Raw genomic sequence first — 121,746 nt, 5'->3', positions numbered from 1 at the left:
ACTAACAGCCTCAGCCAGTGGTTCTATTGCCAAAACAAATAGAGCTGGAGATAGTGGGCAACCTTGCCTACTAGATCTATGTAGAGAGAAAACTGGTGAAATCTGCCCGTTCGTAATTATTTTGGCCTTAGACTGGTGGTAAAGCGCTCTTATCCAATTTATGAATATTTGGCCTAGACCAAATTTTTCCATTGTTTTAAATAAAAAATCCCATACAAGCCTATCAAAGGCCTTTTCAGCATCTAAAGTCACTGCTACAGTTGGGTCCATCTTTGTCTTAGCTAAATGTAATACAGTCAATAGTCTGTCAATATTATCAGATAATTGTCTGTTTTTAATAAATCCTGTTTGATTGGATTTAATTAATTTTGGCAGATATCAAGCTAATCTATTAGCCAATGCCTTTGCTATAGTTTTATAGTCCGCATTTAAAAGTGAAATAGGCCTATAAGATGCTGGTTTTAGCGGATCCTTATCCTTCTTAAGAATTAATGTAATAATTGCCGTTGAAAAGGATTCCGGTAGAGTATGGGTCTCCTCAGCCAGAGTCATAACCCTCATAAAAAGGGGCATTAATTGATCCTTAAATTCTCTATAAAATTCAGGGGGAAAACCATAATCTCCTGGCGATTTATTAGCCTGCAGTAAGCCCAGGGCTCTTTGAATTTCATCCCTAGAAAAAGGGGCATTTAATTCTTCCTGATCTTGTTGACTCAATTTGGGAAGTTGTAAATTAGACAAGAAATCATCAATTTTCAATGAGTCTTTCTCCAATTCATTTAATTCTGTTACATATTTATTTTTTATACCCTTAACATATTCAATTATCTGTCCTCTTAAATAAGCTTTTAATGTGTCCCATAATAAAATATTATCGGCAGTAGAGGGAGTGTTCGTCTCACAGAACAGTTCTAATTGAGCTCTGATAAAACTGCAAACTCCTTGTCTTTTCAACAGCAAAAGATTAAAATGCCACCTATATAATGTTTTTTGTTTATCAGGCATTTCAAGTGATAAAATTAAAGGTGAATGATCCGAGAGTATTCTAACAGCATATTCTGTTTGAATGATCCTACTTTCTAATTTAGCTGAAATTAGGAATAAGTCAATTCTAGAGTAGGAATCATATTGTTTTGAATAGAAAGAGTAATCTCTTTCCCTTGGATGCTGCCATCTCCAAGCATCTATTATATTTAAGTCTTTCATGAAGGCCAGGGTGGTTTTTGCTGCCATGACCTTCATGACTTTTTTAACTGATCTGTCTGAAATTGGATCCAGACAAAAATTGAAATCCCCTCCAATTAAGATATTTTCATATCCTTGAACAACTTTCAGAAAAATATTTTGAATAAATTTCTCGTCATCATAATTGGGGGCATATAAATTCAAAAGTGTCCAGGACTCTGAATATATTTGACAATTGACCATAACAAATCTCCCGGCCGGATCTATGATAGTACCCTCCACCTTCGCTGGCAAATTCTTCCCTATCAATACTGCCATTCCTCTGGCTTTAGAATTAGAGGAGGACACTATTACTTGACCAACCCATCCTCTCTTTAACTTGTTCTGTTCTGTCACTGTAAGATGAGTTTCTTGAAGAAAGGTAATATCAATATGATTTTTTTTGAGATATGCCAAGACTTTTTTCCTTTTTATCGGTCCATTTATCCCATTAACATTAAGACTTAAAAATTTAATTGCTCTATTCATAGTTATCAGATTTTATTAGTTGATAAATCCTGTCCACAAAAAAGATATAAATTAATCCCATTTCTTTGAGTGCCTCTGAGATATTTGGTGCCTTTCGCAATAGAGTATAGAACATAGAAAGGAAACCAGAGAGGAAAGAAAATAAAAGAAAAAAATAAATTAAAAAAAAGGAAAAAAAAAGGAGAAAAATCCTCCCAATTGGCGCTCCAAGTCCACGGCGCCTTAACCCCTCTTACTGTGGGGTCCAATAAACATTGCACTAAAGATGGACATTCTTTAACATGTAACATAATTAATCTTTTTTTTTAAAAAGAGAAAAAAGATGATCCAGTCCCCAATAACTCCTTAATTAAACATCTGTAAAAAAACTAAATTATATTCCACACCCATTATTACTAAATATCTAACTAATCTATAATATTGAAAGTAAATATCATTAATACAGCAGTATATCCAAATAAAGAAGAGAATTCAAAGAAACTTCCTAAATATAACCTTAAATATTATTATTTAATACATATCCAGCATACAAAAAATTAAACATATCAAAAAATGATATCTATATAATCAAAATGATTCATACTAGTTATAACAAAATTAGATAAACTATTTAGTTCCTAAGTAGTATAATTCAAAAGGATCCAGAAAGAAAAAAAACCTAAATAGATTTAATAGGAAATTAATATTCCTAGTGATTTCCATCCATAATCATATGGATTTTAAGTTCAATATTTTAAATCATAATAGTCTTCATCCATAATCATATTGATTCGAAGTTCAAGACTATAATGTTGTTAAAGTTAATCTATATTAATAAAGAAAATCAAATAATCTTCTTCATATATTTTGTCCAAAATACATCTTTCTAAGCCTCTTGTTCCAGAATCACGATGTCTCAGATATTTTGAAAAAAGTTTATCGCCTCCTGGGGGTTAGTAAAAAATTTCCTCCCTCCATCCGACAGAGTAATTCTCAGCTTTGCTGGATATAATAAAGAATATTGAAGACCTTTATTCTTTAATAACCTCCTTGTTAAGTCAAAGTCTTTCCCTTTTCTTAACAAGGCCACACTAATATTTGGAAAGAAGAATATCTTTCCCCCTGTAAACTCTAATAGGCCATTTCTCTCTCTGGCCTCTATTGCTGCAGCTTGTAATACTTTTTGTTTATCTTGATACTTCAAAAAGCGTATAAATATAGGACGCGGCCTTTGCTGTGGAAGTGGTCGGGGGAAGTAAAGTCCTGTGTGCCCTTTCTATAATTAATTCTTTGTCAAAATGCTTTTTCCCCAGAACTTTGGGAATCCATTCTTGAAAGACAGTTTCTGCATCTCTTCCTTCCAGTCCCTCTTTTAAACCCACTATTTTGATATTATTTCTTCTTCTATAGTTTTCAAGAGAGTCCAGTTTATCCATTATTTTTACTTTCTCAATCCTCCAGGAATCTTTTTCTTTTTCCAGGCTTTGTAATCTATTCACAACATCCTTCATATTATTTTCTAAATCCTGGGCTCGCAAATTTAAAGATTCCAAAGTCTGCTTCATTTCCTTAGATTCTTGAATGATAAGGTCTAAATGACTCTCGAACTTGTCCATCCTACCGGTTAAAGTCCGGACTGCATCGGTCAACTCATGAATCGTGGCCGCGAGGTCACTGCCCGAGCCAGCACCATGTCGTGCTGCTGCAGTCTTCTGCAGGCTCAGAGGAACCGTCCGATGAGCAGGCCTCATTATCGCTCTTGTGCCTCTCAACTCCAGACGCCCCCGGGAGTGCGGGGCCAGCAGCACTAGCGCCAGTAGGATTTCCATGATTTTTCCTTTTAACCATCGCTTTTGTTAAAGTTATGTGAGAGCCTTATAAACAGGTTGTAAAGAACTTTTTGTAGGAGTTATTCAGGGAAGCGCCCGATCAATGGCGCGACATCACATGACCCCCCAGATTGATGTTTTTTTAAATGGATTTGATGTTTGTCTTTGTTTTGTGGCTGTCTGTGGGGAATATGAATCTCAAGGTGGTAAACTGCACGCACGCACACACACTTTGACAATCAATGTACATTGAATCTTTGAATTGAATGGACTTTATTTCTTACAAACCTTCATATACATAAGAAGTAATAATCTTCATGTTACATTTGTGCAATTTACAGTAATTTATAATAAATAGTATGTACAACAGGACAGTCAATATAACATAGAAATACAGTTGTGTCAACGTGAGTTAATCAGTCTGATGGCCTGGTGGAAGAAGCTGTTCCAGAGCCTGTTGGTCCTGGCTTTTATGTTGTGGTACGGTTTCCCAGATAGCAGCAGGGGAGTACATTGTGGTTGGGGTGACTCAGGTCCCCGATGATCCTTTGGGACCTTTTTTCACATCTGTCTTTGTTAATGTCCTGAATCATGTGAAGTTCACATCTACAGATGTGCTGGGCTGTCCGCACCACTCTCTGCAGAGTCCTGTGATTAAAGGAGGTACAGTTCCCATACCAGGCCGTTGTTATGTACCCACTAACTGGGTGTCTGACCAGCAGAGAAAGAAGAATCCGTTGGAGTCTGGTGGTACTATATTTAAAGGTGTTTATTAATAAAAATATGCAAAACCATATCAATAATGCAAATATACATATAACACAAGGTAGCAGTAATAAACCTAAAAGTGTAGGAATAATAATAATCAATAATAAACAAGCTCTATCGATGTCTAGGGGTAAATGAATTGTCATAGAATATAAAGTTCAGTTCAGTTCATGAGTGCTGAGGTAGTTATGCGTGTTGAGTTGTCATCGTTGGAGAGAGAGAGAGAGAGAGAGAGAGAGAGAGAGAGAGATGTAACAGCTACAGCAGCCAAACCTTCCTTTGCTTTCTTAATCCGTCGTATTGTTGTGGTCATTCAGTTATGACCCCTCTGGTCTTCAGCCAGACCGTTCTTCTGTGGTGGACTCGTCACTCTGGCATGAGTGGACACACACACAAGTCCCCACCTGCCCTGCTGTAACACTGTGAGATTTACTGACCGATCTCCTGGTTCGGTCTCCGAAGCCCCCATTTTTCTTGTAGGTTCCAACACTCAACCAGTGTCCACTGGCGTGTCTGGAGGGTGTCTCTCCAGACCTGTCTTTTTATCCCTACTAACTTATCCCATCAATTCTGAATGACTGTGTCCATCAAATCAGGCTACTCCTGCAGTCCACTGAGGAATGTTATTGAGCAAACTATTGTCCTTGCATCGAAACAGTAAATAATTCGAAAAGGAGTCACAATACGGTTAATCAGCGATTTCCCCCCCCCCCTCTCTTATCTGTTGCAGATGTTCTTGCCTGTTTTTCGTCTCTCTTTCTCATGGTCAGCATAGCAACAGTAATAGTTTGTGTTTCTCAAGGGGGGATGGTTAACTCTTTACCCCATTGTCCATCAGGTCTGTTCATCACTCATAACACCCCCATCCTTCTGGGAATTTTCACCAGGGAGAAAATTAACTAATAAAGCACATGACTGAATTACAGAGTTTAACAAAATACAGAAGTTGTCTTAACTACAAGAATAATACAGATACACGTTCAATTAACATCTAGATAAACAATCAGCAATAACATTATCACTCCCCTTTACATGTTGTATTTTAATATCGAATTCCTGTAACAACAGACTCCAATTTAATAATCGCCTACTTTTTACTTTTCATGTTAAAAAAATACTAAAGGGGTTGTGTTCTTAGCTTAGGTGTATATTACAAAGTGTGAACCAATACATGTGTGATTATAATATAGTACATTACAAAAGTTTGTGCAAATACTAATCTCTATTTTACTTTTAAACTTAACATTCAAAACATCTTTCATGGTGTTTTTATCTTTCACATGCTTTGTCAAATTCCCTCAAAACCAGATCCTGTTATTCAAAGTGGCATTTGGTCAACCTTTGTCCCTTTTCCACTTAACTCTCACGTGGTTAGCTTGCTCTCCAGTGTGGAATAGGCCTTCACAGACTCCTTTCACAGGAGTTATCTTGTCACCAATGTTTTCCAAACTAAGCCCATTTGCTGAACTTGCACACAATTTGTTAATTTTAAGCAAGCCATTAATTTTATCTTCAGGATCTTTCATTCTATTTGTTTTCAGTTTAACAGCGGCAGATGATCCCTCTTGGTCAAAACAACATTTCAAGTTCTGCCTCTCCAAATCACATACTTGAATAACATCAGCAAGTTGTTTATCTTTAAATTTCCAAACAAATTGTAATTGATTCACAGGCACCTTGTTCACAGGCCATTGTTCAGTTAACGGTCCCTTCCCTTTTGTCAATCCTTCTAAAACCAATTCAGACTTTAAATTTTCTTTATTCAATTCAGGAACAACACCTTTCCCTTCTCCTTCAATAATATTCACGTCACCAGCTTTCATCTCATCATTAACTTTTAACACACCTTCTAACACAAACAACTGAGAATTCTCACTTTCCACTGGTACCAAGGTCACTGAACCAAGTCCATCTGACCCAAAAGGACTGCATTCCTTTTCAACTAAATCAGATACCTCAGACTTTTCCTGAGTTTCAATACTAGGTTCAGTACCCCGTGCATCCACACCCTTCACACCCTGAACACACGCAAACGGGACATCTACCTCTTCCAAGCTTTCAATACCAGTCCCCTTTTCAAATTCTAAATTCCCCTGATCCTCCCAGTTACTCTCTGGGCAACTCCCATCTGGAGTAAACTCAACCTTGCGGGTTAAAACAATCTCGTCTGCTAACCCAGCAGACTCCCTCAAGGTAGCGGCATCCTTATCATCTAGGACAGCCCTTACATCATTATCGGGAACACATTTAAATTCTTCAACTGCAAACTGCTCTGTCAAGCCAGACAGATCATCCGTGTCCAACCCTGGACCTTCTAACTGCCTTATCTGTTTCTCATCTTTACTCTGTGCCTCCATAAAGTCCCTCCTGGATCTACCTCCTCTCCTTTACTCTCTTTCACCCCACTATCCTTTTCCTTCTCATCTGGTACCCCTTTTCATACAAGGTCGGCAAAAATGTCTCTGCTAAATCAACACTGGATTCATTTAAACTGGCTCTTTTCTCAGCCGCCTTTCTAGACATGCTGCGAGTGATTGCGAATGCGGGATAAATCTTAGAATCTATGGGCGGGTCCTCAGCATTTACAGGCTGGCTTGTCAGTTTCACTGCTGAATACACGTCACCACCGGCCAGATCGTTACCAAGTAGGACGTCCACGCCGTCCATCGGTAGTTTCGATCTCACCCCTATTTCGACTGGTCCAGATACCAGGTCACATTTCAAAAATATCCTGTGCAAAGGTACGGCCTCGGTCCCTTTTCCGATACCTCTTAACACAGCCTCCCCAGTCTGGATCTCAGAACCAAAATCTAATACCTTCCTTAAAATCAATGACTGACCAGCCCCAGTATCTCTCCAGATCCGCACTGGAACTGGGGTTTCTCCTTCCTTCACAGACACTGTCCCTTCCAAGATAAACTTCTCATGCCCCTCTTGTGCTCTATCTACCTTTGTCTTCTTCATCGATCTACTGACCGACTCAATGCAAACTGTAGGGATTGCTGTTTTCCCTTTTCCCGTCTCCTTCTTCGGAGTAAAGCACTTAGATGCTATATGACCAGCTTTCCCACAATTATAACAGGTAAAGCTAGGAACCTTCCTGCCAGCCTGCTTTTCTTCCTCCTCACCTTTTCCACTAGCTCCCGGCTTATTCTCTGCCTTAGCCGGTGGGCTTTCTCTACCGTCCCTACTGCCTCTCTGGTAGCTCTTATTTGAGGAAAACTTTGACTTGTGGGTTTGATGCACCATCAATAACTCACTCTGAGACGTAAGGAAAGAGTTATCGGCTTTTATTGACTGGAAGAATGAACAACCCAACATCCTGGAGAATGAGGGCTGGCCTCAGGCCTCATTCTCCTTTATACAGGGGTTTGTGGGAGGAGCCACAGGAGCAGTCAGCAGGGGTCTGTTGGGAGCAAACCACTCTGGTATATGTAGTTCACCACAGGGTTAAAGCATACTCGTCTGCTAACTTGGCAGTCGCAGACAGAGTCTCTGTCTCCTTCTCATCCAAGTACGTCTTCATACTCTCAGGGATACAACTTTTAAATTGCTCCATCAGTCTTAACTGTAACAGTTTATCATAATCTTCATCAACCCCTTTTGAGGTGCACCAATGCTCACAATATATTTGCATCTCATGGACAAACTCTAAATACGTGTGGTTCCACGGCTTTCTCAAGTTCCGGAACTTCTGCCAGTATGCCTCTGGCACCAACTCATAACTCCTCAGTATAGCCCTTTTTACTTCCTCATAGTCCCTAGACTCATCCATGGACAATGCTGAATACGCTTGCTGAGCCTTCCCCCTAAGTACGCTCTGTACCAGAACAGCCCATTTTCTCTCAGGCCAGCTCTGATTCACAGCCACTTTCTCAAAATGGAGGAAGAACTTATCGACATCCAACTGGAGGTACCAACTGGATCTCCTGACCAATCTTGAACCCCTCATTTGGGTCTGCCGCCCGGTCTCTTCCCTGCTGTACCTTTAACCTCTCTATTTCCAGCGCATGCTGGCTCTCTTTCTCCCTTTCCTCCATCTGCCTTTCAGCTTCTTCCTTCTTCCTCTCAGCCTCCTCTCTCCTCCTTTCAGCCTCCCTCTCAGCTTTCTCCCTTCGCCTCTCAGCATCCTCTCTTTGCCCTGCAGCTTCTCTCTCTGCTTCCAGCTGCCTTATCCAAAGTTCATGCTGCCTCTTCTCCTTTTCCTCAGCCAACCTTAATTTTTCTATCTCTAACTGAACCTCCCCCTCAGCTGATTTCCTCTCAGGGAACAGGTCCAATACATCTGGTGTGAACACACCCTTGGATACATAATGCATAGCTATTTCTCTCTGTATATCCACCTTTCTCATCGACGATTTCACCTCTGGGAGACCTAATCGTTTCGCATCATTCACCAATTCAGCCTTCCTGGCAACCTCTAATGCCCCTGCAGTCGGGTCTTTTAAAAATTTGACCATGTCCATCTCTGCTGGTTTCCTGTCTGGTTAATCTCACAACCAGATCAGATAAGGGACTTTTATCCCAATTCACTGGCCCCCTAATTTGGTAATCAAATCTCGAGACGAGGCCCCAATTTGTTATGTACCCTGTAACTGGGTGTCTGACCAGCAGAGAAAGAAGAATCCGTTGGAGTCTGGTGGTACTATATTTAAAGGTGTTTATTAATAAAAATCAGGTCTGTTCATCACTCATAACACCGTGATGCAGCCAGTCAGGATGCTTTCATTTGTGCCCCTGTAGAAAGTTCTTAGGATTTAGGAGCCCATACCAAACTTCAACCGTCTGAGGTGACAGAGGTGCTATTGTGCCTTTTTCACCACACAGCTGGTATGTACAGATCATGTGAGGTCCTCAGTGATGTGTATGCCAGGAACTTAAAGCTGTTCACCCTCTCAACCCCAAATCCATTGATGTCAATAGGGGTTAGCCCGTCTCCATTCCCCCTGTAGTCCACAACCAGCTCATTTGTTTTGCAATGTTGAGGGAGAGGTTGTTTTCTTGACACCACTCTGTCAGGGTGATGGCTTCTCTGTAGGCTGCCTCGTTATTGTTTGAGATTAGGCCAGTGTAGTATCGTCAGCTATGTTAATTAGCAGATTGGAGCTATGGGTGGTGACACAGTCATGAGTATACAGAGAGTAAAGGAGGGGGCTTAGGACACAGCCCTGAGGGGCACCTGTGTTGAGGGTCAGAGGGGTGGAGGTGAGGGAGCCCATTCTTACCACCTGCTGGCAATCTGACAGGAAGTCCAGGATCCAGCTGCACAAGGCAAGGTGAAGGCCAAAGTCTCTGAGCTTATTGTTGAGCTTGGAGGAATTATGGTGTTGAATGCTGAACTGTAGTCCAAGAACAGCATTCTCACATAAGCATTCTTCTTCTCCAGGTGCATAAGGATGGTGTGAAGAGCTGTGGCTATTACATCATCTGTCGATCAATTGTGTCAGTGGGTGAATAGTATAGTAGGGAGTCCTGTATGGGTGGTAGTGTGCTGTAGATGTAGTCCTTGACCAGCCTCTCAAAGCATTTGCTTATTATTGAGGTGAGTGCAACAGGACGCCAGTTGTTCAGACATGTTACCTTGGACTTTTCATTACAGGGATAGTGGTGGATGATTTGAAGCAGGAGGGCACTCTACACTGGAAGAGGGAGAGATTAAAAATGTCTGTAAACACACCTGCCAGTTGTGCCGTGTACATCCTGAGCACTCACCATGAGATGTCGTCTGGTCCCGCAGCCTTACGACTGTCCACCCATTGGAAACACCTGCGTACTTCGGCCCCACAGAGGACCAAGCTGCACGTCTCCTCAGGGCTCAGTATTGGCGACATTGAATCACGCGTAAACAGATTTAGCTCATCTGGTAGAGAGGCAGCGATGTTGGAAACTCCACTGCGTTTAGCTTTGAAGTCTGCAATGGTGTGCAGACCTTGCCATAAGCTGCGTGTGTTGCTGGTGGAGAGTTGAGTGTGGATATTGTCCCTGTATTGTCGTTTTGCTGCCTTGATGACTTTGCGCAGATCATAGCTGCATTTCTTGAGCTTCTGTTGGTCACTGGCAACGTAAGCTCTGTGTCACGCAGTAAGAACTACTCACACGGAATTGATTTGTTCTGCTTTTCTGAGTGAACAACACAAAATTTCCATGTTGACGGTGTTTTGATTGTACTGGAGTATCTGGCTAAGGACACAGCAAGCTCTGAAGTACAGCTCTGACAAAACTTCATGCAGCATTGTGCTGGTTCCATAGCCTTTGCTGTAGACAGTGGTCTCAGGCAGATAATAGCTAGTGAGGACCAGAATCTCAACATTAAAACCAGCTTTACTTATAATAACATATAATGAAATGCATTGTTTGCATCAAATCAAATTAGCAAAGATAGTGCTGGGGCAACCTGCAAATGTCACCATGCTTCTGGCACCAACGTAGCATGCTCACAACTATTAACCCTAACCATACGTCTTTGGAATGTGGGAAGAAACTAGGGCACCCAGAGGAAACACACAGGGTCACAGGGAGAACGGACAAACGCCTCACAGATGGTGGCAGGAACTGAACTCTGATCTTACAGCTGGCACTGTAGAAGCATTATGCTAATTGATATGCTACAAGTGGAAACTTTTGACAGTTCATCCGCTTGGTACTTCAAGTAGAACTTCCGCCTCAGTATCTCTGACTCATGAGCAAGGAAAAGAAAGGATGTGTTGACTTTGGTGAGGGCCCAGAGGAGGCTCATGAGAAGATTTCAGGGAATTTCAGGGTTAAGATATGAGGAGGGTTTGATGGCTCTCAGCATATACCCACTGGAGTTTAAAAGAATGAAAAGGATCTCTTAGAAACCTATTGAATACAGAAAGGCCTAGATAGAGTGGATGCGAAGAGGACGTTTCCTATTGTGGGGGAGTCTAGGACCAGAGGGGACTGCCTCAGAATACAAAGACGTCTGTAAGGGCTTCTCTGTAATGTTAACTGCTGAGTAATGGTTTCTCTGTAGCGGTAATGTTCGGGTTATAACTAAAGATAACGGGTGGCTATCCAATGGGAGAAATGGTTTTCTTCCTTGTGTGTCAGAAAGCTGTTGGTTTCGCGGGCTTTTGCCAGCAGGCGCGAGGGGAATGAAGTGAGGAGACGCGACTTGAGAGAGTCGTCTGCCCGACTGGGTGGGCTCCGGGCGGGAGCACGGGGTTTGTCAACACCCATTGGAGATCGAATGGTGGACAGAAGATCTTGCTGAGTGAGCTCCAACGATTTGTGCACAGACTGTTCTAATAAGATTGGCACCTTTTTCTTTCATATTTTGTTCTCTACTAACCACACAGTCAAAGTAAGAGTTATACATAGAACCGTAGAACACTACGGCACAGTACAGGCCCTTCAGCCCTCCATGTTGTGCCGGCCCATATAATCCTTAATAAAAAAGTACTAAACCCACACTACCCCATAACCTTCCATTTTTCTTTCATCCATATGTCTGTCCAAGGGGCTCTTAAATACCCCTAATGTTTTAGCCTCCACCACCATCCCTGGCAAGTCATTCCAGGCACTCACAACCCTCTGTGTAAAAAACTTACCCCTGATGTCTCCCCTAAACTTCTCTCCCTTAATTTTGTACCTATGCCCTCTGGTGTTTGCTCTTGGTGCCCTGGGAAACAAGTACTGACTATCCACCCTATCTATGCCTCTCATAATCTTGTAAACCTCTATCAAGTCCCCTCTCATTCTTCTACGCTCAAAAGAGAAAAGCCCCAGCTCTGCTAAACTTGATTCATATGACTTGTTCTCCAATCCAGGCAACATCCTGGTAAATCTCCTCTGCACCCTCTCCATAGCTTCCACATCCTTCCTATAATGAGGTGACCAGAATTGAACACAATAGTCTAAGTGTGGTCTCACCAGATTTGTAGAGTTGCAACATGACCTCTCTACTCTTGAGCTCAATCCCCCTGTTAATGAAACCTAGCAACCCATTGGCCTTCTTAACTACCCTATCAACCTGTGCAGCAACCTTGAGGGATGTATGGATTTGAACCCCAAGGTCCCTTTGTTCATCCACACTCTTAAGTAACTGACCGTTAATCCTGTACTCAGACTTCTGGTTTGTCCTTCCAAAATGCATCACCTCACACTTGTCCGGATTGAACTCCATCTGCTATTTTTCTGCCCAACTCTGCAGCCTGTCTATATCCTCTTGTAACCTTCGACCACCTACAGCTCCAACCACAACTCCTCCAATCTTCGTGTCATCTGCAAACTTACTCACTCATTCTTCTGCCTCTACATCCAGGTCATTTATAAAAATCACAAATAGCAGGGGTCCCAGGACAGATCTTTGCGGCACTCCACTAGTCACCGACCTCCAGGCAGAATACTTTCCTTCCACAACTACCCTCTGCTTTAAGCCAATTTTACCAAAACTACCCTTTAAGCCAATTTTTTATCCAAACAGCCAAGGTTCCACTTATCCCATGCCTCATGACTTTCTGCATGAGTCTCATGAGGGACATCTTACTCGTTTAACCACATAATGTGTACTGTTCGTTATTTCTGGGTACTGATTTGAAACAGGGGACACATCACGCAATATCCACCCAAACAAGACTTATTAGGTTTAGTCAGACGCGGTGAGGTGGTTATCACCCCCAAAATTAAGTCGCTAGCTGAAGTGAGTATTGAACGTCCCTTTAGAACAGAGATGAGGAGGAATTTCTTTAGCTAGGATTTGGTGAATCTGTGGAATTCATTGCCACAGACAGCAGTGGAAGTCAAGTCACTGGATAAATTTAAAGTCGAGCTTAATAGGTTCCTAATTAGTAAGGGCATCAAAGGTTACAGGGAGAAGGCAGGAGAATGGGGTTGAGAGGGATAATAAATCAGCCATGATCGAATGGCGGAAGAGACTCAATGAGTCAAAGGGATTCATATTGCTCCTGTGTCTTATGGTGTTATAAAGGCAAACAATTATCTTGTGAAAGGGATTTCTTCTTTTATGTTACTGCTAAGGCTAATAAAAATGCTTCTTTGTTATGGTAACTGCGGAGAAAGTGCTTTTCTCTCGCAGCTTGTTTGGGTTATAATTACTGATAACGAGAATTGTATTCATTTGTTAACCAATTGGGATAGATGTTATTCTTTCTTGTGGGTCTGTAAGCAATTGTTTCGTGGGCTTTGGGGAGAAGGCGCGATGGGGATAGAGAGAGGAGACGCGATGCTGTAATCTGGACGACCGAACGGACCCCGAGTGGGGGTCTGAGGACCAAGGTTTAGGCGAGGAGAGGAGACGAGGACAGATTTGTGTGGAATGTCTGGTCAACCACTGTTGTTGGTCCGAGGTGACGGGTCAAGGAGGTCAGAGGGGATCGAATGGTGGCAAGAAGACTTCGTTAACTGAGCTCCAACAGTTATGCATGAAGTGGTTGGACTTTGATAAGTTTGGTGCCTTTTATTTTTTCTTTTATATTGTATCTCTATTAAGTACATACAAGATCTACAAAGTGTAATCATTTAATCGCATACGGTGTACTGTCTGTTACTTGGCGTGGTGGGGACATCACACAGCATCTACACAAGCTGATTACCCAGTTTGGCAGGGCCGAAGGCTGCTTCCCCTAGACAGAAGCGAGCTGAGCGAGCCTGAGGCTTACCAGGGGGCTACGTTGTGGGGGCTCATCCGGGATTGGATTCTGTGGAAGTTGTGTGATCGCCCTCTTTAAATTATGCATGCTGCGGGGACAGAAAGCTGGTGTGCGATTGCTGGTTATCACTGCATGCATTTTAGGAGGGGTGACTGTTGGTACCCCAGGGGTCGTTGTTCGAGTTCAGACTAGCGCTGACGACATTGTGGTGAGATCACGGGCTGTCTATACTGTTAGGAGAGAGAGGAAATACTGGTCGGAATGTTTCAGCTATGGTAGCTCGGTTGTTGGAATAATGTCCGTCCAGCCCTAAAGGGGTGGAGGCATGGGCAGAGCGGATCTCTCAGTTGTTAGGTGTTTGGCAGTGCTTGGCTGAGGGAAAGCGACAGGGATTGGTAGGAAGTTTGAGTAGGCAGGCTGGTGACATTGTTAGAACTGTCTGGTCCAATTACCTCAAAGTGACAACTGCCAGTTATCTGAAAGCGGGGGAAAATGCGTTTAGTTCGACTGGAAGTAAAATGCCGCAGCTGGGGGACTTACCATATCTGTTTCAGGAGATTGGTGGAAAGTTTTCAGGGTATCTTCTTTGGCTGGGGGGGGCGCATAAATTGTTTGCGGTGCTAGGGGGATCTGCCCCTCCCTCAGTTGTTCAGCTGATCCGAGAGGTGTCAGGAAACTTAGAGGAGGCCTAGTGGGGGAATGGCTTGGGGTCGCTGGGGGAGCATGTTCTCAGCAATGTACCAAGGAACTCCTGAAAGGAACAGACCCTATTCCTGAAGGCTTAGAGGGACCACGCACTCGGGTGTCATTACAGATAGATGGTAGCTATGCTAAAGCCCTCCTCAACACCGGGGCACAAGTCAAGTTGCTGTACAGTTCCTTTTACAACCGGTATTTGAAGCATTTACCCTTGTCAACATTGAGGGTACTGAAGATTTGGGGTACCAGTGCTGGTGATTATCCAGACGACGGTTATTGGTCAGTGAAACTGGAGTTCTTGGAGGCCAATGTGGGGGTGACCGAGGTTCGTGAATCATTAATGCTGATGTGTCCGGACACTGTTGAGACGGGCAGCATTTCGATTCTGGAGGGGACCAACACCCCGCTGGTGAGGAGGCACATGGGGGCCTGCCAGGAGGAGGTGTGTGAGAGCTGTTTGGGGGCAGTGTCTGTGCACCCAGTGTTTCGAGCTGCTTGTGAGGACATGTGTAGCAGCATTGGGCCGATACCGAATTTAAACAAGAGCTGGTGGTGGTACGGCCTGGGGGGAGTGCCTGAGGGTGAGTCCCTCTTAGTGGACGCTCCGAAATACCACGAGGGAGGGGAGTTGACCGCTGAAGACACCTCGGTGAGAGAGAGGTCGCGGTGACTGGCCCCTGCAGTCGTGGAAGACATAGGCATCGTGTGTGTGGTTATAGGACTCTGAACAGGCGCACTGTCATTGACCAGAATACAGTCCTGAGGGCCGAAGAGGCGATGGTCTGTCTGAGTGGTGCAAAGTGGTTTAAGGTGCTGGATCTGAGGAGTGGATGTTGCCAGATCCCAATGAGTGAGGCCAACAAGGAGAAGATGGCCGTTATAGGTCCCCTAGGATTCTTCCGGTCTGAAAAGATGCCATAGGGCATATCCAGAGCCCTTGCAACCTTCCAGCGGGGCATGTGGAAGACCATGGGGGATGTGGAGGTGTTTGGAGTTTTGATGTATGTGGATGATCGTCTATGGTTTGCGTTCGCCTTGGGGGACTATAATGTGAGGCGAGTGCCGGAGCCCAGGCGACAAAGAATTAATGAAGTGGGATACCTGAAAGATGACCTGGAAGAAGTCATTAGGAAGAAAAAGCTGGAGATAAGCTCAGTGAACACTTAACTGGAGGATGACCTATTTTTAACTGCTGCTTTTCAGGTCAGGGTGCAAGAAGCTGGTGGAGTAACTGCGTTCCAGATGGAGATGAACATGAAGCAGAAGTCAGAACTGCTGAGACTGTGGCGAGAGTTGGAGGAGTCAGAGAAGAATCTGATGTCTCGATTGCAGGAGGCTGAAGAGAATCAAACAGCAGCTACCGATCGCTGCTCCCCCCAGACAGAAGTGAGCTGAGCGAGCCTGAGGCTTACCGGGGGCTACACTTGGTTTCTCCAACTTTATTTTGTGTTGATTTATTTCCACTGTAATCAGTAATATGAGGTACAAGACTCCATCTTCACAGGCTCAAGAAAAACAACATGGACTTCCTCTAGATCTCCATCTTATTACAGAGTCATCACACAGCCGAACAGAACCACCAGCAGTAAGGTTAACATTGAGTGACTATGAATCAGAGTTGATTCTGCGCCGCTCCAGTTCTCTGTTGGAGAGAAGACAAACTGGATGAAAATTCGGGCACTTCAAGTTCTGAGTTCCCCATTTCCACTCTACCCACTAGCAGAGAAACGATGCAGAAGCATGGCTTTATCTCCTGGAGAGCACCCCAGTGCCCCCCCATTAGACACCAGGAATCTTTTGACCCCTCCCACTCTGCTATCCATTCCCCCCCCCACTCCCCAAACATGTACCCATCTCCCCAGTGCTGGTGCACCTGTCCAACCAATTTTTGTAAGAGCAGAAAAAAATAGGAGCACAAGTTGACCACCTGGCCTGTTGAGCCTGCTCTATTATTCCATAGGATCATGTCTGATCTGGTCATGGGCTCAGCCCCACCTACCCTCCTCTTCCACATAATTTAGGCAAAGATCTATCTAACTGCGTCCTAAATATATTTAATGGGGTAGCCTCCACTGATTCCCTGGGTAGGAAATTCCACAGATACATGACTCTCTGGGGAAAAAGTTTCTCCTCATCTTGTAACTTCATGGCCAATGATATTATGCTGATGTGGTGATCAAGAAAGGGCATCGACTGATCTACTTACATGGGCGTCTGAGAAGATTTGGATTGTCCATAAGGAATCTATTGATAAGGCAAGACAGGCTGCATCTCATAGACACAAGAAAGACTGCAGATATGGATGTTTTGAGCAATGCACATAAAGCACTGGAGGAACTCAGTGAGTCAGGCAGCATCTAAGGATGATTCCAGGAATGAAAAGGTTTGATGGCTCTGGGTCTGTTATTGTTGGAATTCAGAAGGATGGTGGCGGGGGGGGGGGGGGGGTTGGATCTCATTGAAACCTTTCGAAGTTGAAAGGCCTTAACAGAGTAGATGTGGAAAGGATGTTTCCTAAGGTGGGAGAGTTTCGAACAAGAGGGTACAGCCTTAGGATAGAGGGGCACCCTTTCAAAACAAAGATGCGGAGAAATTTCTTTAGTCAAAGGGTGGTAAATTTGTGGAATTTGTTACCACTTGCAGCTGTGGAGGCCAGGTTGTTGGGTTTATTTAAGGCAGAGATTGATAGGTTCTTGGTTGGACATGGCATCAAAGGTTATGGGGAGAAGGCTAGGAAATGGGGTTGAGGAGGAGAGGGAAAAAAAAGATCAGCCATGATTGAACGGCAGAGCAGACTTGATGGACCAGATGGCCTAATTCTGCTCCTATGTCTTATGGAGAATGATTACTATTGCCAGTACTACCATTGGGGGGGGGGGGGGAAGAGTTACAAGAGCCTGAAGACTCACACGCAACATTTTAGAAACAGCTTCTTCCATTACACATGGAAACAGAATTAGGCCTTTCAGCCAATAGGGTCTGCTCCGCCATTCGATCATGGCTGATTTATTATCCCTCTAAACTTCTTCTGCCTTCTCCCCCTAATCTTTGACACTCCGATTAATCAAGAAACTACCAACCTCCTCTTTAAATATACCCAATGACTTGACCTCCACGGCTGTCCATGGCAATTAATTCCAGATTCACCAGCTTCCAGCTAAAGAAATTGCTCCTCATCCCTTTTGAGGAGAGACATCTTCCCTGTCATCAGATTTCTGAATGGTTGATGAACCCATAACACTACCTGACTATTCCTCATTCTGCACTAGTTATTTATCTACTTATCTATTTATAGTTTTTTTTATTGGAACTCACAGTATTTTTTTTGTCTTACACTATACTGCTGCTGCAAAACAACATATTTTCTGACATTCATTCTGTGGCCATTTTATTAGGTAAACCTGCTTGTTAATGCAAATATCTAATTGGCCAATCATGGGGCAGCAACTCTATGCACAAAAGCATACAGACATGGGGAAGAAATGTGATCTAAGTGACTTTGACCGTGGAATGACTGTTGGTGCCAGATGGGGTGGTTTGAGTATCTCAGAAACTGCTGACCTACTGGGATTTTCACACACAGCAGTCCCTAGAGTTTACAGAGAATGGTGTGAAAAACACATAAAAGACCAGCCAGTGAGCGGCAGTTCTGTGGGTGAACACGCCTTGTTAATAAGAGAGCTCAGAGGAGAATGGTCAGACTGATTCAAGCTGACAGGAAGGTGACAGTAACTCAAGTAGCCAAATGTTACAACAGTGTTGTGCAGAAGAGCATCTAACACATTGAACCTTGAAGTGAATGGGCTACAGGAGCAGAAGATCACAAACTTAATAAAATGGCAACAAGAGGCACCTAATAGCATGGCCACTGAGTGAACACAAGTGATCATAAACCCGATTCTGAAGCAAAGACTATTCCAAGTTACCTGTGATGACGACATTTGTGACTGCACAACGTTCTTCAGTGGAGGCGTAATCCTTAAAGCAACATGTGTAGTTGCCTGCTTGGGAAGTTGTGATGTTTTGTAGCAGCAGGGTGGCATTTCCACTAATATAGCTGACCAAAACACCAGGGTACTCTTCAACTTGTCGCTCCTGGCCAACGCTCATGGCAACAACCAAGTTTCCGTCTTGCTTCCAGGTTAGGCATAGGTTGGATGTAAAACATTTCAGATTGTGGGAAAAATGGAGGGTTAGATTTTCCCCTGCCCTTACTGTGACCTCTGTGGAGTTTGCCCAGACATCTCTTTCACCTAGGATGAAAAGAACATTTAACTATAAAGCAACAAGTTGTGCTCACCTTTCAACCTACCCTTAGTTCCTTCCCTCCCAGGTAACCCTCCATTTTCCTTTCATCCATGTGCCCAAGGTCTCTTGTTGACCTTGCTCCTTTCCACGCTTTGTGGCACATTGGGTGGGACCTTGCTGGTTCTTTAGCATTTTTTGTCTGTTTCTCTTTACCAGGCCGAGTTGCTAGCTTGATGCTCAATCCAACACGGATGGAAAGTGTGCAAGGAGCTGGCCAGATTCAAACAAAGGACTACTCACCTCAAAGTCCGGTGCAGATGCCACTTTGCCACCGGCCGGCAAATAATCCTCCCACATAATCCTCCAATTTTCCAATCATTCTTTTGCTTAAGTGTCTTTTATATGCCCCTGATGTATCTGCCTGTACCACTATTCCTGGCAGAGCAATCTACATACTCAGTGTTAAAAAAAATCACCTCTGACATACAGTACCTCCCGCTGATCACCTTGAAATTATGCCATCTCGGTTTAGCCATTTGTGACTTGCTGGGTGTCCATGTAGCAAACGTACCTTCCTCACACATTTGATGAACCCAAAGGAATGGCAGAGTTTGGTACCAGCAGCGTCACAGGAGTTGCCAGTCAGCATTGAACTCAATGTCGAACTGTCTTAGGGACTCCAGCTCTGGATTTTTCCCCTCAGGGTTTACTCCCAAATCCTTCCCCATGACTGGATTTAGCCACAGGGCAGTGGAGGTTTGAGATTAGAGTTTTTCTTCTCCTAGAACAGCTGCCAACCATGGCTGACGAGCCCTATCTACTTGAAGCAACAGGTTTTAAGGTGCCAGTAATCTGCCTTTGCCCCTTCTCCTGTCAGAAACTGGTCCGCGGGGCTTAGTAGCTAGGCCACACGTGAAGGCCAGGAGCTGGACTTGGTTGAGGTGCACACAAATAGGAACATTTAATAGGCAGTGTGATCTTGGCCCCATTACCACCCCCAATGGGTGGTAATGGTGGTAATTACCACCTCACTCCCAATTGTGAGGGGAATCACGATTGGGAAGCACCAGAGAGACATTCTGTAACAATCAATAAACCAACTGTTTGGATTCAGATGACCTTGCCTGTGTCTCAAGGCTGGGCGTGTCTGCACAAGTGCCACCCTCTGGTATTCCTCCATCCCACAGCCCTCCCGCAGCATTCCACCCTTGCATTCCCAACATCCTTTGCTCCCGCCAGATTTCGCAACTCACCCTCTGCTCCATGTTGACAAATACAGTATTGTGCAGAAGTCTTGGGCACCCTAGCTACAGTATATATATGTGCCTAAGACTTTTGTACAGTACTGTATATGCACCCTGCAAGGAGTTTCACCTGGTTTACCACTGCACTTTAGCTATGTCCAATACTGCCTTCAACGTGACCTGTTACTCTTTATTGAAACATCTAATCTTTCAGTAATATTATCCTCTTGCTCAAGATACAAGAGGCAGAATTATGCTTTGAGAAGAATGTACATAAAATACTTTGAAAAGAAATCAATATAGGGAAAGGCTGGAAGGCTAGGTCTTTATTCTTTGGAACGTGGGAGAATGAGAGGTAAACTTATAGAAGTGTTTTAAATTATGACAGGCAGAGATAAGGCCAGTGGTAAAAGTCTTTTCTCCAGGGTAAGTGGACACACGTTTAGCTTGAGAGGGGAAAAGATTCAAAACAGACCTGAGGGGTAACTTTTCCACTCGGGGTGGACAGTATATGGAACGAATGGCTGAGGCAGGTACACCAGTATCATTTAAAAAGCATGTAGATAGGTAGGTGCAGGAGTGGGACTTGGAGGGGCATGGGCTGGACGCAGGAGCTGAGAGAACCAAAGGAAAGGAAAATGTAGTAACAGTCATTTCATACTCAGACTAAAGATAACCAAAAATTCCAGTGTTAATAATTAACCTATAGGTAGGTAAGTCTCCATTAGTCTCCATAGACATGGATTTGCATCTTGAAAAGTTTCCAGGGCACAAGCCTGGGCAAGGTTTTCTTTTTATGGATGACAGGCAGTTGCCCAAGCTGCAAGTCTCCCGTCTTCACGCCACCGATGTTGTCCAAGGGACATTAGGACCCATACAGCTTGGCACCGGTGTTGTCGCAGAGCAATGTGTGGTTAAGTGCCTTGCTCAAGGACACACACGCAGCCTCAGCCAAGGCTCGAACTAGTGACCTTCAGATCACTAGACGAACGCCTTAACCACTTGGCCACGCGCCAACACAATTAACCTATAACACTGCCAGGTTCAAGAGGCAAAACACATGCTACAGAAAATTACAAAGTTTCTAGAAAAAATACAGAAGCAACTTTACCATAAGTAATGGCAAATTCACTGAACAACTACATGTATAGGTAGAAGTGGAAAGAGTGAACAATTCCAAGTTTCTGGGTGTCAACATCTCTGAGGATTTATCCCAGGTCCAACATATCGATGCAGTTACCAAGATGGCAGGACAGCAGCTATACTTCTTTAAGAGTTTGAGGAGATTTGGTATGGTACCAAAGACACTCGCAAATATCTACAGATGTACTATGGAGAGCATTCTAACTGGTTGCATTACTGGTGTGTGTGTGTGTGTGTGTGTGTGTGTGTGTGTGTGTGTGTGTGTGTGTGTGTGTGTGTGTGTGTGTGTGTGTGTGTGTGTGTGTGTGTGTGTGTGTGTGTGTGTGTGTGTGTGTGTGTGTGTGTGTGTGTGTGTGTGTGTGTGTGTGGGGGGGGGGGTGCTGCTAGTGCACAGGACTGAAATAAGCTACAGAAAGTTGTAAAATCAGTCAACTCCATCATGGGTACCAGCCTCCCCAGCATCCAGGACGTCTTCAAGGAGCGATGCCTCAAAAAGGCAGTGTCCATCATTGAGGAACCCCTTCACCCAGGTCATGCCCTCTTCTCATGACTAACATCAGGGAGGAGGTATAGGAGACTGAAGACACATTCTCAATGTTTTAGGAATGGCTTCTTCCCCTCTGCCATTTGATTTCTCAATGGACATTGAAAACATAAACACTATCTCACTACAGTACTTTATAACTCTGTGTGTGTGTGCGTGCGTGCATGTTATATACATATATAATTACTGTAATTCAGTTTTTATTATCATATATTGTATTGTACTGCTGTCAAAAAACAAATTTCATGACATATGCTGCTGATATGAAACCTGATTCTGATACTTTTAAATTACAAACAGGCATAGCAAAGTTAAACGACAAGGAAAATAACAATTTCATTCAGGTCCTACACTTGTCTTCAACAAATTTTCTTTTTAATATTTGTGGAAGCATTCAGAAAAAGCAAAGATAAAGATAATCTTTTATCCATTCTAATATGCTTCCTCCTACACAAGTTTTTATTTTCTGCAGTAATCTTTGAGACAGCCCCTAACTAAATGCCTTCTGGAAATCTAATAATAGTACATCCACCCTCATCTGGCAGTTCCCCCTTGATCCACAGCGTATTATTTATTCAGAGAACAGTCAAGTGTTCTAATGTGAATCCCGTTTCACTGATCCATGTTTACTCCGTGTGGTTACATTCAATTTTTCAAAGTACCGTGCTATGACAGTTTAATAAGAGTTTCTAATATTTTCCGTGATGTTAAACTAATTAGAATTTGGTTTCCTTCTCTTTGAGTAATGGTTACTTTTGCTGTTTGCTTCTGGTTGTTACCATCAGGAAGGAGATACAGAAGCCTGAAGGCACACACTTAGCAATTCAGGAACAGCTTCTTCCCCTCTGCCATCCAGTTCCTAAATGGACATTGAACCCATGAACATTTCTTCACTTCTTAAAAATATGTATTATTTCCAATTTGCACTATTTTATATCTATTCTATATATACACATACACACACACATATATATATATATTTACTGTATAATTACTTAATCTTTCTATATTATGTATTGCATTGAACTGCTGTTGCTAAGTTAACAAATTTCACAACACATGTCGGTGATAATAAACCTGATTCTGATTTTTCAAATCTTGATGGAGTCTTCCATTAGTTGGGGAATACTAGAAAATCAGAACCAACACATCAGCTATCATGTTAAGCCACTTCTTTCAAGCCCTCTAGGATGAAATTCACTGGGATCCTTGGACTAGTCAGCATGTAGCTCTGACAGTTTGCTCAACACCACTTTCTTAGTGATTGCAAATTTCCCCAGCTGCCTCCATTTTGCTTCCTATTGCTAATTCCTGGGGCACATTTTGAAAATGACCAAAGGTCACTTTGTTAAAAGGGAGTAGGTTTAAGATCAGAAGCAGGAGATTTAGAAGGAACATCAGGGGCTGCTTCATCATGCAGAGGGTGGTGCATATTCGGAAAGAACCACCAGAAGTAGTGGCACATTAACAACATTTAAAAGCCATCTGGATAAGTACACAAATGGGAGTTTCAGCAGGCTAGGGGCCAAACGTGGGCAGATGGGGCTAGCTCACTGGCCAACATAGTTGGCATGGATGAATTGGGCTGAAGGCCTACTTGCATGCTGTAGGATTCTATGACTCAAGCTAGTTATTCGTTCTTACATTTCTGCTTTGTTTAATTTCATACTCATAAACGTTTCTCCTTAGAGTGAGAGGAGCTCTATGGAAATCAAGAATCCTACAAGAGGTGCAGGTATGAGCTCTGGAATGCCACCTCATGGGCAAAGTGGAGATTCCGGACTAGACTGGAATTAAAGAGGAATGCTGGAGAAGCGTGGTAGGGTTTGAACGCCAAAGTTAAATCTGGCCACATAGGGAAGAGCTGGGCTTCACTAACAGATGAGCTCAATGCCTTCTATGCTCGCTTTGACCACTAGAACAGGGAGGAACCATTGCACACCCCCATGTCTCAGATTCTGAAAGTGACGTGTGGACTGCCTTTGGGAGAGTGAATCCAAGGAAAGCATCCAGTCCGGATGGAATACTGATGGTCTGTGCTAAAGGTTCAAAGGTTCATTTATTATTGACGTAGACAACTCTGAAATTCTTCTTCTCCAGATAGCCATGAAACCAAGAAAATCATCAACCCCCAAATCCCTCCTCCTTCGCACAAAAGAAAATGAAACAGAAACGCCAACCACCAAATACCCCTTTCCCGCAGGAAAATAAGATGAGAAAGATCGGGTGAAAAACACAAGATTTAAATAACTATAAGACTAAAAAAAGTCCATAGCCCAAGTCCATATCCATATCCAAAACGCAGAAAACTTTGGGCACAGTGGCAGGCCACACAGTTTCCTCTCTCCGATCCCACTAGTGATCAAAAAGCAGGCAGTCAGCGCTCACCACCTGCATTTGCCTTGATGTTTCAATCTCCCTTGCCGCTTTAATCGGCGAACAATGGAAGCTTTATTCAGTGAAATTAAGTCTCGATATTCCAATCTCCCTCATCATTTTAATCAGTGAACCAGGGAAGCTTTAATCAGCAAAATGGAGTCAAACATCGGCTCACAGCCTCCTCGCCACGAGGCTTGCGTTCGCTGCCTCCGCGTCCCGGAATCCTCTCGGAGACGGCAGAGTGCTGGATGTCCCAAACAATCGTCAGACTGCAAATCACAGGCTTCAACAGTTCCAGAACCACATTCAAGATGAAAAACAAGCGTAAAAGACATGAAAGTGAAATAAATAGTTTCATGGTCTATCAGAAGATGTTGACCATGAGAGCATTGTACTCAGCTGCCATCTTAACCTGCCTCAATGGCAATCATCCAATGGGCCTTACATCCACAGTGATGAAGTGTTTTGAGAGGCTGGTGTTGAAACATATCAGCTTCTGTCTGAGTGAAGACTTGGATCTGCACCAATTTGCCTACCAAAGCAACAGGTCCGCAGCACATGCCGTCTTCATTGTCTCTTCACTCAGTTATGACTGAGAAGGTGCTCAGGAAGCTTAATGGTCTGAAGGTGGATAAATCTCCTGGACCTGACTGAAGTCACCCTCAGGTTCTGAAGGAAGTAGCTGGAGAGATTGAGGAGGCATTAACAATGATCTTTCAAGAATCGACAGATTCCGGCATTGTACCAGATGACTGGAAAATTGTAAATGTTACTCCGCTATTTAAGAAGGGTGGGAGGCAGCAGAAAGGAAACTATAGACCTGTTAGCCTGACATCAGTGGTCGGGAAGTTGTTGGAATTGGTTGTTAGGGATGAGATTACAGAGAACCTGGAGGCACATGACAAGGTAGGCCAAAGCCAGCATGGTTTCCTGAAAGGAAGATCCTGCCTGACAAACCTACTGCAATTCTTTGAGGAAATTACAAGCAGGGTAGGCAAAGGAGATGTATAGACGTGGTGTACTTGGATTTTCAGAAGGCCTTTGACAAGGTGCCGCACATGAGGCTGCTTAGCAAGGTAAGATACCATGGAATTACAGGGACGTTACTAGCATGGGTGGAGCATTAGCTGGTCGGCAGAAAACAGAGAGTGGGAAGAAAGGGATCCTATTCTGGCTGGCTGCCAGTTACCAGTGGAGTTCCACAGGGGTCGGTGTTGGGGCCGATGCTTTTTACAATGTATGTCAATGATTTGGACTATGGTATTAATGGATTTGTGGTTAAATTTGCCAATGATACATAGATAGGTGGAAGAGCAGGTAGTGTTGAGGAAACAGACAGCCTGCAGAAAGACTTAGATAATTTAGGGGAATGGGCAAAGAAGTGGCAAATGAAATACAGCGTGGGAAAGTATATGGTCATGCACTTTAGTGGAAGAAAAAAACAGGCAGACTATTATTTAGATGGGAAGAGATTTCAAAATGCAGAGATGCAAAGGGACTTGGGAGTCCTTCTGCAAGATACCCTAAAGGTTAACCTCTAGGTTGAGTTGGTGGTGAAGAAGGTGAATGCAATGTTGGCATTCATTTCTAGAGGAATAGAATATAAGAGCAGGGATGTGATGCTGAGGTTCTATAAGGCACTTGTTAAGACCAAACTTGGAATATTGTGTGCAGTTTTGGGCTCCTTATTTTAGAAAGGATATACTGACATTGAAGAGGGCTCAGAGAAGATTCACGAAACTGATTCCAGGAATGAAAGGGTTACTGTATGAGGAACATCGGGCAGCTCTTGGGCTGTATTCTCTGGAGTTCAGGAGAATGAGGGGGGATCTCAAAGAAACATTCTGCATGTTAGAAGGCCTGAACAGATTAGATATGGCAAAGTTATTTCCCATGGTAGGGGATTCTAGAACAAGAGGGCACGACTTCAGGATTGAAGGATGTCCTTTTAGAACGGAGATATGGAAAAATTACTTTAGTCAGAGGGTGGTAAATCTGTGGAATTTGTTGCCACAAGTGGCTATGGACGCCAAGTCATTGGGTGTATTTAAGGCATAGATAGATAGGGTCTTGATTAGCCAGGGCATCAAAGGCTATGGGGTGAAAGCAGGGGAGTGGGGATGACTGGAAGAATTGGATCAGCCCACGATTGAACGCCGGAGCAGATGCGATGGGCTGAATGGCCTACTTCTGCTCCTATATCTTATGGGTATAATCCTGGAACACTTGGACAGCAAAGATGCATACATCAGAATGCTCCCTGTCGATTATAGCTCAGTACTCAACACCACCTCCTCTAAGCTAATCAATAAACTGCAAGACCTGGTCTGCAATACCCCGTGTGAAACTGGATCCTGGATTTCCTCACTTGCAGAACCCAGTCAGTTTGGATTGGCAAAAGCATCTCCTCCACAATCTCCAATGTGTGCTTAGCCCCTGCTCTACTCGTTTTACATCTATGATTGTGTGGCCAAGTACAGCTCCAAAACCATATACAAGTTTGCTGATGACACCACTGTTGTGGGCTGTATCAAAGGGGGTGATGAATCAGCATACAATAGGGAGCTTCATAATTTGGCTGAGCAACAACCTCTCTCTCAATGTCAACCAGCCAAAGGAACTGCAGGAACTACTTGTAAACTTCAGGAGACGGAAACCAGAGGTCCAAGAGCCAGTAATCATCAGAAGGTCAGAGGTGGAGAGGGTCAGTAACTTTAAATTCCTGGGTGTCAGAAACCCTGTCCTGGATCCATCATTTCAATGTAATTGCAAAGAAAGCATGGCTGTGCCTCTACTTCCTCAGGATACTGTGGCATATCATCAAAAAACTTGATAAAACTTCTATATGTGTGTAGTGGACGTGTACTCAGTAGCTGCGATAAGCCCTGGTAGGGAAATACCAATGCTTTTGAGCAGAAAATCCTCCAGAAGGTAATGGTTTCGGCCCAGCACATCATGGGCAAAATCCTCCCAACTACTGAGCACATCTACATGAAATGTTGCTGTAGAAAAGCAGCATCCATCATCAAAGACCCTCACCACCCAGGCCGTGCTCTTTTCTTGCTGTTGCCATCACGTAGAAGGTACAGGAGCCTCAGGACTCACACCACCAGGTTCAGGAACAGTTACACCCCTCAACCATCAGGCTCTTGAACAAAAGGGGATATCTACACTCAGTCTATTTCTGGTGTTCCCACAACAGATGGTCTCACATTAAGAACTGTCTAATCTTGTTTTATTTTCTCTCGTTATTTATTGATATGTATTTTTATTTGCATTTGCACAGTTTGTTGTTCGTTGATCCTGTGTGCAGTCACTGCCCTACAGATTAGCTAAGTACAGTCGCAATACCTGCTCTTCTGCATTAATTACTCAGAAAATGTGGCCTGGTTGTGCATGGGAGGGGGAAGGAGACTTCAGTGTTTCCCCACCCCACCCCACCCCCGTTTCATGGATGTCTGTGGAGAGTAAGAATTTCAGGTTGGCTACTGTCTACATTCTAGAAAAACACAAAAACATAGAAAACCTACAGCACAGTACAGGCCCTTTGGCCCACAAAGTTGTGTCAAACATGTCCCTACCTTAGAAATTACTAGGCTTACCTATAGCCCTCTATTTTTCTAAGCTCCATGTACCTATCCAAAAGTCTCTTAAAAGACTCTATCGTATCCGTCTCCACCACCGTTGCTGGCAGCCCATTCCATGCACTCACCACTCTCTCGAGTAAAAAACTTAGCCCTGACATCTCCTCTGTACCTACTCCCCAGCACCTTAAACCTGTGTCCTCTTGTGGCAACAATTTCAGCCCTGGGAAAAAGCCTCTGACTATCCACACGATCAATGCCTCTCATCATCTTATACACCTCTATCAGGTCACCTCTCATCCTCCATCGCTCCAAGGAGAAACTTCTCTGATATTAAATTGAACCATTAATTCTCAAGTTGTGTTACATTACTTCGGACAATGACATACCCTTTTTATCTCCAAGTCTGGGACACTGTCTTTAATTTTCCTTAGTTACGACAGATGGTGACTCCTCCTCTGAAATGCTCCCTCTACTTGGAATGTGTTTATTCTCTCAATTCTGAAATTTAAGATCCCCTTAAACGTTTGCCACTGAGTCATGATTCCTTAACCCAATTTGTTAGTTTATTTCTTACTGCTCTACTTACACACTTGTGAAACTGCTTCTAATTTTAAAAAATCTAGTCTTTTTGCCATTTTTCTTTCTCTCTGACTTCCAAGATATCACAAGCATGCCTACCTTGGTGTGCCCTTCATTATCAGCTGGAGACACAGAACGTGGCTCGTGCACCTGTTAGCGTAATGTTATTACAGTGCCAGCATGCTGATTTCAATTCCTGCTGCTGTCTGTAAGGAGTTTGTATCATCTCCCTGGAAATCCGGTTTCCTCCCACATTCCAAAGATTTAGAGGGCTAACTGTTGGCATGGGTGTAATTGGGTGGATGTGGGGGTGGAGGTACGTCTCTACCAAAGAAGGTGTAGCCTCCATTTACCTGCAGGTCAACCTTGAGCAAGGTGTAGCACCTGCTTAGCAAACCACACCTCCCCGCCCACCCCGATCAGGATCACATGAATCCATGGGAGCGGGTGGTGGATGGTCGTATGAGTGGCTGGTGTAGATCACAAGTCCTGGTGATGCGACCACTGACACCAGGCAGACAATCTCTGTAGAGTATTGATAATGGCTGAGGTCACCCGTCTTGTAAAGACTCTCCCCAGAAGGCAACACCAAACCACACAGTGGGCAAGAAAGGTGGGCTCTCTATAACTAAGTAAATAAACAGGCCCTTCAGCCCACTGAGTGCATGTTGACCACCAACCACACGTTTACACTAACAGTACAGTTTAAGATCAGTAATCTATCCAAGTCGAGTATTAGCCAGCTTTCTGGTTGGATTCAGAATGTAGACTTCTGAGAGACTGCTCCAAAGATACCATGATATTATTCCCCCAGGTCCAAATTAATCTCTTAGTTGGCTTCAGAAACTGCTTTTCAAAACAGTAACACTTACAACATGGCAACATGGGCAGGTGAACCATACTGTGAGGATCAGTGGCAAACTCAAGCGCAGGAGTCACAGAGACTTTGGCAATTCAAACCAGACTAAAGATTTAATACAGGCAGTCCCTGGGTTACGTACCAGTTCCGTTCCTGAGTCCGTCTTTAAGTTGGATTTGTACGTAAGTCGGAACAAATACATCCAGTATTATTTAGTGTCAGTTAGTCAAACGTTTGTCTTAGTATATAGTATATATTTTACCTTTCTATGCATAAAAAAACCCTTAAGAAACATATGTATTCCAATAATTAAACCACTGCGTTGCTTAGTAATATTTGTAGCTTTCATAGGGGCAGGGCCTTTTACATGCTCCATTATTCTCAATTTATCCTTTAAAATTGTTCTGATCTTTGACCGACTGTAGCCTAACACTTTTCCAATGACCAATGACGTTTCAACTCTTTCCAATTGCTTTATTATTTCCACTTTATTTTCAATCGTGATCACTTCCCATCAACGGAACAGAAACACTGCAGGCAGGTCCCGAGTTCTGCCAGCTCCCGAGGTCCGCTGGGTCCTAAGGATCACCGCATTGAATTTCCCCGGGTCCGAAAGTTCATCGCACTGAGAAAGGTTAAATGGGACAAGTGGGGGCTGTGCTGGGTTTGGGTATTTGATCCTCCACAATATTCTGTGTGGGAATTTAAACTGGAGGTGGCAGTGGTTTTTTTTTACAAGGTTGAGTTGCGTGCTCGACGTCAACCCAGCACGGATGGTACGGGAGTCACTGGGTCAACATCAACCCGGCACAGGAGTGGACTGTCACTGGATCGAACTCGGGAACCTCCGTTCTCCAGCCCGGCGCTGATCTCACTGCGCCACCAGCCAACCGGAACGGAGGGGGGGGGGGGGGGTCAGGGTGAATCTTGCTAAGAAAAATTTAAGCCAAATACCAAAGTTACACACTCAACACAGTGTCAACGGCAACGACTTAAAATGGCACACGGCGTCGCAATCCAACTTAAAATAGCGGATGGCGTTCTCCTTCCTCGGTTCGTAAGTACGAGTTGTAAGTCGGACGTTCGTAACTTGGGGACTACCTGTACATAAACTAACAGGAGCTCAAACTGTACAGAATCCTGATGAATAGAAATCACTGACGATACACAGAAGAACTTAGTCTGAGATTCACATGACAAGGAATCACAGTGACCCAAAAAAGAGGGGGTGACATGCCCCCCCGAAATACACATGAAGGAATTCCAGACACTGACAATAACATGCTAATTCAACTACCACAAATTGAATAAAAGTGATAAATACAAAGAGAGTTTAACAATCCTCATGATCCCAAATGAGACACCTGTAACACACAGTGAAGTCCCAGAGCTTGTGCAAAGACAAACGATTAGACATAAATGCTAAACAATCCGAACACATCACAGACCCACGGGTTGATACTGAGCAAATACAAACCACAGAGTAACTGACACAGAAATAACTGACCAAAACACGGCCCCTGGTTGTGACGAACATGAATTATTCATAACATATAGTACAGGGTGAGACAAAAATAAACTTAACGACATTAGCACACATTGAGGGAAGTGGAATCCGTGGTGGAATTACCATTTTGCAAGTGGTTTCAGGAACCTGATGGCAGCCGCTATTTTGAAACTTGAGATGTGGGTTTTCAGACATCTGTCCTCCTGACTGATGATGGCATCGAGAAGAGGGCACAGCTCAGACAGTAGATGCTGACCACAAGGTTTCTCTCTCTCTGGCCCTCTCTCGCTCCCCCCCCCCCCCACCCCCGCACCCTCTGGTGAAGTATCTCTCTGTTGCTTCATCGTCACCGAGTCCAGATACCGGGACTCTCTCCCCGACAGAACCTTCACCAGACGGACGGACGCACCTCATGGACACAGCTCACTCTTCCCACCCCTCACATTCTTCAGGGGCAGTTAGGGGCGAGCGATAATTTCCAAACTGCGGGACACAGAGACAGCAAACAAGAGAGGCGCAGAGAGATTTAGGAAGAGAAGGAGGAAGGGAGAAAGAGGGTGAAAGGTAGAGAGGAAGGGAGGAAGAGATTTAGGAAGAGAAAAGATGAGGCAGGAAATGATCTGGAGATAGATAGAGAGAAAGAAAGATTTAGAGATGGGCAGAAAATGAGAGAGTGGAGGTTTAAAAAGATAGGGAAAGGGGGAGAGTGACAGAGGAAAGAGATATTGTTAGAGGGAGAGATCGAGAGAGTGGGTGAGACAGAAAAAACAGTGAGAAAGAAGGAGAGAGGGAGCAGGGGAGATAGAAAGCAGGTCTTCTTGGCCTACGGACCAACCGGTGGTTCTGCGGGGATAGACTGAGTGAGCTCCTGCAATGCAGTTGGTACACGGTACGTGCTGCAGCCACCGGGCAGTGAGTAGGAACACTTGGGGTTCCCCAGTTGCTGAACTAGCAAACTCTGAAGAAAGATTTCATTGAATTACAACAATGCAGCCCACTCACAGAACAAGTGGCAATCCCCGGTGTCCGCGCATCGTGACCCCGAGGGAGTTCCTGAGTGAACTCGAGGAGAACCGTCCAACAGCCAGCACCACCGTGTGGCGGGGGGCAGAATCGCAGGACATTGACATGATTTTGGGACAGAAATACCTTCCACCCCCTGTATCTCGAATATTCACTCCACACTGCCAGATGGAGAGGGGGTGGGGTGTAAACATTGACCTGAATTGGGCCATTTCCAATTTTTTTTTGGATTCTTCTCCAAGTTCCATTTTCGTGGCATAAGAGGTCTGGCAGATGCTGGAAATCTTCAGCAACACATCAAAATGCAGGTCAGATAGCATCTATGGAGGGGAGTAAACTGTCGACATTTCTGGCCCAGATCCTTCATTGGGAGTGGAAAGGAAGGGGCAGAGGAGTAGAAACTGGCAGGTGAAAAGTGAGACCAGGTGAGAGGAAAGGGGGGTGGCTGGGGAGGGTTTTGAAGCTGGGAGGTTAGATGAAAGGGGTAAAGGGTTGAAGAAGAAGGAATCCAGTTGGAGAGGACAGTGGACCATGGAAGAAAGGGCTGGAGGACGGGAACCAGAGGAAGGTGATGAACAGAGAAGGGATGAGAACTACTGTGAACTCAAGTACAAGAATCACAGAGACTTCGGCAAGTCAAACAAACTAAAGAATTATCACAGAAATTAACTAGAAAAACTAAAGGGAGCTCGGGCAAACTATACAGAATCTTGACGAGCTGAAAACACTCCTGATTCGCAGAAGAACTTGGTCTGAGTTTCACCTGACGAGGAACCACATCGACCCAACAAAGAGGCATTGGCAAGCCTCCCTGAAATACACCCCGGAGCACTTAGGAATTCAGGGCCACTCAGACAACACAGATGACCAGACAAAACAACAATCCTCAAAGACAGCAACTACAATGACAGACATCGACAATAATGCACTGATTAAATTATTCCAATTTGAATAAAAGTGATTAAAAACAAAGAGTTTAACAATCCCCATGATCACAAATGAGACACCTGTAACACACAGTGAAGTCCCAGAGCTACTGCAAAGACAAACGATTAGACATAAAAGGTAAACAATCCGAGGACATCACAGACCCACGGGTTGATACTGAGCAAATACAAACCACAGAGTAACTGACACAGAAATAACTGACCAAAACACGGCCCCTGGTTGTAACGAACATGAATTATTCATAACATATAGTACAGGGTGAGACAAAAATAAACTTAACGACATTAGCACACATTGAGGGAAGTGGACTCCGTGGTGGAATTACCATTTTGCAAGTGGTTTCAGGAACCTGATGGCAGCCGCTATTTTGAAACTTGAGATGTGGGTTTTCAGACATCTGTCCTCCTGACTGACGATGGCATTGAGAAGAGGGCACAGCTCAGACAGTAGATGCTGACCACAAGGTTTCTCTCTCTCTGGCCCTCTCTCGCTCCCCCCCACCCCCGCACCCTCTGGTGAAGTATCTCTCTGTTGCTTCATCGTCACCGAGTCCAGATACCGGGACTCTCTCCCTGACAGAACCTTCACCAGACGGACGGCCGCACCTCATGGACACAGCGCACTCTTCCCACCCCTCACATTCTTCAGGGGCAGTTAGGGGCGAGCGGTAATTTCCAAACTGCGGGACACAGAGACAGCAAACAAGAGAGGGGCAGAGAGATTTAGAAAGAGAAGGAGGAAGGGAGAAAGAGGGTGAAAAGTAGAGAGGAAGGGAGGAAGAGATTTAGGAAGAGAAAAGATGAGGCAGGAAATGATCTAGAGATAGAGAGAAAGAAAGATTTAGAAATGGGCAGAAAATGAGAGAGTGGAGGTTTAAAAAGATAGGGAAAAGGGGGAGAGTGACAGAGGAAAGAGATATTGTGAGAAAGAGGGAGAGATTGACAGTGAGTGAGAGAGAAAAAAGAGTGAGAAAGAAGGAGAGAGGGAGCAGGGGAGATAGAAAGCAGGTCTTCTTGGCCTACGGACCAACCGGTGGTTCTGCGGGGATAGACTGAGTGAGCTCCTGCAATGCAGTTGGTACACGGTACGTGCTGCAGCCACCGGGCAGTGAGTAGGAACACTTGGGGTTCCCCAGTTGCTGAACTAGCAAACTCTGAAGAAAGATTTCATTGAATTACAACAATGCAGCCCACTCACAGAACAAGTGGCAATCCCCGGTGTCCGCGCATCGTGACCCCGAGGGAGTTCCTGAGTGAACTCGAGGAGAACCGTCCAACAGCCAGCACCACTGTGTGGCGGGGGGCAGAATCGCAGGACATTGACATGATTTTGGGACAGAAATACCTTCCACCCCCTGTATCTCGAATATTCACTCCACACTGCCAGATGGAGAGGGGGTGGGGTGTAAACATAGACCTGAATTGGGCCATTTCCAATTTTTTTTCTGATTCTTCTCCAAGTTCCATTTTCGTGGCATAAGAGGTCTGGCAGATGCTGGAAATCTTCAGCAACACATCAAAATGCAGGTCAGATAGCATCTATGGAGGGGAGTAAACTGTCGACATTTCTGGCCCAGATCCTTCATTGGGAGTGGAAAGGAAGGGGCAGAGGAGTAGAAACTGGCAGGTGAAAAGTGAGACCAGGTGAGAGGAAAGGGGGGTGGCTGGGGAGGGTTTTGAAGCTGGGAGGTTAGATGAAAGGGGTAAAGGGTTGAAGAAGAAGGAATCCAGTTGGAGAGGACAGTGGACCATGGAAGAAAGGGCTGGAGGAGGGGAACCAGAGGAAGGTGATGAACAGAGAAGGGATGAGAACTACTGTGAACTCAAGTGCAGGAATCACAGAGACTTCGGCAAGTCAAACAAACTAAAGAATTATCACAGAAATTAACTAGAAAAACTAAAGGGAGCTCGGGCAAACTATACAGAATCTTGACGAGCTGAAAACACTCCTGATTCGCAGAAGAACTTGGTCTGAGTTTCACCTGACGAGGAACCACAGCGACCCAACAAAGAGGCATTGGCAAGCCTCCCTGAAATACACCCTGGAGCACTTAGGAATTCAGGGCCACTCAGACAACACAGATGACCAGACAAAACAACAATCCTCAAAGACAGCAACTACAATGACAGACATCGACAATAATGCACTGATTAAATTATTCCAATTTGAATAAAAGTGATTAAAAACAAAGAGTTTAACAATCCCCATGATCACAAATGAGACACCTGTAACACACAGTGAAGACCCAGAGCTAGTGCAAAGACAAACGATTAGACATAAATGCTAAACAATCCGAGGACATCACAGACCCACGGGTTGATACTGAGCAAGTACAAACCACAGAGTAAATGACACAGAAATAACTGACCAAAACACGGCCCCTGGTTGTGACGAACATGAATTATTCATAACATATAGTACAGGGTGAGACAAAAATAAACTTAACGACATTAGCACACATTGAGGGAAGTGGACTCCGTGGTGGAATTACCATTTTGCAAGTGGTTTCAGGAACCTGATGGCAGCCGCTATTTTGAAACTTGAGATGTGGGTTTTCAGACATCTGTCCTCCTGACTGACGATGGCATTGAGAAGAGGGCACAGCTCATTCAGTAGATGCTGACCACAAGGTTTCTCTCTCTCTGTCCCTCTCTCGCTCCCCCCCACCCCCGCACCCTCTGGTGAAGTATCTTTCTGTTGCTTCATCGTCACCGAGTCCAGATACCGGGACTCTCTCCCCGACAGAACCTTCACCAGACGGAAGGCCGCACCTCATGGACACAGCTCACTCTTCCCACCCCTCACATTCTTCAGGGGCAGTTAGGGGCGAGCGATAATTTCCAAACTGCGGGACACAGAGACAGCAAACAAGAGAGGGACAGAGAGATTTAGAAAGAGAAGGAGGAAGGGAGAAAGAGGGTGAAAGGTAGAGAGGAAGGGAGGAAGAGATTTAGGAAGAGAAAAGATGAAGCAGGAAATGATCTAGAGATAGAGAGAAAGAAAGATTTAGAGATGGGCAGAAAATGAGAGAGTGGAGGTTTAAAAAGATAGGGAAAAGGGGGAGAGTGACAGAGGAAAGAGATACTGTGAGAGAGGGGAAGATCAATAGGCTGGGTGAGACAGTTCATTGCACTTCATATCGGAGAACGTACAACCTGAAATTCTTACTCTTTGCTGACACCCACAGAACAGAAAACACCAAAGAATGAATGACAGAAACACCTTAGAACTCCAAAGCCTCTCTTCCCCCCCCCATCGTTCCAGCAGGAAGCATCAGCACCCACCACCCATCAAGTACCCCAAAGACAGTCCAACAAAAACCATTGTTCAGCCAGCCTTTCAATCTGCCACAGGCTCTCCATCTCTCAATTACAAGGGAGAGAGGTGTCACCCTTCCCACAGCAAGAGGGAAGACAAGCAGATCGCTGTTTCAGTGTTACAGTCCGAGTCCGAAGCGACACCATTTCGAGATTCATTACATGTGCGTCCCATTTGTACAGCTTAGGAGTTAGACCATACAACATCGGAGATGAATTAGGCCATTCAGTCCTGGCTGACTTATTTTCCCTCTCAACCCTATTCTCCTGTCTTCTTCCCATTACCTACGACACCCTTACTAATCAAGAACCTATGAACCCAAGGTTGAATTCTTACCTGGATCTACCTTCAGGGATACCGTGGAGTAAATTTCACTTTTGGCTTTTGGATTCAGACGGATGTTGCACTCGTAGATGCCCGAGTCTTTCATTCTGAGGTCGTGGATAGTCAGATTGGCTGCTCCTGTTTTGCTCCATCCCAGTTGCATTGTCGTCCGGTTCCTGTACTGACTGCTTGGCACACCACGTGATACGTAGACCACCAACAGAGGTTGCTTCTTCTGCCAGGTTACCTCCATTCCCTCTCCTTCACCTGTGAATGGGCAGGCAAGTACCGTGGTGCTCCCACAATTGGCTCGGGTGGCAGAGGTGCCTTCCGTTTGGACTGTGGAGGGTGGGGGGGGGAGGTGATGAGAAACAAAAAGCAGGACTTGCATCTCTATAAAATCCATTACAAGTTCAGACCATCCCAAAGTGATGCAGTGTCAATTTAAGGTGGAAATACAGCAGCTAATGTGGACGTGGCACCATCCCGCACACAGCAATAGTGTTAGTAGGATCCAAAAACACGTAGAAAACTCATCTGTTGGACAAACCCACAAGGTTCGTGAACACAGGGGCACCGCAGGGAACCGTACTCTCTCCGGTCCTGTTCACCCTGTACACATCAGACTTCCAATATAACTCAGAGTCCTGCCATGTGCAGAAGTTCGCTGATGACACGGCCATAGTGGGGTGTGTCAGGAATGGACAGGAGGAGGAGTATAGGAAACTGATACAGGACTTTGTGATATGGTGCAACTCAAACTACCTGCGTCTCAATATCACCAAGACCAAGGAGATGGTGGTGGACTTTAGGAGATCTAGGCCCCATATGGAGCCAGTGATCATTAATGGAGAACGTGTGGAGCAGGTTAAGACCTACAAGTATCTGGGAGTACAGTTAGACGAGAAGCTTGACTGGACTGCCAACACAGATGCCTTGTGCAGGAAGGCACAGAGTCGAATGTACTTCCTAAGAAGGTTGGCGTCATTCAATGTCTGTAGTGAGATGCTGAAGATGTTCTATAGGTCAGTTGTGGAGAGCGCCCTCTTCTTTGTGGTGGCGTGTTGGGGAGGAAGCATTAAGAAGAGGGACGCCTCACGTCTTAATAAGCTGGTAAGGAAGGCGGGCTCTGTCGTGGGCAAAGTACTGGAGAGTATAACATCGGTAGCTGAGCGAAGGGCGCTGAGTAGGCTACGGTCAATTATGGATAACTCTGAACATCCTCTACATAGCACCATCCAGAGACAGAGAAGCAGTTTCAGCGACAGGTTTCTATCGATGCAATGCTCCTCAGACAGGATGAAGAGGTCAATACTCCCCAATGCCATTAGGCTTTACAATTCTACCGCCAGGACTTAAGAACTTTTTAAAAGCTATTATTAATGCTTTTTGAGACGGTGATTTAGATGCATATCATATTTTTTTACTGAGTTAAGTATTGTATGTAATTAGTTTTGCTACAACAAGTGCATGGGACATTGGAAAAAAAGTTGAATTTCCCCATGGGGATGAATAAAGTATCTATCTATCTATCTACAAGAGACCCTGCAGTTGTTTGAAATCTGTGGGAATACACACAAAATGCTGGAAGGACTCAGCAGGCCAGGGACCATCCACGGAGGGGAATAAATCGCCGACGTTTTGGGCTGGGACCCTTCGCCAGAACTGGAAAAGAAAGAGGCAGGAGCCAGAGTAAAGTGGGTGGAGGAAGAGGAAGGAGAACAAGCTGCCGGTCATAGGGGCAAGATGTATGGGAGAGCTGGGCCGGGGTGTGGGGGGGGGGGGGGGGGGGGGAGCGGAGGTCAGAGTTCAGACTGGAGACAGTATTAGGACAGCCGAAGTTCCATTCTAAAGAAAGAATCTTGGACTCCAAATTATAAACATTTCTCCATCTACACAGCAAATTCCTCCAAGAAGGGAGGATTCCTTGATGCACTTGGAGCAGAGTCACTTCACCTTTTTTATTGTCATTTCGACCATAACTGCTGGTACGGTACATAGTAAAAATGAGACACGTTTTTCAGGACCATGGTGTTACATGACACAGTGCAAAAGCTAGACTAAACTACGTAAAAAACAGCACAGAAAAAACTACACTAGACTACAGACCTACCCAGGATTGCATAAAGTGCACAAAACAGTGCAGGCATTACAATAAATAATAAACAAGACAATAGGGAAGTAAGATGTCAGTCCAGGCTCTGGGTATTGGAGTCTGATAGCTTGGGGGAAGAAACTGTTACATAGTCTGGTCGTGAGAGCCCGAATGCTTCAGTGCCTTTTCCCAGACGGCAGGAGGGAGAAGAGTTTGTATAAGGGGTGCGTGGTTTCCTTCATAATGCTTTTTGCTTTGCGGATGCAGTATGTAGTGTAAATGAACAAGAGAACAAGAGAAGAACAAATCCTGATGGCAGCAAAACAAAGTTCTGAAGAAGCTTTACAGGATAGACATTATGAGTACATTCCCCAAGAGGAAGTAATCTGACACTAGAGACCTGGTCTCAGGATAACGAATCACTCAGTTAAGGCAGAAATTAGGAGTCCTTTTTCTCAAATGCTAGCAATATTATAACCACATACAGCAGAGGATCCCAAGTTATCAAGTCTATGACTGATTCTTGGCCTCTTTTATTCTCAACGGTACATAGGGATGCTGGGTGGCAGGGTGGAGATACGTCAATACCAAAGGAGGTGTAAGGCACTCCTTCCCTCCTCTAGCTTGCAGGTCACCCTTGGACAAGGTGTAGCACCTGCTTAGACCCCGCTCCCCCCCACACCCCGATCAGGGTCACGTGAAGCCATGGGAGCGGGTGATGGATGGTCGTACGAGCAGCCGGTGCAGATCACAGGTCCTGGTTATGTGACCACTGACGCCAGGCAGACAATCTCTGAAGAGTATTGATAATGGGTGCGGGTCACCCGTCTTGTAAAGACACTGCCCAGAGAAAGGCAATGGCAAACCACTTCTGTAGAAAAATTTGCCAAGAACAATCATCTTTGCCTACGTCATTTGACATGGCACAATAAGAAATAAATGAACACAGGGATAGTGATCAGAGTGAGGCTAACCACAATACATTTGGATTGAGGAAGATTTGAAGAGCCGTGTGACAGACTCCTGTCCCTGGTGTAGTTCAGATTCTTACCATCACAGACGAGTGCACTCAGACACAGCACTTGCATCAGGAGGAGCATAGAAGAGGACACCTTGGACCTGAAACTAAAGCAGCAAGGGACATCATGTAACTGAGGGAGATTACCTTCAAAAAGACATTCACAAATCGTTCATGGTATAAGTTAAGTTTATTATTGTAAGCAATCGCCATTGTTTAAGTTTATGCCCAGGGTATAAATGCTATGAGAATCGTTTTCTTTTGCAGTAGCAAGCAGCACTAAACATTACAGACAAGCACAAGTTAAAATAAACTGAAATTCACACGATTTTTCCAGAATTTACATTACAAAATAGGCATGATGACACTTGTGTAAGTTAAATGATGAAAAGAAAATAAAGGGTTAAAAGAACTGGATATTGCTAAAGCTTTATGACATCCTGTATTTTCCCAATTAAGCTGCAAGTTTACATAACTGAGTCTCAACATCAGTACAACCAAAGAGCTGATAGTGGACTACAGAAAAGGTAAGCTGAGGGAAGACGAACCAATCCTCATAGAGGGATCAGATGTGGAGAGAGTGAGTAATTTCAAGTTCCTAGGTGTCAATATCTCTGAGGATCTCACCCAGTCCCATCATAGTGATATAGCTATAAAGGCAAACAGCAGCTTTATTTCATTAGGAGTTTGAGGAGATTTGGTTCTAAAACACTCGAAAACTTCTGCAGATGCACTGTAGAGAGCATACTGACAGACAGCATCACTGTCTGGTATGGGGCAGGGGACAAAGAAACTGCAGGAAGTTGTAGAATTAGTCAGGTCCATCATGGTATCATCCTCCATAGTATCCAAGACATCTTCAAGGACATCCTCAGAAAGGCACCTTCATCACCCAGGACATGCCTTCTGTTACTATCAGGAAGGAGATACACACACACACACACACACACACACACACACACACACACACACACACACACACACACACACACACACACACACACACACACACACACACACACACACACACACACACACACACACACACACACACTGATTCAGAAACAGATTCTTCCCCTCTGCCATCCAATTTTTAAATAGACATTGAACGCACAAATGCTATCTCACTTTTTAAAAAATTATTTCTGTTTCTGCACAATGCTTGAGTTAACTATATTTTATATATACTTACAGTAACTGATTTATCTTTTTTCCTATATCATGTATTGCGCTGTACTGCTGCCGCTACGTTGACAAATTTCACGACGTGTTATTAAACCCTGATTCTGATTCAATGTGCTGACCACAACTATTCCTTAGAGAGGTAACACAGCTGCACAGACAAGACAGATGAGCCACAAAACAATTTCTTGTCTTGCGAATGGGGGCGGGAGAGGGGGTGTTGACTCCGCTCACTTGTCTGCCACCAGATATAAACACAAACAAGAGAAAATCTGCAGATGGTGGAAATCAGAGCAATACACACAAAATGCTGGAGGAACTCAGCAGGTGAGGGAGCACCAGAGTAAACAGCCGACATTTCAGGACGAGACCCTTCATCAGGACTGAGAGAAAAGATGAGGTCAGAGTAAGAAGGTGGGGGGAGGGAGGAAGAAATACAATGTAGTAGGTTATAGGTGAAATTTAGGAGGGGGAATGTGAAGTAAAGAGTTGGGAAGTCGATTGGTGAAAGAGATACAGGGTTGGAGAAGGGGGAATCTGATAGGAGAGGACAGAAGACCATGGAAGAAAGGGAAGGGGGAGGAGCTCCAGAGGGAGGTGATGGGCAGGCAAGTGAGAGAGGAAAATAAGAATGGAGAACGGTGAAGTGGGGGCAATTACCGGAAGTTCGAGAAACCAATGTTCATGCCATTGGGTTGGAGGCTACCCAGAATATAAGGTGTTTCCCCAACCCGAGTGTGGCCTCATCACAGCAGCTGAGGTAGCCATGGACTGACACTTCGGAATGGGAATAGGAAGTGGAATTAAAATGGGCGGCCACCGGTGACTCCCACTTCTTCTGGTGTATGGAGCATAGGCGCTTGGCAAGGTGGTCTCGCAATCTACGTCTCACCGGTCTCACCGATATTGAGCAGACCACACTGGGAGCACCGGATACAGTAGACGGCCCTAGCCAACTCGCAGGTGTAGTGTTCCCTTACCCTGAAGGGCTGTTTGGAGCCCTGAATGGTAGTGAGGGATAAGTTGTAGGGGCAGGTGTGGCACTTGCTGATATCTTTGCAACTCTGAGTTCCACACGTGTGGACTCGCCATCATGTCACAGGTATCGAGCTTTATTTTAAGAATTCTCCAAAAGAAAAATAGTCCGAGGTAGTGTGAGGCTTCTCGAGGGTCAGTTCAAGAACCTGATGGCGGTGGGGAAGAAGGTGTGGTCGAAGCTTGAGTTATTTATCTAGAATCTAGATTCTAGAGGCTCCTGTACCTCCTGCCTAATGGCAGCATAGAGAAGAGGGCATGGCTTGGAAGGTATGGCTTTAGATCACCCCTGAAAGATATCAATATACTTTCCCCTCAGGCCAAGTCAAGTTTATTGTCATTTAACTATATACATGTATACCGTCAAACCAGATGACATTTCTGCGAACCAGTGGGTAAAGCACAGTTGGACACATAACACACAGTACAGGTTTCCCCCGCTAGCTGAAGGTAGAGCATTCCTATGAAACGGTTCGTAAGCCAGAATGTCGTAAAGTGAAGAAGCAATTACCATTTATTTATATGGGAAAAATCTGTGGGCGTTCGCAGACCCAAAAAATAACCTACCAAATCATGCCAAATAACACATAAAACCTAAAATAACAGTAACATATAGTAAAAGCAGGAGTGATCTGATAAATACACAGCCTATATAATGTAGGAATACTTTTCTACAATTATTGCAGCACTGTCCGCCGCAGCAAAAATCTCACGCAAGCACTCTCAGCAGCGCTCCCGGCAGAAACACACGGTGCCAGCGCTCCCGGCAGAAACACTCTTTCCAGAACCTGATGACTGAGGGGTAATAACTGTTCCTAAACCCGGTGGTGTAAGTTCTGAGGCTCTTACACCTTCTTCCTGATGGCACAGTGAGAAGAGAGCATGACCTTGGTGGTGGGCATTCCTGATAATTATTAACTGCTTTCCTGTGATAACGTTTCACGTAGATGGCTTGATGGACTTTACCTGTGATGGACTGGGCCATATCCAAAACTTGCACCTCACACTGTTTTAAACTTTCTCACTCTCACCTTAAATACATGTCCTCTGGCTTTTGACTTTTCTAATCTGGGGATAAAACACCCTAACTGTCTACCCTATCACTGCCTCTCATAATTTTATAAACTACCATAGAGTTTCAGGTAGACAGAACGCTGCTTTCACCAAATCACTTCCATTCAAGCTGCTAGCATATTCTGGCAACATAATTACTAGGCAAAATGTTCAAAATAAATTCTCAGTTCAGTATAGCTGCACTTTCCACAGAACATTACCACAGACGGCTATAGAAGCCCAGTCATTGGATATATTTAAAGTGGAATAGACAAGATTCTTGATTAGTAACAGGAAGGGGTCAAAGATTATGGGAAGAAGGCAGGAGAATGGGGTTGAGGAGGACTATAAATCAGCCATGATGGAATGGAGCAGACTGATGGACCGAATGGCCTAATTCTGCTCCTAGTCTTATAGGACACCCATAGAGCAGTCACATAATAGAAACAAAATTTGTTGTTCTGGATTTCCAGCAGCTGCAGAATCTCTTGTGCTTATGGTTTACAGTGTCCCTTTCCTGGCCTTCACATACCACGTCCCTAGAGAGGCAATCCATTTTCCATCTCCAGGTATTGGGTCAGCTTGGACTGTGGCAGCACAGGGGTGTAGTTTGGGTTACTGTTGTACCATATACAGCTTCACCTTGAAACCCAATAACCAGGAATAACCAGTGATCATAATTCACCCTGCAGTTCAGAGGGATAAACTAGACAGTTGCAAAAGTAAGGGGATTGCGGAGGGATGATCGAGGAGCTGTCCTGTTGATTGGAAGGGAAGACTAGCAGGGATGAAGGCAGAACAGCAATGGCTGGAGTTTCTGTGAACAATTCAGAAGGCTCAGGAGAGATTTTACCCAAAATAGTTTTCTAAAGGAAGGATGAGGCAATCGTGGCTGACAAGAAAAGTCAAAGACAGCGTAAAAGCGAAAGAGAGGGCCATAATATAGCAAAAATTAACAGGAAGGTAGAGGATTGGGAAGCTTTTAAAAACGAACAGGCAACTAATAAAGTCATAAGACAAGACAGCCAACAATAACTTTGTCAAGGGCAGGTTTTACGAGCCCGATTGAATCCTTTGAGGATGTAACAAAACACATTGATGAAGGTAGGGCAGTGGAGGTAGTGTATATGGATTTCAATAAGGCATTTGGTAAGGTTCCCCATGCAAGGCTCCCTCAGAAAGTGAGGAGGCATGGGATCCAAGGAGACTTTGCTTGTGGATCCAGAATTGGCTTGCCCACATAAGGCAAAGAGTGGTTGTAGATGGTTCATATTCTGCATGGAGGTTGGTGACTAGTGGCGTTCCGCAGGGATCTGTTCTGGGACCCCTCCTCTTCATGATTTTTATAAATGACCTTGATGAGGAAATAGCAGGGTGGTTTAGCAAGTTTGCTGATTGCACACGTTGGGGGTACTGAGGATAGCCTGGAGGGTTATCAGAAGTTACAATGGGACATCAATAGGATGCAAAAATGGGCAGAGAAATGGCAGATGGAGTTCAACCTAGGTAAGTATGGAGTGGTTCATTTCAGTCGGGCAAATTTGAAGACAGAATATTAATGGTAAGACTCTTAGCAATGCGAAGGATTAGCGAGATCTTGGGAGTCTGTGTCCACAGGACACTCAAAGCTGCTTGACAGTGTTGTTCAGAAGGTGTATGGTGTGACAGCCTTCATTAACTCTAGGATGGAGTTAATGTGGTAATATTAAAGCTGTATAAGACCTCCGTTAGACCCTACTTAGAGTATGGTGTTCAGTTCTGGTCGCCTCACTACAGGAAGGATGTGGATACTATAGAGAGAGTGCAGAGGAGATTTACAAGGATGCTGCCTGGATTGGAGAGTATGCCTTATGAGTTGAGTAAACTTGGCTTTTACTCCTTGGAGAGACGAAGGATGAGAGGTGACCTGATAGATGATGAAAGGCTTTTTCCCAGGGCTGAAATGGCTTAACACGAAGGGGTATAGTTTTAAGGCGCTTGGAAGGAGGTACAGAGGGGATGTCAGAGATAATTTTTTCACACAGGGAGTGGTGGGTGCATGGAATGCACTGCCAGCAACGGTGGTAGAGGCGGATGCAATAGGGTCTTTTAAGAGATTCTTAGATAGACAAATAGAGGGCTATATGGTAGGCTACATGGTCGGCACATTATGGGCCAAATGGCCTGTAATGTGCTGTAGATTTTTATGTCTTATGTTCTAATATAAAAATGGATACATGTTTTTTTCAGAATGGAATGAAGGAATGGAAAATTGCAGTCACGAAGGGAGAGACTGAAGAAAGGCAATTATGGGCCAGTTAGTCTGACCTCAGTGGTTGGGAAGATGTTGGAGTCAATTGTTAAGGATGTGGTTTCGAGATACGGAGGCACATGATATAATGGGCTGTAGTCAGCATGGTCTCCTTAAGGGAAAATCTTGCCTGACAAATCTGTTGGAATTCTTTGAAGCAATAACAAATAGGATAGACAAAGGACAATCGGTGGATGTTGTGTACTTGGATCTTTAGGTCTTTGACAAGGTGTCACACACGAGGCTGCTTAACAAGTTAAAGCCCAGGAAAGATACCAGCATGGATAGAGCAGTGGCTGATTTTCAGCAGGCGAAGAGTGTGAATAGAGGGAGCCTTTGCTGGTTGGCTGCCAGTGACTAGTGCTGTTCCACAGGGGTCTGTGTTGGGGCTGCTTCTTTTTACACTACTTGTCAATGACTTGGATGATGGAATGATAGCTTTGTGGCAAAGTTTGTGGATAATTCGAAGATAGGTGGAGGGGCAGGTAGTTTTGAGGAAGAAGAAAAGCTACACAAGGACTTAGACAGAATAGGAGAATGGGCAAAGTAGCGGGGGGGGGGGGGGTGGGAACCAGGGTGCCTGAAGAGTTAGTGGAGAGATTGTGGTGACAGACATTGGTTGGACCTCAAAGTCAGGAATCAAAAAGTTGAGCATGGTGCGATGAGTGTCTGAGCCGCATATATTTCAATGCAAGGATAGTAGGCAAAGCGGATGAGCTCAGGGCATGGATCAACAGCTGGAATTATATTTTAGCCAGTAGTGAGACTTTGTGGCAGAAGGGACAAAACTGGCAGCTCAATATTCAGGGGTTCCGTTGATTTATACATAACTGAGCGGGAGGGATTAAAGAAGAAGGGGTCTTGGGGTCACTTGTCTTGGAAAATGTCACGGCAATCCAGAGAACTCGTCTATGGATGCTTTATGGGTGGAACTGAGAATAAGAAAGGTATGATCACGCTAATGGCGTCATATTACAAGCTACCGAACAGTCTGCAGGAATTAGAGGGGCAAATTTACATAGAGACCACAGACTGTTGCAAGAAACATAAAGTTGTTACAGTCGGTGATTTTAACTTTTCACATATTAACTGGGACTCCCATATTGTAAAAGAACTAGATAGGATAGAGTTTGTCAAATATGCTCAGAGAAGCTTCCTTAATCAGAACATAGAAGTCCCAATGAGATAGTCTGCAATACTTGATCTGCTACAATGGAATGAAACAGGGCAAATGACAGCAGCTTGTGTAGGGGAACACTCTGCATCTAGTGATCATAATGCCATTAGCATCAAAATAGATATGCAAAAAAGTAGATCCGGTTCACAGATTCAGATTCCAAATTGGAGACAGGTCAATTTTGATGGTATCAGAAATGATCTCACGTGTGCATTGGGAAAGGCTGGTTTCTGGCAAAGGTGGATTTGGAAAGTGGAAGGCCTTTAAAAACGAACATTTGAGAGTACAAAGCTTGTGTGTGCCTGTCAGAATAAAAGGTAAAGTTAACAAGTGTAGGGATCCTTGGTTTTCAAGCGATATTGAGACCTTGGTTAAGAAAAAAAAACAACAGGTGCATAGCAGGTATAGGAAGGCAGGAACAAATGAGGTGTTTATGGAGTGTAAGAAATGCAAGAGAACACAAGAAATCAGGAGGGCAAAAAGAGGTATGAGGCTGTTCTAGAAGCAAACATGAAGGAGAATCCCGAGGAATTCTACAGATACATTAAGAGCAAACTGACCATAAGGGACAGAATTTGTCTTCTGGAAGATAAGAATGATAATCCATGTGTGGAACCAGAAGAGATAGGGGAGATCTTAAATAAAGTTTTTGCACCTGTAGTACTCAGGACACGGACACAGAGTCTATAGAAGTGAGGCAAAGCAACAGCGAGGTCATGGACCCTGTACAGATTACAGAGGAGGATGTTTGCTGTCCTGAGGTCCTTGGACCTTGTAGGTAAGTACAGAAATTGCCAGAGATCCAGGAGAGATACTTAAATTATCCTTGGTGACAGGAGAAGTACCATAGGAATGGAGGATAGCTAATATTATTGCACTGTTTAAGAAAGGCTCTAAACATAAACCAGGAATTATAGGCTGGTGAGCCTGACATCAGCACTGAGAAAGTTATTGGAAGTTATTATAAGGGACTGGATATGTAAGTATTTGGATAGACATGGAGTGATTGAAGTGTAGTTGTATGTGGTTGTGCTTGTCTAACCAATCTTAAAGACTTTTTCGAGGAAGTTACCAAAAAGTTGATGAAGGCAAGGCAGTGTATGTTCTCTGCATGGATTTTAGTAAGGCACTTTTACAAGGAATGTGCATGAGAGACTGGTTAAGAAGATTCAGACTCTCTGCATTTAAGATGAGTTAGTAAATTGGGTTAGACATTGGCTTTGTGGGAGAAACCAGAGGATGGTAGTAGATGGTTGCCTCTCTAATTGGAGGCCTATGACAAGAGGAGTGCTGCAGGGATTGGTGCTGGGTCCTTTGTTGTTTGTCATCTATATCAATGATCTGGATGGTAATGTGGTTCACTGGATCACCACATTTGCGGATGACACCAAGATTGGCAGTGTAGTGGACAGTGAGGAAGGCTACCATGGCTTGCAGATGGAGCTGGATCAGCTGGAAAATGGCAGATAGATTTTAATGCAAACAAGTGAGAGGTGCTGCATTTCAGTAGGACCAACCAGGGCGAGTCTTACACAGTGAATGATCAGGCAGAGGGGTGCAGTAGAACAAAGGGATCTGGGAATATAGGTCCACAATTCATTGAAAGTAGTGTCACAGGTAGATAGGGTTGTTAAGAAAGCTCTTGGCACATTGGCCTGCATAAATGAAAATATTAAGTACCAGTTGAAATTCTTTCTTTTTCAAATCTTTTCATTATTATTATTATCCAAAATTAAGAAGAGTACATCAAAGTAGGTAACACTTACAATGTCTCAAGGGAAAAAAAACATTATTTTAAAGATTGAAAAATTTTGGTGACTCACAAAAAAAAGGAAAAAACCCCTACTAAAGCAAAGAAAAGTAAGAAAAAAAACCCCCATTAGGTGTCAACCCCAGAGCCAAGTGTCATTCAAAAAGTTTCCAAAGAAACCGCCCGCAAGGAAAAACATTACCAAACTTTACAATCAGATCGTGGAGGAAATCTATCAATTAACTCAAATGATAGTAACGAGCAAATGAACCCCATCTTTTCTCAAAATCAAACATAGGTTCAAAGGTTTGACTTCTAATTTTCTGCAAACTAAGACATAGCATCACTTGAGAGAACCATTGTGACAGAGTGGGAGCCGACACATCCTTCCACTTCAACAGAATGGCCCTCCTAGCTACCAATGTAACAAACATGTTGATCAGACAAAGAAATACCGCGGATATTTTGAAGAATTATTCCAAAAAACAGTTAATTTGTTAGGTTGCAATTTAACTTTAAGTGCTTTAGAAATTGTAGAAAAAACTGACTTCCAGAACTGTCCCAGTATAGAACAAGACCAGAACAAGTGTCAGTGTAGCTGTCTCAGTTTTACATCTATCATAGTAACTATCAACATTAGGAAACATTTTAGACAATCTCTCCTTCGTCAAATAGTAACGATGTACAATTTTAAATTGAATCAGTGAATGACTAGCACAGATCTAAGAAGAGTTAACCAACTTCAGAATCCGCGTCCAGTCCTCCGTCTTAAAAGTCAAAATAAGTTCCTTTTCCCAATCTTATTTAATCTTAAATAAAGGAAGCTTACCCCATTGTAATAGTAAATTACAAATTCCTCCAATGGAACCCTTCATCAAAGGGTTCATCAAAGATGTATCTAACAGGTCAGCATCCAATATGTAAGGAAAATTACTTAAATTTTCTTGTAAGAAATAGTAGGAAATAAGGTATGAAAAAGCAGTTAAATCTCCATTTTCAGCTCCTTCTTGCAGCCCAACAATTTGTATATTCCTTCAGCAAGACCTAGTTTCCAGGTCTATAATCTAATTTTGATATATTTCCAAATGAGTTGTAGTTTTAAGCAATTTTTTGCTTATTTATCTTCAATTCCTCTTCGTGTGTAATAACTTGAGTTTCCAGGTCTTTAAGCCTTCTCAGACATCATTTCATGACTATTCTTTTCTAGTTGTCTTTAATTAAACGATTCTGACCCTTAATGTATCTTCAGCCCCCGGTGGCATTTCATCAGATCTTGCCTTTTCCGTTGCCTTTATCACTAGGTTCAGACAAGTTCTTTCTACTCCTCAAAGACATATTGTTCCCCCTCAAGAATCAGCAAATAAAAATTTTAAATTCGAAGTTTAAACTAGGAGCAATGGTGTCTGCCCCCATTTTTCCTACACAACATCAACGACTGCATTGGTGGGGTTTCCTGCTCCCATGAGGGGCTCATCGACCATCAACTTTCCCTCCAACTTCCACCCTGCCCTCAAATTTACCAGGTTCATTTCCGACACCTCCCTCCCCATTCTCAATCTCTGGACACAGCTTATCTACTGATGTCTATTATAAACCCACGGACTCGCATAGCTACCTAGCCAATACCTCTTCCCACCCTGTTACTCGTGAAAATGCCATCCCCTTCTCTCAGTTCCTCCCTCTCCATCGCATCTGGGGTCAGGATGAGGCTTCCCTTCCTCCACCATCAACTGTGCCTTCAACCTCTTCTCTTCCATTTCACGCACGTCTGCTCTTACCCCACCCTACCGGGGATAGGGTTCCTCTTGTCCTCACCTACCACCCCCACCAGCCTCTACGTCCAGCACCTAACTCTTGGAACTTCCACCGTCCCCAACAGTATCCCACCGCCAAGCACATCTCCCCCCCCACCCCCACTTTCTGTTTTCCGCAAGGATCGTTCCCTCCCCACTGATCTCACAGCTAGCCCTTATCCTTGAAAGTGGAACAAGAGCTACACCTCCTCCCTCACTACCATTCAGCGCCACAAACAGTCCTTCCAGGAGAGGCAAGAAATCCCCCATGAGTCTGTTGAGGTCACGTACTGTGGCCGGTGCAGCTTCCTACATGTCGGTGAGACCCAACGTACATCCGGAGACCATTTCACCGAGCACTTACCGCCAGAACAAGTGGGATCTCCCAGTGGCCACTCATTTAATTCCACTTCTCATTCCTATTCTGATACGTCAATCCATGGCCTCCTCTACTGTCTCAATAAGGCCACAGTCAGGATGGAAGAACACCTTATATTCCATTTGGGTAGCCTTCAACTTGATGTCATTAACATCGATTTCTCAAACTTCTGGTAATACCCCCCCAATTCCCCATCCCCTTTTCTCCCACTATTCTTATCTCCTTGCCTGCCCATCACCTTCCTCTGGTGCCCCTCCCCATTCCCTTTCTTCCATGGCCTTCTGTCCTCTCCTATTAGATTCCCCCTTCTCCAGCCCTGTCTCTCTTTCACCAATCAACTTCCCAACTTTTTACTTCATCTCTCTCCCTCCTGGTTTCATCTATCACCTTGTGTTTCTCTCTCCTCCCCCCACCTTTTAAATCTTGTCATCTTTTTCTTTCTCTCTAGTCCTGCCAAAGGGACTCGGCCCAAAACGTCGACTTTACAACTTTCCATAGATGATGCCTGGCCCGCTGAGTTCCTCCAGCATTTTGTGTGTGTGTTGCTTAATAATGGTTGTTAGTCTTTTAAGTGGACAGGTGAAAATGGAATTTTGTGTAGGGCTTTAAAACATCATTGCTTTATATCCAAATATCTGTATGTTTCAAGTAGTCATTTAGTTTTGTCATGAATTAACAAAAAGAGGGAATGTGGAAATCCACTTTTATTTGTAGTAACAAAATGGCATTTCTGTCTGTCAAAATGGAACCTTTATTGTACCAGAGTGCTTTGCTAATAGTTTTTGTGCAACATTATGCTGATAGAACCCAAGTTCTTGACAAACTGTAGATCCACAGATGCATTACTGGAAGAATGTCAAAATACAGTAACAGAATATATCCAACGTATAATCCTCCGTAACTTCCGCCACCTCCTACAGGATCCCACCACCAGCCACATCTTCCCCTCCCCCCCACTCTCGGCTTTCTGCAGGGATCGCTCCCTATGCGATTCCCTTGTCCATTCATCCCCCCCATCCCTCCCCATGGACCTCCCTCTGGGCACTCAACCCTGCAAACAGAAGAAGTGCTACATCTTCCCCCACACTTCTTCCCTCACCATCATCCCAGGCCCCAAACAGTCCTTTCAGGTAACGCACCACTTCACCTGCGAGTCAACTGGGGTGATATACTGTATCCGGTGCTCCCGATGTGGCCATTTATACTTTGGGGAGACCTGCCGCAGACTGGGAGACTGTTTCGCTGAACACCGGCGCTCAGTCCTCCAGCAGTGGCAGGATCTTCCTGTGGCCACACACTTCAATTCCATAGACCACTCCCACTCCGACATGTCTGTCCATGGCCTCCTCTACCGTCAATATGAGGTCACATGCAGGTCGATGGAGCAATACCTTATCTCCCACCTAGGTAGCCTCCTACCTGCCGGCATGAACATTCACAGTCAACTCACAGACCTCCATTGATACCCCTGCCCCCCCTTACCCCATCCCTATCTATTATTTAGTCTGGTTCTCTTTCTCTCTCTTTTTCCCCCCTCACTATAATCTCCCCCCACCCCTGCCTTTCAGCAATGGCGACAGTGCTACCCCAGAGTATTTCTACATTACAAGGAGGTTTTGAAACCGTTACATCGCTTCGCCCTTGCCAGGTACAATGGAAGAAAGTTACGGGAGAGAGCAACAGGGACTTTCACCCTCTGTTTCTCTCATTCTAGAGATACTACCCGACCCAGCAAGTGTTTCCAGCACATTCTGGTATTTTTCTTCATAGTCTCACGTTTTACCGCTGTTAGACCCGAAACCTGATTTTGACTGGAATTATAAAGCCACACGATCTAACCTGTCAGTTTCCACGCCTGTACAACAACCTCCCTAGCGCCCCAGACCATCCCGCTGTAATCCCTCACCAGAACCCAAACCCCGGTGTCAGATACCATGGATGGAGCATACGACTTCCACATGGGCCTTAGGCGAAAAGAACTTCAGTGCCGCGAAATTCTGGCTTCTGGACTTTTAGTCGACCAATCAGAGACAAGGAATCCAGCCAATCCGGGTCTTACAGAGTACGCACACAATGCTGGAACGCTCGAAGTACCATTGGGCTCCCGTGCCGGGTTGATGTCGAGCTCGCAACTCGACATCGTAAGAAAAACACTGCCAGCTCCAGTTTAAATTCCCATGCGGAATATTGAGGCGGATCAAATACCCAAACCCAGCACAGCCCCCACTTCTCCCATTTAGCCAGTATCAGTGCGGTGGTCCGTAGGACCCAGCGGACCTCAGGACCCACTGCCCGCAGTGTTTCAGTTCCGTTGATGGGAAGCGATCATGATTGAAAATAAAGTGGAAATAAAAAAAGCGTTTGGAAAGAGGTGAAGCGCCATTGGTCATTAGAAAAGCGTTAGGCTACAGACAGTCAACGATTGGAATAATTTTAAAGGATAAAGGATAAAGTGAGAATAATGAAGCATGTGAAAGGCCCTGCCCCGATGAAAGCTTCAATTATTACTAAGCAACACAGTGGTTTAATTATTGGAATACATACGTTTCTTAAGTGTTTTATATGAATAGAAAGGTAAAATATATACTGTACTATATACTAAGACAAACGTTTGAGTAACTAACACTAAATAATACCAGATGTATTTGTTCCGACTTAAAGACGGACTCAGGAACAGAACTCGTACGTAACCCGGGGACTGCCTGTATTGAATATTAATTGCCCAATAATAAAATCTAAGATTTGGCAAAGCCAAAACACCTTCCTTTTTTGATTTCTGTAAATATTTCTTACTTACCCTGTGATTTCTATACTGCCATATATATGAAGAAATTTTAGAATCAATAATATAAAAAAAAGGATTTAGGAATACAAATTGATACTGCCTGAAATAGATACAGAAATTTAGGTAAAATAAACATCTTAATAGCATTAATTCTACCAATCAAAGATAAGGACAGTGGGGACCATTTAGTAAACAGTAGTTTAACATGATCAATTAAAGGTAAAAAAATTAACTTTAAATAGATCCTTATACTTCTTAGTAATTTTAACCCCCAAATAAGTAAAATAATCAGTAACCAATCTAAATGGTGATTGTCTATAAATTGGAACTTGCATATTTAATAGGAAAAGCACACTCATCAAGATTCAATTTATAACCAGAAAAACTACTAAACTGAGCAAGTAGTATTATTACTGCAGGAATGGATTTCTTTGGGTTAGAAATATATAATAACAGGTCATTCTATAACTGTGTAGTGGAGAGCATTCTGTCTGCTTCCATCAGCACATGGTATGGGATTCCTGGTGCACAGGACTGTAAAAGGTTGCAGAGAGCTGCAGACTCAACCAGTTCCAACATGGGCTTAAGACTCCTCCCATCAAGGACACACTCAGGAAGGCATAATCTATAATTAAGGGCCTTCACTATCCGGGACACGTGCTTCTCACGCATCTACCATTGCGGGAGTAGGACAAGAGCTTTAAGACCCTCACTCGATGTTTTAAGAATGTCTTCTGCCCCTCTGCCATCAGATTTTTTGAACAGTCCATGAAAACTACCTTGGTATTTCTCTTTAGCAGTAATCTCTGTAATTTATAGTAATTTTACGTCTTTGCACTGACTGCTGCCACAAAACAATGAATTCTGGTTCACAGCTCAGTAAGAATAAACCTGGAGTTTGATTGTTAGAGGATGCTGGGCAGAGATTACATCTGTAGGTGAGTGATGACTTGGAGGGTATCCTTTCACACTGCCTCCCCCCCCAATTAAGGACATCTTCGAAGTTCAGAATAAACACACTCAGAGTAAATGAATCTCAAGGTAGTATATGGTCACAGACATACACGACCTATAAGAACATATATGTCACCATATGCTATACTACCCTGAGATTCATTTTCTTGCAGGCATTCACAGAACAAGCAGATACAGTGGAATCAATGAAAATCCACACACACAAAGACTGGCAACTAATGTGCAAAAGAAGACAATCTGTGCCAATATAATATAATGATAAGTAAGTAAATAACATACTAAGAATACGGGTTGTGGAGTTCCATAGGTTGTGGAACTGAGGTGAGTGGCTTATCCACGTGGGTTCAGGACTCTGCTGGCTGAAGCTTTCCTGCACATGCAGTACCCATCACCCAAGCACCTCACCATACCCGACATGGCGTGAAACATCAAATATTTATCACTGGCCATTATAGCCAGTGATAGATAAACTGATTTTGAACACTTCTCGTCTGAGCTCACCGCGGACAAGATCGTGTGGGCTACTGAGCTCAGCAATGGCGACAGTGCTACCCCAGAGTATTTCTAGATTACAAGGAGGTTTTGTAACCGTTACATCGCTTCGCCCTTGCCAGGTACAATGGAAAAAAGTTACGGGAGAGAGCAACAGAGACTTTCACCCTCTGTTTCTCTCATTCTAGAGATACTACCCGACCCAGCAAGTGCTTCCAGCACATTCTGGTATTTTTCTTCATAGTCTCACGTTTTACCGCTGTTAGACCCGAAACCTGATTTTGACTGGAATTATAAAGCCACACGATCTAACCTGTCGGTTTCCACGCCTGTACAACAACCTCCGTAGCGCCCCAGACCATCCCGCTGTAATCCCTCACCAGAACCCAAACCCCAGTGTCAGATACCATGGACGGAGCATACGACTTCCACACGGGCCTTGAGCGAAAAGACCCTCAGTGCCGCGAAATTCTGGCTTCCGGACCTCCCGTCGACCAATCAGAGACAAGGAATCCAGCCAATCCCGGTTTTATACTTTTTAGCAATCAGCGACTTTATACTTGCTGCCATTCCACCTGCCGTGTTGCGGATAACGGAGCACAAAGTACAAACTTATGTCGGTAAAATAGAAACGCGCAATAAAATAGCATCCCAGACCTTGAGCTGCGGAAGATCTGCGGTCGAACACAATCTGAAGCCTGTCTCCCGGACGGCTGTAAAAAAGCGACACCGCGGCTCGAGCAAAACCAAATGCTGGAGGAACTCTGCATCTATTAGCTTTGGATTTCCAGTTTTTCTTGTGAGCTCAGTTTATTTTTTACCCTCCAGCCCTGCCGAAGGGGTTTCCGCCCGAAACGCCAACTTTCCGTGATGCTGCTGAGTTCCACCTGCACTTTGTGATATTTCCAGTATCGGCAGATTTTCTCTGCGCTCTGAGGCTTGGTGCTCGCTACGACCGAGAGCATGCTTCTTGCCCCGCCGATATCAGTGAATCGGACTGGCAGGATCTAAATTAAAAGTGTCAGCAGAGTCTAGCGATCACAAGAAAAGCAGCTAAGACGGTCGCTCGTTGTAAGACTGCAGGCCTCCTCCGGCGCGTGTCGGTCGCAGGCGGCCGCCTAAGTCCAGCTCCTTCGTTTTTATTTCCGCCAACGAGCAACTCGCTGATGTGATACACTTTAAGTTCTTAATGTCCAGCAGTGTTCTTGCGATCGGTAAAGAAAATGTGTAAAACTCACAATAACACCTAACACGTGGAAATCTGCAGATGCTGGAAATGCAAAGCAACACACGCAAAATGCTGGAGGTGCTCAGCAGGTCCGGCAACATCTTTGAAAAGGAATAAATAAATAGTCGACGTTTTGGGCCGAGACCGTTCATCAGGACACGTAGCTGTGATGCATTCAGATGGCACGCTCTCTGGAAACCGATAGATAGAGATTCCTGGTTTAAGAGGGTGTAACTATCAGGAGAGGTTGAGCAAATTTGGGTTTTCTCTGCAGGGACATTGGCTGATAGGTTTAATATTACCAGCGCATAAACGTGAAAACTGTTAACTTTGTGTCAGCGGTACAATGCAGTACATAACAATAGAGAAAAAAAACTGAGTTGCTTTGAGTATCTACATTAAATAATTAAGTTCAATAAGTAAAACAAAAATAGGAATAAATAAAGTAGTGAGGAAGTGTTCATGGGTTCAACGTCCATTCGGAAATCGGATGGCAGAGGAGAAGCTGATAGGTTATAAAATTTGTGGTGAACTACATATACCTGTCTGGACACGCCCCCTGCTGACTGCTCCTGTGGCTCCTCCCAAAGACCCCGGTATAAAGGCGATTGAGGCCTGAGCCCGGCCTCTCAGTCTCCAGGATGTAGTATGCTGGTCACTCACTGCTTGTTCCTTCTTCCAGTCAATAAAAGCCGATATCTCGCCTTCACGTCTCAGAGAGAGTTATTGATGGTGCATCAAAATTATGGGAACTTTAAATCGTATAGACGATCAGAATCTCCCCCCACCCCCGTACAAATGACAAATACTGGGAAATTTATGGTGGGGGAGGGGGATTTTAAATGAGATGTGCAGGGCAAGTGTTTTTTTTATACAGAGGACGGTGGAAGCAGACAGTGCTTTTTAAAGTGCAGCAGCTGGAGGGAAATGAGATTTCATGGCAAAAGAGATTTCATTTTAGTTTCGACGCACGTGATGGGCCAAAGGGCCTGTTCATATGCTATGTTACACAGAAAGTGCGCTGCAGGAACTCAGCAAGCCAGGCAACATCTTTGAAGGGGAAGAAAGGATGAGGATGCTGGACAGAGATTACATCTGTAGGTGAGTGATGTCTTGGAGGGTATCCTTTCACACCGCCCCCACCCCCCCAATTAAGGACATCTTCAAAGTTCAGAATAAACACACTCAGAGTAAATGAATCTCAAGGTAGTATATGGTCACAGACATACACGACCTATAAGAACATATATGTCACCATATGCTATACTACCCTGAGATTCATTTTCTTGCAGGCATTCACAGAACAAGCAGATACAGTGGAATCAATGAAAATCCACACACACAAAGACTGGCAACTAATGTGCAAAAGAAGACAATCTGTGCCAATATAACATAATGATAAGTAAGTAAATAACATAATAAGAATACGAGTTGTGGAGTTCCATAGGTTGTGGAACTGAGGTGAGTGGCGTTATCCGCGTGGGTTCAGGACTCTGCTGGCTGAAGCTTTCCTGCACATGCAGTACCCATCACCCAAGCACCTCACCATACCCGACATGGCGTGAAACATCAAATATTTATCACTGGCCATTATAGCCAGTGATAGATAAACTGATTTTGAACACTTCTCGTCTGAGCTCACCTCGGACAAGATCGTGTGGGCTACTGAGCTCAGCAATGGCGACAGTGCTACCCCAGAGTATTTCTACGTTACAAGGAGGTTTTGAAACCGTTACATCGCTTCGCCCTTGCCAGGTACAATGGAAGAAAGTTACGGGAGAGAGCAACAGGAACTTTCACCCTCTGTTTCTCTCATTCTAGAGATACTACCCGACCCAGCAAGTGTTTCCAGCACATTCTGGTATTTTTCTTCATAGTCTCACATTTTACTGCTGATAAACCCGAAACCTGATTTTGACTGGAATTATAAAGCCACACGATCTAACCTGTCGGTTTCCACGCCTGCACAACAACTTCCCTAGTGCCCCAGACCATCCCGCTGTAATCCCTACCAAAACCCGGTGTCAGATACCATGGATGGAGCATACAACTTCCACATGGGCCTTAGGCAAAAAGACCCTCAGTGCCGCGAAATTCTGGCTTCTGGACTTCCAGTCGACCAATCAGAGACAAGGAATCCAGCCAATCCGGGTCTTACAGAGTACGCACACAATGCTGGAACGCTCGAAGTACCCATTGGGCTCCCGTGCCGGGTTGATGTCGAGCTCGCAACTCGACATTGTAAGAAAAACACTGCCAGCTCCAGTTTAAATTCCCATGCGGAATATTGAGGCGGATCAAATACCCAAACCCAGCACAGCCCCCACTTCTCCCATTTAGCCAGTATCAGTGCGGTGGTCCGTAGGACCCAGCGGACCTCAGGACCCACTGCCCGCAGTGTTTCAGTTCCGTTGATGGGAAGCGATCATGATTGAAAATAAAGTGGAAATAAAAAAAGCTTTTGGAAAGAGGTGAAATGCCATCGGTCATTAGAAAAGCGTTAGGCTACAGACAGTCAACAATTGGAATAATTTTAAAGGATAAAGGATAAAGTGAGAATAATGAAGCATGTGAAAGGCCCTGCCCCGATGAAAGCTTCAATTATTACTAAGCAACACAGTGGTTTAATTATTGCAATACATATGTTTCTTAAGTGTTTTATATGAATAGAAAGGTAAAATATATACTGTACTATATACTAAGACAAACGTTTGAGTAACTGACGCTAAATAATACCAGATGTATTTGTTCCGACTTACGCACAAATCCGACTTAAAGACGGAATCAGGAACAGAACTCGTACGTAACCCGGGGACTGCCTGTATCGAATATTAATTGCCCAATAATAAAATCTAAGATTTGGCAAAGCCAAAACACCTTCCTTTTTTGATTTCTGTAAATATTTCTTACTTACCCTGTGATTTCTATACTGCCATATATATGAAGAAATTTTAGAATCAATAATATAAAAAAAAGGATTTAGGAATACAAATTGATACTGCCTGAAATAGATACAGAAATTTAGGTAAAATAAACATCTTAATAGCATTAATTCTACCAATCAAAGATAAGGACAGTGGGGACCATTTAGTAAACAGTAGTTTAACATGATTAATTAAAGGTAAAAAATTAACTTTAAATAGATCCTTATACTTCTTAGTAATTTTAACCCCCAAATAAGTAAAATAATCAGTAACCAATCTAAATGGTGATTGTCTATAAATTGGAACTTGCATATTTAATAGGAAAAGCACACTCATCAAGATTCAATTTATAACCAGAAAAACTACTAAACTGAGCAAGTTGTATTATTACTGCAGGAATGATTTCTTTGGGTTAGAAATATATAATAACAGGTCATTCTATAACTGTGTAGTGGAGAGCATTCTGTCTGCTTCCATCAGCACATGGTATGGGATTCCTGGTGCACAGGACTGTAAAAGGTTGCAGAGAGCTGCAGACTCAACCAGTTCCAACATGGGCTTAAGACTCCTCCCATCAAGGACACACTCAGGAAGGCATAATCTATAATTAAGGGCCTTCACTATCCGGGACACGTGCTTCTCACGCATCTACCATTGCGGGAGTAGGACAAGAGCTTTAAGACCCTCACTCGATGTTTTAAGAATGTCTTCTGCCCCTCTGCCATCAGATTTTTTGAACAGTCCATGAAAACTACCTTGGTATTTCTCTTTAGCAGTAATCTCTGTAATTTATAGTAATTTTACGTCTTTGCACTGACTGCTGCCACAAAACAATGAATTCTGGTTCACAGCTCAGTAAGAATAAACCTGGAGTTTGATTGTTAGACGATGCTGGGCAGAGATTACATCTGTAGGTGAGTGATGACTTGGAGGGTATCCTTTCACACTGCCCCCACCCCCCCCCCCAATTAAGGACATCTTCAAAGTTCAGAATAAATACACTCAGAGGAAATGAATCTGAAGGTCACAGACATACACGACCTATAAGAACATATATGTTACAGGAGAGAGCAACAGGGACTTTCACCCTCTGTTTCTCTCATTCTAGAGATACTACCCGACCCAGCAAGTGTTTCCAGCACATTCTTGTATTTTTCTTCATAGTCCCATGTTTTACGGCTGTTAAACCCTAAACCTGATTTTGACTGGAATTATAAAGCCACACGATCTAACCTGTCGGTTTCCACGCCTGTGCAACAACCTCCCTAGCGCCCCAGACTATCCCGCTGTAATCCCTCACCAGAACCCAAACCCCGGTGTCAGATACCATGGACGGAGCATACGACTTCCACACGGGCCTTGAGCGAAAAGACCCTCAGTGCCGCGAAATTCTGGCTTCCGGACCTCCAGTCGACCCATCAGAGACAAGGAATCCAGCCAATCCCGGTTTTATACTTTTTAGCAATCAGCGACTTTATACTTGCTGCCATTCCTCCTGCCGTGTTGCGGATAACGGAGCACAAAGCACAAACTTATGTCGGTAAAATAGAAACGCGCAATAAAATAGCATCCCAGACATTGAGCTGCGGAAGATCTGCGGTCGAACACAATCTGAAGCTTGTCTCCCGGACGGTTGTAAAAAAGCGACACCGCGGCTCGAGCAAAACCAAATGCTGGAGGAACTCGAGGAAATCTGCAGATGCTGGAAATTCAAACAACAACACACACAAAATGCTGATGCCTTCCTGACGAAGGGTCTCGGCCCGAAACGTCGACAGCGCTTCTCCCTGTAGATGCTGCCTGGCCTGCTGTGTTCCACCAGCATTTTGTGTGTGTGTTGTTGCTGGAGGAACTCAGCAGGTCAGGCAGCATCTATTCGCTTTGGATTTCCAGCGTCTGCGGTTTTTCTTGTGAACTCAGTTTATTATCCCCTCCAGCCCTGCCGAGGCGTCTCCGCCCGAAACGTCAACTTTCCATGATGCTGCTGAGTTCCTCCGGCACCTTGTGATATTTCCAGCATCTGCAGATTTATCTCTGCGCTCAGTTTTTTTTTCCTCCAGCCCTGCTGAAGTGAGGTAGTGTTCATGGGTTCAACGTTCAATCGGATGGCAGAGGAGAAGAAGCTGATAGGTTATAAAATTATGGGAACTTTAAATTGTACAGACGGTCAGAATCTTCCCCCACCCCCGTACAAATGACAAATACTGGAAAATTTATGGTGGGGGAGGGGGGTTTTAAGGGAGATCTGCAGGGCAAGTGTTTTTTAATATACAGAGGACGGTGGAAGAAGACACAGTGGTTTTTAAAGTGCAGCAGCTGGAGGGAAATCAGATTTCATGGCAGAAGAGATTTCATTTTAGTTTCGACGCACGTGATGGGCCAAAGGACCTGTTCTTATGCTATGTTACACAGAAAGTGCGCTGCAGGAACTCAGGAAGCCAGGCAACATCTTTGAAGGGGAAGAAACAGTCAACTCTTCACGTCGAAACCCTTCATCAGAACTGGAAGGGAAGAGTGAACAAGCCAGAGTAAGAAGGTGGGTGGGAGGAGAATGAGTACAAGCTGCCAGGTGAGAGGTGAGACTGGGAGGGGACAGGTGGAAGAGGTGACTGCCTGAAGAAGGTGGAATCCGAGAGAAGAGCAGAATGGATCATGGGAGAAAGGGAAGAAGGGACACAGGAGGTAGGTGATGGACATGTGAGGAGAAATGAAGGGGGAAGAAAAAGAAATTGCCAGGTTAGAAAAATCAATGTGTTCATACTGATCTATGTTCTATATTCATTAACACTCGTGATGTCATCAGAAAAATGATTATGTTAATATTTCAGCTTATTTTATGGGAGCTGAGATATTAAATATACTGCTCTCCATTCTCCCTGACCTGCAAATTTTAACAAGCGTTAATTCTGCGTTTTCTGTTAACCATTTAGACATCACTCTAATCTCACAACGTGTCTCTGTGAGAGCTTCACTTTCATCCACAACTTCACTAAATCAGCTCTTGCATACACGTACACAGTTCAATAATCTCTCTGCCTATGTAACTGAAATATGCCAGTGGCTACATTTCATGAACGTCATTAAGAGGTATGGTAAGTCGCCAAAATATCTTGCATATTTCTAGAAATGTACCATGGGAGCTTTGTGACTGCTGGTATCAGCGTCTGGTATGGAGATGCCAATCCACAACATCAGAAAAGGCTACGAGCTTTCTAAGCTCGGCCAGCTCTATCATGGACACGAGCCACCCCAGCATTGAGGACTCCTTCAAAAGGTGGCATCCATTATTAGAGACCCCCATCATCCAAGACATGTCCTCTTCTTACTGATACCATCACGGAGGAGGCAGAGGAGCCTGAAGACACACACTCACCGTTTTAGTCCTGACGAAGGGGTTTCGGCCGGAAACATCGACAGCGCTTCTCCCTATAGATGCTGCCTGGCCTGCTGTGTTCCACCAGCATTTTGTGTGTGTTGTTTGAATTTCCAGCATCTGCAGATTTCCTCGTGTTTGCACCATTTTAGTCATAGTTTTTTCCCCTCTGTCATCAGTCTTCTGAACTGACAATGGACCCGTGAACACCACCTCAGAACTTTTTTTCTTTTTGCACAGCTTAGTAAATTAAATTTTCTTTTTTTTTGCATATAATCATTGTATCTTACAGTTTTCATTACTATGTATTGGAATTCACTGCTGCCTCAGAAAAACAAACTTCACAACATGTACCAGTAGTGTTAAAACTAATTTTAATTCTGGTTAATTCTAACAAATTTCTACACAAGTACGCTGGAGATTCCAGCTGCTTACATCACCATCCCCATAGAGAGACCACTGCACAAGAACAGAAAAAGCTTTGCAGGTTTCTAAGCTCAGCCAGCTCCATCATGGGCACTGGCCTCCTCACCATCGAGGACATCCTCAAATGGCGATGCCTCAAGAAGGTAGCATCCATTGTGAAAGACCCTCACCATCCAGGACATGCCTGCTTTCTCATTACTTGCATCAGGGAGGAGATACAGGAGCCATAAGACATTAGGAACAGCTTCTTCCCCTCCGCCTTCCAATTTCTGAATGGTCCATGAACACTACCTCACTACTTTGCTTACTTTGTGGCATGACTTATTTTTGCGTGGCTGGGGGGGAAATACATCTCCACCAAAGAATGTGCAAGACACTCCTTCCCTCCACCAGCCTGCAGGTCACCCTTGTAGCACCCGCTTAGTGACTCTCCCCCCCCCCCCAAAAAAAAAAATTAGGGCCACCTGAAGCCATAGGAGCAGGTGGTGGATGGTTAAACGAGCAGCTGGTGCTCATCATAAGTCCTAGTTATATGACCACTGATCGCAGGGAGACAATTTGAAGAGTATTGATAATGTCTGGGGTCACCCGTCTTGTAAAGACACTGACCAGAAGAAGGCAATGGCAAACCACTTCTGTAGAAAGAATTGCCAAAAACCATCATGGTCATAAGACTATGATCACCTATATCATACGATACGGCACAAAATTGATGATGATAATTTCTTTCTATATAACCTTATTGTAATTTATAGTAATTTTTTATTTATAGTGCTGATTGCTGCTGCAAAGCAAAAGATTTACTGAGATATGCCAGTGATAATAAACCTGATTCTGCAGAATTTGAAACATTACTTCCAAAACAAGATTGGTGTCATTTACAATAAAACCAGTGACTCAGAGCACTCCACTGGAGCCACAGAAACAGGCCATTCAGCCCATCTCATCTATGCCTACTACAGCATCCTCTCTGCTAGTCCAATGACTAGTCCAATTACTCATTTTGGCCCATAACTCTCCAAGCCTCTCTGTGTACCTATCCAAATGCCTCTTAAATGGTGCAATTGTACTCGCCTTGACCACTACCTCCGGCAGCTCTTTCCAGGTACTCACTACCCTTTGTGTGAAGAAACTGCTTCTCAGGTCCCTCCCAACTTATCTTGTATCTGTGCCTTCCCAACTCTAGGGGAAAAGACTATGACTATCCACCTAATCCATACCCCTCATGATGTCATAGATTTCTATGAGGTCAGCTCTTGGCCTGCTACATCAATTGCCCTTCCTCCAGTTAAAGCATAACACTCACCTGTATTCTCTGCTCCCTTTCCATTGTGCAATCAGCTACCCAAATTACCAGATCAACATAAGACTTAATTACTTACTGCCAGTCACGCCCCTGGTGCTTCTGGCAGCAATGAAGGTCCTTCATCTCTAGTGGTGTTCAGGGCTTCCTTCATCGTGACTATAGCTTCCATTTTCTATTTTTAAATCTTTATTATTTATGATTATTGAAGATCAACAGAAACAAAGATACATGAAGGCAATATGTCATTATGTACCATAAATAATTAAATTAGCAAATAACTGATTAACAAAGCTAAGCAATATATCAATAATAATATGAAAAATAAAGTGTTAAGAATTTTTTTTTGAAAGAAAAAGAAGAAAAAAAACCCCCTACTAACTGAAAAAAAAAACTGAGAAAAAACCCTTTGGGAGCACAACCCCGGAGCTATACATCATACAAGCTTCCATTAAAAAAATCAATCAGCCAACTCAAATCCATTTAAAGAAAAATCGCATGGAAACCATATTAATTAACTCAAATCAGATGATAGTAGCGGGTGAATGAACCCCACCTTTTCTCAAAATCAAATCGAGAATCAAAAGTTCGACTTCTGATTTTCTCCAAACTAAGACATAGTTTGGAGACCTGAGAAAACCATTGTATCAAAGTAGGAGCAGAAGCATCTTTCCATTTCAACAAAATAGCCCTTCTGACCAATAATGTAACAAAACTAATCCTATAAATCAAAACTAACCCCAATCCTCCCACCACCCCAAAAAAGCCTGAAATTCGGCAAAAAAAGCTGAAATGCATCCCCATAGAATAAAAAAGAGAGAGACTCCGCGAGCTGCCCATTTTATAATAGTGGTTTTAAAAAGCTTTCCTTAATTCCTCTCCCCAGTTACAAAGAAAACAACATACGACCCTAAAATAGAAAAGCCCTGCAGAGGAAAACAATATTTTGCTAAATATAAAAAGCCAAACACTACAAAGCAACACACCACCATGGCAAGTCATATTAACTGGTTCTTCTGCCCACTTACAGGCCTTGCTTCTAACTGATCTATATGCAATTTAAATATCAATTTGCTTTAATGCCTTCCATTGCCTTACAGAGTATTATTGTGCTGGAACAATGGACACTGGTGAGGCTGAGTAATCATTAAAACATGGAACGGATTCCCAACTGAAATGGTTAATACAAGAGGACACAATTTTACGGTGATCAGAAAAAAGTATAGGGATCTCAGAGAGTTTTTTTTCATAAACCAGTGGGTATGGAAAGATCTGCCACGTGTAGTCATAGAGGCAGACACAGTAAGGACATTAAAGAAACTCCTAGTTAGGTTCATAATGAGAGACGAATAGAATTCTCTACAAAACGGAAGCATTACACTAATCATAAAGTAGATTGAAAAGTAAGCAGAACATCATGGGCCAAAGGGCCTGCACTGTGCAGTATTGCTCTACAACATCTGGTTCCCCATATCCAGCATAAAAGTTCAGAGAAAAAATGTTTATACTTAATCCTTAAAAACAAGCTGGGGAACACAGAAACAATCTCCAAAGATGCCAAAACAATAAAATTAAACAAAGAGAAAAATGCCTATGTAATCTCCATTGAAGAAAAATCAGCACCATTTCCCATTTAACTAACACACCCATTGAAAAACTTTTTAAAAAACTAATTATGTATCAACTAAGCACTCCCAACTATATATAAGAAAAAAACCTTATGAACTATGGAAACTATCACTTAATTAATGAAAAAAGGAGGATAAAAGCAAATAATCAAACAATCTGTCCGTTGTATTAATTCGCTCAGTAGAACAAACCGATTTCAAAAAAATCATTCATTCATGTCAAAAAGTTCACATCTTCTTTAAATGGTCGATCGATCAAAGGACATCTGAAGCAAATCAGAAATATTCAAAGCTTATCTTCTTTCCGAAATGACAATTATTCAGCAGACCTAAAACCATTCAAACCTCGGCTACAACTGGAATAAAGTTAACATAGTCCAATCCCACTTTGGGATCCAGAAAAACACGTTGAGTCAAATCTTTGAGAAATAATTTTAATCGGGCTGGATATTGAAGTGATGGGAATAATCCTTTATCATAGGCTATCTTCATGGTTGGAACAAATTTAGACCGCAGGTCCATAACTTCCCGTGGGTAATCTTCATAAAAACGAATCTCGGAGCCTTTAAATTTAAAAACTCTGTGTTTCCTGGCATATTTTATGATTTGGTCTTTAACTTTGAAACGAAGGAAGCAGAACAAAACTGACCTTGGTTTATCCCGGTTCCGAGATTTTGAAGTGAAAATTCTGTGTGCTCGTTCGATGTCGGGAGGTTGAGGTAAAATATCTGGAAACAGAAATTGAAACAAGTTAGCAAAATAGCCTAATAAATCTCCAGTCTCAGATCCTTCCTTCAATCCAACAATTCGAATATTATTCCGACGAGATCTTGCTTCCAAATCGATAATCTTCTGTTGAGACTTTTCCAAGTGAGCTGAAATCTCCATGATTTGACACTTTGCCTCTTTAAGTTCAGAATTCAGGGAAATATTATTTTCCTGCACAAATTGAAAGCTCTTGTAATGACTTCATCTCAGAAGAGGTAGCATCAAGTTTACGGTGTTGTCTATCTTCTTGTCGAGACCCATCAGCGAATATTCTAGAAGCTCAGCCCAAGCTGGTGCTCCCTCCAGCTTTTTCCCCTTTCCATTGCTGGATTCAGGAAGCTGCTTTCTGCTTCTTAAAGATTGTGACATAGTAACGACTATTCCCCTCTAAGATCCAACAAATAAAAGTTAAAAATTCAAAGTTTAAACTGGGGAAAAAGAAGAACTAATTGCAGCCACACAAATCCTTGTGTCACACCATAGACAGTAGGCGGAGTCTCCCTGTGACTATAGTTTCCTCTCGGTTTTCACTACTGTCAGTCATGCAGGTCCCGGGTGAAGATTCGGGAATACCGTCACACTCAGATGTAGAAAGACTCTTCATTGGTGCTTCCATAATAATTTTTGTTTTATCAGTCAGGGTTGTTAGCCGTGAGCTGAACCCCCAGAACTGGAGGATCAGTGAACCACTTTTAGTCTGGCCTCTACCCTTTGACCTGTTTGGCATGGGTGACCCTACCAAGAGCCAAATCATAAAGCCCTGACTCCCAGTTAACAGAGCTCTCTGGGTCATTGAGGCATGCAAGCTTCGAAACCCTTGTAGTCCTCTTGGAGGATGACCATAAAACCCAGGACCAGAATTGTGGCATTCTGGCTACCGGATGTTGGAGAACTCATTGTTCATTCCATCGTGTTCCGTTTCACTCTGCCAGAGTGAAACGGGAGCCACTGCCCAGCTCACTCTGCAAGGTCGAGTGCATGTCCCTGTCTGTACCAATGGTGCTGATGTGGAGATGATACAGAATTTCGAGTTTTTTGGTGTAAATATCACCAAATAATTTGCACTAGTCCAGCCACATTGACTCTCTGGTGATGAATCCTCAACAGTGTGCCCACTTCCTCAGGAGAGCATAAGGACATAAAACATCAGAGAAGAATTAGGCCATTCAGCCCATCAAGTCTGATTTATTTTCCCTCTCAAACCCTATCTCCTATCTTCTGCCTGTAACCTTTGATGTCCTTACTTTTCAAGAATCTATCATCATCCACTCTAAGTAAAGATTTGGCCTCCACAGCCATCTGTGGTAAGGAATTCCAATGATTCACCACCCTCATGCTAAAGAAATTCCTCATTTCTGATCTAAAGGAACATCCCACTCTGAAGCGATGTGCCCTTGTCTTAGACTCTCCTACTATCAGAAACTTTATCTCCCCATGCCCACTTTATCTAGGTTTGTCAATATTCAATGCAATTTCTCCGAACCCCCATTCTTATAAACTTCAGTGAGTACAGACTCAGTGGCATTAAATGCTCTTCATACATTAATCCTTTCATTCCCGGGATCATTCTTGCCAACCTCCTCTGGACCTTCTCCAATGCCAACACATCCTTTCTTAGATACGGGGATTAGGAGGGTAAAAAGTTCAGCAAGTCTTTGTTGGCTTGCACTAATTTTTAGCAATGCACCATAGAAAGCATCCTTTCTAAATGTATCACAGCTTGATATGGCTACTATGCTGCCTAAGACTGCAAGAAATTGCTGAGAGTTGGGGATCATAACCACAAGAGATTCTGCAGATGCTGGAGATCCAAAGCAACATGCAAGATGCTGGCAACCGCCAGGACTTAAGAACTTTTTAAAAGCTATTATTAATGCTTTTTGAGATAGTGATTTAGATGCATATCATATTTTTTACTGAGTTAAGTAATGTATGTAATTAGTTTTGCTACAACAAGTGTATGGGACATTGGAAAAAAGTTGAATTTCCCCATGGGGATGAATAAAGTATCTATCTATCTATCTATCTTATGGAAAAGAGTAAACAGCTGACATTTCAGGTCAAGACCCTTCATCAGGACTGGAAAGGAAGGGGAGTAGAAAGGCGGGGGGAGGGGAGGAAGAAGTACAAGGTGGCAGGTGAGAGGTAGAACTGGGGGAGGGAGGGGTGAAGTAAAGAGCTGGGAAGTTGGTTGGTGAAAGAGGTACAGGAGAAGGGGGAATCTGATAGGAGAGGACAGAAGGCCATGGATGAAAGGGAAGGTGGAGGAGCTCCAGAGGAAGGTGATGGGCAGGTAAGGAGAAAGGGTGAGTGAGGGAAACAGGAATGAGGAATGGTGAAGGAGAGGAAGTGGGGCCAATTACCGGAAGTTCGAGAAATCGATGCAGATACTGGAAATGTAGAGCAACACACACAACAATGCTGGAGGAGCTCAGCAGGTCAGGAGCAATCTACTGTCGATGTTTCAGGCCGAAACCATGGAGAAGGCTGCCTGACTCTCCGAGTTTCCCTACCATTTTGCATGTATTACTCCAGAGTTGTGGACACAACTCAGCACATCACAGGCTCTCCACCACTGGCTCTGTCTACACTTCCCACTGCCCCAGGAAAGCAGCCAACATAATCAAGGAACCCTCCTAGCCTTTGTTCTGAGAGAGAGAAAAAACACCTTGCTCTCTTAATGCTGGTGCTCAAAGCAGTTGTTTATTTTAAACTGGAACTGATTTAAAGAGTCTTAGCCCAAAGGGCGTGATTGCTATTGCTGTCTGGTTTGGTGCAGCACCCTCTCACAATACACAGAAAGGACAGCCAACAGTCAGGTCAGCAGCAAAGGTCATTGGCTGCAGTCTACCACCACTGCAGGACTCGCCAGTGTCCAGGACAAAGAAGCAGGCGGAAAAATCAGGGCCAACACTACCCACCCTGCAAACTGCCTTTTCCAAAAGCTCACTTCTCAAAAGCGCGAGAGAATTGTTAAAACAAAAACTTCACGCCACCCTAAAAATTTCTTGCTCCAGGTAGTTAATCTGATCGACCATCCTAGTTAACCCACTATTAACCCCATCACTGCACTACACTTTAAACCAGTTTTTTAAAATGCCGTTTACATTGTAAATGGATGCTGGTATTTTCGTATTGGTGCTGGCTGGTGGTATATTGATTTCCATACTGGGCTTCGAGGCGAGTGATCCTAGGTTTGGATCTGTCCAGCTCCTTGCACACTTTCCATCCAGCTTCGAGCTAGCAACTTGGCCTCATAAAAAACAAACAACATGCTAAAGAAACTGCAAGGTTGCCACCCAATGCATCACAAGGCTCGGGGAGGAACAACAACTTATGTACTTGCATGCATTTTATTCCATATCCGTACTTACACCTCTAAATTTATATTTTATATAATTCTTTACTCTTTATGATAATGGAATGTTGTTTTTTTTGTTGCATGTCGCACCAACACACTTCAGCAAATTTCCTGAATATGGCGAATAAAGTGATTATAGTGGAGAAGTTGCAGAGATTCACCAGGATGTTACCTTGGGATGAAACTCCTTAGCTATGAGGAGAGACTGCATAACTTAAAAAAAATTAAAAACTAGGAGTAGAATTAGATCATCTTTCCCATCAAGCCTGCTCTGTCCTTTATTAAGATTATATCTGATCCGGTCGTGTATTCAGTTTCACCGTCCTGGCTTTTTCCCATAACACTTAATTCCCCTGCAATGCAAAAATCTATCTAACTGTGTCTTAAATATATTTAATGAGGAAGCCTCTACTGCTTCCCTGGGCAGAAAATTCCACAGATTCACTACTCTCTGGGAAAAGCAGTCTCTCCTCATCTGCATCCTAAATCTATTCTCCTGAATCTTGTGGCTATATCCTTTAGATACCAGTGGAAACAACTTCCCTGCCACTACCTTATCTATCATTTTCATAATGCTGTACGCTTCTGTAAGTTCCCTTCTCATATTTCTGACTTCCAGCAAGTACAGTCTCAGGGGACTCAATTTCTCCTCATAGGTTAACTCCCTCGTCTCCGGAATTAATGTGGTGAATCTCCTCTGCAGCGCCTCCACAGCCGGTATATCCTTCCTCAAGCAATGAGACCACAACTGCCCAGTACTCCAGGTGTGACCTTACCAATACCCTGCACATTGCAGCATAACCTCCCTGCTGGAAATCCAGTCCCTATACAATAAGGGCCAACATTCCATCTGCCTTCTTGCCAACCTATTGCACCTGTAAACCAACCTTTTGCAATCCATGCACAAGCACTCCCAAGTCCCTTGGCACAACAGCATACTGCAGTCTTTCACTGTTTAAATAATAATCTAATCCTCCATACCCCACTCTGGCCTTTTACTTCTTCACACCTCCCTTTTACTTTCCCCTGGGTCCCCTCTTCCTTCCCTTTCTCCTATTGCCCATACTCCTCTCCCATCAGATTTTTTCTTCTCCAGCCCTTGACCTTTCCTTGCTACCTCACTTATCACCTTTCAGCTAGCCTCCTTACCCTCCCCCCACCTTTTAATTTGGACACCTCCCCTCTTCCCATCCAGCCCTGACAAAGCGTCTTGGCCTGAAACATCAATTGTTTATTCTTATCCATCGATGCTGCCTGACCTGCTGAGTTCCTCCAGCATTTTGTGTGTGTTCCTCTTGATTTTCTCCTGTTTGTAATCTGAGCTTCTGTTTTTCCTTTTAAAGTGGATGATCTCATATTTAGAAACGTTGTACTCCATCTGCCAGACTCTTGTCCATTCACTTAACCTATCTATATCTCCCTGCTGACCTTCCTCATCCTCTGCACAATTTGATTTTCCACCTAATTTAGTGTCATCAGCAAACTTAGATACACTAAACTGAGTCCAAATCATTAATGTATATCATGAACAGTTAAGCTGTGTCTGTTTTTCTTGGAGCAGAGGTGGCTGAGGGGGGACTTGATAGAGGTGTATAAAAGTAGCCTAGGTAGTAGGAAATAAAAATAGATGTTGTTAATTCTCACCGCAGGCAGCATCTATGGAAAAAGAAACAGTCAAGATTTCAGGTTTTAGAAGCTTTGCCCCTAAAATATCATCTGTTTCTCTCTCCACAGATGCCGTCTGACCTGCAGGGTTATTTCCAATCACAAACAAGAGACGATTTGCAGATGCTGGAAATGCAAGAAACACATACAAAATGCTGGAGGAACTCAGCAGGTCAGGCAGCCAAGTTCAAGGTTTAAAAGTTCAAAGTAAATTTATTATCAAACCACATATAATCCTGGCATTTGTTTTCTTGAGGCACAGTCAATAAATCCAATAACCATAACAGAATCATCGGAAGACTACGCCAACAGGGTGGACAACCAGTGTCCAAAAGACAACTAGATGTTAAACAGAAAAGCAAAAAATAATTGAAATAATTAATAAGCAATAACTGAGAATATGAGATGAAGAGTCCCTGAAAGTGAGTCCATAGCTTGAGGGAACAGATCTGTGATGGGGCAAGTGAAGTTGAGTGAGGTTATGGCCTCTGGTTACAGACCCTGGAGGTTGAGGGGTAATAACTGTTCCTGAACTTGGTGGTGCTGTCCTGAGGCTCCTGTACCTTCTCCCTGATGGCAGCAGTGGGCAGCGAGAGCATAACCTGGGTGATGGTGGCCCCTGATGATGGATGGTGCGTTTTTGTAGGATTTTCCATTCAAGGTCTAATGTGCTGGGACCTCTGGTGCTACAGGTTATATGCTGATGCTAATTGGGTAGGGATTTCTTCAAACAAGCCTGACTGAAATCTCTGACGACGATTTGAAATGAATCGGGGGGGAAAAGTTTCTTCTTTATCACACCCCCACTGTTTGCCTTTTCTGAATCAGCAGTTCTGCCCATTGTACGAAGACAACTGTTTATTCCTCTCCGCAGATGATGCCTACCCGCTGAGTTCCTCCATCGTGTCGTGTGTGTGTTACCCTTATATATTTTGCACATTGCTCTAAACCTATGGCCTCTAATTTTCGTCTCACAACCTGAAGGGAAAAAAACCTGCATGTATTTACCCTGATTATTCCATCTACATATGAACGGTCTCTCTCTTCCCCTCTCACTCAGTGAAGCTGCCTACGTATGGATTCTCTCTCTCTCTCTCTCTCTCTCCCACCCCCCCCCCCCCCCCCCTTGATGCTGCTGGAGGATGGTGTCAGACTGTATGGGTTTTGGGCAAAGTTCAATTGACGTTGGCTATGGAATGGACTCTGTAGTTCATGTTATGCTGTGTTTCTGGTTTCTGGACACTCAGTTTCTTGTTGTTGCTGTTCCGGTGCTATTTTGATCGAGGCAGGCTAGAGATGTGGCCTGCAGATAACAAGAGACACGAATATGAACTGGACTGAATTTGCCTGGACTCTTTAGATGTCTCTGTGATTTGGCGTTTTGTACTCTGTGTTTTTCACTCATTCTTTTTCCTGCTGTGCATATGATTTGTTCTTTCTTTTCTGCATTGGGAGTTTGATGTTTTTCTTTAAACTGGTTCCATGGTGTTTCTTTGTTTCGTGGCTGTCTGTGTGAAGACAAATCTCAGGGTTGAAAACTGCAAACATATTTTGATAATAAATGTACTTTGAATCTTTGAACACCTCTATAAGATTCCTCTCCTCCTGCACTCCAGGGAATAAAGTCCTAGCCTATTCAACCTTCCCCTATAACTCAGGTCCTCGAGTCCTGACAACATCCTTGTAAATTTAGAGAGGAGATTTCGAGGAGAAATTTTTCACCCAGGGGGTTCTAGAACTTGCTACTTATTGCCTGAGGGATTGGTGGAGGCAAATACACTCCCAAACTTTAGGAAGTATTTTCATTGCCAAGGGATAGGAAGCTACAGAACAGGTGAATCAGACTCAAGATTTATTATCTCTGACTTATTGTACGTGCAATGAAGTTTGTTGTTTTGCAGTCATAGTGCAAAGATAGACTCAGTGGCCTCTTTATTACACTTGTACACCTGCTCACTAATCAGCCAATCACGTGGCAGCAACTCAATGCATAAAAGCATGCAGACATGGTCAACAGGTTCAGTTGTTGTTCAGACCAAACATCAGAACGGGGAAGGGATGTGATCTAATTGACTTTGTTTATGGAATGATTGTTGGTGCCTGATAGGGAGGTTTGACCATCTCAGAAACTGCTGATCTCCTGGGATTTTCACACACAACAGTCCCTAGAGCTTACAGAGAAGGGTGCAAAAAAACAGAAATCGTTCTGCGACGGGCAGTTCTGCGGGTGAAAGCGCCATGTTAATGGGTGAGGTCAGAGGAGAATGGCCAGACTAGTTCAAGCTGACAGGAAGGTGACAGTAATTCAGATAACCACGTTACAACTGTGGTGTGCAGAACAGCATCTCTGAACGCACAACACATTGAACCTTGAAGTGGATGGACTACAGCAGCAGAAGACCATGAACATACAGTCAGTGGTCACTTTATTAGGTGCAGGAGGTACATTGTAAAGTGGCCACTGAGTGTAGAGAATTACTATAAATTACACAACTAAATTAATTGTGCAAACAAAAGGAATAACAAGCTAGTAATACACACTAAAATGCTGGAGAAACTGATAAGGTCATGCTACATCTGTGGAGGGAAATGAACAGTCAACATTCCAGGCCCAAACCCTTCATCAGGACTGGAAAGGAAGGTGGGGGGGGGGGGGCAGGTGCAGAAGCCAGAATAAAATGCTATGGGGAGGGGGAGGAGTACAAGCTCACAGGCCAAGTGCGAGGGAGGTTTGAAGTGGGAATGAAGTGAGAAGCTGGGATTTGACAGGTGGAAGAGGGAAGGAGCTGAAAAAGATGGGCTCTGATAGGAGAGAATAAGGGGGGAGGAGGCGAGGAAGTGGAGGGTGATGAGTAGGCTGGGAGGGTGGGGAATAGCAAAGAGGGTCAAGGGTTTTAAGGACCGTTCAGAAATCCGATGGTGGGGGGGGGGGGGAAGAAGCCGTTTATGAATCATTGAGTGTGAGTCTTCAGGTTCCTGTACCTCTTCCCTGGTGGTAGTTACAAGAAGACCGGGGTCAGAGATCCGTAGGGGTCTGGGAGTTGATGCCCAAAGGCCAAAATTGAGGCTGAATGGGCTGAAGACCGAAGTTGGAGCCCAATGACTGTGTGATTTTGAGAAGAGGGACTCACCCTGGGCGTGCGAGTGAGCAGACGGGAGGGATGAGTGTGCGTCTTGCCGTTGGCATCGTGCTTTGTTTTTCCGTTTGCGTTGTCCCGTGGAACACTGGGTGGGTATGCAGTCATTGGTACCGGAATGGCTCGAGGCCGAAGGTGGCCTGCCCTGGGGTTAGGGGACTGCAGATGTGGGTGGGTGGGAGGGTTGGAGGAATGGGGCTTGTTTGGCTGCTGCTGCTTCGCCACTTGGTATGGCCCGCGTTGTTCTGCCAAACATGGCGGTGTAGTTTGTTGGTGCTGGAATGTGTGACCATCCTTGGGGTTGCACCACAAACAACGGATTTCACTGTATGTCTCAAAGTACTTGTGATAAATAAATCTGATTCTGACTCTGGTACATCTCGGGTGGCGAGATGATGCCACCTTCTTGAGACACCATTATTGAGTAAGTGTGGTTAATGAAATAAGTACCGAACATGATGGGCCAAGGGGCCTGACTGACTCTCTTTAAAACTTACATGAAAACATGGACTAATGCACTCAAATGTTGAACAAGTAGAAAGACAGCAGTTCCCAAATTGAAAGAATCCCAGCCATCACTACTGCAAGGTGTAAAAAGATGACATTTACAGATTCAGGATTATTCATTGTCTTTCTGCAGTGCTCACATGAAAGAAGAACAAATTGATTGCCACCCTGATCTGATGGCAGAGGGGGCAGCTGTTTCCCCCTCCACCATCAGGTCTCTGAACAGATAATGAACCCACGAGCACTACCTTGTAATATCGTACTTATTTATAGCAATTTTTGTCTTGCTGCCACAAAACAACAAATTTTAGGGAAGTGTCAGGGGTAATAAATCTGATTTCAATGCTCCTGATATTACATTTTTGGTATATTTGACCATCCATTTCCAATCCATTTGTTTGAATTCGAAATTAATTTTCCAGCCCCCCCCCCCCCCCAATCAAGACGACAGCAAAAATGAAAATGCGCAAGTCACTCTGTATCATACGTCACCAAGGCTGGTTTATCAGTCTTGTTGAAAACGCCGGCCTTGGAGTGGGAGAAGCAAGCAGCCAGACCATTTTCAGCGAGGCCTTTCAGACGGTGAGTGCCAGGGTAACACGGCAGCCCTGCGGACACTCGCATTCATTACAGCAGTCTGCAGTGCAGGACGTTTGCAGCTTGAGGGAAACCAGGCATTTAAAGACACTGTCAGGCAGAACAGGGAGGAGGGTGGGTACAGCGACAGAGATGGAAAAGAGCAGGCAGGGGAGGGTGATGCAGGACCATGGAAAGGGATGGGAGATATGAAGAGAGAGGAAGTGGATGGAGGAAGAGAGAGACAGACAGAGGGGGCAGAAGATGGTGAGGAGATACAGAAAGGAGAGGTTTAGAGAGAGAGTAATGGTAATGGGGAGATATGGGAAAAGGAGGGGTGAAGGAGCTGGATATAATGGAGGGAGAACAGAGATATACAAAGCAAGAGAGGGCAGGGGCGACAAAGAGAGGGATGGAGAGGCAGAGAGGAAGAAAGAATATACAGCAAAATGAGGGGGGAGGTGATGGAGGAAGATAAAGAGATTTATAGGGAGGAAAAGGGAGAGTGGGGAGTGAGAGGAAGCCAGGGACAGAAGAGGGATCGGGAGAGAAAGGGAACGCAGAATAGAGATGGGGGGAGGGGAAGGAGAGAGAGCCCAAGGAAAAAGGAATGGGGGATGGACGGGGGGTGGGAAATCACTGAGGGAGATCCAGATAGTATGGACAGATAAGAGAAGGGCATGCAGTCGAGAGGAGCGGGGGTGGGGGATAACGGATGCGGCAGGGGGGGAGAGAGGGAGAGGGAGGCGGATACTGTCGGAGACGGGGACTGTGACAGAGGGGCTGACTGATGAACAGTGTGGTTTCCAGCTCCGGCTGGCTGGCTGCCCGCCCCTGGCGTGAGGAGCCGGGCCTGCGGACGGGCGGGCTGAGCGCTTTCTCTGCAGGGGCCTGCGGGAACCGCAGACTGCAGCGGCGAGAAGGCGAACGGGGGGATCGGAAGACCGGGAGGTATGGAGGGGAGCTGGCGGGGTGGGGAGAGAGGAGTGGTGAGGGTGAGGGATGGCAGGAAGGGGGTGACTGGACGGAGGGAAAGGAGAGGGGGTGGGGCGGTATGGCAGGAAGGGCGTGACAGGATGGGGGGGAGAAGGAGGGGGGTAGGGGAGAGTTGTGAGTGGGTGTTGAAGATGCAGGAAGTATTGAGAGTTGGGGAAATTTTGATCGGGGACCGGGTGAGTTAGATTGTGGGGGGTGGGGGGGGTGGAGTTAGAGTGGAGCAGTAGAACGGGTAGGGAGTGGGCACTGAGGGTGTGGACATTGTGGAAAAGAGTGTGGGGAAGGGGAAGAGGTAGGGAGAGGAGCCAGGGAAGGGATTTCAGTGGTGGGGTAGTAAGTAAGGATGGGAATTGAGGGAAGTGAAGATTGTGGGGAGAGTGGAGGCAGGGGAGTGGGGTAAGGAGGTGAGGTTGAGAGGTGTGAAGGAAGTAGGGAGTGGCAAGAGTGAAACTGAGGGCTGGGGAGGTGGTGATCAATGGTGAGGAGGGAGAATGAGAGGTTTGGAGAGGGAGGCTAATTGGAGCCTAAGGGAGAGGGAAACAGGGACAGGAGGAGGTGAGTGCAGGGAGGGGCAGCAGGGTGTGTGACAGGGCACCAGGACGGGAGAGAGGGAGAAAGGGGAACACGAGTAGTAACGTTGGCTGGTTGGAGCCCGGCCTTGAGGGTGAAGGACCGGAATATGTCAGGGTGTGTGGAGAGGGGATCACGAGGGCACACTACACAGCGGGTGCTTTACTGACCTTGCCTGGTACCCAGGAGGGCGTGGGGAAGGGTGATGCAATGCGCCCGGAAGGTGTTCAGACATAGGAATCAGCTGCTTGTGACTGCACGTGCCTGGGTACCAGGCAAGGTGAGTAACACACCAACTGTGGGAGCTTAATGTGGATGAACAGCTCGCCAGTCACCTTGTCCCAAGCATCATTTTGTCTCTGTGTGGTTTAATTTACGAATGGGGCAATTAATTGATTTTTCGCGGTCAACGGAGGTCGTTGTGACTTCAGGCCATTCCACTATGGAAGTACCACACCGGATGCGGCTACCTCACCCTCAACGTAATGAATTCCTTCCAGAGACACGGATGCTGGAAAAGCACACAAAATGCTGGAGGCACTCAGCAGGTCAGGCAGCACCTATGGAAATGAATAAACAGTTCACATTTCAGGCCCAGACCTTTCATCAGGACTGAAAAGGAACGGTGGGGGGGGGGGGGGGGGGGGGGTGCAGATGAGGAAGGAGTACAAGCTGGCCAGTGATAGGGGAGACCAGCTGAAGGGGAAGGTGGGTGGGTGGAAAAGGAGGGGTGAAGTAAGAAGCTGAAAGGAGATAGGAAAAGTAAAGAACTGAAGAAGAAGGAATTTGATAGGGGAGGAGAGTGGGCCATGCAATAAAGGCCCACCCACCCCCACTTACCTTTCCCTTCACCGGGTCTCACCTATCACTTGCCAGCTTGTACTTATTTCCCGCCCTCCACACACCTTCATATTCTTCCCTATCCTGCTGAAGGGTCTCAGTCTGAAATGTCAACTGGTTATTCTCCTTCATAGATGCTGCTAAATTCCTTTGCTATGACTCTCCCCTCTCCCCCCCCCAGTTTATCGTTCACATTCCTGAAATCGCTTCTTATATTAGAATATATAAAATATATAAGCAATGTGGTAATGTTAAGACTTATCGAGGCATTGGTCAGACCAGTATTGTGAGTGGCCTTCGGTTTCTTGATCCCTCTATGTCAGAAAGGATGTGCTGGCATTGGCGAGGCCTCGGAGGAGGTTCGTGAGAATGATCCTGGGGATGGAAGGGTTAACGTATGAGGAGCATTTGATGTCTCTGGGCCTGTACTCGCTGGTGTTTAGAAGAATGGTGGGGGGGGGGGGATCCTCATTGAAACCTATCGAATAACAAAAGGCCTAGATAGAGTGGATGTGGAAAGGATGATTCCTTCAAAGGGCACAGCCTCAGTATACAAGGATGTTTCTTTAGAATAGAGATGAGGAATTTCTTCAGCTAGAGAGTGGTGAATCTGTGGAATTTATTGCCACAGATGGTTGTGAAGGCCAAGTCATGGAGTATATTTAGAGGTTGAAAGATTCTTGATTAATAAGGGCATCAAAGTTGTGGGAAGAAGACAGACAAATGGGGTTGAAAGGAATAATGAATCAGCTATGATGGAATGGTGGAAACAGACTTGATGGGCAGAATGGCCTAAATCTGCTTCTCTGTCATGTGATCTTATACCTTGCTGCCGAGTTTGGTGTGATCATACCTCTTTGACTACTCTCACACATCTCCCCCGCTACATAAATGGGAAGCTGTTGTAGCACGAGTAGCTTGGAGGCCTGTCCCAAGACACAAGCAATTACCTGTATACTGGGGGCTCTCGCGGCATGTGTCTGGAAATCCGTCCCCGAAGGCATGGTGGCAGTGACAGAAGGACCCCACCTCCTTGAGGGCAGTAAGGAATAAACAATAAATGCTGGTCTTAGCCAGCGCCAACGCCTGAAAAATAACGCCCGACTGGAAAGGTCGTCAGCGACTCAGATACCAGCCACTCAGTCACCTTGTTCCCGAGCCTCCCAGCTCTGCATATTCTGTGATTGATCAGTTTCCCCAGGGATCTGACTCACAGCCTCTGTCCCCACCCTCCCACCTGCCTCACTGCGCTATCCTGTCACACATCCTGCTTCGGGATAGTGACGGGAATTCGGCAAGACCGGGAGACTGATGGATTTGGAACATCTCCAATCCAAATTCTGCATTTGGTTTGCGGGAATTCTGTAGCTGAGAGAGGAGAGGAGCGGGCTTTATTTTTGAACGAAGAGTGTTCCTTGCACGGGTCAAAGTTGGACAGCCTTTGGGGGGAGGTTGCAGGATCATAACATGGAAGTCTGCCCTATGGCCCAACCCATTCATGGTGTCCCTCTGAATTTGTCCCATTTTCCGTGTTTTGCACATACCAAGGAGCAACATTATGTGCCATATACATTAGGAATATGGTACATATATATATATAAACACATATATTAGGACTGTGGTATTTTGGTCAGAGCATGACAGGTGACAAAAACAACAATGGTCAACAATTATAAGGAATTATATAAAAGTAAAGTTGGAGTTAAAAGTATGGATATGGATAAAATTGGCATAAATACTAAATCCCAGCACATATTTACAATGAAAACCTCATTATAAAATGTAGTTAAAAGTGGTGTTTACAGCACAGTACAGATGGGGTTAATAGAGATGGGTGTGGGGGCTAACTAGAATGGTAGATCATATTAATTGCCTGGTGGTAGAAAGTTTTAAGATGGCAAAAAGTTTTTTTTTTAAATAGCCTTGTAGCGTTTTCCAGAAGTGAGCTTTTGGAAAAAGCAGCTTGCAGGTTGGGTGGTGTCCGTATTGATTTTTCCTGCCTGCTTTTTTTATCTTGGACACAGACAAGTCCTGCAGTGATGGCAGACTGCAGCCAATGACCTTTTCTGCTGACCTGACAGTTGGCTGTAGTTTTCATATACTGTGAGAAAATGCTGCATCAAACCAGGCAGTAATAGCTGATGTGAGGATGCTGTCTATGACAGCAGTGTAGAACTGCACCAGTATGCTCAAAGTAAGTTTATTATCAAACTATAGCTATGTCACTATGTACTACCCTGAGATTCATTGTCTTGTGGGCAGGCGCAGTAAGTATAGAGTCAATGAAAAACTGCACTCAACAAAGGCGGACGAACAACCAATGTTTAAAAGACAACAGACTGTGCAAGTACAGAAAAAAAGAAAATAAATAAACAAGCAATAAATGTCAAGATTATGAGTTGTAGGGCCCTTAAAGGTCAGTCTATTGGTTGTGGAAGCAGTTCAGATTTGAGGTGAGTGATGCTGTCATCTAAGGTTCAAGAGCCTGATGATTTAACTGTTTGGGGGAAAGTGGAATTTTACCAATTGCCACATATCCCTGTGTACTATCTCCCTATTGTGACACAATCTGCCACAACCGCTACATTTATGAAGCATTTGGGAGGACACCCTGAAGGATTGGGTCCTAATGTGGGTAGATGAGCAAAAAGACTGGCCTAAACCTGATGGGCTGAAGGGCGTTTCTCTGTGATCTGTGACCTGAGGTGCATTGTCCTTTGTTTAAGGTGTCAGTGTGGCAGCCCGATCTGTATGCAGACCACCTTCTGGGTGAAGAGGTTGTCCCTCAGGTCCCCTTTTAACCCCTTCCCATCTCATCTCAAGCCTATGCCCACCATTTCTTGAATCCCTAACCCCCTAGGAAGAAGACAGTGTGTGTTCACCCTACCTACTTGAAAAACAAAGTCAAAGTAAATGAACAATATTATCAAAGTATGCATGTTGTCATTGGAGAGAGTCCAGAGGAGTTTCACAAGGATGATTCCAGGAATGAAGCGGTTAACGTATGAGGAGCGTTTGGCGGCCTTGGACATGTACACACTGAATGTGGGGGGATCTCATTGAAACCTCCCAAACTTTGAAAGGTCTAGATTGGGTGGAAGCGGAGAGGATATTTCCTATGGTGGTGGTATCCAGAACTAGAAGGCACAGCTCAGAATTGAGGGCTAACCTTTTAGAACAGAGGTGAGGAGGATTTTTTTTTTTAGCCAGCACGTAGTGAATCTGTGGAATGCTCTGCCACAGACTGCGGTGGAGGCCAAGTCTGTTGGTAGAGTTAAAATGCAAGTTGATAGTTTCCTGATCGGTCAGGTCATCAAAGGATATGGATAGAAGACAGGTGTATGGAATTGAGTGGGATCTGGGATCAGCCATGATGGAATGACGGAGCAGATTCGATGGGCTGAATGGCCTAATTCTGTTCCTATGACTTATGGTCTTGTATGTCACCATATACTGTCATGAGATTCATTATCTTGCAGGAACTCACAGGAAAATAAAGAAATTCAGTAGAATTTATGAAAATTATACACAAAGTTGGAGAAACAGCCAATGTGCAAAAGAAGACAGATACTGCAAAAAAAAACAAACAAATAAATAAATAATACTGAGAACATGAGTTGTAGATGATTTAAAAATGAATCTGTAGGTTGTGGAATCAGTTCAGTGATGTGATGAGTGAAGTTATTCACGCTAGTTGATGGTTGTAGGGAAATGAGTGGGTTAACTTAATGAGCGCTAGATAGCTCGTCTTGTACTCGCTGGAGTTTAGAAGAATGACGGGATCTCAGTGAAACCTATCAAATGTTGAAAGGTCTACATAGAGTGGACATGGAGAAGATGTTTTCTATAGTATCAGAGTCTAGTGCCAGAGGGTGCAGCCTCTGAATACAAGGACGTCCCTTTAGAACAGAGATGAGGAGGAATTTCTTAAGTCAGAGGGTGGTGAATATGTGGAATTTATTGCCATGGACAGCTATGGAGGTCATCATTGGGTATATTTAAAGTGGAGGTTGATAGGTTCTCAATTAGTGCCAAAGGTTATGGGGAGAAGCCAGCAGAATGGAGTTGAGAGGTGTTTAAATCAGCCATGATAGAATGATGGAACAGAGTTGATTGGCTGAAAGACCTAATTTTGCTCCTATGTCTTATGGTCTTAATAACTTTTCCTGAACCTGGTGGAGTGGGAACTAAGGCTTCTGTATCTCCTGCCTGTAGTAGTAGTGAGAAGAGCTTAGCCTGGATTTGTGGGTGGGTCCTTGATGATGGATGCTGCTTTCAAATGGCAGCACTCCTTGTAAATGTACTCAGTGGTGGTGGGGGTGGGGGATTTGCCTGTGACGGACTATAACAAGTAGAATTTTCCATTGCTGGGCATTGGTGTTTCTATAGCAGACCGTGATGCAGTCCGGCAGGATACTCTGCACTGTGCATTTATAGATGTTCGTCAAAGAGGCTGCAGTTTACCGGGGATAGGGCGGCCAACACCAGTGAACTCCCTCCTTGCCTCAGTGGCTCTCTGGCTGAAGAAATTTGCTCATGACCTCGGTTTTCCACAAGGTCAAGGCAGCTTGGCAACCCTTGGCCTCCAAAGCATTACACACACAAAATGCTGGAGGAACTCAGCAGGTCAGGCAGCATCTACGGAAATGACTTAACAGTTGACATTTCGGGTCGAGATCTTTCTTCAGGAATGGGGAAGATGCCAGAATAAAAAGGTGGGGGGGGAGGGGAAGGGAAAAGAGGATAGCTAGAAGGTGATAGGTGAGGCCAGGTGGGTGGGAAAGGTAAAGGGCTGGAGAGGAAGTAATCTGACAGGAGAGGAAAGTGGACCTCCTCTCCTCTCCATCTTAGCTGTTGACAATCTGTCGTTGTGGTATAATTGCTTCTGTCTCCTTAGACTGGGGATTGCCAAACTTTTTAATGGCATGGACAAATACAATTAACCAAGGGGACCATGGATTGCAGGTTGGGGGCCCCTGCCTTAGACCGATGGTCACTCCTTCCTCTTTGAGGGTGAGGCCCTCCTGCAGTTACTCTCCTGTTGGCCTCCCATCATTATTACTAGGGAAGAAAAGGGGAGGGGGTTAAGATATATATTTATCTCAACATGGTGACGGGCTTAGGTAAAAGCAGTGCCTGATCTTGATGGACCTTCAGTCATTGTACTGATCTTGAAAGTGTACAGAAGAGCTACCTCCTTCCTGGATCAGAGTCAGAATCAGGTTTAATGTCACTGGCATGGGTTATGAATTTGTTGTTTTGCAGCAGCATAGAGCAAAGCATAATAATAATTATAAATTATATTAAGAAATATCATCATTATGTGCCTTTTCATATGACATAGGTGATCACGGTCTTTCCATGACCATGACTGTTCTTGGCAATTTTTCTACAGAAGTGGTTTGCCATTGTTTTCTTCTGGGCGGTGTCTTTACAGGACGGGTGACCCCACCCATTATCAACATTCCTCAGAGACTGTCTGCCTGGTGTCAGTGGTCACATAACCGGGACTTGTAATATGCATCACCTGCTCCCTTGGCTTCACATGACCCTGACTAGGGGATAAACAGGTGCTACACTTTGCCCAGGGGTAACCTGCAGCCTAACGGAGGGAAGGAGCGCCTTACACCTCCCTTGGTAAAGACCCTGCCATTCTTAGAAATGCACAGTGCCTAGAAAAAGTATTCAATGTCCTCCTCCCAGCCCCTGGAAGTTTTCATATTTAATTGTTTTACAGATTTGACTCACGGTAGATCTAATTTGACTCTTTTTGACACTGGTCAATAGAAAAGCTCTTTCATGTCAAAGTGAAAGCAATCTCTACAAATTGATCTAAATTAATTACAAATACAAAACACAAAAGAATCGATTGCATAAGTATTCACCCCTTTCAAGTTAGTAGTTAGTAGCTACACCTCCATTACAGCCTTGAGTCTGTGTGGATAGGCCTCTATCAGCTTTGCACATCTGGGCACTGCCATGTTTCCCCATTCTTCTTTACAAAGCTGCTCAAGCTCTGTAAGATTGTATGGGGATCGTGAGCGAACGGCCCTTTTCAAGTCCAGCCACAAATTCGCAATTAGGTTGAAGTCTGGACCCCGACTTGGCCCCTCCAGGACTTGAACTTTGTTTTTAAGCCATTACTGGCTTAAAATCTTTGGCTTTATGCTTGGGGTCATTGTCTTGCTGGAAAACAAATCTCCCAAGTCACAGTTCTCTTATAGACTGCATTAGGTTTTCCCTGTATTTTGCTGCATTCATTTTACCCTCTACCTTCACAAGCCTTCCAGGGCCTGCTACAGTGAAGCATCACGCTGTGGGGATGCTTCACGGTAGGGATGGTGTGTTTTTGATGATGTGCGGTGTTTGGCTTCAGTCTCCCACATGCCTTCTAGCAAACTCCAGCTGAGATTTCATGCGAGATTTTTTTTTAACAGTGGCTTTCTCTTTGCCACTCTCCCATAAAGCTGTGACTGGTGAAGCACCCGGGCAACAGTTGTTGTATGTACAGTCTCTCCCATCTCAGCTACTGAAGCTTGTAACTCCTGGTCTTGGGCCGCTTCCTCACCAGTCCCCTTCTTGCACAGTCACTCGGTTTTTGAGTATGGCTTGCTCTCGGCAGATTTACAGCTGTGCCATGTTCTTTCCATTTCTTGATGATTAACTTAACTGTACTCCAAGGAATATTCCATGACTTGGAGATGTTCATGTACTCATCTCCTGACTTGTGCTTTTCAATAACTTTATTTGTAGAGTTGCTTGGAGTGTTCTTTTGTCTTCATGGTGTAGTTTTTGCCAGGATACTGACTCACCAGCAGTTGGACCTTCCAGATCCAGATGTATTTTTACTGCAATCTATTGAAACACCTTAACTGCACACAGGTCTCCAAAAACAAATCTCCATTTAACTAATTGTGTGACTTCTAAAATCAGTGATGATTTGGTGTGTCACATTAAAAGGGGATGAATATATACAAAATCAATTATTTTGTTTTATTTTTGTAATTAATTTAGATAACTTTGTAGAGATGTTTTCACTTTGACATGAAGGAGTCTTTTTCTGTTGATCAGCATCAAAAAAAGCCAAATTATATCCACTGTGATTCAATGTTGCAAAACAATAAAACATGAAAACTTCCAAGGGGGGGGGGGTTAATACTTTTTATAGACATTGTATATATTAAATTAAAAAGGTAGTGTAAAAAGAGAGCAAAGTGATGTAGCTTACATGGATTCGTTGCCCGTTCAGAAACTTGATGGATGAGGGGGAAGAAATGATCCCTAAAATGCTGAGTACATGTTTTCAGACTCCTGTACCTCTTCTTTCATGGTAGCAGTGAGAAGGCCAAGGGATCTTGTCTCTGGCCCTGAGCAAGGGGCGAGGAGTACAAGGAAGATCCAGAGGAGGCTCACGGGAATGATCCCAAGGGTTGATGTGCGAGGAGTGTCTGACATCTCTGGAAATGTACAAACGTAGTTGATGGAGTTCGGAAGGATGAGGGGGAATCTACTGAAAGTCGTGGATAGAGTGGAAGCGGAGAGGATAATTCCATTGGTAGGAGAGTCTTGGATCTGAGAGCACAGCGTTAGAATGAAAGGGTGTCCCTTTAGAACTGAGATGAGGAGGAGCTTCTTCAGCCAGAGGGTGGTGGAGTTAGTTGCCAGAGAAGGCTGTGGAGGACAAGTCGCTGGGTGTAGAAGGCAGAGATTGATAAGGCAGTTTAGGGATATAGGGAGAAAGCAGAAGAATGGGGTTGGATAAAAATCAGCCATAATTGAATGGTGGAACAGAATTGATTTGATGAATTGCCTACACTGCTCCTCACTCATGGTCTCAGTGTGGGTGAAAACATTGGAGGAACTCAACAGGTTGGGCTATAGGGGTACCAGCCAAAATGCTGGCTGTCCATTTCCCTCCACGGTTGCTATCTGACTCTCTGAATTTCTCCCACACTTTGTGTGTTGCTCCAGATCCCAGTGTCAGCAGACTCCTCTGTCCTCAATGTGGGTGGGTGGGAGCTGCCTGGTGGAGGATTTCGCACACACCCAGAGGGTCATGTTATTCAGTATTCAGCCCGCCCTTCCTGGTGAGCTTTTCCTACCCCAGTATCAGAATCAGGTTTAATATCATTGGCATATGTTGTGAAATTTGTTGTGAGACACAAGCCAAACTCTTTTTGACTCCAAACAATTGATTTATTGATTATTTCAGAATGTCACTCTGGTGCTTCCTGTTCCCTCCCCTTGCCCTTCCCCCTTTCCCAAACATGATTCCCCTCTCCTGGTCCCCTTCCCAATCTCAGTCCACAATAGAGACCCATCTCAGAATCAGGCTTATCACTCACACATGTCACAAAACTTGGTTTTGTTTTTGCAGCAGCAGTACAGTGCAACACATAAAATTATGTAAGAAGTGATGAAAAGTGTTCATGGATTCAGTGTCCATTTAGAAATCTGATGGCAGAGGGGAAGAAGCTGCTCCTAAATGATGATTCATTACTGAATGTGAGACTTCAGGCTCCTGTACCTCCTCCCCAATGGGAGCAATGCAAAGAGGGCATGTCACAAGATCACAAGACAAAGTAGCAGAAGTAGGCCATTTGGCCCATTGAGTCTGCTCCGCCACTCCACCATGAGCTAAACTATTCTCCCATCTAGTTCCTATTTCCGGCTTTTTCCCTGTATCCCTTGATACCCTGACTAATTAGATACCTATCAATCTCTTTCTTAAACACCCTCAATGATTGGCTTCCTTCTTGAGGCAGCACCTCTTGAAGCTGACCTGGATGCTGGGGAGGATTGTGCCTGTGATGGAGCTGACTGAGGTTCTAGCCCTCTGCAGCCTTCTGTGACCTTGCGCAGTGGCCCCTCCATACTGAGCAGTGATGCCACCAGTCAGAATGCTCTCCGCCAAACACCTAAGCAAGTTAGTAAGCATCTTTGGTAATATACCAATTCTCCTCATACCCCTAATGAAGTAGAGGCTGTTGGTGTGCTGCCTTCGTGATGGCATCAATATGTGGGTTCCCGGATAGATTCTCGGGGGAGGGGAAGATTATACTGGGTGGGGTATTAAAGTGGGATTAGACTGCAGGGTGTGATTTATTATATGTGGACGGTGGGTTGAGATGTGTTGAGTGTTTTGGATGTGGAGTTGAGGGGAGTGGGAAACATGCATACTGTTATTTCTCTCCCCTCTCCCCTCATATCTTTCTCTCCATCTCACTCTATCCTTGCCATCTTTTTTCTCTCTTTTTCCATGTTTTCCTCTCTGTCTCCCTCTCTCTCTCTATCTGTCTCCCTCTCTCTCTCTATCTGTCTCTCTCCTTATCTCTATCTGTCTCTCTCTATCTCTTCTTGCATCTCCGTACCCCCTCTTGTTGCACTTTTCAATATCACACTCTCTCCCTTGGTCTCTCTGCATGTATCTATCCCCTCTCTCCACCCCTCTCTCCGCGTGTTTCTTTGACTGTTCCTCTCTCCATCCCTCCCTTTTCTCCTATTCTCCCGAGTCTCTCCCCCACGCTCGCTCACTCTCTTTCTCTCTCAATGTTGTCCATCCTCTTTTGTATTTCCTCTGCAGGTTGGCTCCCGTGCTCCCAGCAATGGCGGCACCCAGGGTCCTCCTGCTGCTCCTCCTCATGACACTCACATTCAGCTCTGCGAAGGGTAAGTCTCCACCGCCTCCACTTTCCTCTGACAAGAACGCCCCAACCTTACCACATCTGCGGCACGCTCCGATACTCCCAAGCTCCCTGGAAATTGGAGGCTAATCTTTGGTAATCCTCCTTCTCAAACATAGAAGGATCAATCCATTGGAGAATAAGTCTCTGTTTAGTTTCAACGGAGACTCCGTTCATTCAAATACCTGGATATTAGAGGGGTAGCAAAGGTCAGATGGACTGGGAGCGAGGTGAGCCACCAACAATCCGCTGGAGAAACTCTGTGGGACCATAAGACCAGCAAAGGAGCTGAATTAGGCTACCTGCCCCATCAAGTCTGGTCCACCATTCCATCATGGCTCACTCCTCATTTCTCTCAACACCATTCTCCTTTAATCTTTGACACCCTTAAGAACCTATCAATATCCACCTCAAATATATCCAATAACTTTGACTCCACAGCTGTCTATGACAATGAATTCCAGATTCACCAACGTCTTGCTAAATAAATTCCTCCTCATCTCTGTTCTAAAGGAACATCCTTCTATTCTGAGGCTGTGGCCACTAGTCCTAGACTCACCCACCATAGGAAACATTCTCTCTACATTCACTTGGTCTAGGCCTTTCAATATTTGATAGATTTCAATGAGATCCTCCCTCATTCTTCTAAACTCCAGCGGGTACAGGACCAAAGCATTAAAATACTCCTCATATGTTAACCCCAAGTTTTGAGCAATATCTGTGGTAAGAAAAGAATTATTGACATGTTGGGTCAAAACTGTGCATCAGGGCATGGAGAGGCATGATGGCCCATTGTAAAGAGGTGAAATGAGGTGGTGAAAAAGGATTTTAAGGTGATTGGTGGACGGAGGAGGGGTTGTGAGATGTCAGCCAGGTAGTGCGAGGTAGGGGGGAAGGAGAGTGGGTGGAGTTGGGAGACATTGACAGATGAATGATGGATAGAGGCAGACAAAGAGGGGCAAAGAGGGCGAGAGAGAGGTTAAGAGGGAGAAAATACACGGAACGGATTAGAAGGGCCGAGATGGCCTGTTTCTGTGCTGTAATTGTTATGTGATTATTTGTTATATGGTTAACACAGACTGAGCGAGGAGGTGGGGGTGTGGCACCTCCTGCTGGAGGGAGATAGAATCCAGTGAGAGGTGTACGGCAATTGTTCGGGGGAGCAGTGGAGGGGAAAAGATCCTGTGTGGGACGTGTCTGGATGGACCCAGGACGGAGACAGAGATGAATGAAGGGCAGGGGCGGATGGGTGCCTGGCAAAGGAGACATAACTGGGAGGCTCAGAGGAGAATCAGAAGGTTGGGGGGAAGGGAGGAATAAAAGAAGGTAAGGGGCAAGCATTTTGAATGTTAATAGTTAAGTGATTCATCTTCTGATTGGCACTGTGCCGTGTCCATCAAGGTGACTGATGTATCATAGAATCATACATCATTGAAATAGACCCTTCAGCCCAATTTGTTTATGCCGACCACAGTGCCCTCTGAGTTAGCCCCATCTGCCTGCATTTGGTCTAACCATGCAGCAGCCAACTGCTGGAAGTACCCAGCAGGCTGGGCAGCGTCCATGGAGAGAGAAACAAAGTCAATGTTTCAGGTCTGACACTCTTCATTGGAGGTGAGAAAGAGAGAAATGAATTGGTTTAGGCAGAGTCACAAATGTAAAACCTATTATCAGAGTTCCCATACACAACTTTGAGATTCATTTCTTGTAGCCATTTGCTACAAAATAAAGAGATACACTAGAATTTTTGACAACATAAACAATGCCATGCAATATTTATTGCTTATTTATTATCATTATTATTATTTATTTCTTTTTGTACTTGCCCAGTTTTGTCTGTTGCACACTTGTTGAACACCCAATTTGGTGCAGTCTTTCATTGATTCTATTGCAGTTATTATTCTATGGATTTATTGAGATTGCTGCAGGAAAATGAATCTCAGGGTTGTATATGGTGACATATATGCATTTTGATAAACTTACTTTGAATTTGACCCAGTAACACAGTGGGAATGTGACACAGTGTGTGTGTAGCCCAGTGTGAGTGTGACTCTGTGTGTGTGTGTGTGTGTGTGTGTGTGTGACACAGTAAGGCTGTGATGCTGAGTGTGACACAGCATGTGACACTGAGTGTGAATCTGGGTGTGAGTGTGACCTCCTGTGTGATTGTGACACAGTATTAGTGTGATACACCAGTGTGTCACATTAGTGTCACACACAGAGCAGGACTCTATGTGTGAGAGTAACATTGGGTGTGAAACTGTATGAGTGTGAGATCTGTGTGAGTGTAACTCTGAGTTTGACTCTGTGTAAGTGTGACACAGGTGTGGTAGTGACACTGAGTGACTCTGGGTGTGAGTGTAGCCAGTGTATGTGGCCCAGTGCGAGTGTGATATCAGGTGTGAGTATGATACATGTGTGCATGGACCAGTGTGAGTGTGACCTGTGTGAGTGGACTCCAGGTGTGAGTATGATGCAGTGTGATTGTGATTCTGGGTTTTTGTGACACTTGTGTGAATGTGACACTGTGTGTATGACGCTGGGTGCAAGTGACAGTGTGCGTTTGACACTGTGAGTGTGACTCTGGGTATGAGCGTGGACACTATGAGTGTGCTCTGTGTGTGTGACCCAGTGTGAGCGTGACTTCGGGTGTGGGTATGGTGCAGTGTGAATGTTATACAGTACACCATGTGCGTGTGACTGAGTGTGAATGTGCCACAATGTGAGTGTAACTTTGGTGTGAATGTGGCTGGGTGTGAGTGTGACTCCGGGTACAAGTGTGACACAGTACCGCTTTCTCCACTGACATACCTGTGCCCCATTCCAGCGGGGCTCCAATGCAACACGCAGCAGAAGGAAGACATCGACGTGCCGAGTGGCTCCTGGGTCCTACTGCCCTGCCAGTTCAACTGGACAGGGGTGGTGCCCGAGGTGAAGCGGGCAAACTGGCTGAAGGACTCCGTGGTGGTGCACAACACAGACCCACAGCAGCAGAAGCAGCAGGACCGCATGTATGCGGACCGCACCTTCGTGGCCGCCAACTGGTTTGACAAGCGGGAGCCCCTGCTGAATCTGACCGGGCTCACTCTGAATGACACTGGCATCTACCAATGCAGGGTGTACACCGACCGGCCACAATTCTCCAGCATCTGTGGTACCATCAAGCTGACTGTCACTGGTGGGTCCCTCGGTGGCTTTTTGACTGTGGGAAGCATCTCATTCTGCACCTGGAGATGGCCGGAGGGGGGAGTTGATGGGGCAGAGGGGTGAGGAATGGGTGGGGGTTGTGAGGGAAGTGGTGGGAGTACAGGGGAGTGGTTAGTGGAAAGGTTGGTGGTGGAGAGTTTAGGAAAGGAGGGGATGGGGATGAGGAGAGTGTGGCTGGGTAATGAGGTCCCAGTGTAACCGTTGTTCTACCAACGAGGGTGAAGGGGAAGGGGTATCCCGAACCTCACCCTGTTTTCCTCATCTCCCCCACTCCAATCCCCATTTTCACTCCTCTATTTCCCCTCTTCCCTCACCCCTCTCTCTTTCCCTCCCTCCGTCATCCCTCCACACTCCCTTCCTTCCTCCATCCCCTCCTTCCTTCATCCCACTCCCTCACACTACCCCTTCCTCTCCCCCACCCAACCATCCCAGATCCTGCTTCACAGACTTCCCAGACTTTAACCCTTTGCCCCTCCCTCTCCCGATTCCCCACCCGTCCCTCAATCCTCTACGCTCCTCTCTGTCCTCTCCCCGGGTTTCACCTCATTTGCTCCCTTGCTGTTGGGGGAGGGTGGGTCTCCTGCAGTTTGGTTGAGAGCTGCCTCATCATGGGGGTAGACATTGGGGGTGGAGGGAGTGTGGACAGGTCGAGTGAGGTGGTGAGACTGTCTCTTGTTGTGCAGATGCTGCCAGTGTCATGTTTGGGTCCATTGTACTCCTCTTCATCGGCCTGGCACTTGGACCCTTCTTCAGCTGATGGGATCCGGAACAGAACGTGTCAGGTGTGTGGGGGTGGGCTGGCGTAGGGGGCGCGGCCTGAAGGTCTATGAAATTGCTTCTACCTTCCACCTCCCTGTCTCTCTCTCCTCATTTCTCTCCTCCCCCTCCCTCCCCAACCCTTGCCCCACAGGAACAGACTCTTCAGCCCTCAAAGTCTGTGCTGACCATGCTGCTAATCGAATGTAATCCCATCCTGCACGTGGTCTAGATCCCCTCAACCTCCTCCTGTTTAAATGCCTCTAAATATTGCCATTGTATGTTGCAGGGTTTACTGGTGTAACTCCATTTGTGTCTGACTTTACCTTACACTCTGAATTCAGTTAATGAATGATATTGATTAATGTGTCCAACAGGACTTTCATTTATATTTTCTAACAAATAGAATTTCCATTTTATAAGTAATTCGATCCGCAGTCTTGACAGAGTAGATGTTGAGATACTTCCACCAGTGGGAGAGTCTTGAACAAGGGGACAATGCTACAGGATTAGATGGTGATCATTTTGAAATTAGGTCTTCTATCAGAGGGTATTTGACCTCTGGAAGTGTCTGTCCCTGAGGGAGGACGAAGGCTGGATCAGTCGATATAATTACAATGAACAGAGATAAATATTTGGACAGGTCGAGGGATTGAGGTTTATGGGGGACAGGCTCAGAAGAGGAGTTTGTGATCGGCAAGAAAAGGCTGAGCAACCTTGAGAGGTCTAAATGGCCACATGGTGGCAATGGAGAGGTTCCAGCGGTCCCCAGGAGGTTCACAGGAATGATCGCAGGAATGAACGGGTTAGCATGTGGGGAGTGATTATAGACAGTAGGTGCAGGAGTAGGCCATTTGGCCCTTCGAGCCAGCACCGCCATTCAATGTGATCATGGTTGATCATCCACAATCAGTACCCCCGTTTCTGCCTTCTCCCCATATCCCTTGACTCCACTATCTTTAAGAGCTCTATCTAACTCTTCCTTGAAAGCATCCAGAGAATTAGCCTCCACTGCCTTCTGAGGCAGAGCATTCCATAGACCCACAACTCTCTGGGTGAAAAAGTATTTCCTCAACTCTGTTCTAAATGGCCTACCCGTCATTCTTAAACTGTGTCCTCTGGTTCGGGACTCCCCCAACATCGGGAACATGTTTCCTGCCTCTAGCGTGTCCAATTCCTTAATAATCTTATATGTTTCAATCAGATCCCCTCTCATCCTTCTAAATTCCAGTGTATACAAGCCCAGTCGCTCCAATCTTTTAACATATGACAGTCCCGCCATCCCGGGAATCAACCTCGTGAACCTACGCTGCACTCCCTCAATAGCAGGAATGTCCTTCCTCAAATTTGGAGACCAAAACTGAACACGATTCTCCAGGTGTGGTCTCACCAGGGCCCTGTATAGCTGCAGAAGGACCTCTTTGCTCCTATACTCAACTCCCCTTGTTATGAAGGCCAACATGCCATTAGCTTTCTTCACTGCCTGCTGTACCTGCATGCTTACTTTCAGTGACTGATGACTCTGTGCTCTTCGATCACAGCCCAGGTTCAGGGTTTTGACCCAAAAACATTGAGAATTCCTTTCCTCCCACAAATGCTGCTCATCCCTTATGGGGAGTGAGTGATGGCTCTGGACCAGAACTCACTGGAATGGGGGGCGGGGGGAGAGGTGGAAATCTTATTAGAACCTATTGAATATTGAAAGGTCTCATGGATATAAAGAGGGTGTTCCCTATAATGCCGTAGAATGCAAGGATGTCATTTTAGAGTCGAGGGGAGGAAGAATAGCTTTAGCCAGAGGGTGGTGAATTTGTTGAATTATTGGTACACATGGCTGTGGAGGCCAAGTCCTTGGATATATTTAAAGCTGAAATTGATAGAGTCTCAAAGGTTACAGGGAGAAGCCGGGAAAATGGTGTTGAGAGGTAATAAATCAGTCATGGTGGGATGACTCGAGCAGACTCGATGGGCCGAATAGCCTAATTTTGCTCCTAAGTGAAATGGTCCTGCTCGTGATTTTCTTTTTGCTTTCATCAGTATTCATTCTTTGGATCATAAATATTGCTCCCTAGCCATTATTGATTGCAGCTTGAGAAGGTGGAGGTGGAGGTGTGCTACCGTTGAATATTCATTTTCTGATCCTTAGGATTCTTCTGGGAGTCAGGAGTGACGAGCGGTCTTAACTCCAACGATTGTTTACTTTAAAGTACGAATAATGTACTTTAAGCAAATAAGCAAACTAAATAAAGAGCTGAGAGATGATGCTAAGAGGTAAATAAATGGCAAAGAAACTGAAGACAGAGATGGTGCCTCTGAAAAAGCCGTCACTTTTATCGTCAAGATAAGGAAAATTCCTAGGTAGATCTAACTAGTTAACAGGCTACATAATTAAAGCAATTACATCACGTGCGTGATGTGCCCATCATTAGCTGATTAAAAATTAGAAAGGCAATAAACCGCCAGTTTAACTGCTAAACTGCTTCCTGCTGGTAAGAGGGAACAAACCACCACATACTGTGAAAAATGCACGAGCCTGTTAGAAAGCACATGCGATCAAACTACGCCTTTAGTCTTACGTTAATTCATTTTTAGTATTTAAAAAAAACAGTGGTTTCCAACTGGTCGCCCCCCCCCCCCCCCCCGATTCTGTAAGAGACTCTGAATCTTCCGAATCCCTCATAGAATCAGATCTAAAAATTCAGAGGCAGAAGACACTTAAAGTATCAGAGTAAGCAAAAACGACTTCCCAAAAGCACTTTGAGTACTGCATCATGACTGGATGCATTTGGAATTTATATGAGATTGAGCCATTCTAGTAATAACTGCTTTTAAACAAACACAAAAGATGTAGATTATGATATTAATGTCCTATAAAATTATCCAATAATTATATTTATGCTTGAAGTCTTCCCACAGTTCTTGTCTTAATCTGGAGTCACTTTAGCTTGCTAGCAGTTGCTGGTGCGTATCCACTTACTTTTATCTTCTACGGTAACTGCTGAATTAGTAATTAACAATGCTTGACCTTCCCACCGAGTTCCCGGGAGTTCTTATGCGGTTTCTTGTTCCAGACCCACTCGCCAGGGATCAAGGCATGTCCTTCTTCCAATGGACCACTCCAAGCAGCAGAAGCCTGTTGAGAAGCAGACGTTAGTTTTACACAATAATCAATGAAACTATCCTACACAGCATGTATATCAGCCTCTCTGAGATCGGGAGCTCCTGGTAGTGACATAGGTCGCCTTGTCACCACTTCAGCTGGACTCAGTTTTGTTTTCTTGTTTGGGATTGCCTCGATGCTGCATAAAACCAAAGGTCTACAAGAAGGGTCAGAGCTGTCTCTATTTCCTGAGGAGGCTGAGATCCTTTAACATCTGCCGGACGATGCTGAGGATGTTCTACGAGGCTGTGGTGGCCAGTGCTATCATGTTTGCTGTTGTGTGCTGGGGCAGCAGGCTGAGGGTAGCAGACACCAACAGAATCAACAAACTCATTTGTAAGGCCAGTGATGTTGTGGGGGTGGAACTGGACTCTCTGACGGTGGTGTCTGAAAAGAAGATGCTGTCCAAGGTGCATGCCATCTTGGACAATGTCTCCCATCCACTCCATGATGTACTGGTTGGGCACAGGAGTACATTCAGCTAGAGACTCATTCCACCGAGATGCAACACTGAGCGTCATAGGAAGTCATTCCTGCCTGTGGCCATCAAACTTTACAACTCCTCCCTCGGAGTGTCAGACACCCTGAGCCAATAGGCTGGTCCTGGACTGGTTTCCACTTGGCATGATTAACTCATTATTATTTAATGGTTTTATATTGCTATATTTCTTCACTATTCTTGGTTGGTGCGGCTGTAACGAAACCCAGTTTCCCTCAGGATCAATAAAGTATGTCTGTCTGTCTGTCTTTCAACTTGCCCTGATGACTATGAATGATGTGAGCAATGTTCAATGTTCATCAGTCAACATAATTCTTAACAAACATTTCCAATGAAATGTCTTCCTTCATCAGAGTTGATATGGCATGTCAGTCCTCATCTAGGAGTTTAGTCCTTAAACAGACTTTTGGCTGTGTGTGTGGCAGTAGCTGTTCTCACTAGGATGGCATCCATCCATCTTGGAAAATTGCCCACTGATAGTAACACGTCTGAATATCTTTGGCACTTTGGTAGAGTAATGTAGTCCACCTGTAGATGCAGAAATGGACCAAGTGGGGCAGGAGAACTTAGCTGGGGTAGCTTCTCTGTTGAGCTGGTATTTGTTTTCTGGCACGTCATACATCTTCCAACTCTTTGTCGAGCTTGTATTGCACCACTTTTGGGTTCCACCACCATTGGGAGTATCTGTCAACCATCTTTTGCACTCCAATGTGAATCTGCTGTGCCAGGTAAGGAAGCAGCTCAGCTGGGGCTGATGTGCTTCATTTGAACTCTGATTTTGCGTTTCTCGAATATCTTGTATGTTCGTCTGTGACGCAGTGTTAACCTTGGTTCCCGTTATTGGGTTTTCTTCCATTTCTTCAATTTTCTTTATTCCTTCTCTCGCTGCTCATTTTGCAGTTTTATCTTTCCATGGGCTTTCCATTGTGGCCGTTTTAGAGTTACCATTACATTTTAATACTGTAACTTCAGATGGTAGTTGCATGACTTCCCTGACTTCTTGTACTAGTTCATTCTTGTCCAGAGCTCCCATGGCTGTAAGAAATCCTCTGTCTCCATAAATTTCCAAAGTCATGAACAACTCTGAAAGCGTACTGAGAATATGTAGATATTAGCTGATCTTCCTTCTGCTAGCTTCCAGGTTTCAGTTAAAGCTTTCAGTTCAGCCTGTGGTGCAGAGGTACCAGGAGCCATGTTTCCTGAGGCTATCCCTTCATTTTCAGTGACAACAGCCTAACCAACCATTCGAATTCCTCCCTCAATGGTTGAGGAGCTATCAGTGTACAGAATCAGAACTGGGCTCAGCAAAGACACTTGATGATAATTTGCATCTTCCTGGCACGTTATTGTTCTTGCACAGTCACGATTATCATTATCATCCATGTCCACTGACAGCAGTGTATATAAGCCATCGGACTTTTGCTCTACCACTGCAGATGAAGGTTGCATGACCAGGCCTTGTCACTTTTACAACCTTCTTAATGTCTCCATTACATCTGCAATTGTAGCCCGAAGTTGTGCCATCCAATCAACATTTTTGTTTCCTTGAGGTCGAGGGTTGAGTTTGCTGTTGCCCTTGTGGTGAAGTTGATTTCTTAGGCCAAGAAGATCTCACCCAATGTCCTGTTCTACCACATAATTTGCATATTCAGTTCCATTTGTTCTGCTGGTTAGCAAGTGGAGACCGTTGATCCCTCTGTATCAACCTTATTTGGACGTTGATATCCCGCTCCACTTGCTTGTACCAGTTCACTGCAGGAAACAGCAGTATTGTAACAATTTGCTTTTGTTACCTTCACCATTTTTGCAACATCTGGTTTCAAACCATCCATGAAAGTCAGCTTGAGAGGGCCACATATAGCCTCTTTGATAATCTTTGTTTATTCCTGGGACCCCTGAGTAACTGAGCCAAGTTATCCTATAGCGGCTTTCACGCTCAGAAACATCCTCTGAAGGCATATGTTTGCAGTTGGTCACTTTCTTCCAATCAATCTTGCTTGGGGCTTATACCTCTAACAATGCCCTAATTGCTTCACAACCAGCTGGTAAATTCTGTTTATCCTCTCCAATACAATCTTCAACTTGCCGAGTCAATTGTTTTAATTGTTGAGTTATTAGCATGGGAACTAAAAATTTGAAAGCCATCACACAGATGAAATCTGTATATACTATTAATTTGTTGAAGTTCAGCCCAAGTCTTTAAGCTACTCTTTTTAGGATGTGGAAATTCCTTGGACCATTTGTCAATTATTTTCTAGATCTGGTGGCTGATGACAAACCTCCTTTTTCCTTTCATACTCTCCATCGTCATTCTTGCGTGTTTTCACTATCTTAGTTTTTACTGGGTCAAGTCTTGCCGTGGCTGCAAGACCAATTACCTCATTATTGTACTGTCATCATCACTTGAGCCACTAGGGGTCTCTACTGAGTCAGTATCACTTTGCAGTTCCTTGGAGTTCCCAAGGCGGCGTCGTTTCTGAGGACTCGTCAGAGTCGGCTGCCTTTCAACATGATTGACGTCACAGTTAACACTGCCCACTGAGTTGGCTAAACTGCCCCCCCCCGGAGGTCCCCCAGATCCTGTGCAGATTTGCCTCATTTCACTTTGCAAATTTTAAATAGAGCTTCTGACTAATGGCATTCTTGGCCTGCTGGTTTTGCACCCACTCCATTAATGCAGAGATTTGCTTTTTTGGTTGATCAATTATCCTCTTCATACTGCTCTTTTAGAATGTTATGCATCTTTCCTTTTCATCTAATTGGTTTTCTCAATCAGTGTGTTTGCATTTTAAAGTATCTATTTGTTCTTGCCTTTATGCAGCTTACTTAAGGCCTTTAGCACCCAAGCTGCTTCTTAAGTTCCCGACCTTTTTGATCTTCCGGCATATCGTTTCAAGCCAATCTTCACTAGACTTAGCATCAATAGTACATTTCATAGTACGGTATCACGTTTATCTGCATTCCTTAAGTAACCTCTGAGATTGTAGTGAACTTTTCCCTCTCAGCTGGGAATTCAAGGGACCCACTAGTTTGTTTCAAAGCTTTGGTCATTGCATTAGTTTGATCTTTAAGGAGCACTCTTCATTTCTAGGCGTCAAAAATCTCACAACTCCATGGTGACTGTAATATCGGGTTACAACCAAACAAACATCTGTCCAATATTTTAAAGCTTCTGTCGGCCTCATGTCCGACAACCACATTGTGACTATAATATCAAACTCTGGTTTTCAATCATTTATACTGGCCTCACTCAGGTTGTACAACCACAAAAACGTTTGGTACAAATAAGTACAGACTCTGATCACTCTTAAACTCCCTTTAAACAGTATACCGGAGATATTTGTTCTTGGACAATTAAGGAATGGAGGAATATCTTATCTCCCAGCTGCACGCTTAAAGCTTCCTTTCTTCATTCACTTTTTTCTCTTCCAGGAGTCAGGAATGACGAGGAGTCTTCATTGTAAAGATAATTTATTTTTAAGTACAAGCAAACATACAAGTAGTAAACAAACAAAATAAAGAGCTGAGAAACAATGCTAAGATTTAAATGAACAGCAAAGAATGTGAAGATAAAAAGACGGCACCTCTGAAAAAGCCAGCAGTTTTATAGCCAAGCAAGGGAAAATTCCATAGATAGAAGTAAACTAGTCAAAAGGTTACACAATTACATCACATGGGTAATGTGCAAATACTTAGCCAATGAAAAATGAGAAAAGTGATACATTCCTAGTTTAGCTGCTATACTGCTTTCTGCCAGTGAGTGGGAATGAGCCACACATACTGTGAAAAATACAAGTTTGTTAGAAAGTACAAATGATTAAACTACAACTTTAGTCTCACATTAATTTCTCTTACAAAAAGCATTAAAAGCAGTGGTATCTAACACTGCCTTCTTGGCTTCTGCAGTCCTTCTGGTGAAGGCTCTCCCGCAGGGGGGATGTAGACTCTGTGTCGTAAACAGACAATATAGTTTTTCAAACTGAGATATAGTATTAAACTGGCAATTCATCCATACAGATACAGCACAGAATATGTGCTTTTGGCCCTTTGAACCATGTCGTTCAGCCATCCCCTGATTTGATCGTAGCCTAATCACAGGAAAATGTATAATGACCAATTAACCTACCAATCAGTAAGCCTTTGGACTGTGGGAGGAAACCGGAGCACCCGGAGGGAACCCACGTGGCCATGAAGAGAACGTACAACCTCCTTACAGGCAGTGGTGGGACTTGAACCTGGGTTGCCTGTACTGTAAAGTGTTGTGCTAAGCAATACACTACCATGCCACCCTTGCAACACACACAAAATGCTGGAGGAACTATGGAAGAAAACATTGACGATTTGGGCCGAGGCCCTTTATCAGGTCTGGGTCCAAAATGTCAACTGTTTATTAATTTCCATAGATGGTGCCTGACCTGCTGGGTTCCTCCAGCATTTTGAGTATGCTCTGCAGGGTGTATTGTTACAGTTGCACAGACAGTGCAGTGCAGGTTAAAATAAAGTTCAGTTCATCTTTGTCTTTGTTTTTCTTGGTTTATTATCATCACCATAGTACATGTCTGCTTACCTTTATGATTCAAGTTACTGCACATGACTGGCTGATTAAATGTTTGCAGAGATCAGGTGTACAGATGTACTCAGTAAAGTGGCCACTGAATGCATCTGGAGGATTAGTACAGATGGTCACATGGATATTGAGGGCGAATGGCCTTTTCCTGTACTGTGCAACTCCAAGACAGTTTTGAACATTCTTGTCCCTAATCCAACGGCAATAATCTTTATAACCCACATCCATCCCTTGTGAATAGTAAATCGGAGGATAATGTGGGGTTGGCATATTTATGAGCAAATATTATTGGTTAAAGCATGAATGATTCTTCTTCTTTTGGTTTCAGGTCTTGTACATATAATCTGAAGCAAGCACTTCAAAAGACAAGATGTTGTGTGCCTGTTCGTTTAGGAACTGATGCCAGAACTCCCCAACTCTAGTTAAAGTGAATCTTTGCATGTGACTTCTGCCTCACCATCCGTGTCCCACCCGTGTCTTCGCTGTGTCCTCATCCATTGCCCATTGTTTTTCCCACCTCTTCTCATTCAGGAAGGTGTCACTCAGGCTCTGTGTGTCTTCTGTGAACTTGGTCTCTGGGGTCCCCTATCAGACAACTGCAGGAGATAGGCAGGCAGACAGATGAACAGAGAGCAAGAGACAGATAACAGGAGAAAGAAAGGGAAGAGAGACAGATAGACAGACATAGAGAAAGAGAGTGTGACAATGGAGAAAGCGAGAACACAGAGAGAAACACAAACAGCTGACTGAGAGAGAGGGAGACTGAGAGAGAACAGAGAGAGGCAGATAGAGCTGACAGAAAGGGAGACAGTGACAGACAGATGATATACAGAGAAAGGGAGAGAGGCTGCAGAGAGAAAGAAAGACAGAGAGAGAAAAACAGAGATAGACAAAGGGAAAGAGAGGGAAACACTGCAAAAACAGATAAAAAAGAGAGAAAAAAACAGAAAAACAGATAGAAAGAGAAACAAAAAATGAGACGGAGAGAAAGACTGAAGGAGGGAGGAAGTGAGTGAGAGAGAGAGAAAGAGAGACATCTTTCTTGATCCAAGTGTGCAGTTGTGAGTGTGTGAGGGTTGGTGGTCAGTGGTTGGGTGGGGGGGGGGGGGGTTGCTGTCAGGGGTCTGTCAAACTGATGTCACAGTGTGTGTGTGAAGACCTTCCCACAGTGCCTCTCTCCTCTCTCTCAGCAAGGAGATGCTGGTGGTGGAGTCAGACCCCCATATCCCTTGTCTGGACCAGCTCTGAATCTGCAGTTGGTAAGTGGAGCTCGTGGAGAGTTTTGGCATGGGGGAGTCACCATATGAGAGAGATCAGTAACTCTCAGTTCTAATCCTGTTTATTAATTTAAAATGTAACTACTATCCCCTAAACCACTCATTGATTCTGTTTCTAATCTCCAATTCCACTTATTAACCATTAACCTCTGCAAGAAGTTCCTAGCCTTAACTACTAACTTTGTTCTTGCTCCTAACATTGAACTGTAAGTAATAACCATCATTATTGATCTCTAATGATGAATTTATGTACCCACCTCCAGCTGTCTGGATTTGACCACCATTCTGTAGCTATTAAGAAATTCTCTAATGATTCCTGGCCCAGATTCCCAGGATAGGACCACTAATCTTTATCCCAGTCACTAGTCAATTGTTACATTCACTAATAATACCAAAGCTAACCTCTAGTGCAAAGTCTTAATCACTAATTAATAACTAATCACTAGTATTAACCACTTACCACTAATTGAAACAATAACCATTGACTGTTATCTAACTCTAAAACTAACCCACTAAACCTCCAGCCTAAACACTACCACCCTTAACACCCAGCCAAGTTTAACCAGTAATTCCACCTGTTAACTTCAATTTTTTTTGTATATTATGGAAATTGAGGAGGGATTAAACAGAGAAGTGTACAGAAAAAGTCAGGATTAGCCATAGGATTAATTTACTTAGCTATGTTATGCTTGTTCTTCACATACTATAGAAGTTCTTAACCATGTCATTACTCATTAATCTCAATGTATCTGTCAGTTAACCTTCTCCACCAACAATCATAATTCCAACCAATGACATTGATCCTAACTAACAATAGTCCACTGGCCCTCAAATTGGCACAAATAAGCATTCAGCTCTGTATTGCTATGGAAGCCAAATGTTGACCTGATTTCCAGAAGAAATACTGGTGTTATTCAGGCATAACAACAATTTTGCTGAATCCCAGAGCATTTGTGGGAATGTCAACTCGCAAGCACCGTGACCTTAAGTAGGGTGTAGGTGCATTTTCTCCAGCATTGCAACTATGAGAACATGTAAGCTTTGAACCAGCCACCCAAGATCTGCTGTGTTGCTGAACCACAATGACATGGTTCCTTCTCTTCCGACCCCCCACCCCCCATTCACGATCAGTTGACTCCCGTACTTGGAATTGCCACTGGACACCGGTGGCTTCCACGATGACCTTTGCCCTCAGACACTTGGGATGACCAACACCTACCCTTAGTCGGGGTGGCAGACCAACACTGAGATCTGGGCTCTCAGGAGATCACCAGGGAACAGGATGCACGGACTGGCAGGAGGAACTCGTAGCTCCGAGTGTGATAAGCTACAAACGCCGAGAACACAATAGCCTTCTTGCAACCATTCATGCTTTTCTTTTTATTGTGTGTTTGGGAGGTGAGGTATACTGCGAGGTCACCCCTCGGTCAGTCAGACAGGGAACAGGCTACAATGGGCCTTTGGCACGTAAGAGAAAGTTTAGGACCATTCAGTCGGAGAAGAAGAGACATTGTCTCCTGAAGGTCACTGTTCAGATGCCAGACCTGCGTTCTTTTATTCATCTGGAATCTCATTCCTGGCCATTTCACTCTTCTGTTTATCGCAGAGTCACGGTGTTTAATTGTGAAAATTAGTAATGATTCTGAGCGTCCTTGAGGAGAGGCTCGTGAGCCGTTGAAACCCTGATGATTGTTAACCTTGCTCTTGTTACTGTTAATCCCTCGTTCATTACCCTGGTTTCTGTTGTCGTTCCTTTGGTGTTCACAGTCCCCAGTAGAGCCGTTGATGTCTGTTTCCCCCATTGGTGACACGTTGGTGATGTACAGTATGTTATTGAAACCCACCTCTCCATTGGTGTGTAGTTCAGTATATTTCTGGTGCCTCTGTCTTTCACGTGCACTCCCAATTGGAACCACTTCCATATCTCTGTCAGTGTGTCCCTGCTGTCACTCTCTCTCCCTCCCTGCCCCTGCTGCCCAATTCCATGTTGCCCATCTAATGAACTCACTGCTCTAAACGCAAGCCTTGGCCGCTAGGCAAAGGCAACTCCTGCTCCACTAACCTTGCTCACTAAAGCCCGCCCGCCCTCCCTCACTAATTGCATATGAAGCCACTAACTCCTGGTACCTTCAAGAGCTGTGGAACTGGATGGCGAAGGGCAGGGTGTGGGAGTGGTCTTGGCTGTTTCAGTCCGAACCCATTTTGCTAATCGGTGATCTTATTCCTGACCTATACGTGTTCTTGCATGCACTTTGAGAAAGAGACTCTTTTGTGACGCTGTTTGATGTGTTACTACTAACCACTGTGTCATGGCTACTGACTGCTCTTTCGCCGGTAGAATAAAGCTGTGTCTTATGCACCTTTTCCAATCTGTCTTGAATATATTCTTTATTCTTTCACAAATCCTAATAGCTTTGGCTTCCACTGCATTCTGATTTCTGGTGGCACTCGCAGGAGAACTTGAATCCTGCCACACCCAAGGAGCAAGTACAATTAACCGGACAATCCAATCTTTACTTACTGAGATACAATGCAGAATAAACCTTTCTAGCCTTTCCAGCCTGGCAATCTGCTGATTTAATCCTAACCCTAACCTAATCACAGGACACTCCAACAATTGCCAATTAACCCACCAACCGGCATCCACAAAATGCTGGAGGAACTCAACAAGCCAGGCAGCATCTATAGGAAAGAATAAACAGTCAATGTTTTAGGCTAAGACCAGTCTTAATGAAGGGTCTCAGCCCAAAATGTTAACACGAGGAAATCTGCAGATGCTGGAAATTCAAGCAACACACACAAAATGCTGGTGGAATGCAGCAGGCCGAGCAGCATCTATAGGGAGAAGCGCCCGAAACATCGACAGTGCTTCTCCCTATAGGTGCTGCCTGGCCTGCTGTGTTCCACCAGCATTTTGTGTGTGTAGCCCAAAATGTTGACTGTTCACTCTTTTCCATAGATGATGCCTGCCCTGCTGAGTTTTTCCAGAATTTTGTGTGCTATGCTTAGATTTCCAGCATCTGCAAATTTTCTTGTGTTTGTGAACTGGTACATCTTTGGACTGTGGGAAGAAACTGGGGCACCAGAGGAAACCCTTGTGGTCAGAGAGAGAACGTACAAACTTCTTACAGGCCATGTCGGGAATTAAATGCTGCTACTTGGTACTTGGACTTGCTATTGGCAACAAATACACAAAATGCCAGAGGAACTCAGCAGACTAGGCAGCATCCATGGACATAAATGAACACTGAGTGGCTATTTTATTGTACACTTGTACACCTGCTTGCTAATGCAAGTATCTAATTGGCCTATCTCAGCAACAATGCATAAAGTCATGCTGACATGGTCAAGAGGTTCATTTGTTGTTCAGACCAAATATCAGAATGGGGAAGAAATGTGATCGGAAGGACTTTGACCGTAGAATGAGTGTTGGTGCCAGGCGGGGTGGTTTGAGTATCTCAGAAACTGCTGATCTCCTGAGATTTTCACACACAACTGTCTCTAGCGTTTACAGAGAGTGGTGCAAAAAAACAAAAAAAAAAACATCCAGCAAAGTGGCAGTTCTGTTGGTAAAGTGCCTTGTTAATGGGAAAGGTCAGGAGAGAATAGCCAGACTGATTCAAGCTGACAGGAATGCAACAATAACTCAAATAACCATGTATTACAACAGCGGTGTGCAGAAGAGCATCACTGGTATACATTGAACTTTGAACCTCCAGCAGCAAAAGACCACAAATATGCACTCAGTGGCCATTTTTTTAAAGTACGTGAGGTACATTAATAAAGTAGTCACTGTGTGTATAGTCAATATTTTGACCCAAGACCCATTATCAGGATGGGAAAGGAAGGGGGCAGAACCCAGTATAAAAGGATGGGGGAGGGGAAGGAGTACAAGCTGCAAGTCATAGGCAAGACCAGGTGAATGGGAAGGTATTAGGGTGGGTGGGGGAGGAGGGATGATATGAGAAACAGGTCAGTGTGGGAATAGGAGGTTGAATTGAAATAAGTGGCCACAGGAAGACCATAGCCGTTGCAGCGAACAGAGCAATTGCATTGGCAACTGGTTTCTTCTCATCACATGCACTTGCACTGTACTGCTGCCACAGAACAACTAATGACACATTATACACGGCTGTGATTCTGGCTGAACTTGAGCTACAGTAAAAGGCTTTATCTATTGAGATACAGCGCGGAATAAGCCCTTCCAGTCCTTAGAGCTGCGCCACCCAACGATCCCCCAATTTAACTCTAGCCTAATCACATAACAATTTACGGTGCCCTTACTAACCGGTACGACTTTGAACTGTGGGAGGAAATCAGAGCACCCGGTGGAAACCCTCACATTTCACAGGGAGGACGTACAGACTCCTTACAGATGACGTCAGAATTGAATTCTGAACTCCGATATTTGACCAGCAGCCAATCCAGACATTGGACATCGGGAACTTGGAGAAGAGGGGATTTCAATCAGGTCCACTGCCCGACAATAAAAGGCAGCAACGGGTCAGAGTGGTGATCTTGAGGCTTTAGCTCTTCGAGGCTTCAGCCAGAGAAAGTAAAGGAAAGAAAAGCTCAAGTTTTTTTGTTCCTTTCTTTATATCTGCTCAGCTAGGACAGTAGAGATGTCAGACAGGATATTGAAATGCTCCTCTTGCGGCACGTGGGAAGGCATGGAGACCTTCGGTGACCATGACAACGACAACTGTGAGCAGCTTCTACCAAACCGCATTAGAGAGTTGGAGCTGGAACTGGATGTACTCCAGATCATTCAGGAGGCTGAGGGGATGATAGCTAGGATCTATAAGGAGGTAGTTACACCCAAGGTGCAGGACACAGGAAACTGGGTGACAGTCAGGAAGGTGAAAGGGGTTAAGGATCCAGTGTAGAGTACCCCTGTGGCCACCCCCTCAACAACAGCTATATCATTTTGAATATTTTCAGGTGGGGGGGGGGGTTGTTAGGGATGACCTAACAGAGGAAAGTCGCAGTGGTTGGCTCTCTGGCACTGAGTCTCCCTCTGTGACTCAGAAGGGAAGTGGGGGGAAGAAGAGGCACGCTGTGTTGATTGGGGATTCGTTCGTTAGGGGAATAGACAGGAGGTTCTATGGGAAAGAACGAGAATCCTGCATGGCATTTTGCCTCTCAAGTGCCAGAGTCCAGGATATCTCAGATCAAGTCCTCAGCATTCTTTAGCGGGAGGGTGAACAGCCAGAAGTCATGGTCCATGTAGGTACTAATGATACGGGTAGCACTAGTGACGAGATTCTCAACAGGGAGTTAATGGAGTTGTACTAAGTTAAATGGCAGGATCTCAGGATTGCTACCCATGCCACATGCTAGTGAGGCCAAACTAGGAAGATTATAGTGTTTAATACGTGGTTAAAGAGTTGGTGTTGGAGAGAGGGCATAAGAATTTTGGATCATGGGCGTTCTTCCAGAGAACATGAAGATGTATAGAAGGGAAAGCTAGCACTTAAACGGAAGGGGACTAATATCCTGGTGGGGAGGTTTGTTAATGCTGCACTGTGAGGTTAAAACTAGAGATGTAGGGGAATGAGAACCAGGGTGCCAGAACAGTTAGTGAAGAGGTTGTGGAGGCAGATGTTGGTAGGACCTCAGATAACGTTAAGAACTAAAAGGTAGGGTCTTGAGCTGCATATATTTCAATTCAAGAAGCATCATGGGAAAGGCGGACCACAGTGCTGAAGATGAGGTGGCTGGTTTACAAACAGAGGCAAAGTGTAGTGAGGAGAGACTGTTGATAGGGAAAAATTGCAGTCAACAAGATGAGCTGCAATGTAAAAAGCAGACAAAATTAAAAAGGGTGATTGTGGGACTGAAGGTGTTGTATGTGAATGCACGCATTTTACGGAATAAGGTCAATGAACTTGCAGCACAGCTACAGATTGGCAGGTATGATGTTGTAGGCATCTCTGAATCATGGCTGGAAGTAGCTTATAGTTGAGAGCTTTATATCCAAGGGTACAGGTTGTACTGAGAGGACAGACAGGAAGGCAGGTAAAAATTAAATCAAACTATTAGAAATTTAAAGTGTTCCATAGAGCCCATATGTTTAAAGATAAGCTGTCTCGTTTTTATTCGGATATATCTCCCTATTGTGATAGATCTAATAATGGAGAAGCTTTACTAATCCATATGTTTTGGACTTGTCCGAGTCTTGAAAAATATTGGAAGGGATTATTTCAAACTCTTTCGATGCTTTTTAAAGTAAATTTCAAACCTAATCCTTTGTCTTCCTTATTTGGTATTGTTGGGGGAAATTATATTATTTTGGAGACACATGATTTGCATATTTTGGCCTTTTTTTCTCTTATAGCCAGGAGGGCATTGTTGCTTAAGTGGAAGGATGCCACTCCACCTACTCATACTCATTGGTCACATGATGTTATGCCTTGCTTAAATTTAGAGAAGATTGGCTTTTCACTTTCTGAACCTAGACAAGATTTTTTAACATTGTGGGGACCTTCTTTGAATTACTTCCAAAATCTTTGATTTGCTATTAAGCACAGATGTTGGCTAATAATATATTTTACTATATGTTACATCAAGCTGGCACAAGGTGGAGATCGGCATCATCACAGGGTGCACTATCTCAGTGACACTGTTCTCCCTAGTCATGGACATGCTCACTACGTCTGCTGAACCAGAGTGCAGAGGGCCCAGAGTGAATTCCGCTCAACGGCAACCACCCGTCAGGGCATTCATGGATGACCACAGAATCAGTCACCGGCGGCCGGTGGATTCTGCAGGGGCTCAAAAAGCTGGTGGAGTGGGCCCGGATGCGTCTCAAACCAGCCAAATCAAGTTCAATGGTGCTGAGGAAAGGCAAGGTGGAAAACAAGTTCCGTTTCAGTATCACAGGTTCAGCCATCCCAACCATCACAGAAAAGCCAGTCAAGAGCTTAGGTAAGGTTTTTGACAGCTCTCTGAGGGACACAGCATCCATTCAGGCGACCTGCACCGAGTTGGATGGCTGGCTGAAATCTGTGGACAAGTCTGGCCTACCTGGGAATTTCAAAGCCTGGGTGTATCAGCATGGCATTCTTCCCAGAATCCTGTGGCTCCTCCTCGTCTATGCAGTTCCGATCTCGACAGTCGAAACCTTAGAGAGGAGGGTCAGTAAGCACCTCAGAAGATGGCTGGGGCTGCCAAGGAGCCTGAGCAGCATCACACTCTATGGACACCACAACAAACTGCAACTGCCCTTCAAATCCCTGGAGGAGGAATATGAAGTAACAAGAGCCAGGGAAGTGATACAATACAGGGACTCAAGTGATCCGAAGGTGGCTAGAACAGGGATCCAAATGAGGACTGGCAGGAAGTGGAGGGCGGAGGAAGCTGATCAGGAATCAGAGGAAAGGTTGCGTCACAGGAGGCTGGTGGGAGTGGTCACATGAGGCCGAGCTGGGCTAGGATCCTTTTCAACTCCCCAAATGGACACCATCAGAGGGAAGGAAAGGCACCATCTAGTTCAGGGGGAGGTGAGAGCACACTGGAGGAGACGAGAACCTGCAAGGCGGTGGGAATGAAGCAACAGGGAGCTCGGACAAGTTGGGAGAATGCAGTGGAGAGGAAAGTGACCTGGGCTGAGCTTTGGAAAGCTGAGCCACACCGCATTCAGTTTCTCATCCAGGTAGTGTATGATGTGCTTCCAAGCCCATCAAACCTGCATACATGGGGCAAAGCAGAGTCATCAGCGTGCCCACTGTGTTCCAAGCGAGAAACCCTGGAGCACATCCTCAGTGACTGCACAAGGGCACTTGGTGAGGGACAGTACCGATGGAGGCATGATCAGGTCCTGAAGACCATCGCTGAAGCCATCAGCGCAGGAGTTGAGTGGGCGAAGCGGTCCCGACCCTCCAAGCAGGCCATTGCCTTTGTAAGAGCTGGGGAGCAGCCAATACCCACCAAAAGAACATCTGCAGGTATCCTGACCTCCGCAAGGGACTGGCGGCTGTTGGCGGACCTTGAAAGGCAGCTGAGGTTCTCCGACCATATTGCAGCCACCACCCTGCGACCAGACATTGTCCTTGTGTCTGAGTTTACGAAGCAGGTGGTGATGCTGGAGCTGACAGTCCCATGGGAAGATCACTTGGAAGAGGCCTTTGAAAGGAAGCTATCTAAGTACGCAGGACTGGTCAGCAACTGCCAGCAGGCTGGATGGAGAGCGAGGTGTCTCCCAGTGGAAGTTGGTTGTAGGGGATTCGCAGCCCATTCCTTAGCCAGAGCCTACAGCAATTTGGGCATCGAGGGAGAGAGGAAGAGGAGAGCCATCCACAGTACCACTGATGCGGCAGAGAGGGCCTCAGGGTGGCTGTGGCTAAAGAGAGGGGGTCATGGAGTCATGTGTAGCTAGCCATCTGGACACAAGCTGGGGTCTGATCAGCCCCGGCTGGGTCACCGGAGAAGGGTGTATGATGTTGAAAGACCCGAAACACCAGATGATTCCAGGAACATCACTGATGATGTGTCCAGAAGCATCAGTAGATGTATGCACACAACAGAATTTTTTCTTTTTTTTTAAACCAGACAGCTGTTTTTTGTTTCTGGTAATGGGTTTAGATTTTTTGTATAATAAAATTATTTCTTTTCAATTTTATGTTTAAATTTAATCTATATCAATATGGGGTAATTACACCTCATCTGTGATTTCAATATATTGTAATCGATAAATGTTATATATCTTATATATTATATATCTTACTGTACCCTGTATTCTTCTATGTAAGAAATTAATAAAAACATTGAAAAAGAAATAAAGAGGTGATAGAGAGCCAGAAGACATTGAATCATTGTGGATGGAGCTACGGAACTGAAAGGATAAAAGACCCTGTTGGGGGTTTGTATACAGACACCCAAACAGTAGTTGGTCTACAAATTACAATGGGAGAAGATAGAAAGTGCATGTTAAAAGGGCAATGTTACAATCACTATGAGAACTTCAATATGCAGGTAGATTGGGAAAATCAGTTTGGTGCTGGATTACACGACGGGGAATTTCTAGAGCGTCTATAAGATGGCTTTTTAGGGCAGCTGGTAGTTGAGGCCATGAGAGGGTTGGTTATTCTGGATTGTGCAATGATCCAGAATTGATTAGAGAGCTTAAGGTAAAAGAACCCTTAGGGCCAAGTGATCAATATATGATCGAATTCAACCTGAAATTTGAGAAGGAGAAGCTGAACTCATTATATATATATATATAAGTATTACAGTGGAGTAAAGGGAATTACAGAGATATGAGAGAGGAGTTGTCTAGAATTGATTGGAAAAGAACACTGGCAGGGATGATGGCAGAGCAGCAATGTATAGAATTTCTGCAAGCAATTCAGAAGGCACAGGATATATACATCCCAAAGAGGAAGGAGTATTCTAAAGGCAAGATGACACAACCATGGCTAACAAGAAAAGTCAAAGCCAACATAAAAGCCAATAAGAGGACATATAATAGATCAAAAATTAGTGGGAAATTAGTATTGGGTAGTTTTTAAAAACAGTGGAAGACAGCTTAAAAGTTACAATCTTTCAAGAGTCACTAGGTTCTGGAATGGTTCTGGAAGACTGGAAAATTGCAGATGTCACTCCTCTCTTTAAGAAGGGAGAGAGGCAGAAGAAATATAGTCTAGTTATTCTGACCTCAGTGGTTGAGAAAATGTTGGAGTCAAATATTAAGGATGAAGTCTCAGGGTATTGATAAAACAGGTCATAATCAGCATGGTTTCATGGAAAATCTTGTCTGACCAGTTTGTTGGAATTCTTTGAAGAATTAACAAACAGAATAGACAAAGGAGAACTGGTTGCTGTTGTGTACTTGGATTTTCAGTTGTCATGTGACAAGGTGCCACACATGAGGCTGCATAACAAGCTACAAGATCATGGTATTACAGGAAAGATTCTAGGATGGATAAAACAGTGGCTGATTGGCAGGAAGCAAAGAGTGGGAATAAAGGGAGCCCTTTCTGGCTGTCCGCCAGTGACTAGTAGTGTTCCACAAGGGTCTGTGTTGGGACTGATTCTTTTTACAATATATGTCAATCATTTGGATGATGGAACTGATGGCTTTGTTGCAAGGTTTGCAGATGATAAGTTGATGTTGGCAGGTAGTTTTGAGGAAGTAGAGAGGCTACAGAAGGGCTTGGTCAGATTAGGAGAACTGGTAAATAAATACAGTTTCAGGAAGAGCATGATTGTGCACTTCAGTAGAAGAAATGAAAGGGTCGACTCTTTTTTAAATGAAGAGAAAATACAAAAAGATTGAGGCATGAAGAGACTTGGGAGTCCTTATTCATGATTCCCTAAGGATTAGTTTACATGTTGAGTCAATGGACAATGCAACGTTAGCATTCATTTCAAGGTGACTAGTGTATAAAACGAAGGATGTACTGTTGAAACTTTATAAAGCACTGGTGAGGTCTCACTTGGAGTATTGTGAGCAGGTTTGGGCCCTTTATCTTAGAAAGGATGTGCTGAATCTGGAGAGGATTCAAAGGAGGTTCACAAAGATGATTCCAGAAATAAATGGCTTGTCATCTGAAGAGCATCTGATAGCTCTGGGCCTATATTCACTAGAATTCAGAAGAATGAGGGATGACTGTTGAATGGTGTTAAACCCTGTTGAATGGTGAAAACTGTTGATAAAGTGGATGTGGAGAGATGTTTCCTATGTTGGGAGTGTCTAAGACCAGAGGATGCTGCCTCGGAATAGAGGGACATCCTTTTAGAATGGAGATGAGGAGGAAATTCTTTAGCCAGAGAGTGGTGAATCTGTGGAATTCTTTGCTGCAGGTAGTTGTGGAGGCCAAGTCTTTATGTATATTTAAGGCAGAGGTTGCTAGATTTTTGAGTGGTCAGGGCATGAAGGGATATGGGGAGAAGGCAGGCTAAGAGGAAAATTGGATCAGCCATGATGAAATGGCAGAGCAAATCTGATGGGTCAAATAGCATATTCTGCTTCAATATCTTATGGTCTGAAAGTAGTTTTGCCCTAACTGCTATGCTACAGTGTGCCTTTGATTATTGCTTTCCTTTGTATGACTTAAATGCACTGTGTAATGAAATGATCTGTATGGGTGGCATGCAAAACATTGCATTTCATAGATTCATAGAAAAGTACAGTAGAGAAACAGGCTTTTTGGCCCATCTAGTCCACACCAAGCCATTTAAACTGCTCAGTCTCATCGATCTGCACTAGGACCATTGCCCTCCATATGCCCACCATCCATGTACCTTACCTAACTTCTTTTAAACGTTAAAATCGAGCTCGTATGTACCACTTGTGCTGGCAGATCATTCGACACTCTCACAGCTCTCTGAGTGAAGATTTATCCTCACCTTTCACCCTAACCCATGAACTCCAGTTTTAGTCCCACCCAACCTCAGTGGAAAAAGCTTGCTTTTATTTACCCTATCCGTACCCTTCATAATTTTGTATTCCTCTATCAAATCCTTTCATTCTTCTACGCTCCAAGAAATGAACTTTTTTAAATTATTTTTTATTTATTTAAATTTTAGAAATTACAAGGAATAAATGTGATAATAAAATAGTAAGAAAAATAATGTTGACCCTCCCCCCTCCCCTTAACCCTCTCCCCCTTAACCCTTATCTAAAGAAAGGAAAAAAAAGAAAGAAGAAAAAGATTGCCTGGATATCGGAGGACCCCCACATGCTCCATGGAGTTCAAAATAATTTTAATATTTATTTTTACTTTCCCTAATTACTATGATTTTATCTTCAAAGGACCTCTGTATTTGATCCTATCTTTTGTAAGTATGGGAGCCAAATTTTCAAAAATATATCATATTCATTTCTTAGATTATACGTAATTTTTTCAAATGGCATACAACTATGTATTTCATTATTCCAATGATCCATAGTTAAATATAAATCAGATTTCCAACTAACTGCGATAACTTTTTTGGCTACTGCCAATGCAATTTTTATAAATTTTTTCTGATACTTGTTCAATTTAAGTTTTGGTATTGTCCCCTCAATGTCTCCTAATAAAAATAATAATGGACTATGTGGGAGTTGTACTCCAATAATTTGTTCCAATAAAAGTCTTAAATTTATCCAAAATGGTTGAATTTTAAAACAGGACCAGGTAGAATGTAAAAAAGTACCAATTTCTTGACCACATCGAAAACATTGGTCAGACATATTTAAATTAAATTATTTATTTTCTGTGGTGTTATATATAATTGATGTAAAAAATTATATTGTATTAATCTAAGTCAAACATTTATTGTATTTCTCATACTATCAAAACATAGTCTTGACCAATTTTTTCCATCAATTTTAACATTCAGATCAGATTCCCATTTTTGTCTTGATTTATGAATTCCTAACTTAATTGTTTGCTTTTGAATCAAATTATACATACAAGATATAAATTTTTTAATTTTTCCTTTCTGAATTAATATTTCTACTTCACTAGGTTTTGGCATCAACATTGTTTGTCCCAGCTTTTCTCGTAAATAGGCTTTTAATTGAAAATAACAATAAAGAGTATTATTTATACCTCACCGCAGAAATCCACACCAGGCTTACTTCCCTCACAGGAAAATAGCCACTCACAGGAGACCTTGCCCACGCCCAGGATTACGGCTGCACAGGTGGAAGGTCAACTGAGGAAGATCTGTACCAGCAAGGCGGCTGGACCGGATGGAGTTTCCCCACGATTACTGAGGGCCTGTGCGACTGAGCTGGGAGAACCACTACAGCGCATCTTCAACATGAGCCTGGAGCAGAGAAGAGTACCCAGACAGTGGAAAACATCCTGTATTGTCCCGGTACTGAAGAAACCACAACCAAAAGAGTTGAATGACTTCAGACCTGTTGCCTTGACGTCGCACGTGATGAAGACCTTGGAGCGGCTGATAATACAGAATCTGAGGCCACAAACCAGGCACGCCCAGGATCCTCTTCAGTTTGCGTATAAGGAGAAGGTGGGAGTGGAGGATGCTATCACGTATTTGCTGCACAAATCACTCTCTCACCTAGATGGGGTCAGTTGTGCTGTGAGGATTACATTCCTTGACTTCTCTAGTGCCTTTAACACCATCCAGCCCAAGATCTTAAGGCACAAACTAACGGAGATGGGAGTAGACTCTCACATGGTGGATTGGATAGTGGACTACTTGACAGATAGACCTCAGTATGTGCAGTTGGGAGACTGTAGGTCTGACACGGTGGTCAGCAGCACAGGAGCGCCGCAGGGAACCGTACTCTCTCCGGTCCTGTTCACCCTGTACACATCAGACTTCCAATATAACTCGGAGTCCTGCCATGTGCAGAAGTTCGCTGATGACACGGCCATAGTGGGGTGTGTCAGGAATGGACAGGAGGAGGAGTATAGGAAACTGATACAGGACTTTGTGATATGGTGCAACTCAAACTACCTGCGTCTCAATATCACCAAGACCAAGGAGATGGTGGTGGACTTTAGGAGATCTAGGCCTCATATGGAGCCAGTGATCATTAATGGAGAATGTGTGGAGCAGGTTAAGACCTACAAATATCTGGGAGTACAGTTAGACGAGAAGCTAGACTGGACTGCCAACACAGATGCCTTGTGCAGGAAGGCACAGAGTCGACTGTACTTCCTTAGAAGGTTGGCGTCATTCAATGTCTGTAGTGAGATGCTGAAGATGTTCTATAGGTCAGTTGTGGAGAGCGCCCTCTTCTTTGTGGTGGCGTGTTGGGGAGGAAGCATTAAGAAGAGGGACGCTTCACGTCTTAATAAGCTGGTAAGGAAGGCGGGCTCTGTCGTGGGCAAAGTACTGGAGAGTTTAACATCGGTAGCTGAGCGAAGGGTGCTGAGTAGGCTACGGTCAATTATGGAAAACTCTGAACATCCTCTACATAGCACCATCCAGAGACAGAGAAGCAGTTTCAGCGACAGGTTACTATCGATGCAATGCTCCTCAGACAGGATGAAGAGGTCAATACTCCCCAATGCCATTAGGCTTTACAATTCAACCGCCAGGACTTAAGAACCTTTTAAAAGCTATTATTAATGCTTTTTGAGATAGTGATTTAGATGCATATCATATTTTTTACTGAGTTAAGTATTGTATGTAATTAGTTTTGCTACAACAAGTGTATGGGACATTGGGAAAAAAAAAGTTGAATTTCCCCATGGGGATGAATAAAGTATCTATCTATCTATCTATCTATTTGATATTTTATATTTATTTTTTAATTGATCAAACAACATCAATATACCTCCTTCAAAACAATCACCTATATATTTAATCCCCTTTTGGAACCAATTATGTAAAAGTTTATTATCCATTGTAAAAGGAATAAGCCTGTTTTGAATTAAAGTTCTTTTTGCTAATAAAGATTTCTTTATCTCATCATCCATATTTACCTTATTCCATAAATCAATCAAGTGTCTTAATATAGGAGATTTTTTTTCCCCGTATCCATTTGGATTCCCATTTATATATAAAATCCTCTGGTATATTTTCTCCTATCTTATCTAATTCTATTTTAATCCATGCCAATTTTTCTTCATCAAAAAAAGACGCAATAAATCTAAGTTGATTTGCTTTATAATAATTCTTAAAATTTGGAAGTTGTAACCCCCTTAAATCAAATTTACATGTTAATTTTTCCAATGATATTCTTGACATTTTACCTTTCCAAAGAAATTTCCTTACATATTTATTCAGTTCTTGAAAAAACTTCTGAGGTAATTGTATTGGTAAATTTTGAAATAAATATTGCAATCTAGGAAATATATTCATTTTTACAGCATTAACTCTACCTATTAATGTTATTGGTAACATCATCCATTTATCAAGATCCTCTTTTATTTTTTTTTTAATAATGGCAAATAGTTTTGTTTATATAAATTTTTAACATCGTTATCAACTCTAATACCTAAATATTTTATCCCATTCATTGACCATCGAAACTGAGTTGCTAATCGACATTGATTATAATTTCCTTTGGTGAGGGGCAAAATTTCACTTTTATTCCAATTTACTTTATAACCTGATACTTTCCCATATTCTTCCAATCTGAAAGATAATCTTTGCAAGTATTGCAATGGGTTTGTTAAATAAATCAAAACATCATCAGCAAATAAATTAATCTTATAATTCTTCTTGATTAACTCTAAAGCCCCCAATATCTGAATCTATTCTAATTAGTTCTGCTAATGGTTCTATTGCCAATACAAATAAAGCAGGTGATAATGGGCAGCCTTGTCTAGTTGACCTCGTTAAGCAAAATGGTGTTGAAATCTGACCATTTGTAACTACTTTAGCTTGAGGATTAGTATTTAAAGGTTGCTTCTATGCTCCAAGGAATGAACTCCTGATGTATTTGATCTTTCCATACAAGTCAGGTCCTCCAGACCTAGCAACATCTTTGTAAATTTCCTTCGTATTCTTTTAACCTTATTTTCCCCTTTCCTGGAGGGAGGTGACCAAAACTGCACATAATACTCCGAATTCAGCCTCACCAATGTCTTATACAACTCCAGTATAACATCTCATCTCCTGTACTCTGAGTTATGGAGGGCCAATGTATCAAAAGCATTCGTTCTGACCCTATCAAGTTGTGATGCTACTTTCAATGGATTTATGGGCTTTTCTTCCCAGATACCCCTGTTCTACTGCACCCCTCAGTGCCCTACTATCCACAATGTGAGACCTACCAAAATGCAACCTCACACTTACCTGCATTAAATTCCACCTGCTCTTTGCAGCCCATGTTTCCAGCCAGTCTAGATCCCACTGCAAGCCATAATAGTATTCCTTGTTGTCCACTACATCCCCAATCTTGGTGACATCTGCAAATTTCCTGATCCAGTTAACCACGTTATCATCCAGATTGTTCAGCAGGACAAGATTTCAGCATGGAACTGTACTTTTTTCCATAGATACTGCCTGGCCTGCTGTGTTCCTCCAGCATTTTGTGTGTGTTGCTCGGATTTTCCAGCACCTGCAAATTTTCTCTTGTTTGTCACAACACAAAGTTACAACCAGCACATACAGCCACAAAGTAATATTAGCACAAGTCTCTGAGTGACATGGACTAAAGATAAACATGTTGACATAAAGTGGGAGGTGTACATGGCACCCTGTACCTTTTATATTCAAGAACGGCGTCTCCCTTCCTTCCCATCCTACCTATTTGTGTGGCAACTTCCAAAGATCTATGGACTTGTATTGCAAGATCCCTATGTACTTCAGTGCATCAGGGGTCCTGCCATTTGCTGTATACTTTCCTCCACACATCCCTCTAAGCTGCGCAGGTGCATGGCCTTGTAGTAACTGAAGTGCTCCCACGCACATAGTCTTTGTTGCTGTGCAGCTGTTTTTTAAATGTAACACAAAAACATTTCCTCAAAAATATTGCTGCAATGCTGAGACTTCACATTTGTTGGTTCTAGGAAACTTCAGACTGGTTGAATGAAGACATTCACTGATATGTTGAACTATTTGCTTAGAAACGAGAATTTGAAGAACTGCCAATTCTTGTTTACATCACTGGAACATTTCAAGCTTCTAGTGCTGACTGTGAAGGTGGATTCAGTCTTATGAATTCGATCAAATGCATATCCAGCAACAGACTAGAAGTGGACCATTTGGATGATCTGATGAGGATTAAGATGTAATTATTGTAAAGACTGGTAAAGATTAAGAGGGTTTAGTACTTTTTTTAAAGGATTATATGGGTCAGCACAACATGGAGGGCTGAAGGGCCTGTACTGTGCTGTAGTGTTCTATAGTTCTATGGTAACTTTAATCTGGCTGCAAAATTAATCTGGACATTGTTTATAGGCCACGGATCTGTAATACAGACACATACAGAAAAGCTTACAAAACTTGAAAGAACTTCTTTGTTGTATTTCATTATACCCTCGGTTAATAAGTAAAATCAAAAGTATGTGATATTTTTCAATTTCTATTCTAAGTATTCATAGTATGCATATACAAAAAAAAAATTAAAGTGCCTTGCAGACTTCAGGCTGTGTAAAAAATTTCTTGAAATTTCCAAAAATTAGAGGGAACACTGTTTTGCTCTTGGCCCTTGAAAATGCAACACTACACATTTATCCAGATTAAACTCAGTACTCCATTTACCTACCCGCATTTCCAGCTGGTCCACATTCACTGAACCCTTTGACAACCTTCCTTACGATCCACAAATCCACCAATTCTTCTGTTGTCTCCAAGATTATGAATCAGCCCAGCTAGGTTTTGGACCAGGACATTTACACACAGTTATCCGGTACCTCCTTTACCTAACATAGTGCTACTGAGTGTATATGATGGAAAAGAGTAGCCAACATTTCAAACGGAGAACCTTCATCGGGACTGGGAAAAAAAGAGGAGGAGTCAGAGTAAGAAAGTGGTGGGAGGGGAGGAGAAGCCATAAAGTTCTTAGGTGAAACTGGGAGGAGTGAAGTAAAGAGCTGAGAAGTTGATTGGTGAAAGCTATACAGGGCTGGAGAAGGGGGAGTCTGATAGGAGAACACAGAAGACCATGGAAAAAAGAAAAGGGGTGAGTAGCACCAGAGGGAAGTGATAGGCTGATAAGCAGATAAGGTGAGAGGGAAACGGGAATGGAGAATAGTGAAGTGGGGGGGGTGGTGTGGGACATTACCGGAAGTTCAAGAAATTGATGCTCATGCCATCGGGCTGAAGGCTACCTCGGCAGAGTATGAGATGTTGCTCCTCCAACCTGAGTGTAGCCTCATTGTGACAGGCCATAGACTGAATTGTCAGAATGGGAATAGGAAATGGAACTAAAATAGGTGGCCACTGGAAGATCCCACTTTTTCTGGCCAACGTGCTCAGCAAAACAGTCTCACAATCTACATGGGTCTCAATGATATACAGGAGGCCACACTGGGAGCACCTGACACACTATTTGACCCCAACAGACTCATGGGTGAAGTGTCACCTCACCTGGAAGGACTGTTTGGGGCTCTGAGTGGTAGTGAGGGAGAAGGTATAGGGGCAGGTGTAGCATCTGTTCTGCTTGTGCCAGGAGGGAGATCAGTGGGGAGGGATGAATGGACAAGGGAGTCGCGTAGGGAGCGATCCCTGCGGAAAGCAGGAAGTGGAGCGGAAGATGTGCTGGGTGGTGGGATCTCGTTGGAGATGGCAGAAGTTGCAGAGAATTACGTGCTGGTGGGATGGTAGGTCCGCCAGAAAAAGTAGGGTCTCCCAGTGGCAACTCAGTTTAGTTCCACTTCCCATTCCCATTCCAATACGTCAGTCCATGGCCTCCTCTACTGTTGCGATAAGGACACTCTTCAGGTTCGATGAACACCACCTTATATTCTGCTTGGGTAGCCTCCAGCCTGATGGTATGAGCATCGATTCCTTGAACTTCCGGTAATGCACCTCCCCCCACCTTCACCAACTCCATTTCCCTCTTACTTTATCTCCTTACCAGCCTATCACCCCCCCACCCCTCTGGTGCTCCTCCCCCTTTTCTTTCTTCCATAGCCTTCTGTCTTCTCCTGTCAGATTCCCCTTCTCCAGTCCTGTATCCCTTACAGCATCAACTTCCAGGTCTTTACATCAGCCTTCCCCCTTCCGGTTTCACCTATCACCTGTGCTTCTTCCTTCCTTGCCCCCACTTCCTTACTGTGGCTTCTCATCCTTTCTTCCAGTCCTGAGGAAGGGTCTTGGCCCGAAGCGTTGATATTACAGTTCTCCATAGATGCTGCCCGACCTGCTGAATTCCTCCAGTATTTTCTGTGTGTTGCTTCGATTTCCAGTATTTGCAGATTTTGTCTTGTTTGTTAAGAGTGTATATTCATTGTCTTCTGCTGCCGTGGCTCATCCGCTTCTGGATTTGCCATGTTGTGCATTCATAAATGCTCTTCTGTACACCACTGATGTAGCATGTGGTTATTTGAGTTCCAATGCCCTTCCTGTCAGCTTGGACCAGTATGGCCATTCTCATCTGACCTATCTCATTAACAAGGTATTTTCTCCCACAGAACCGGCTGTCACCGGATGTTTTCCGTGTTTTGCACATCTCTCCGTAAACCTCAGAGACAGCTGTGATTGAAATTCCCGGGAGAGCAATAGAATCTGAGATACTCAAACCACTCGATCTGGCACCAACAATCATTCCATGATCAAATCCTCTGAGATCCAATTTATTCCCAGTCTGATGTTTGGTCTTAAGAATAACTGAACCTCTTGACCGTGCCTGCATGCTTTTATGCATTGAGTTGCTGGCAGACGATTGGCTGTTTGGAAGTTTGCATTAACGAGGGGTGTACAGGTGTACCTAATAAAGTGTACCTGTAGAGATGTCTGTAACCCTGAGAGAATTTGAACAGGACGTTGGGCCCAGGGGAAGGGTTGGGAAATGATTGGAGGGTGTTGAAACCTGGAACGGACATGGAGACAGAGAAATGTGGAAAGCAGAAGCAAAAACACAAAAACAGACGGGGAATGAGGCAGAGTCTGTGTGACCGAGGCAAGGGGTCAACACCCAGGGTGTGAAAGGTCCATGGATTCCACACTGTTCCTGGTGCTGCTGCAACTCGTGCTGGGTGAGTAGACCCAGCTCTCCTCGTCACCCCTTCACTCAGGAGTTTAACAAGAGGGGAGGGGATGTTTTCAATAGTGGGGGAGTCGGGGACCAGAGGGAATATTCTCAGAATAGAGGTAAGTTTCTTTAGAACAGAGATGAGGAGGAATTTGTTCAGCCAGAGTGTGGCAAATCTGTGGAATTCATTGTCACAGATGACTGTGGAGGCCACGTCTCTGGTGTATTTAAAGCAGAGTTCAATGGTTAATGACTAATAAGGGTATTAATGGTTAAGGGAAGAAGGCAGAAGAATAAAGAGGGGGAGAATAAATCAGCTGGGATTGAATGGTGGAGCAGACTCGATGAAATGAATGGCTTAAATGTGCTCCTAGATGGTCTAATGGTGCTATGGTCACCTCTTCCTCCCCACCCCTCTTGTCAGGGTGGAGATTAGTCCATCAGCCAGGGGGCAGGGGCTTGTCTAATGCTGAGTCTTACTGGCTATTTCTCTGCCGGATGAGATGTGGTCAAAGGTTCCCAAATGACTGTTTGCTCCCTCCCTTTCCCTCAGCACGGTCCAGTGGGAGCAAGTTTCAGGTGGAGCAGCCAAAAGATGTAGAGGGTGAGGAGGGCGGGTCCACCAGTCTCCCCTGCTCCTTCACGTATCCGGACACCTCCAGACCCAGAGACATCAACATCAGTTGGAAAGTCGGTAACTACAATGGCGCATATATATTCACTTCCTTACTGAACCACACCAACCGTGAATACCGAGGCTGGATCGAGTTCCTGGGCTCCCCACTGCGAGACAAGACTGGTTCCATCCCCTTGCACTGGCTGAACCAAGTGGACTCCAACATCTATTTCTGTAGTGTGACCATGATTGGAGAAGAATATAAGATGTGGCAGAGCACCTCTGGGACTGTCCTGAAAGTGAAAGGTGAGCTGGCACTTCCCGTTTCTGTTCTTCTTAGCTGGATAATGATTCAGATCAATCAGAAAATACCCTTCCCCAAAACGCACACATGCACACCCCTCCACAGAGGCTGATTGACCAGATGAATACTTTCATCTCCAAATGTTTCAACACCTGCAATACATTCAGTGGCCACCTCCTGTATCTCATACAGAGGCCACAGTGTGTATGTTCCTGGTTTTCTGCTGCTGTAGCCCATCCACTTTGAGGTTTGATGTTTAGTGTGTTCAGAGATGCTCTTCTGCACACCAACACATGGTTACTTGAGTTACTTTGCTTCCTGTCAGCTTGAACTAGTCTGGCCAACGTCCTCTGAACTTTTTCAATAACAAAGCATATTTGCCCACAGAACCATCAATCACTGGATTTTTTTTTGTTTTTCCACACCATACTCTGTAAACTCCAGCGATTGTTGTGTGTGAAGATCCCAGGAGATCG

The 121,746-nt window shown here is 44.2% G+C and overlaps 3 protein-coding genes across 3 annotated transcripts in view; 2 read left to right on the top strand and 1 right to left on the bottom strand.

Moving 5' to 3' along the window:
- Window positions 1-16,146: 16,146 nt before the first annotated feature.
- Window positions 16,147-94,321, bottom strand: LOC140729301 (coxsackievirus and adenovirus receptor homolog). Its single transcript, XM_073048909.1, has 6 exons — window positions 94,273-94,321; window positions 65,879-65,957; window positions 39,470-39,543; window positions 36,336-36,662; window positions 18,547-18,873; window positions 16,147-16,262 (listed from the first exon to the last, which is right to left on the bottom strand). Exons 3-6 carry the CDS (start codon window positions 39,516-39,518, stop codon window positions 16,168-16,170), a joined length of 798 nt encoding a protein of 265 aa, XP_072905010.1. The 5' UTR covers window positions 39,519-39,543; window positions 65,879-65,957; window positions 94,273-94,321; the 3' UTR covers window positions 16,147-16,167.
- On the top strand, window positions 76,002-103,162 carry LOC140729300 (uncharacterized). The gene is made up of 5 exons (XM_073048907.1): window positions 76,002-76,194; window positions 87,233-87,318; window positions 90,160-90,510; window positions 91,223-91,321; window positions 99,850-103,162. Exons 1-4 carry the CDS (start codon window positions 76,034-76,036, stop codon window positions 91,294-91,296), a joined length of 672 nt encoding a protein of 223 aa, XP_072905008.1. The 5' UTR covers window positions 76,002-76,033; the 3' UTR covers window positions 91,297-91,321; window positions 99,850-103,162.
- Window positions 103,163-120,503: 17,341 nt separating this feature from the next.
- The window catches only part of LOC140729812 (protein turtle homolog B-like), a 2,688-nt gene continuing 1,445 nt past the window's right edge, over window positions 120,504-121,746 (top strand). The window contains exon 1 of the mRNA XM_073050024.1: window positions 120,504-121,272. Within this exon, the coding sequence (XP_072906125.1) occupies window positions 120,741-121,272 (532 nt within the window). The 5' untranslated portion in view covers window positions 120,504-120,740. The remainder of the gene's footprint in view (window positions 121,273-121,746) is intronic.

This window comes from Hemitrygon akajei, chromosome 6 (assembly GCF_048418815.1).
Source record: "Hemitrygon akajei chromosome 6, sHemAka1.3, whole genome shotgun sequence".
NCBI classification, from domain to species: domain Eukaryota; kingdom Metazoa; phylum Chordata; class Chondrichthyes; order Myliobatiformes; family Dasyatidae; genus Hemitrygon; species Hemitrygon akajei.
Note: the sequence above shows the minus strand (reverse complement) of the source record. Positions and strands in the feature narration are given on the sequence as shown.

What these genes read in the sequence shown, in the direction of transcription:
- LOC140729300 (XM_073048907.1), top strand. Translation starts at nt 76,034, where the DNA reads ATGAACAGTGTGGTTTCCAGCTCCGGCTGGCTGGCTGCCCGCCCCTGG. An exon ending in GGGGATCGGAAGACCGGGAG is followed by an intron (nt 76,195 to 87,232) that starts GTATGGAGGGGA and finishes TTTCCTCTGCAG; the next exon opens with GTTGGCTCCCGTGCTCCCAG. An exon ending in CACATTCAGCTCTGCGAAGG is followed by an intron (nt 87,319 to 90,159) that starts GTAAGTCTCCAC and finishes GCCCCATTCCAG; the next exon opens with CGGGGCTCCAATGCAACACG.
- LOC140729301 (XM_073048909.1), bottom strand. Translation starts at nt 39,518, where the DNA reads ATGCTCCTCCTGATGCAAGTGCTGTGTCTGAGTGCACTCGTCTGTGAT. An exon ending in GAGTGCACTCGTCTGTGATG is followed by an intron (nt 36,663 to 39,469) that starts GTAAGAATCTGA and finishes CACCCTCCACAG; the next exon opens with TCCAAACGGAAGGCACCTCT. An exon ending in ATCCCTGAAGGTAGATCCAG is followed by an intron (nt 18,874 to 36,335) that starts GTAAGAATTCAA and finishes TTTTCATCCTAG; the next exon opens with GTGAAAGAGATGTCTGGGCA.